The sequence below is a fragment of the Leucopleurus acutus genome (assembly GCF_964270905.1).
Source record: "Leucopleurus acutus genome assembly, chromosome: 1".
Taxonomy (NCBI): Eukaryota; Metazoa; Chordata; class Mammalia; order Artiodactyla; family Delphinidae; genus Leucopleurus; species Leucopleurus acutus.
In genome coordinates, this window is record NC_139142.1 from 184,550,777 (window position 1) to 184,694,955 (window position 144,179).

The window sequence follows — 144,179 nt, forward strand, 5'->3', positions numbered from 1 at the left end:
CCCCTCAAGGAGAAGCTAGCATTCGGGGATTTCCTTCCACAAACCGTACAGTCTGTGCCAGGGCTGGGGTTTATGGCAACAGCATGTCTCAGCCTTTCCTACTCATACATAGGAAAGACGTAGGTGTTTTCTTGGTCCCTCATTGTATAAGAGGTCCTTAGCCAGTTTGAGTTTCTTTCAGAGGGAGTTGCTCTTGTGTAGCTGTTCACTAGGTGTGTCCGTTGGAGGAGGGGGCGTCCAGGAGACTTCTGTGTCACCATCTTTAAACACAGCTTCAATACTTTCTAAACTGTTTTGTTTTTTCCTGGGATGGATAAATCTGAGCATGGCTGGAGGATAAGGGCAGGATTCCCCAACGAAGAAAAGATTTATGATAAAAGAGGGAACATTGGTGGAGCCAGGTTTTGAGAGGAGCGATATGAACTCAGGATAACAGGGCACGGGTTTGACCCTGGATGTGGCCCAGAGGGATGAGCCTTCCTTTGAGTTGGAAGGGAGGAGAGAAGGGGGGCAAACTAGACAGTGTGAGTGACAAGCTAGTATGGATGAAGAATGTCCTCTGCCGTATCAGTAAACAAAGGATGTTGCGGCCATCAAGCTAGCAGCCACTGCAGCGGCGCTGACTGTGCACCCTGAGGGGATTCAGGATGGAGAAAAACAGGACACTGGCCCTAGCTAGTTAAGGTGCATATCAAAGGAATGACTTCAATAAGCCCAGACTCTCGCATCTTCCCATATGTAGAAAATTCGTTAACTTGCGATGTCTTTTTTTTTCTTTAATTGACCGCCATCTTTCAGTGTTTTATCTGGTTGTGTTTTGCTTTGTTTCTGCAAAAGCTCCCGCGTACCCTGGCTCCTCGCTCACCTCTTCAGAGCGACCTGAGAGGCACCTCCCGGGCTGAAGTCCTCAGTATGTCCACCGAGTAAAACGCAATGCTCAACCTTTAGCTTTTTTTTTTTTTTTTTTTTTTTTTGCGGTACGCGGGCCTCTCACTGTTGTCTCTTCCGTCGCGGAGCACAGGCTCTGGACGCGCAGGCTCAGCGGCCATGGCTCACGGGCCCAGCCGCTCAGCGGCATGTGGGATCTTCCCGGACCGGGGCACAAAGCTGTGTCCCCTGCATCGGCAGGCGGAATCTCAACCACTGTGCCACCCGGGAAGCCCTAGGCTGTGCATTTTTTAATTCGACCCTAAGAAGGTGAGCAAACACACTTCTGATGGACTATATTTTCTTGGTAAATTTGCAGGAACAACCCACTACTGAATGTGAAAGAAAAGGAGGTAGTTCAGAAATAAGGAAAATGGAAAGGAGCTGGAGTATTGTATGGCAATTGGACGGGAAAATGACATGGAATCCCACCAGACACTCTTATTTCTGACATGCATTGGGCCTCCTGGTGAGTATTTATCACTATAATATAGATGATGATTGTGAGTAATATTATTGAGTACGTGTGGGGTGTCAGGTATCATGCTAAGCATCTCCTCACAGCCTTTACAGTAGGAGTGATTATCCCCATTCTACAGGTGAGCTCGTGCAAAGAGAAAAGAAGATAGGGTTGGAGGTCTGACTGGCCACCTGTCCTAGTTGTGTACACGGGGCAAGTTAATCTCTTGAAGCCCCAGATTCCTCTTGGAAAATGGTGATCAATTGTTAGGAATTGTTAGGAATATTAAGTGAGATGTGTGTGCGAGAGCCTAAAGCATTCTGTGTACTTAGTTTTGTTCTTTTTTTAACGATCATAGAATGTGGACGTTGCTGAGCCAACAGCTGATCCATAGTCGTTGTGATTGGATTTTGCGTTCTCTCTCCCCAAAGGAAGGTGAGGATCTGCACCACAGAAGCGGGAATCCCTGTTAACTTCTGCTGCCAGGCAGGTACCACAAATGCGTGATGTGTGTTAAAAAAGAAACAAAAAAAACAAAAAAAACCCCAAACGGGGGTGGGTGCGATAGTAGCAGAGACAGCGGCCTGAACCGTAGTCCAGTGAAGGTTGACATTCAAACACAGAAACCTCATCCCCACGTGAGGTGTGGCCCACATGCCACCAGTTTGTAACTCCTGGGGCCCCTGGTTTAAAGATGCTAGATTCTGTCAGCCTCTTGCTTATTATGTGACTTTGGCAAAGTCACTTAGCCTCCTTGAACCGCTGAGTGGAACTGAACCATGGCCCACAGCTCAGAGATAGTGCTACGACAGGTCGGCCAATGTGTGTCAAGTTCTGAGCAATTCTTGGGTTTTTCTTGCATGAACGGCTCCTACTAGTACAACGAGCGGGTGGCGAGGGCTGCTGTAAGATGACGACGTAGCAGATAATGGGGACCTGGGAGTTCCTGTTGGCACAGATCCTAATGTACCTTTGAAGACACTGATGAATGAAGCTGCGTGTCCCTCGTGAGGTGAGGTCAGGATAACACTGCTTGTCTGCAGGTGTGTTGAGAGATGGGAACCCGGGGAGAGACAGGGTTAGCCTCACCCCAACGGGGAAAGCAGAGGCGGCTTCAGCCCAATCTCCTAAATGCCTCAGGTGTGACCCACAGATGCTTCCCCCAGAGGATCTAAATGGCCTTTTCAGGCCAAAGCTGGAAATCCTGCAGGCCCCCTGCTCCCAAAGATACACGCATTGCTTTACTGCTGTGGCTGAACTATTGGCTCACGTTTATTGAAAAGGCAGAACATAATGCATCCGAAGAGATCCAGCTTCCACAGTTCTCCAAACGCTGGCTGTAAATCACCGTTAGGCTTGTCATTCCCTTGGGTGGCAGCAAAACTGCTGTAATGAAACGTCCCTGGGAAGAATAAACCACAAGACGTGCCTTCTATTGTACCAGACCATGAAGATTACAGCTGATAAAGTGCTGGCAGAAGCTTAGCGGTAAAGAGCCCTTGAGCAAAAGTCCCCATGCTGTGCAGTCCAGGGCGTTGGCTTCTCCTCTGAGGCCATCGCCTACCATCAAGACCCAAGTGTCACAAGGCTCGTGCCCCAGGCGCGCTGCCAGAGCAAGAAGGACGTGGTTTTTCTAAAGGCAGGGGATGGAAATCTGACCCTAACTGCCATTTCCAATGGAGAGGACGGCACTGTCGGGCCCTCCTGTATCTGGGGTTGTAAAGGGGCAGCTTCTACCTAAAACAGCGGGGAAGGGACACTGGTTGGTTTGGAGAACCATCATCAGAAGATAACCAAGGGATGGGCACTTCTTAGTCACACAGCTGGGACGCGATCACATGTGGCTAAGTGAAGGGCTCAAGTGTTAGGTATTGTGAATATCTTTTACTTGCAATACTCTCTCTAGAGGTTTCTTCCCAAAGAAGGTGAAGCGATCGTACAGAGGATCTAATGCAGTGAGAAGCGGGCTGATGTGCAAACACTACTCCCAGGGTCTGTCTGGACAGTCCAGGTGGGTGCAAAGCAGTTGCATAAAGAAGCCAAGATCGGAATGCCCTCAACAAGCCCTTTTGGGAGCAGAGCAACGAGGCAAGGTCCCCAGACCCCAGTAGGTAAGGAGGTGTCTTTGCACAACAGAAATTCACAACATAGTGGGTCAGCTCACCTCGAATTCAGAGAAGTTGGAAGTAATCACTGAGCAAACAGTAAGTCAGAATTTAGTAGGGGCTGAGATACTGTTCGAGCTCCTCCAACTCAGAAATGTGCTTTCATGAAACAGGACAGGACCATAAAGGCAATTCCCCTTTAAAGTGGCCCATGGGAAACCTCTGTAACTCTGGATAGCTGAGGTTGGAAATCAGGTATAATTCTTCTTACTTAATTACCTGCCACCTCTAGCTCCACTCCCTGACGTGTGATGAGCTCCGTAAGTCTTAATGACACCAGAAGATTCCACGACCTATCATTCCTTCAAACCAACGGTTGTCCTGCTGCTGAGAGCTGGGACCACACTCCCTTTCTTCGGAAATGGAGGCTGAACCCCTTGAGTTCTGTACCTCTAGAGATTCTAAAATGTTCTTTCCCTAATAAGTGCACTTTTTCCAAGCTGCTCCTGGAAGCCAGGGACAGGCCCCAGGCAAGCATAGGGCACTGCTGGCATCAGAGCACTGGGTCTGGGACAAGGGAAGGGCAGGAGGCCGGCAGCCAAGGAGATAGGAGACTTGCCCTGTAAACCAACTAGACGCTACCAAATGCACAGTAAAAATATCATCATCTACAAGAGTTCTTGAGCTATGTGCACGTCTAAACCCAGTGTCCTTTTCCACTCCCCGTGAGAGGCCTCAGCGGGTACCAGGTGAGGCCAAGGCTCCATCCCTGCTACCCCCGCAGGTAGGCGGCGCCCGCGGGCTCGCGGCCCAGCGCGTTGATGTGCGAGAGCGCGCCTGCCGCGGCCGCCAGCTTCTCGCTCAGCTTCTGGTTCAGCAGCTCCAGGTGGCGGCCATTCTTCCGCGCCTGCCGCAGGGACCTCTTGACCTTCTTCACCCGGTCCCGCAGCTGCTTGTTCCGCTTCTCTAGGGTGGCCACCTTCTGCTGCAGCTTCTTGACGTGGTCCTCCTCCTCAAACAGGGCCTTCTGCACCGAGGAACACATAAGCTGGGGAGGAAACACCAGGACACGCAGGTGAGTTTCAGAAAACCTCCCCAGGTAAGCTTCCTGGTGCTGCCAGCCCGGCAACACAGACCCCGATGTCACCAATGGCCCCAACCCGGGATAAGGACAGTCCTCATGCCCCCTTCTTGTTTTCACCCTGTGGACCCTAAATGCAGAGCCCCCCTCTTTTGCTTTCTGTGTTTGGGTACCCTAGATAATTTTGTTTTCAAAAGATACTCCATGGTTTTGTCTTCTTACGTGCCTACCGATTTGCATCCTGTTGAGTCCCTGTTGGAGCAGGTCACTCTTCACTTTTTGCTCTCATTCAGCAGTTTCGCCTGTTCAATTCTGATCTCACTCTAGAACATTTTACAGTAAAGCCCAAGCTTGAGGATCACCCACTTGGAAGCGAAACTGGATCCACAGAGGGCCTTCAGCGTATTTCCACGAAAGGGCTTTGCCTGTGCTGAGGTGCAAATACCCTCATTCTGGAAACATTTCTAGTCATCGTGGGATGGGCTGGAAGTGAGTGTCTCTTTTGAAAAACTGAGTTTTTGTTTCTTACCTAAGCCCCCTTGGTTTCTTACAGAAAAAAAAGATATTCTAAATATGTCACTCTAGCAAGAAGGACAGAGCTCTGGTGACCCAAGAAGTAAGAGAACAAAACCCGAAACAGAAAGATGCACAGAGAATATGAATAGTCTACAGGAAAGGTAACATACAAGTATCTCTTAATCTCTTATATGAAAAACTTAATAAGATAAATGCAAACTAGGTCCACAATGGATTGCTTTTCTTTTAACAAAATGAAATTTTGATTTTACCCTTTGGTAAAATCAGAGTCAGCATTTGGGGAAATAGGCATTCTCTCGTAGGCATTCTCATATGCTGCGGGTAGAGTGTAAACTTCTATAAAGAACAATCTGTGTCAAAATGAAAACTGCTTCTACCCTTTGATCTAGTCATTCTGATAGAAACACTCCCATATGTGCAAATGTATATTTATATATTATATATAATAATATATTATAATTGTATTTTATTTATACACACACACACACACATATAAAACAACTATAAGAAGGTTGAGGAATGACATTAGCATCATGGCCACATGAGACATCCCTCTTCCCGCCCCCAACAAAAATGGCATCATGAACAAAAGTGACTTTAAGAGAACTGTGGGATCCACCAAGGGACCCAGGAGGAGTCTTGCCCACGCATTGCATCTATGCATGCCTGTCTTTCTGATTGCTTGCCTGTCTCTAGTATTCTATTGTGTCCACAGAACCTGTTTTTCCCTGTATATGCAAATTGTATGTTTATAAGTGAAAATGTTAATACATTAAATGATTGTTCATTTTAAAGCATAAGAAAAAAAGACGCACATCAGTCCTGGCTGTGGACCCTTCAGTGGTCCGCGAGCTTCCTCCAGCCCCTCTCAGGCAAAGAACCTCAACAGATATTTCTCAAAGGAGATATACAAATGGCCAACGAGTGTATGAGAAGGTGCTAGACGTCACCAGTCATCAGGAAAATACAAATCAAGACCACAGTGAGGAGCAGGCAAGCAAAGGAACCTGTTGTTTGTTCTCACTGCCCCCCACCCCTGCTCTGCTGCAGCAGGGGTCCCAATAAAGCCCTGACTGAACTTGGCCTCTGATCAATTTCTATTGATTAAGGAGGCCAAGAACCCTAGTTTGTAACATATTTTGTGGTGCCCAACGTGGGGCTTGTCCCTTCTGCAGGAGAGGATCTGGGCACCTCCGGGACCACCTAACGCAGCTTCCCCGCGGGTGACAAGCGGCCACGTGACCTCTTGTTTCAGCATCACCTCGTCTGGTAGGTCTGCCTTTCTGGCCCCCGAGGGGCCTCAGTACCCTCAGTCAGGCAACGCTTCTCCCCTCCCCTTTGTCCCTCACCATTTTCCCTCTCCTGAAATCTCTCTGCTTCTCTCTCTGTCCTCTCCTCCTTCTGTCCTTCCAAGAGAGTGGACGTCGGGCAAGCTACAGCTCCCTCTGGCCGGCAATGGCTCACCGTGACGGGTGACAAGCAGAGGAGGGAGAGGCTCCCTTCACACCTTGCAGACCTTGGTCCAGCGGGCTCTCCCTGACTGGAGATTTATGAGTGATAGAGGTTCAAACCTCATATCGTGTAGTGGGCTGTAAGTCCGATCATCCCCATATTCTCACCTTTATTTTCCTGCCGCCAAGAGAAGTCCCGTTGGGAACGAGCTGAAGCGGCAGATTTCTATATACTGGTGCATGCGTGGGTGAGAGTCCCACCTGTGGGTCGGGGACCCACAGACGACATACAACTGGCTGGTTTCCGGGCTTGATCACCCCGATGGGCAGTGGACAGGGTGCTCCCTCCTTCACTGGCCCTTTCTGGAAGCATGCAGATTGGTACCTGAATAGACAGCCGCAGGGGGCGGGCTGAAAAGGCAATCTCTCTGTCTCTTTCTCATTTTCAGTCTTCTCTGTCCCTCCTCCCTTTACTTCTCCCTTGGTCCTTACCCCTACCCTCCCATCCCCTTAATCCTGAAAACTTCTTGTTTGTGTCTTTAAGTTTTGCGATTGCTTTCTTTGTGATGTAGTTTTTGTCTGTCCAGCTGTTCCTGGAAGTCCCTGCCGACATTGTGAGCACATACAAACACAGCCCGCATTACCTGAGACTCCAGCCTTGGGTTACTTAGTGGGATTTCAAAGAACAAAAAGAAAAGACAGGGGCTTGCATCTCTCTCCTCTACACCTGCAATGTCACTCTTCTGCCTGAGCTCAGGGGGCTTGCATCTCTCTCCTCTGCCTTTGCAATGTAACTCTTCTGCCTGGGCTCTCAGGAACTACCTGATTCATCTGTAGTCCCCCAGACTGAGGGGGGGAAAAAAAGGCCATTTTAAATTCAAGCAGGAAAACTATGAGATCTCTGCTTCTACAGAAATTAACTTGTCTAGCTTAAGCTATGGGTTTAATTAATACAGACCCATCTTTGGAGTCATCAACATAAAGTACAGTGCTTTCATTGTATCTAGGGTTACTGGAAGTCAATAAGTGCATATTGTTCCTGTTGTAAAAATCTGTCAGCAGGGACAATAACCTGATATGATTAAATTTTTAAGTAAATGTAACTGGGATAAGAACTTTTTGCTAAGCTACATAGGAATAATTATGTTTTGGAAACGTCCATCTAAGAAGCTAAAGTAATTAAGATAGGAATTAATTGTATCTGCAGGCCATTTCAAATAAGATAAACTATTGGAACATTAATTGCTAAACAGGTCTAAATTTACCTACTTTTGTCTTCTTGTGAGAGAGAAATTAAGCTGTTTGGTGCCACCTTGAGATGTTCGCTACCAATTTATGGAATGCTAACGTGAAAGACAGTTCATGGTGGCTTAAGGAAAGGAGGATGCGTTAAGAAAAGAAGGTACGAGGAATGGGAATATATTTTGTTGAAAGGAAAAAGGACGACTTTGTCCTAGAGCTGGCTGTTTCTGAATGGGGAAAGAATAAGGGACAAAGTATGGCTACAGAAAGTTGCAGGTTTGCGGAAGAGGAACATCAGGAACTTTGGTCAGGATTTTCTAAGGTTGGATTAAATTTAATTAGGTAAATGGATTTTATTAAGAGTAGGTTGATGCAAGACTGGGCTTGGTTTCTCTCTCTCTCGTAAAAAAACAAAGTTTTCCCGGGATCAGGTTCAAAGTCAGCCCCCACCTTTCCCCCCCTTCGGGAAGTAGCGATGGCAACAGAGGGATTATTAGAGTGCACAGCCCCTTCTCAATGGGAGACTTAGGAAACCCATAAGGCAGGTTCTCAGAGAACCCTGACAAGTTTAGGGATGAATTTATCAGGCTGGGATTGACATTCTCTCTCACCTGGCAGGACATCATGGATTATTCTGGCCCACTGTTGTACCCCAGATGAAAAGGAGCGCCTACTGAGAAAGCCCAGGGAACATGCAGATGGCCTACTGGCCACCAGTCCACATGGCCAAGTTTATCAGGTAGGTGGGACGCAATCCCAGAACATGACCCATGCTGGACTGTGAGGATTGTGTAGGCCAAGCTAGGATGAGACATTAGATTACTTGTCTGTCAGAAAGAATGAAAAGGTGTATGGTGAAGCCAGTAAATTACGATAAGGTCTGAGAGGTTACACAGGAAAAAGATGAAAGCCCAGCAGGCTTCCTGAGCCGGGTGACAGAGGCATTCAGGAAGGACACCAATACAGACCCTGAGTCCGCAGAAGGGAGGACACTCTGGGCCATGAATTTTATCACCAAGGCTACTCCTGATATCTGGAGACAGTTCCAGAAGCTTGCGGCTGGGCCCCAAGCCCCGCTGTCAACCCTGAGGAGGCCTTCAAGGTCTGTAACAACCGAGACTTAACAGAGGAGGCCAATGAGGATAAGAGGCAAATAAAGAAAACGCAGCCTCTGGCCGCTCTGATCCACCCACCACCTCGAGGGGACCCTGGAGGGCCGAGAAGGCTGGACAGACCACCAAGAAGCCCCTTGGACCCAAACCAGTGTGGCCTTTGTCGGAAAGGGGGCACTGGGAGGCGGAATGTCCTGGGCGCCCTCCTGTGGGACGCCCGAGCGCCTCCCCGGCTCCAGATGCATCCTCGTGACTGCAGCGGAGCCTCGGGTCACGCTCGATGTGGCAGGTAGGAGAACTCTTGTAGACGGTGGAGCCGCCTGCTCTGCTCTGACTTGGCCAGCTGGCCCCCTCTCCAGCCATGACTGTGCTGTGATGGGAGTCGATGGACAGCCAAAGGAAAGGCGATTTACCATCCCCTCTTGCCTGTGGAATCGGGTCCATTATTATTATTCACTCCTTTTTGTACATGACAGAATGCCCTGTCCCTTTCCTCGGGAGAGATTTGCTAAATAAGTTAGGAGCTAGTATATTCTTAGGTCAGGGTGAATCCAAGAAGGTAATCCGCACGGAGAATGCATCTATTAGTCCCAGATGACCCACCTGTTGGGCATCAAAATATGCCCCAAGACATCCCCCAAGAAATTACAGAGCAGGTAGATCCTGCAGTTTGGGATACCTCGGTGCCAGGAAGGGCAAAAACGCGTTCCCCCAATAAAAATAAGGTTAAGGCCTGGGGGAAAATACCCCTGGAAGAGACGAGACAATATCCTTTAAAGCCTAAGGCCCTGAGGGGAATCCAACCGCTGCTCAGCAGATTCCTGAAACACGGACTCATTAGGCCCTGCCAATCCCCTTGCAGCACCCCGAACCTCCCCGTACAGAAGCCTAACGGGGAGTGTTGGTTTGTGCAAGACTTACAAGCATTAATGAGAGCTTTGCAATTAGGGAAGGATAAGAAATTAAATATTTTCACCGACTCTAAATATGGGTCCACACGTGCTACATGCTCATGTTGCCAGATGGAAAGAAAGAGGAATGTTAACCACTAGAAGTTCCCCATAAAACATAAAGATCTGATTCTGGTCTGTTAGAAGCAGTGTAGCTTCCTACCCAGGTAGCAGTAATGCACTGCAGGGACCATCAGAGGGATGGATCTTTTGTGATCTTCTGCGAGCCAAGGGAACAGCAAAGCTGATCAAATTGCAAAACAGGGAGCTCAACTGCAGGAACCTGAACAAGTTAAGGCTCTAGTGATTGGCCTCCCCTGAACTCCTAGCCTTCTCCAGTTCTCCCCCCAGGAATAAGAAAATGCTGAGAAATGGAGCTCTGAGAAGGGAAGCACAGGCTGGCATCAAAAGGAGGATGTTTCTAATCCCTGAAGCCCAACAATGGAGACTCACCAAGAGCTTACATGACGCCACCCACTACGGGAGGGATGCACTATGGGACTTGAGGCAAAAGGCTTTTTCAGGAAAGGGGCTTGAAAGAACAATAAAACAAGGAACGCTTGCCTCGCCTGTAATAACCCGCAGGCCAATTCAACGCCGAGGGACATACCCGGGGGAAGCCTGGCAGTTAGATTTCACCCAAATGCCCCCACGAAATATCTTATGGTGTTTGTTGATACTTTTACAGGATGGGTTAAAGGCTTCCCCACCCGATCTGAGAACGCCCTGCACGTCTGTAAGTCCCTTTTAAAAGAAAGAATTCCTCAGTTTGGACTTCCAAAGTCCCTGCAGAGCGATAACGGGCCCTCTTTTTATAGCCAAAATCACAGAGGGGCTCACAACAGCCCTAGGGCTAGACTACAAGCTACACACCTCTTGGCACCCCCAGTCTTCAGGGAAGGTAGAGAAAATGAACCATCCGTTAAAGAAAACCTTAGCAAAGCTCTGCCCAGAGACTCATGCACCCTGGACCAACCTGCCTCTCATTGCTCTCCTCAGGGTCCGTGTAGCCCCCAGGAGTGGCCTGAAACTTAGTCCCCTTGAAATGACCTACGGGAGGCCTTTTCTTACTACTGACATTCTACTGGATGAGGAAGTGAACCAGACCCTGAGATACATTATTCTAGGACAAGTTCAGAAAGCAATCCAGGACTATGCCTACAAGGCACTGCCAGCTCCCACTAAAAATACAGAGGAAGGAGCAGTTCCTTCGCAAACAAACCCCGGGGACCCAAGTTCTTCTCAACATCTGGAAAGAGAGCTCCCCCAAAGACCAACTATTGCCAACTATTACTGTAAAGTAATTTTAACCACCCCCACTGCTGTCAAACTGCAAGGGGTATCCGTTGGGTTCATCTGTCCAGACTAAAGCTTTTACTTCCAGAAACCCCACGGGTCACAACAGAAGAATAATGCACCCGTGAGCTAGCAGAAGATCTGAGATGCCTATTCCAAAGACAGGTCCCATCAACAGGTAAGTACAATGATGTAGTGGGTTGGCTCCTATCTCAAGCCTTAACGGGACTTGGGACCTCTCGTTTCCTTGGCTCATGTGGTTCTTGACAATCGTCTGGCCCTTGAGTACCTTCTGGCAGAGCAAGGCAGAGTTCGTGCGGTAACTAATACTTCCCGCTGCGCTTGGATCCGTGCAACAGGACAGGTTAATGTTAAGGAAATATAAGCTCAGGCAGAGTGGCTTCATAATTGTGGCAGGGGTGATATCGCCTTCCTTGTCTGGTGGTCAACAGTCAAGGAAGCCCAAAGTTAACCTGGTTCCTTCCCTTTCTAGGCACTTTAATGGCAATGGTTGTTCTTCTCCTTTTTAGCCTTTGTTTTGTTTAACCTTTTGGTTAAGTTTGTGTCTTTTAGGCTCCAACAGTTTGAAGTAAGGCTCATGATGGCTCAAGAAATTCAGCCCATTCCAGCGGAAAGTGGCCCAGGTCCCTACAGGTCCTTGGAACAGTCAGGTCCTTCTCCTCTAGGGGAGGCTAGGGTCTTTCAGAAGAAGAGACCTTCAGCCTCTTACCCCTTAATAAATGTGTAGAGTCTCTCAGGGGGGAATGAGACAGGCTGGACCTGGGACCCTTTGCTGCGGTGCTGCAATGCTTGCACCTCGACACACCTCTCCTCAAGCAACAAATGAAAAGAAACTGTATGGGACTAAAAATTACTGTGTGCATGCTCAGTTGGGGCAAATTCTAGACAAAAGATACAAAGAGACCAAAAAAACCCAACTGCCATTTTGAGGAGCCCGGAGCAAAAGCAGGGCACTGCGCATGCCCCCGGCACACACCACCACCTAAGGGGTGGGCAAAACACCTAAGCCACCCCTTCGGCCCAACCCCTGGACACACCCCTACCCTCACCCCATATAAGGAACACGCTCGCCCCCTCTCAGGGCGTGGGCAAGCAAGGGAACCTGTTGTTTGTTCTCACTCCCCCCTGCCGCAGCAGGGGCCCCAATAAAGCCTTGCCTGAAAAAACAAAACGCACAGTGAGGTGTCACTCACACCTGTCATCAAAAAGACAAGAAATACGGTTCCAGTTCAGGATGGTGACATAAGAGGATTCTGAGCTCACCTCCCACCATGGACACACCGAATCTACAGCTACATACAGAACATCTTCCCCTGAAAGAAACCCCAGAACTACGAGTGACCCCTACCTACCAGGCAACCGAGAAAAAAACGCACATTGAAGCAGGTAGGAGAGGCTGAGACAATCTCATCGTAAACCCGGTGCAGCAAGCTGCAGTCAACAGGGAACTGACAACTGAGCTTATCCCCGAGGAGCAAAGGGGTTGAACCCCACATCTGGCACCCCAACTTTTAAGACCTGCACCTGAGAGACGAGCCCCCGAAACTTCCAGGTTTGAAAGCCACCAGGGCTTGCCTCCCTGAGACCCACAGGCTATAGAGTGAACTGAGAACAGTTCTTAAAGGGCTCACACAGACTCACCTGGCTACCCAGCACCAAGGCCCAGTGCAGAGGCAGCCGACTGAAAAGCACCCGATTCGCTTATCTGAAAGCTTTGGCCTGAGGGGCAGGCTTCTCACTGAACACACAACTAAAGGCCAACTGAAATACTCCACGAAGACTATGGCCTCTTTTTGAATTATGGTTTTCTCAGGGTATATGCCCAGTAGGGGGATTGCTGGAAGTCATGTACCAAAACGTTCATTGCAGCTCTATTTACAATAGTCCAGAGATGGAAACAACCTGAGTGCCCATCATCGGATGAATGGATAAAGATGATGTGGCACATATATACAATGGAATATTACTCAGCCATAAAAAGCAAAACTGAGCTATTTGTAATGAGGTGGATAGACCTAGAGTCTGTCATACAGAGTGAAGTAAGTCAGAAAGAGAAAGACAAATACCCTATGCTAACACATATATATGGAATTTAAGAAAAAAAAAATGTCATGAAGAACCTAGGGGTAAGACAGGAATAAAGACACAGACCTACTAGAGAATGGACTTGAGGATATGGGGAGGGGAAAGGGTGAGCTGTGACAAAGCGAGAGAGAGGCATGCACATATATACACTACCAAACGTAAGGTAGATAGCTAGTGGGAAGCAGCTGCATCGCACAGGGAGATCGGCTCGGTGCTTTGTGACCGCCTGGAGGGGTGGGATAGGGAGGGTGGGAGGGAGGGAGACGCAAGAGGGAAGAGATATGGGAACATATGTGTATGTATAGCTGATTCACTTTCTTATAAAGCAGAAACTAACACACCATTGTAAAGCAATTATACCCCAATAAAGATGTTAAAAAAAGACTCTGGCCTTCGGGAGCCACTGTCATGCTTTCCCTCTGCTCCACCCTAGGCTGTGACGCCTCCAAGAAAGGGGCTTATGTACACGTCTGACGCCCTAGCTTTTGTGTCTGTCACCCAGAGAACACATCCCTTGATACCGTGGCTCTGGTGGCCAGTGGGGCTTGTGTTCATGGGTTCATCAGCACGGTAGCAAACAAAGAAATAGTTCTTAACTGGCTGTTACCACAGGGTTCAAGGCAGAGGGAGCAGACAGAAATGCCCATCTCCCCGTCTTCTCCTAAAAGAGATATTTGCAACCTGTAAAAGCTTCTACATGAGGGCTTGGCTTCCAATCAGCCCGAATCTAGGTGCTGACTGAAATCCTCCCCTGACAGGTCTTGGCCCACCCTCAACTACTGCAAGCCACTAAGAATAAAGGAGGCTTCTTGGACAATCAATCACAAAGGTTTGAGAGATATCCAAGAGCTAGGGCAGAGTTGAACGATAAGGTTCATCTCCTACACAAAGCCACTCCTTCAAGACTGGGAGAGGTAGTTGTTTCATCTAACGCACATAAGCCATAGACTGTCAAGGAAAAAGGAAGAAACAGAGGAATATTTCCAAAGGAAAGAATAAGATCAAACCTCAGAAAAAGACCTTAATGAAATGGAGATGAGTAATTTACCTGATAAAGAGCTCAAAAGAATGGTGATAAAGATGCTCACAGAGCTCAGGAGGAAAATGCATGCATAAAATGAGAATTTCAACAGAGATCAAAAATATAAGAAAGTACCAAACAGAAGTGACAGAGCTGAAGAATAACTGAACTGGAAAATACAGTAGAGGTGTTCAACAGCAGGCCGGATGACACAGAAAAAAAGGATCACTCAACTCAAAGACAGGGCAGTGGAACTCATCCAATCAGAACAGCAAAAAGAAAAGAGAATGAAGAAGAGTGAAGACAGCCTAACGAGACAACATCAAGCAAAAGGGGTCCCTAAAGAGGACGAGAGAAGGGGGCAGAAAACTTAATTGAAGACATAATGGCTGAAAACTTCTCTAACCTAGATCCAGATCCAGGAAACCCAGAGAGTATTAAATAAGATGAACCCAAAGAGACCCACACCAAGATACATTGTAATTCAAGTATCAACAGTTAAGAAGAGAATCTTAAAAGCAACAAGAGAAAAATAACTTATGTACAAGGGGAACCTACAAGACTATCAGCAGGTTTTTCAGCAGAAACTTTGCAGGTCAGAGGGGGTGGCATGATATGCAGATATAAAGAGCTGAAAGAAAAAAAAACTGCCAACTGAGAATACTCTACCCTGGAAAACTGTCCTTCAGAACTGAAGGAGAGAGAAAGAATTTGCTAGACAAGCAAAAGCAAAAGCATTTCATCACCACTAGACCAGCCTTACAAGAAATGTTATAGGGAGTTATTCAAGCTGAATAGAGAAGGTGCTAATTCGTAGCAAGAAAACATTACAAAGTAGGCATCTCACTGGTAAAGGTAAATATATAGTAAAATTCAGAATAATCTAATGTCATAAAGGTTAATCACTTGTAAAGCCAGTATGAAGGTTAAAAGATAAAAGTAGAAAAATAACTGTATAATTTGTTAGTGGATACACAAGATAAAAAGATGTATTTGTGACATCAAAAGCATTGGAAAATAAGTTATTAACTTAAAATGGACTGTTGCAAGTTGTTTTACATAAACCCCATGGTAACTACAAAGCAAAAACCTATAGTAGATAAACAAAATATAAAGAGAAAGGACTCTACCGCTACAGAAAATCATCAAACAACAAAGAGCAAGAGACGAGAAAGGAACAGAGGAACTACATAACAACCAGAAAGAAATTAACAAAATGGTAATAAGTACCTACCTATAAGTAATTACATTAAATGTAAATGGACTATCTCCAATCAAAAGACAGAGTGGCAGGACTTCCCTGGTGGCACAGTGATTAAGAATCTGCCTGCCAATGCAGGGGACACGGGTTCGAGCCCCGGTCCAGGAAGATCCCACATGCCGCAGAGCAACTAAGACCATGGGCCGCAACTACTGAAGCTTGCGTGCCACAACTACTGAAGCCCGCACGCCTAGAGCCCGTGCTCCACAACAAGAGAAGCCACCGCAATGAGAAGCCCATGCACCACAACAAAGAGTAGCCCCCGCTCGCTGCAGCTAGAAAAAGCCCGCGTGCAACAATGAAAACCCAACGCAGCCAAAAATAAATAAGTAAATAAAGACAGAGTGGCTGAATGGATATAAAATATGACCCATCTATACGCTGCCTAAAAGAGACTCACTTCAGCTCTAAGGACACACAGAGACTGAAAGTAAAGGAATGGAAAACGATATTCCATGCAGATGGAAACCAAAAGCAAGCTGGGGTAGCTGTACTTATACTATAAGACAAACTATAATAAGAAACAAAGGTCATTAATATAATGATAAAGGGATCAATTCATCAAGAGGATATAACATTTGTAAATACTTATGCACTCAACACAGGAGCATCTAGATATATAAAGCAAATATTAACAGACCTAAAGGGAGAAATAGACAGCAATACAATAATAGTAGGGGACTTCAGTATCCCCCATCAATAATAAATAGATCATACAGACAGAAAAATAAGGAAACACTGGACTTCAACTACATGTTAGACCAGATAGACTTAACATTTACAGAACATTCAATCTAAAAGCAACAGAACACAGATTCTTCTCATACGCACAGGAAACATTCTCCAGGATAGATAATATGTTCGGTTCCAAAACAAGTCTTAATAAATTAGAATGCTGAGATCTTATCAAGCAGCTTTTCTGACCACAATGGTATAAAAGTAGAAATCAATTATAGAATAAAACTGGAAGATTCAAAAATATGTGGAGATTAAACATGCTTCTGAACAACAAATGGTCAAAAGAGAAAATCAAGAAATAAAACGTACCATAACTTGCGGGATGCAATAACATCACTTGTAAGAGGGAAGTTCATAGTGATAAATGCCTACATGATAAAACAACAAAGATCTCAAATAAACAACCTAACTTTACACCTCAAGGACCCAGAAAAAGAAAAAATAAAGCCCAAATTTAGTAGAAGAACTAAAAGCTGGTTTTCTGAAAAAATAGTAATCTTCAGCTAGATTCAGTGAAGAAAAGAGCCCTAAATAAAATCAGAAATGAAAGGAGGTATTACACCTGTTAGAGCAGATCATACAGCAGATCATAAGAGACTATGAACAATTATACACCACCAAACTGGACAATTTGAAGAAAGGGATAAATTCCTAGAAACATACAACCTACCCACACTAAATCATAAAATAAATAGGAAATCTGAACAGACCAAGTACTAGTAAAGAGATTGAATCAGTAATCAAAAACTTCCCAAGTACTAGTAAAGAGATTGAATCAGTAATCAAAAACTTCCCAAGAAACAGAAGTCCAGGACCATATGGCTTCAGTGGTCTTTCTTTCTTCATTTAAAGAAAAATTAATAGCAATCCTTCTCAAACTCTTCCAAAAAATAGAAGAGAGAACACTTCCAAACTCACTTTACAAGGCCAGTATTACCTTAATACCAAAACCAAACAAGGACACCACAGAAATCAGAAGCCAGTATCCCTGATGAATACAGATGCAAAGATCCTCAACAAAACATTAACCAACTCTTTTCAACAATATATTAATAGAACCATATACCATAATCAAGTCGCATTTATTCCAGGGGTGCAAAGATGGTTCAACATCTGCAAATCCGTTAATGTGCTACACCACATTAATAAAATGAAGGATAAAAATACTATCGATAAATGCAGAAAAAGCATTTGACAAAATTCAACATCCATTTATGATAGAAACTTTGGTGGGGGATTAGGCCTCGAGGGCAGAGCTCTCATGAATGGGATTAACGTCCTTATAAAGGAGGCCTGAGAGCTCCCTTGCCCCCTCTGCCACGCGAAGATACAAGAAGAAGTCTGACCTGCAAGAGGGCCCTCACCTGTCCACGCCGGCTCCCTGACCTTGGACTTCCAGCCTCTAGAACCTTGAGAAAAAAATTTCTGTTGTTTATAAGTCCCCCAGTAGGTGGAATTTTTATGGCAGCCCAAACAGACTAAGACCCCCTGGTACATAGTAAATGTCCACTAAATGTTGGTCATTATTACGGTATAGCGTTCAATCTCTTAAAACCCTTAAGACCTTTGTGACTGGACCCAGCCTGCATCTCCAGTCTTACTTATCATCCTTCTGTTCACACACTTTATGCCCAAAGCAACCTGGCTCTAGTTGTTCCCCAGTATGTCTGTTCTTTCCCATCTCGGCCTCTGCGTGCTCTTCCTTCCTCCGGGAGGGCTGGTCGACCCCAACTCTGTCTGGCAGTCCTAGAACCATTCTGCAGGTCCACCCCCACGACACTTTCCATAGGTGTCTCTCCAATTACACATAACGTTTCCTACTCCCCCATCTCCACAGCACGCAGAGCTATTCATACAGCACACACCAAGCACCACACAGCCCCGGGGGTACGTGCACTACCCTCGTCACATCGCGAACTGCCGGAGGCCTATTTCACCATGGTCTTTGTGGCCTTGTTGCCCTGGCCATTTTAGGCATACACTAAAACATCTGAATCAAGTTATGTGTTCCAAAAATATCTGTCATTTAACAAAGAGCTTTTGCCACTGTTAAGGGGGTTGCGGGGAGGGAACGTGTGCCACACTGCACTCTTCTGGCCAAAATGAGCCACTCGAAGAGAAGGTGCTACAGGAGACTCTAGAGAACTCATTATTTATATAGTATATGACCAGATATCATCTATATAACTTTCTGACAGTTTAATATGGCCACGTACTAGGCTCAGCACTTTATATCCACTCTCACTAAGTCACGATCATCTCTAAGTTATGACAGATCCTTGAACCAAGAGCAAGATAAAAGAATCCAAGCAAAGTCTATTAAAAGAAGAGGACTGGGTTTTGGGGGGGACTGACATGTACACACTGCTGTATTTCAAATGGATAACCGGGGCTTCCCTGGTGGCGCAGTGGTTGAGAGTCCGCCTGCCGATGCAGGGGACACGGGTTTGTGCCCCGGTCCGGGAAGATCCCACATGCCACGGAGTGGCTGGGCCCGTGAGCCATGGCCGCTGAGCCTGCGCATCTGGAGCCTGTGCTCCGCAACGGGAGAGGCCACAACAGTGAGAGGCCCGCGTACCGCAAAAAAAAAAAAAAAAGAAAAAGATAACCAACAAGGTATTGCACAGGGAGCTTTGTTTGATGTTATGTGACAACCTAAATGGGAAAATAATTTGAAAAAGAATAGATACATGTATATGTATAACTGAATCACTTTGCTGTACACCTGAAACTAACCCAACATTGTTCATCAACTATACTCCAATATAAAATGGAAAGTTAAAAAAGAGGACTGGGTTTTAATATGGCTGGCTGTTCATTTTGAAAGGACAGAATCCAATAGTGGGTTGGAACATAACATCAAAGAGAAGGCTGAGTTACATTTTATGACGTTCTTCACACGCTGCATTTTAAAATAATAAATGAGAGCAAACATGGTGGGATGCGACAAGCTCTGTGCTCTTGGTGGAACGTTAGTGCACATCTAAGACATCAACACTCTTCACAGGCATCCCTCAGACCCAGGGCCCAGCTGTTCCCTACTCTAGGGAGCTAGAGCAAGAGGAAGACCACCTTGACAATGGCCTGAAGAAACCAAGATGAAGCAAAGGGACAGCCGGCAAGTGTGTCTGTGGGGGTTGGGGTGGGGGGGGTAGTTATTAAAATGGGATGAATGGGATGACTGGAGTTCCTTGGTGAATATGTCACTCTCAATCCCTTAGCCTCTCTTTGACATGGGTAGGGTTTGAGCTGGAGCAGAAAGACATAGAAGGACTCTTGTCCAATGTCACCAATAGCAAAGCTGTGACCCAGGACCCCTTACCAAGCAGAAGGTCTTTATCTCTGTGGAAAGTGGGCTCTGCCTGCAAATAGGAAGGGCTTCGGCCCTAGGAATAAGAGGCTAACCCCATAAAATGATGAAGCCATTGTCACAAGTGTCTCAAGCAGGCCTCCTGAATCCTGGCCTTCACCTCTTGAGAAGCATGAATTTCTACACAACACCTGTGCTTTCAAATATATGCTTCTTTAAGAAACTATCCTTTCTCTCAAATGCTTTCCAAATGAAATCAATCTCTTTAGAAACTGCTTTTAAAATATACATATAAAAGGTCAACACACTTGCTCATTTAATTTTGTGTGCTTTATAAGAGGCTGAGAAGAGGAGGGGGAAAGGCCAGACCAAGAGGAAACACGTATTGCCACGTGCTCTTTGAAGAAGAACCAAAGAGAAGCAAATGATCATTTGGGGCAACCGCCAAGCAACTGATTGCTAATGGGCAGCCCCATCCTCAGGACCACATCACACCAGCCCTGACTGGCTACAGAGGAGAAAGCCCTTGCCTGTCAGATGTCTAAGCCCCCAGCATCCACCTGTGGCTGAGTCGCTTTTCTCTAGAAAGCTCCAGTGCTTCAGGGTGGATGGGAAGGCTATCATAGGGGAGCCTGCCCTTTTATTCTCAGACAAAAGGTAGGCTGGGATACCCATTCTTTACCTTCTTTTTAAAGTAACGTCTTTTTAAACTATAAAAAGCAACATATTTTATTGTACAAAAACTTTTTCAAATTGAGACCAAAAAAAGATCATCTGTAATTCTGTTGCACTGAGATAGCCACTGCTGACATTTTAATACATCTCTTCCTAGGACTGTTTCTATTGGTATACATAAATATTTAAACGAAGTTGGACTCATGCCATTATTAGACTTTCTGATGTGATTTTTCCCCTTTGCTATTTTATCATGATTATTTTCTGGACACTTGTACACTTCCATGGAGCATTTCAATGGAAGCTGGGGGAGGGGGAGTCAGGTGGTTCTGCCCAGCTGCCGTTGAACTGAAAAACTCATCACTAGTTGTTAATCTTCCTCCATCCTTATAACCACAGGCCAACAGGGAAGGATGCCAAGATGGGCGTTTTTGCATCTGTGGGGCTGAATGATCTTAGGGTGGCCTTTCGGGTGGTCACCAGCCTCCAATGACAGGACAAACCCATGAGAGTTTCTCACCTGTGCTCTACCTAAAACCTTCCCATGTGTTCTCTGCTGTCCCCAGGAATCTCAGGTGCTGTGGGAAAGTTTCGCAATCAAGATCTTGAAGGGTTAAGGAATTGAAGCCATGTTACCATATAGAATCCATATACACTACAGAATCACCTCTAAATGATTAAAGAAATCATTTCTAAATGGTTTCCACCTCCATATGTTCGTTCATTCCAGCAAGAAGCATTTATTATACCATGCCTGGCACTGTACGGTGTAGAAAGTTCTCCCTGAGTTATTCCGCAATATACCACTAAGCTCTGTATCTACTTAACAAAAAGTGCATTAAAAATTACTATTTCATGGCAGCAGACATACCAAAGGCTCCCTGAGAGGATTCTTGCCTTCACAGCTGCTTTCTTTCTTTCTTTCTTTTTTTTTAATTTATTTGTATTTGGCTGTGTTGGGTCTTCATTTCTGTGCGCGGGCTTTCTCTAGTCGTGGCGAGTGGGGGCCACTCCTCATTGCGGTGCGCGGGCCTCTCACTGTCGCGGCCTCTCTTGTTGCGGAGCACAGGCTCCAGATGCGCATGCTCAGTAGTTGTGGCTCACGGGCCTAGCTGCTCTGCGGCATGTGGGATCCTCCCAGACCAGGGCTCGAACCTGTGTCCCCTGCACTGGCAGGCAGATTCTCAACCACTGCACCACCAGGGAAGCCCCACAGCTGCTTTCAATTTAAATAACCCTATACAGACAAAACAAAATGTACTTTCTGAAATGTTAAAAATGAGGCAAGTCCCAAAGTGGTAACACTGACCAACAGCTTGCCTTTTTAACACTTTGCTCCTGTTCTTGAGATTCAAAACAGAGAAAGGAAAAAAAAAAGGAGAGAATTAAAATCTAGAGCAGAGGCCAGCAAACTGTGGCTTGTGGACCCAATCCGGCCCACCACCTGTTTTTGCTAATAAAGTTTTATTGGAACACTGACACGTTCCTTTGTTTACATATGGTTTATGGCTCCTTTCCCACTACAATGGCAGAGTAGTTGCAACATAGACTGTGTGGTCTAAAAAGTCTAAAATGTTTAGTACCTGGCCCCTTGTAGGAGAAAATTCTGGAACCCTCATCTTGAGAGAAGCTCAAGGCAAATGGAGATGCAAAGGCCACAGCTGACAACTGGATGAGTTTGGAGGGAAAACAGCCAATAAAGCATGGAAGAGGGCAAAGGATGAAAAAAGCATCGGGTCCCAGAGTTTGCCAAGACCCTCACTGCCCACCCTTCACCCTTTTCACACCACTTTCGAACACTGATGTGCAATCACTGCTTCGGGCTGCCAGGTCGCAGCTCAAGTTCTCAGTGATTCTTGTCAAGGAGCCTTTGACTCTCAACAGACTGCTGCCAATTTCAAACCTCCAGATGGAAGTTCACAAAAGAGCTCTTTCCAAAATGGTTATCCCACTGTTTCTAAAGTGCTTCCCCAGTGACACTGGAAATATATGCTTTCTGGAACCTACCCATGTGCACTGCCCAGGAGCAGCCACTCTCAGAGTGAGAGGCACTCTGAAGTGGGTCGCTGGTCACACAATTTGTCAGTTCTGAAAGCTTACACTGCATGGTGCCTTCTGACCCAGTCAAGGCCAGAGGCTAAGACTCCTTCATTCTCCGTGTGATGCAGAAACTCCTGGAGGGTTGATGGTGAGCCCAGAGGCCTCAACCCAAGTTCTTGCCAGTTCTCTCTCACCCTGTCTCTTCGTTCCACCATTGTTTTAAACCTCTTAGAGACAGAGGAATGAGGAGGCGAGCAGCAGAGTCAAGTCAAAGCAGAATGGTTTCCTAAATGATTCGACAGCAACAGTTTGGATGACACCCAGCACTACCGAGAAAACTCCCAAGTCACAGAAGTGACAACAGCATGCTGCTTCTGCGGACTCTCTGGAGAAACAACCTGAGGTTCCTATGACTGTATTTGACTTGGCATCTGGTCCTTCCTGTGCTCCACCCAAAGTCAAAAGAGTTGTCTCCCTGTGCCAGGAACCCAGCAGAAGCGAGAGCAGATGCCCCAGACAGGCTGTGGCTGAAGGCGAGGGGTGTGGAGGATGGGCAAGTGGAGGTGGGAGCAGGCAGGCAGGGGGTCAGGGGACAGAGCTGGGGCAGCAGCACCCTTCCCACTGGGCAGTACTGGCTCAAGGGCTCCCCCAACCCTCCCTTCCTGCTCCCTTCCCCCACCTGCATCAATGAAGCTGCCTTAGTTCACTCTCCTTTTTTTTTTTTTTTTTTTTTTTTTTGCGGTACACGGGCCTCTCACTGTTGTGGCCTCTCCCGTTGCGGAGCACAGGCTCCGGACGCGCAGGCTCAGCAGCAATGGCTCACAGGCCCAGCTGCTCCGCGGCACGTGGGATCTTCCCGGACCGGGGCACGAACCCACGTCCCCTGCATCAGCAGGTGGACTCTCAACCACTGCGCCACCAGGGAAGCCCTCACTCTCCTCATTTACACAACGGGGGTAATAATGCCTCCACCATCCACTTGCTTTGAAGATTAAAATCAGATAACAGATGTAAAAGCATCTGGCATAGCGCCTGACATACAGTAAACATACAGTAAATGAATCTTTATGACTGTTCCTCACCTGAACTTGAGCTTTCCTGATTGAACTACTCCTTCATAACCACAGTGGGCTCCCTCAAATATCTATGCCTTTGCATGTGCAGTTCCTTCTGCTTAGAAAATCTCCACCAACTACCCCCCACATCCTTATCCAACTGACAAAATTCTACTTATTCTCCAAGCCTGGGTTCAAGGGTCACCTCCCCTGTGAAGCCTTCCCTGATTCCTGCAGAAAGAGCCATGCAATCTTTCCCCAATTCTATTGTCAAGTTTATCACACTGTGAGTCTGACTCTCTCCTGGACAGTCAAAGCCCCTCAAATACAAGGGTTCCCTCTTTTCATCTTTGTATCCAGTACCTGGCATGGAATAAAGCACTTAATGAAGGAAGGGACGCAGGTTGAAATAAAAACAAGTTCAGCGACTTAAAAATGAGCAACAGGGCTTCCCTGGTGGTGCAGCGGTTGAGAGTCCGCCTGCCGATGCAGGGGACACGGGTTCGTGCCCCGGTCCGGGAGGATCCCACATGCCGCGGAGCGGCTGGGCCCGTGAGCCATGGCCGCTGAGCCTGCGCGTCCGGAGCCTGTGCTCCGCAACGGGAGAGGCCACAGCAGTGAGAGGCCCGCGAACAGCAAAAAAAAAAAAAAAAAAAAAAAAAAGCAACAAACGGAGAAGCAGGAGCCACCTTTGGAAAGTAGGTGCAGGGTTCATTGTGATCCTTGTGAAGTCCTATCCCAAGTCTGTTCCGACTCCCTGTTCTGGTAAGATCAGGAACTGGCTTTAATGATCCCTGAAGTTAATGCATTTTCTTTCCTGATTCTCTCCCAGGCCCCGGTGACTAGGTTATTTTGTGTATCCTACACCAAATCCGTAAGAGCTGCAGGACATAATGGAGGTGAAAAAAGACTGAATTTTCCCGGGGAGATGCTGGGTTACAGGAAGCCCAGGTAAACTCAGGACACAGATCACGTTTCAGAAAGACTCCAGAGATGGCAGAAGAAGAGGACAGGGTCTTCAAAGGCCAGGGCTTAACTCTTGAATCGACCATGATTAAAATCAGGAGAGACTGCGCCGCCATGGGTCCATTCTGCGCCATCACAGAAAGGGAAGTTTACCGATTACGTTCAGTTACAGAGAGATAAAGGTAAATCTTCAGATCAATGCACTAGAAAGCACTGCCAAGGTGAGGTCTACATAATGCTCATCTCATGATGCTCGCATGGGGACAAAAGGGGGTTTTTTGGTCAAAGAAGGTTCAAAAATCCTGCATATTATGTCTCCCTCTTTGATATGATACACATTAACCTATCAACCATACACGTTGGTCCTGCATTAAACCAACCTCCATAAATGTTTTACACCCATTCTCATGTGACTGTGGCAGAGCCCCCCAACAGGCAACAAGAACGGATTTCACGTGTTGGGGGGATGTCCATCTTCTTAGGCCTGGAGGCAGCCAGTCCACTCAGCTATGAGCAGCCTGCTACACGGTCCTCAGGGCTTTTTTTAATCAATGTCCATTACAAAAATCCTTTACTGTTACGGTTGGAAAAGGCATCATGGGTCTAGGAGTTCAGTAACTTTTAAAATAAATTTTGAAGATAATTAATGATATTTTAATTACCACTCATACATAAATGAATAAATGTCCTCATTGCATCCCACTACACACACTCTCTCTCTATATATATATCTATATAGAGACATAGACATATATCTCTATAAAGAAAGAATATTAATCACTCAATTGTATGCACGTGGACCTTGCTGATGGGAACTGAACTTGTTCCATTCTGTGACACTTCGATCTAGGTTCTAAGCGTCTCGCGGGGGAAATCTGTATCTCCCCAGGGAGTTTTGCAAACATCATTTTCCACTGTCCATGATGGGAGGATGACTGGGAAGCACTAGGTCATGGAAGACTGATTCCAACCCCCAAGGCTTTTCTAGACCTACCAAAGGAGGTAAAACTGAAACCACGGATCCTTGCTGCTAGCGGCTCTTATTCAGTTCCAAGCACTTTCCATGGTACAAGGGAGAAAAGACTCCCCGGTAAGGTGGAAAGGAGGGTGTGATTTTTTTAGGTTCCCAGAAATTCATTCCACACAATGGGCATCACAGTAGAAGGATGGGCACCTCCATCTAGTCCCAATCCTGCCACTGATGAGTTGGTGACTTTGGCAAGTCATGGTCCTCCCTGAACCTCAGTTATAGCCTCAAAGACATCTTCCGATGCCTCTGAATGTTTGGTCCAAGCCTCCTTGGGCATTTTAGGCCCTAGTTGTCCAGTTCTGGCCAGGGCTGGGATTCTCCCCCATGAAAACAGTGGGAGGAAAACAGACCCACAGTAGACTTGCCAGTGCAGGAGTTCCCTTGGGAGGCATGGGTGTTATTCATGGTCACTGGGATCTCAGGATTTTATTTAAAGAACTGACCACTGGCCTTCTGATGTGTGTGCTCAGCTTTCATGGCATCTCAGGCTATGGGAGAGGAAGAATGAAAGGGCCTGATGGTGTGGGCACCTCCAAACCCAGCAGTCGACAGATGTGCGACTACTGGCGATGGGGGCCAAGTTCATTCCTGCCCCAGCCATGGGTGTGCAGACCACTGCTGAGTGGTCTGCACAGAGCCACCGACTGGCTCCTTAAGCTCCAGGCCTCGGGTCACTGCTGCTGCCCAAGGGGACAGCAGGCTAAGGTGAAGCTTCTCCCTCGCCCTGTGGACCTCTGAACTCAGTCCAAGGTGACCTAAAGGCAGCTCCTCTGATCTCAAGGCATCCGGGTAAGGCTGCTGAGAGTAGGAAGGCTGAACCATGGATCACGGGGGTCCCACCAGGGAGGGGAAGCCTAGAGCAGAAACTGGCCCAGAGGCAAGCCAGCCTGCTCTGCCCCTGCTCTCTCTCCAAAGGCATCACTGGCCTGACCCATCTGGGTCCGAGGCTCATTTCCCTGGGGCCTTTCACACTCACAGGTTTCAAACATTCCGTATTGTCTCCAGCCCTTCTGAAAAGGGCAGCTAAGGACCAGGCTCTACTTTTCCTCCTGATGTGTGGTGTATTTTCCTGGCATCATCAGTACTGGCTGAAAAACCCAAAGGGTTCCTGCCACCAGCCCAGCCCAACTGGGAAATGCGACAAAGATTTATAAGCTGTGAGCATGCTCCTATTTACTTCCCAGAGACTGATGACTGGTCCACGGCCACATCCAGGGTCTGACTCAGTCCAAAGTCTGTTTGCTTGGGAGAGTTTTTCAAACCCAGATACAGGATTTTCTGCTACTGAATCAAGACAGATAGCCCCGGAGCCACCTCTCCTTAGAGGAGAAAGAGCCGGGGGTGGGATTCAATGAGAGCTAGCTTCAGACTTAGCTCAGGCTACGCAGCTATTTTTTCTTCTTTCAGGAAGTGGAGATACAGATAATGGTGAGACTGTGCATGGCGGTATTTGGGAAGCTGTCCATCCACTAAATGTTGACCATTATAATCACATACAGGCTCGGTCCATAACCTCATGTCCCAGAATCAGTTCTCAGCTAATATTTTAATAGGTAAAAATATTATTGGAAAATCCTTAAACCACAGATGACAAACAGATACTCAAGCACAGTGATGTGTTTCTGCCAACTTTCAAGGGCGTCCTTCCTGCCTTGGTATCTGGCACAAGTCCCTGCAAACTTGAAAGCTTCAATAACATGGTCAGGGCAAATTTTACATGTGAAAGGCATTAGGTTACAGAATCCTACCCACTGCATGGTTATGGCCAGATTCTATGACAAATGAAAAAGGAATATTAGCTCTGAGAAGAAGATTTAAATATGCCTTAATTATTGTCCCATTATACAAACAACCAGTTATTCCTAGCCACCTCTTTAACGATTTGCTGTTCCACCTTCCTGAAATGCTGTTCCATGACTCTGCACATCAGGCTCATTGTCGTCCTTCTGGTTCCTGTGTCACCACCTCAGATGTCTTTCCTTACCACCTTGTAAGTAGCCTCCCCTAATGACTACCTCAGCAACCTGCTCGTGCCCCTAATAGCATGATCAGTTGACTAAATAATGATTAATTATCTCTTTCTTCCATTACACTATAAAACAGGGACTCTGTCTCTCATTTTTACTGCTATTACCCTAGTGCAGTTATTACCCTAATACAGTGCCCGGCATACAGTAAGTGCTCAAAAGAGTTTTGACTGAAATAACGAATTATAAAGCTATAACATGCTAATTATTTTAGAAATTGGAAACTACTTCAAAACAGAAAAAACAAAGTCACCACTCAAAAATGACTTCTTTTACTGGCATCATTTTTTTTTAACCTAGTTATAAACTACACTGTATTTTCAATTTTGAATTTGGCTTTCTCAAGCTTTCATTTCACAAAAACCTTACAATCTGAGAGTTTCACTATTCTGATGGCTGAATCTATTTCATTATAAGATTACTCTTTAATTTATTTAGATATATTCCTTTGGTTGGGCACACAGCCTGTTTCTAAACATTGTACTATTTTAAATATTATTCAAGACAATAACACACCACATTTTTCTTTATCAGGATCATTTTTCTTTATCAGGATCATTTTTCTTTATCAGGATGTCTTTAGGGCTGACACTTGAACGTGAAATTCTTAGGTTATTAGACTGGAAGTAATGAACATTTCTAAGAATTTTGCTCTATGTTGCCAAATTGTTTTCTAAGAGTATTATACTGATTTAAGGTTTAATTTTTCATATTTCTTTCTCTGATTTACCTAGAATCTATTTGGGTATATGGTATGATGTGAGTACATAAATACATTTTTTTCCAAAAAGCAAATCAATTATTCTCCCACATTTTATTAAATACTCCTCCCTTAAGCTGGGGGGGTGGGGGGTGTGTGATGAACTGGGAGACTGGGATTGACATATATACACTAATATGTATAAAATAGATAACTAATAAGAACCTGCTGTATAAAAAATAAAATAAAATCCAAAATAAATAAATAAATACTCCTCCCTTTGCACAGATTATATTACCTCCTTCCTCAGGATTCTAACTTATACTAAAGTCTGATTGGACCTACTTCAACCTGTTTAGCTGTGGGTTAGTACAGCAGTGTCATGGGGCTTTTATGGTATATCATGTGATAGGATATTCCTCTTCTTTTTCAAAAAGTCCTTGGCCAAACTTTTAAAATCCAGATGGATTCTATAAGGATCTTAAAACACGGTATGAACCCATAGAGCTCTATACATATTTTGAGTGTGTCAGAAACTACAGACTAATATTTATTACCTAACTTTAAAAACTGCTTCAAAGTATATGCTTTTCTGATCTGTCTCCCTGCCCATTATTTTTTCTTAAATACACCCTTGATTCATCTGTCTTATTCCTACTCAGGGAATAAAGCCATGAAAGTTTTATGTTTTGTTCTGGATTTAACCTATAAAAGTTATATGTTCCCCTCTTCTCATTACCCATCTAGAAAAATACGCACAGATGTTCCTAATGGGAATAAAGAAGGACGGTCACAGCAGAATTATTAACAAGATTGAAAAAGTAGCAACAACTTTCATGCCCGTCAGTAAGGGAAGGGCTAAATAAACTACAGCCTGTCCACCCAATGAAATACTATGCGAAATTAAAGGGATGAAAACGGAAAAAATCTCCGACATGTATTATCAAGCGGTAACCTTCCCCCAGTTGTAGACCCATTCATACAGTATTATACCACTTATGAAACAAAAAAAAAGCCCACCAAACTATATTTTAGGGTCCACATGTATGCATGTAAAACCCTGGTCTGAGGTCTGGAAGGATCTTGACTGTTAACAAGGTTGCCTCCGGGGAGGGGCCTGGGACTCAGAGTTGTAAAGGAAGCTGTGCTTTTATCTGTAGCGCATACATTTTTATACAAATACATTTTTATACAAATACCATATGCATGCGTGTTTCACTTGCGCAATTGGAAATGAGTACGTGTGTTTCAAGTCATACTCTTGGAAGGGATGATCAGCTCTTAGGTGCATTTCTCTTGCACATGCCTTGGTGCCAAGAGGTTCCTTCCGTAGGTGCTCAGCACGACTTAGCCCCAGGGAGCACCCAGGGCTCCTCACCCAGCAGGAATCACAAAAGACTCTGCAGTTGCCATTTTAGGTAAAAAAAAAAGCCACTCTCGGGCAAGGGTGGGGGGAGCTTGATGAGGATTAGACTAGCAGCCAGTCACGGGTGACACTCCCCAACCACAGTCATAAAGGAGCAGGTGCTAAGCAGGTAACCGGCTGGGGACATCACACACGACCCATCGGATCCGGTTCCCGGCTGTGGAAGGGGGCTGTTATTTACTTGATGCACCAAGACCCCCACACTTGGGACTTTATCACCCCTAGATTCTGGCGTTGGAGAAAGAATAATAACTACCATTTATCAAGGCATCCACGTGCCAGGCACCGTACTACCCGTTTTGGACACATTCTCGTATTAAATTCTGACATTTGACCCACAAGGTAGGTTGAACTATTTGTCCCATTTTAGAGATTAGAAACACGAAGCTCAGACAGCGGAAGCAACTTGCCTAAAGCCCCATGGTACGTGATAGAACTTGAACTTGGAATCAGACCATCTCTCTTCAAAGGCTGTGTGCCCTTTGCTCTTAAGCTCTGTGACAGAGGTCTTCAAATAAGGAGATTTCATCTGCAAACCAATAGCTCAAGTGGAGGTTTCTAGGGGCCTGGCTCTCCTCCCTGGCCCTTGGCAGTGCACACAAGGCCATTCCCCTCCCACCACCTTCCACCTACTCCCCACTCCTCCACCCACGCCCCCCCCCGCCCCCCAAAAAACCAGGCGCAAACTAAACATGACAATATTTGCCTGTGACACAGTGGTTTCAGTTACCAAAAGAGAAAACTGGGAACAAGCGTTCCAGCCGCCCGCCTCCTCACCTGCGTCCGTAACCCCACTTGCGAGCAGTCTGGATACTCAATCTAAAATGAATTAAGGAGGCAACTTTAGTGAAGAAGGACATGAGCTCAGCTTTTATTTATTTATTTGGCTGTGTTGGGTCTTCATTTCTGCGCGACAGCTTTCTCTAGTTGCAGCGAGCGGGGGCCATTCTTCATCGCGGTGCACGGGCCTCTCACTGTCGCGGCCTCTCTTGTTGTGGAGCACAGGCTCCAGACGCACAGGCTCAGTAGTTGTGGCTCACGGGCCTAGTTGCTCTGCGGCATGTGGGATCCTCCCAGACCAGGGCTCGAACCCGTGTCCCCTGCATTGGCAGGTGGATTCTCAACCACTGTCCACCAGGGAAGACCCAAGCTCAGCTTTTAAAAACTCACAGTTAATGAACATCAAATTCCACTCTAGTCCCTGAGAAGGTGACCTTTTGACTCATAAACTTTGTACATCCTGTGGCCAGAGCTGGAATCCTGTCCCAAAGGCTGGGCGTGTGCATCTGCTGTGAGGTCTGCCCAGAGGCCCAGGGTGGGCAGCCAGCTCCCCACTCACCCCCTCCCTGAGCTGGAAGCCAGGAAGCCCCGCCCACTGATAGACTTGACTGACCGGGGAAAAGCCAGGCCTTATGCTTTTTTCTCTTTTTATCTATCTATCTATCTATCTATCTATCTATTTTATTTTTGGCTGCGTTGGGTCTTCGTTGCTGCGCGCAGGCTTTCCCTAGTTGCAGCGAGCTGGGGCTACTCTTCGTTGCGGTGCGCGGGCTTCTCACTGCGGTGGCTTCTCTTGTTGCAGAGCATGGGCTCCAGGCACGCGGGCTTCAACAGTTGTGGCACGCGGGCTCAGTAGTTGTGGTGTGCTGGCTTAGTTGCTCCGTGGCGTGTGGGATCTTCCCGAACCAGGGCTCGACCCCGTGTCTCCTGCATTGGCAGGCGGATTCTTAACCACTGCGCCACCAGGGAAGTCCCTCTTTTTTTCAAATCATTTTTTTTTATTGTGGTAACATACACAGAACACCATTAATGCACCATTAATGCGTCCACGTTTACATGCACGGTTCCATGGCGTCAAGTGCATTCCCACGGCTGTGCAGTCCCCCCTGCCATCCGTCTCCAGGCCTCACCTCTGGGCTCCCTAAGCGTTTCCACCCCACCCTACCTCCCCCTGTCATCTGCTCCGCTTCGGCCCTTACACACTGTCCTCCACTTCTCCAGATGGTCCTTTGCTTTCTGCAGCAGTGCCATTCTGGGGAATGAAGCCCGCACCGCAAGCAGCCCACACGGCACAGGCTCCCGAGCGGCCCCGCTCTGACGGCCTGCGGGGCCTCCTTCCAGACCCGGGCTGGACCTCACTGCCCAGAAGGCTCAGGATCTGCCCCCTGAGCGGACCCCCCTTGGACAGCCCTGCATCCACCCACTCCTCCCTCCAGGCTTCTCCGTGTCAGGAGATGCTTTGGAACCCGGGTTACAACCTGGCACCTCCTTGGGCAGCTAGGTGACCCTGGGCAGGTGGCCGAACCTCAAGGAGACAGAACACCCCTCTACAAAATGGAGCCCCTGTATCTAACCGCTACAATGGATGTGAGGACTAAAAGAGAGTCTTGTCAAGGGCCCAGGATGTGGAAAGCTCTGTTAGATGCTGACAGGCTCCTTCTATAAGATGATACTGACTCCTACTGATTCCTGCTTCAGCACCCTCTGTCTCTGCATCACTCTCCTCCTCAGTTCTCACTTCCCTCTTCCCACAACACCCCTGTCCGCCCACTCCTCACTCTCTGCCTTTGGTGGGAACCCAGAAGGTTGCTGTTATCCCAGCATGTGGTAGGCTCCCTGCTGTCTGAATCTCAAGGAGCTTCTGTTTCTAACCTCTTCCCTTGGCTGAGTCTGACAGAAAAAATGCCCACTTAGATGTCGCATCTCATAGGAGGGAATGTACAGAAAGAGACAATTCCCCAAATGCCAATTTACAGCCTGGAAAGGGAGCCCAGAGCCTTCTGGGCTCGGAAAACATACCCTTGCTCTGACGCTTGCCAAATGTTCGATATACAAACATAGGACATCCTTTCCTTCCCTTCCCCCTCTGTGAGCGAGATAAAGACAATCCCTTGATAGATTTGAAGAATAAATTACTTATTTCTAAAAGTCACTGGGGGGAAGGAGACCATCTGGATGCTCTGAAAGCCTTAAACACAGGAAAGAAACCAAGTAGACAAAACCAGATTGGAATGGGCTTCTACAGACATCCCCTGGGCCTGTCTGTAACTTTAATCTCCTAGAAGAGAAAGTAATATGATTGTTCCCCTGCAACCCCCTGCTTGGGAAATACATGCCAGGGCACTTGTATTACATCACTTCTCTGCTCAGAAACCTTCAAAGGCAACCAGAGCCCATCAGGAGGTGGTCCTCACTTGGCTTCCCTATTTGACGTCATTACTCTTTTCACAAGCACTAAATTACAAGCACCCTGAACTAGTCTTGCTGTTTCCCAAACATACCCCAACCATCACTTGTAGAGTCTTTATTACCGATGCGTTCTCCACCTGGCATGTCTCCCCACCCCCACCCACTTAAAAGGCACCCTCTCCAAGGCCAGCCTCTGATGCCACCTTCACAAAGCCTTTCCTGGGTCCCTCGACTGCATGTAATCCACCCCCTTTGGCCTCCCATGGTGCCTGGAACCCCCCTTTTTGCATTTATCTTGCAGAGGCAAGAATTAAAACCCATTATGTGATATCTTATCATAAGGTACATAGATAGGTTCACCCCAGGGATACATCACGGTCATGTACACACTTGTCTTCACCTCTGCACTTGATGATGAATCTTTGGAGGCAACACCTGTGTCTGCCTCCTGGTCTCCATCACTCAGCACCCCTGCTCCACGCCTGGAACTTTCCGGGTACTCAGTAAACATTAGTCTATTAAGCTTTATAAGTTGATAACACTTCTCTAAGCATACAGCCTGTGGACACAACCTCCGCTGCCATGTGGACCTTTGCAAATGTTTATAGGGAGCCTGAACTCAGCAGTGCACATATCCCCATGGAACAGCGGTACTTTGCAGTGAAACCAAGGGAAAGTGGAATTCCCTCCCTTTGATAGATTGATGACACACTAGGTCTGGTCTGAGATTCATCTATGAGCTCAGTTCTGTACCTTGAAGGAGACTGGTTTCAGATGCTACAGAATGATCATCCCCTCAATTTCCAGACCAGCATCTGGTACGATGAGCTTAGGCTATGCAAATTTCCAGGTGAAGCTCTGAGTTTTTAGAGCCCTTCCCAATCTCCCGGAAAGCTGTGAAGCAAAGAGCTTAACATTCCCTATTTCCCTATTCTTGAAACCACCTTCCCACACAGTGTGGCTTAAGACACAAAAATCATTGCATTAGGCTGCAGACTTGCGAGCACAAACGAGCTCGTTAGGTTCTCCTGACCTGTTTCAGGAAATCCTACGCTTGTGGGTTGAAGTAGAAATCCTAGAATGCCTTCTGAACTGAAAATTCATTGCCAAAAGGGAACTTATAACTGTGTTGCCATGGCAGCCAACCTGTCACATTTCACTCAGCCTAAGAATATCTAAACCCTGATGGTTCTGAGAACAGGCTAAGTGGAACGGCCAGGGGCGATCTCCACAGGGACCTGGGTTAAGAGCCATTTTCCTGGTCTTAACCCACTGTGCCTCTCTGTGGATCTCTAAATGCCCCGACTTCCTCTGAGTGTCACTGTGGGGATCCAGGCTATAGCTCCTGCTTCTCCATCACGTTCTGTATGTACACATGTGTGAATGTGAGACTCCCCAGAAAACACGGTCAATGTGGGTCTCCGGAGTGTGAGGCACCATGGAGAACAGTGCGAGAGAACAGACAAAGAGAAGCTAGAGATTTTCAAGGGAGACTGGCAGTTCCCCAAGGTGGGAACCGGATGTGATGTGGCGAGCAGCCCCCGGGGATCACTGAGCCCAGGTGGAGGGGATGCAGTAAGCCTGAAGTTCTAGAAGCTTCTGTGTGCTGAAGGAGAGGGCACCACCCATAACTGTTCGGGGGGAAGGCAGATTTGGGAGGCAGAGATGGTCCGAATGAAACACAGGGTCCCAGGAGAGCCCAACTGGGGAGCAACAGACCTCGGTCAGACCAGTGGGTCTCCATCAGGAAGCAGGTAGGTGGGAAGGGGATTCCAGAGAGGGGGATAGGCAGCAAGACCTGAAGGGATGCCTCGAGGTGCTGAGAAATCCCACCAGTGGGAGTGCTGTTGAGGTCACCAAACTAGGGTGTCCTCTTTGCCTCACTGGCTCACATTCAATAGGTTACTACTGATCCTAGTCAAAAAGTCATCCAGATCACCTTTCCCCTCCTTAAAATCCCTGGTGGCCCACTATTAATCAAGAATAATTTCAAAGTTCAGAGCCGCTGAATCACGTTTCGAGGTCCTGCAGGCAACCTCTCACCCAGTGAAGGCAAACACTTCTGACAAGTGGCCACTGGGGAAAGACACTCTGACCACACCTGGCATCCAGCTCACTTTTTTTTTTTTCTAGCACAACTACCTATCCCAAAGGTAAACACACTTACATACCTTATAGCAAAATATAACATAAATGGTTTCAATTCTTGCTCTGGAGTCACGCAGAATAAAACCATTTCCTCTTCTCCAAGGTAGCATGCCAAAGGTTTGTACTATACAGAATCACGCCTTCTTTAAGTCCTCTCCATCCCAGGGTAAATATCGCCAGCTCCCTGGACCATTTCTCACATTCCATTTTTCAAGACTCCCTCATGGTCTAAACTCTACATCTCAAGAAACCCTCCAATCGATCCATCCATCCACCCATCCATCCATTCTACCTAATGTGGTATCCAGAGCTGAGCACTGTGCTTAAGGGATGGTCTGATCAGGGCTGTTAAAGCCCAAACCTTATGTATGAGGCAAGAAGGAGCAGGGAGGGGTAGAGTTGGAACTCCCATACAGCCAGCTCACTAAGGTGGGATAGGCCTGCGGAGGCCTTACCGGGCTGTAGAGGGAGAAGCTGCAGATGCAGTGGGGTATTTGAGGTGCTGTGCCCAAGACAGAGGTTGGGCAGGAGTAGAGAAGGACAGCTGGTCACCCAGTGATACATCTGGAGTGCTGGACAGTGTTCCAGTCCTGGGTGGGGTCTATGACACTGGGTAGGGTGGAAACGGGTGGACAGGCAGGAGTAGAAGCCGAAACATCAATACCCATCCTTGCTATGGACTGGGGAACACAGGTGGAGTGTGAAGACAGCTGTAAATTAGTGATAAGAGGCTGGTCTCTGCTCCATACACCGGGCTGTGTGCAACAGGTAGTGATCATCAAATTCTGAGCCTAAGAAACGGACATAACCCTAAGATCCACTGGATGGGGTACCAAAGCCATGTACTTAAAGCCATTAATGTATTTCTCATATATGCCAAGAACTGTGGCTAAATGGAAAAGGATGGCGGGCAACAGTAGCCTTAGCTATGAGGTCCAATGAAAGGATGGCAGGACAGACATGCTGCCCTGGCTCCAGGATGCCTCATTCATGATGTATTGGAATTGCGATCCAGCAGCACTCTTTTCAAGACTGTGATGTGAATGATCACACAGAGAGGGCCTACCTTCTTTGCTCTGCATTCTGTTTTTCTATAAAGGTGGAAACAAAGATCGAATAACAGGTAAGACACAGAAAATGATAAATAGCAAGATGGTACACTTAAACTCAACCATTAAATATGGTTGGACTAAACACTAATTAAAAGGACAGAGATGATCTAACTGGATAGAAAAGCAAGACCCACTACATGCTATTTATAAGAAATGGACTTTAAATACACAGACACAGATATGTCATGGAAACATGAAGCACAAGAAAGCTGGTGTGGCTACACTGATATCAGGCGAAGGAGACTTCAGCACATGGAGTCTATTACTCGAGATAACAGAGGACACTTCATCAAGGGTCAACTCATCATGAAAACATTATGATTATATATATATTTACCCCTAAGAACAAAAAATGTAGGAAGTAAACTCAGGGAATATTTCTTTAATGCTGTGAGCATTAAAAAGATAAATAAGATATAGCCACTGCCCCCAAATAACTTCCATCTTGTAAATAAACAAGTATTTAAAGATTTTCAGAGCACAGCAGGAATTCTGTCCTCTGACCACCATTCCATCCCTGGAGCAGCAACTGGGAAGTCAGTCCCTTTTGTGTAGCAAGTTCTGATGTGGCAAAAGGCTCTTGTTCCACTGAAGACATGTCTAGTCCCCCAACATCCAAAGTGAGGGGACAGAAAGGTCTCTATCACAGGACTGTTGGCAAGACCCGCTTTGCAGACACCTGGCTGACCTCAAGTGGAGATGAATGTGATGATTAATTTTATGTGTCAACTTGACCAGGCTAAGGGATGCCCAGAGAGCTGGTAAAACATTTCTGGGTGTGACTTTGCGGGTGTTTCTGGAAGAGATTAGCATTTAGTTCGTAGACTGAGTAAAGACGATTCCCTCCCCAATGTGGGTGGGCATCATCCAATCCCTTGAGGGCCTGGATAGAACAGTAAGGTGGAGGAAGGGTGAATTCTCACTCTGCTTGAGCTGGAATATCTGTCTTCTCCTGCCCCCAGATATCAGCACTCCTGATTCTTAGGCCTTCAGACTCAGGGCAAGACTTACACCATTGGACCCCTGGTTCTCTGGCCTTTGGGTTGGGACTGGAACCATACCACTGTCTTTCCTGGACCTCCAGCTTGCAGATGGCAGATGGTATGAGCCAATCCCTCATAAGAAGTCTTTCTGTTTTCCTACATTTATCCTCTTGGTTCTGTTTCTCTGACTGATACAGTGAAGATCCAGGTCATCTGGGGCCATCAGACTAAAAGATGACATCTATTGGAGTATAATTGGCTTACAATTGGTGTGTTAAGTTTCTGCTTTATAACAAAGTGAATCAGCTCTACGTATACATATATCCCCATATCTTCTCCCTCTTGTGTCTCCCTCCCACCCTCCCTGTCCCACCCCTGTAGGTGATCACAAAGCACTGAGCTGATCTCCCTGTGCTATGTTTCATTATGTTTAAAATGAAAGTCCTGATGCCAGTCTGATAGAATTAGGGATTACATCATGCATGAAGACGTATACGGAAGGTCTTTGTAAACTATAAAATGCTATACAAAAGCAAGCTAAGAAGTCAAAGTGGGAGGGGGTACAGTCCTATCCTGCAGGGCACAATAACAGAAATCCTAGAATGAGAAAGAATTTTCTAGGCTTGCTTTAGCCACTGAAATTTCTTTTTGTAGTAAGTAGATGAAAGGTGAAGGGTATTATAAGGTAGTCCGCAAACATAAAATGGGAAAGACGTGACAATTAACAGCTATGTACTGTTTTAAAGTACAAGTACTGTTTACGCATCTATATGTTATAATGGGAGATGCTAACTTGGGAGCAAGTTATGATGATGGTTTTTAAAAAATTAACGTATTTATTTTTGGCTGCGTTGGGTCTTCGTTGCTGCCCATGGGCTTGCTCTAGCTGCGGTGAGCGGGGGCTACTCCTCGTTGCGGTGCACAGGCTTCTCATTGAGGTGGCTTCTCTTGTTGCGGAGCACGGGCTCTAGGCGTGGAGGCTTCAGTAGTTGCAGCACGCGGGCTCAGTAGTTGTGGCATGTGGGCCCTAGAGCACATGGGCTTCAGTAGTTGCGTCACGCGGGCCCTAGGGCGCAGGCTCAGGAGTTGTGGCGCACGGGCTTGTTTGCTCCACGGGATATGGGATCTTCCCAGACCAGGGCTCAAACCCGTATCCTCTGCATTGGCAGGCGGATTCTTAACCACTGCGCCCCCAGGGAAGCTCCAGTGATGATTTTTTTCGTTCATTTTTTTCCTTTCATAATTGCACAGTTGGAACAGAATTCCACATGTCATCAAGCTCATGCCCCGGGCAGAACCTCAGTCAAATCACTTTCATCAAATAGGTCTCTAATCCTTTTGAACAAGCTTCCCAGGAGAAGAAACTGTGAAGTTTCTCTGTGAATGGTTTAACGTTTTTCACTTTCTTTTCTAATCAGTGATAATGGGTCACCGATTTGCAATGTGCCCTCAGAAAGCATATGTGTCACAAAAGCAATCTGCAGACATTTAGCAGAGTATTTATCTAATACTTAGATATTATTTTGAGGGCAAGTATTACCCAGTTTCTAGTGGCAAATATTGTGAGCAATGGAAAATGTTCTCTTCCCATGACTGGGATGAGAGTTCCCTTCAGTGTGTGAATGTTTCTCTGTTTTATTGGTAAGAGGTCAATCTGACACTGAGGGGACGGGATGCCGTTTTGATATGTGAGGTAGGGTTGCCCTCCTGTGCAACGGACAACGGCCGCAGCAGACAGCGGCTGCTACTATTGGGTTAACAGCTGAGACCACATTCTAGAGCAATTGTTCTCAAATGGGGTTGGGGGCATTTTACCTCCCAGGGGACATTTGACAGTGTTTGTAGACATTTTGCTTGTCGTGACTTAGGAGATAATACTACTGCCATCAGTGGACAGAGGGGGCGGGGATGCTGCCAAACATCTCACAACGCCCAGGACAGGCCCCCTCAACAGAGAAGTATCCATCCCGAAATGTCAACAGTGCTATGGTTGAGAAAGCCCGTTCTAGAAGGAGACCTGGAGCACAGAGCAAAGGAGGGGCTTGTAAGGATGGGGCTTCAGTGGGAACTCCAATGACATGTGTCTGTCCCAGGCTCTGGTCCAGACCTGACTCTACACAGTGAGGGGCACAAATCCATTTAAAGCTCTGACAAGTGTACTGTGTTCACAAACCTTTATGAATGAGATCCACGCATGAGTACAACAATTATCAACTTTTTTAGGCAGACATGGTGGAATGGGAAAAGCCAGAAGTCCTAAACTGTCTGCATTTCCAGAATTGGGTCTTATGTGTATGTTTCTTCTATGGGGGTTCTTACTCAGGGGTTCCCACCCGCCAAAGGTCTGTGAGTAGAATTCAGAGGCTCTGTGGATTTGGGTGGGAAAATATTACATGTTTATTTTCACTAATTTCTAACTGAAACAGCATTTTGCTCTATTCTGAATTCAGTCAACAAGCCACAGCAGTATTAGCAACACCTGACGTTCTGTCACTGGTAGAAATCAGATACCTTCATCTCACCTTATATCTCAATAAATTACTGATGCTCATCATTACTTTGAAATTATAAATGTTATGAGACTTGCAGCTAGTTCTTATTCTATAATGTGTCAACAATAGAGCATGTGTATTTCAATATCACAAATTTTTTTTTTATATTCTGATAACTTATGTACATAAAACTGGCTGCCTTTGTAACCCTGGGCATCTTATTTTCTGCCTTTAAAAATATTACTCTGAAAAGGGGTCCATAAGCTTCACCAGACTGTCTGTCATAGAGCTCTACGGCACAGAAGAAGTTTAAGAATCCCTCTTGGTGATATAGTGAACAGACTTGTGGTTGCCAAGTGAGAGGAGGGGTAGGGAGGAAAGGAATGGGAGTTTGGGATTAGCAGAGGCAAACTACTGTATATAGGATGGATAAACAATAAGGTCCTACTGTATAGCAGAGGGAACTATATTCAATATCCTGCGACAAACCATAATGGAAAAGAATATGAAAAAGAATATCTATCTATATAAGAATATCTATCTATATAACTGAGTCACTATATAACTATATCTATCTATATAACTGAGTCACTTTGCTGTATGGAAGAATTAATACAACATTGTAAATCAACTATACTTCAATGAAATTAAAAAAATAGAAGACGCCCCCTTGGATAGGGACAGACTATGACTCAGAATAAGCCCATTCACAAATTGTTGCCACGGCTAAAGGAAAGCTGATGGTCTGTGGAAAGCATGTTCATTGGCCTGGCTCTGATGGAAGGCCAACCTGGGCCCTCTGGACAGTGGTCACAACCTGGGGCCTTGGCCGGCTGGAGGTCCATGCAACTCCACACCAGGGCTCCACTTGGACCCCTGAAGGCAAACAGTCCGCCCAGGTCTGTCATCACCCAAAATGTTGGCCCCTTCCATCTCCCATCGGCCCTGCTCTCACTCCAACTTTCTCTGTGTTGTTATGCTTTGATCCAGGCTGCCCACACCCTCCTCCCTCCCAAGTCGCTGGAACTCTGCAGTATAGAAAATAAATCCTCAAACATCTTCATCTCGCGGGGAGAATCCTCCTTCCATCTGCCTGCCTGGTTGAAGCCTCGTTCTTCCCCAAGAACACAGTTTCCCAGTCCCTCAGGCTGCAGGGTTGGGAGGAGGGATTCGCTTTTTCCTCCAACAATGGCATTTCCAAACTGTTCCTCCTCCACTCACATATAATAACCCTGGAGCTTTCGGACTCAGGCCATCCGATTGTATCACAATCTCCACCTCTTCATTTGTCATCCACTGGTCTTCTAATCACCAGCCTACACTCATGAATGCTTTTAGCCCAGACTTCTCTCCCACCAGGAATCACATGGATAATGTACCCTTGAGCTTGCCTCCAGTGACCTTCATCCACACCAGGCTTTAGCCACTTTCTCCTACGGATGTCTCCAGTAGTGAGTCATCACCTGGAACCACCCCACCCTTAACATTCTGCACCCATTATGCACCACAACTTCCTAGAGGCAGTGTAAGTACAATGTGGAAAGCTTAGGCTTTGATGCTAGACCATCTGGGTTCAAATTCCAGTTCTGTACTAGTGGGGAGACTTTGGACAAGTTACTTAATCTCTCCATGCTTGTAAAATGTGAAAAATAATAGTCCTTTCTCATACGGTTGCTGTGAGAGTTAAATGAGTTAATTTGCACCAAGAATCTAGAATGATGCCTGGCACACACACAGAGCTATTTATACACCGGCTTCCACTCTCATCCTTCCAGATTGCTCATGCCATCGCTTCCTTTGTTGGCCCTTGACTTCCTGAGGTTTCTCATCTCCTGACCTCTCCATTTTCTCCAAAAGTATCCATTTACTCTTGTCTTCACCTCCTTCCCTATCCAGCCACCCTCTCTCATGGTTGCTTCATAAATATTTGCTTAATGGAAGAATTAATCAATGATCCATAACTTCAACTATGTTCTCGTCCATACCCTCAGCCCCGCTGCCTTCTTGTCCTTTTAATAAACACCCCAACAATATACCAGCCCCAGATCTAACCAAAGATCTAACTTCTCCCCTCCTACCCCCAAGATGTTGACTGCTTCCACTACAAATTTAGCATCTCCAGCTTCAACTCTGCCCAGTTCTTCCTTTATGTGTCTCAAGTCAACTCTCTTTGCTATCGCTCACAACAGTGATGCCAGCCTTCAGTGCTCCCTCAAAGCCCTCTTCTCCTACCACCTCTTTCTTCACTCCTGGCAGAATGACTGCTTCCTGCTTTATAGAGAAATAAAGACTTCTGTGCGTGCGTGTGTGTGTGCGCACACGCTCACGTGTGTATGAGAGAGAAAGGAAGAAATGAAGTGGGGCAGAAGAAAGGTTCCTCAACTTTCTTCCCCATTCCTTAAACATATCTGCATCTTCTAATCTGCCATTCCAGGAGAAAAGCTGCCCTTCTTTGGAGTCAAAGCTAAATTCCTACTCCAGTGCTCAACTTCCATCCAACCCATCCAACTGTAGCTTTTAAGCTGCCTGAGAAGGAAGCTTTATATTTTATAATGAAGATCACTACTAGGTAATAAATGGTAGAAATGGATCAATCCTGTCCAGATATCAGCTGGCCTCTAAGAATAAATTAGACACTCTGGGAAGGTCAGCTTTCTCACACGGGGCCATACAGAGACGTACTGGAGATACCAACCAAATCATGAGAATTACCTAAAAGAACTATGAAATCAAAGCCTGAGCAATCCCATTAAGAGTGACCCAAATCAGTAACTTTTTACAGCCAATGACTTAATACAGATCTTAACTAATTGGTAAACCCAAAGAACTTCCTGAAAACAAAGACTGTTAGGTACCAGCAGAGTTCGGCAAAGTGAGATTGCAGGCCTTTAAAGACGGGATAGACCTGGCTCAGATGGATCAAATGCCCATTCAGGGCCTTCTCCGTCTCCAAGTTTACTTCTGTGTTAACATTATCAGACCTAAATATCTGAAAACAGGCTGTTTTTTTCCGACAAAGCAGAGAACCCTGCTGGCAGCTGTTTTACAGAGAAAAGAAAATAGCTTAAAATACATCAGACTATTTCAGTTAAAGAAGCAATGACACAAAAAGAAAAAATAAGGCATCTGGAAAAAGAGTAATTGAAAGAATTTTTTCCCCTTAAGCCAAGCCCCAGTACTGTTTCTCCTGGGAATGAAATTTTACAGTTGGGAAACATGATGTGCGGATAACTGCTACATTTCAAATATATTACTGGTGCACAGAAGGCTGCAATGAAATGGTCAGCAAGGATTTCAAAATTGTGTAACCCTTTGAGAGTTATGCTAATAAGATCCATGTTAGGAACGAGCTAGATGTCTACAGAAGTCACCTTTGGGTCTCATCCCTATTCAAAGGGATGAGAATCAGATGTGGCTTAAGGAAGGAAGGTAATATACATACATGATGGAGGAAAGGGCCACCTTCAGCCCACATCCCTTCCTTCTCTCTCTCTCTACTTGCAGGACTTTTCCTAGAATAGCAGGTCTCTCTCTTCAACCCTAATTTGAAGATCATTGTTGGACAGGATTTGCCCTTCTTAGATCCTAGGTCCAATGCCTTAAATCACTGGGAGCACTAAATAAATATCTGGTGACCAACTGAAGACCAACAGGTCTGGTCAGAACTCAAGTCCTTGTCCTTAGGCCCGTTCACATATATCTTGTGACATTATGAGAATACCTGGGAAGCTGTGGGGCTGTGAGCAGACTGCGACATCACATTTGATTTTTAGGGCCCCTGGAAGACTCTTTTGGTTATTTAAATAGCAGAAGAGCCAAACACCACTGCCAACGGCCCCTCGATATGGGTTCTCTCTTTTCCTCAGTAACAGAATCCTACGAGAACTGTGTAACCGGGCACTGGGTTGCCCAGGTGAGAACCCAAGTTTCCCAGCCTGCCTTGAGCCAACTGCAGCCATGTGAACAAGTTCTGACCATGGAATATGAGTAGAAGTGGTAGTAGTATAATGTACAACTTCTAGGAAGTGCTTCATAAAGGTAAAAGCATGTCCTTCTCTTACCCTTTTTTCCTTCCTGCTGGCTGGACTGCAGATGTGATGGCTGGAGCTGGAATGGACATTTTGGGCCATGAGTTGAAGTTAGTCACAGAGGCCATGCACAGGGGAGTAACCAGATGGAAGAACCAGACCCCAGGGCACTCCATTCCAGTCTGGCCTGCCTACGTGACTTTCACATGAGTGAGAAACAAACCTCTACCTAAGCCTCTTGGGTTTTCTGATCCTTGACCTGAAACTAACCCTAGGAATACATACTGATTTATATAACACGGCAGGACTGGGCTAGTTGCCATGCTCACTGGGAAAGAAGGTATAAAACAGACTCGTGCTTCTAACTCCATGGAAGTAATAACCTGGCAGGACTCTTTGAGGAGGTCACATCAGATTCTTGGACAAAGACTCTTCCTTTAATATCAATATATCTGGGTTTTCTGACCAGGGGAACCATGGACTTCCCTGGCTGTATATCACTATGAGTGCAGCCTGTCAAGCATCAGGTGCTGACGTTAGGCTGAGGTTGTATACACGTGGTGACTGTGCAGGCCCATCGGAATGGCGGGACATCCAATGGAACGGACATCCATTGGAATGGCTGGGCATCGCACTGTACCTTTTTCTGAGCATGCTTTAGGGGCACACACCTGTGCTCTCTCCTGGCTACTGCTACCCCTCACCCCTCATGCACCATCACGTCCTGCGCTCCCCTGGCTGTCTCCTCTCCAGGGCAGCCCCCTTCCCACATCCACCATTCTCCTTACGACACAGATCCAGCCCCACCCCCTCCTGGAAGCTGGTCCTTTCTTCCTCCAGCTCTTACCTGCACACTGACTAACCCAAGGACTCCCCCTGACAGGTCAGGGCTCAAAAGGTACGTATTGAATGAATAAATAAACTAAATATGTTCCATAAGGCCTCAGGCCTGAGAGTTCAAGCTAACAGGAAACTCTCTCCAAAGCACTCCCCAGAAGCCAGAAAGCAGTGCATATTTAAAAGAAAGAGAATCAGCCTGAGTCACCACTAGGCTGCTCTGTCCACAGGATTGTTTCACTTGAAAAAAAGAGGGGACACTGCCTGCTGGAATGCTAAGCAAGACTCTATGGTGCCCGAGATCAGCTTCAGAGCAAACAGAATGAGGTGAATTGTTCTCTATTAAAATAAACAACATGGGGGGCTGCCCTGGTGGCACAGTGGATAAGAATCTGCCTGCCAATGCAGGAGACACAGGTTCGAGCCCTGGTCCAGGAAGATCCCACACGCCGCAGAGCAACTAAGCCCGTGCGCCACAACTACTGAGCCTGTGCTCTAGAGCCGGCGAGCCACAACTACTGAATCCCACGCACCTAGAGCCCGTGCTCTGCAACAAGAGAAGCCACCGCAATGAGAAGCCCGCATGCCGCAACGAAGAGTAGCCCCCGCTCGCTGCAACTAGAGAAAGCCCGAGCGCAGGAATGAAGACCCAACGCAGCCAAAAATAAATAAATAATTTAAAAATAATAGTAAAATAAAATAAACAACATGAAATGCTTTAACACGCTGGGGTTGGTGAACCTCAGAGAAACATGCCATTTGATTGTCATTTTCTCCCCTTATCCTGGATTTTCTGGCTAAATCTCCTGTACGCCATTAGAAAAGAGAAGATAAACATTTCTCAACTTCCCACCTCATCGCCCACATCTGAAACCTTTAGAAGAAACCACAGACCCCAAGCAGAGCCAACTGCACAAGTTCAGACCCGCAGTCCTGCCCAGGGAAGATGTCGGCCATGATCGTTTTTTCACAGCTGACAGCGAGATCCTCTATAAGGAAGGGTCTGACTCCATTTAATGCCCAACTGGAGTAATTAGGACCAGGCAGCCTGGGTCACCTCAGGAGGGGCAAGACGTGCAGGGGGCACGTATGGCTGGGCTGCCTCGGTAACACAAAGACTGAGTGATCTACGGCTCAGTTTGTGCGCAGTTGCTTGGATACCAAAGGCCAAGGAGGAGCTGAAACAATCCATCAACAAGTACTTAGTGAGAATTGGGAGAAATAAAGACAGTTGAAAACCCTGCATCAGCCAGCAAGGAATGTTCACCTTGACACACTGATTCTTAGCCTGGAGGCCATGACCCAGTCACGGTGGGTTGTGAAATCAATTTAGCGGGTCTCTACCTACATTTGTAAATAAATCAGGACAGAATAGAAAGTATCAGGGCAACACTTTCATAACTTTGCGAAACTTCTGTTTTGGTTCTAAAATGTTCTTCTTTGTGGGAGCTCCAGCCAAAAATGTGTGGGAGCCACTGCCTGAATAAACGATGAATGGTTCACGTTCTTGTGGGAACTCCTCTTTTATGTCTCGTGCACTCGCCTTCCGTGGAATTCGACCCCATCTGCACAACCCCCAATATCGTTCTTCCAGTGTGTTCGAAGATGGCCACAATTATACCCTTTAATCAGATAATGGATGCAGGTGCAAAATAGAAAATGACTTCCAGTGGCCACTCAGAGGACACGGCCACAATGGCTGTGGCCAAGTCACGTAAGACCAAAAGGCAGGCTTGTGTGGTCCTCCCCAAACCTCCTAAGTAGCCAGCCAAACAATGAACGGCTGCAAGTAGCTAGTGGGCGCCAGCTAGAGCAATTCGCTGCTCCGTCCTCAGTCCCGGAAACAGTCCCTGGCACAAAGCTGGCCCTCAATAAATATTAGCTGAATGAATAACTCAATGAAGGAATGAATTAGGACAATCCACAAAGCTCAAAAATCATGATGCAGTGACATGGACATTTACCTAACCCTGCAAAGAAATCGTGTTTCACTGAGGTGCAATAAAGATACTCAGCTAGACTTAGAGAACTGAGTTAGAACCAAGATTATTTAACTCCAGCTTGAAATGCTCTGATGGCATCATTTGGACTGAACACTAACCTGGCCTGGGGCATCACTTCATACCCGAGCTCCCTCCTAGCTTTCTAGCTACAGATTCTTCTTCGCTCTCAGCCCATCTTGAAACTTCTTCTTTAGCAATAATGAACTAATTGAAATTCTCTGTCTCATGGGACTGTTTTATGATTTGGTGACATTGCATGTTCAGTGACCTTTGCCTGAAATGCTAGTCGTCTTTGAGACCCAGCCAAATCGTCCCATCCTCCTTTAAGTCCCAGGTCAGGTATGATCTCCTCAAAGCCTGCCCTGATCACGTGCCCTTAACCCCAGCCTCTGCAGAGTAAACCAAGCTCTCATCCACGCTACCTCTGTACTGCAGACAAATCCCGTACAATCGTTGTTTGGCTAATATCCTGTTGCAATTTACCTGGTTAGGTGTTTTACTCCCGGACTGGATTTTGAGCTCCCTGAGGTCTACAGCGGCTCTTATTCAGTAAGTGTTTAATGGAGGTATAAATGAATACATGAATGAATGAGTAAATGAAGTCCAGTCAGTCCTCCTGGACCCCTCCTGCCCACCTTCAGCCCATCTCATCCTATCCTCATAAATTACGAGAAAATTAAAAAGATGAAAATATGTACATGCAAATAAAATACTGCTATGGCCCGAAGCAAAAGAAAAATAGGACGTCAACAGCTAATAGTGTTTTCACAGGTAGACCACGGAGAAGTCACTGGTCTGTGACTCTCGCACCACCTGCTTGAACGTGGGCAGGGAACATTCTCTCCCGAGCCCCGCTGCTCACTCGCTGAGGGACAAGCTGAGAGGGCGGCTCGCTCAGGTTTAACCCTGTGGAACTGTGACTTAGGAAGAGCCTGGGGGGCTCGTGGGCACTCAGCCCAGGGAACGCGGACCCCGAGAGAAAGGACCTCTCACGTGGGAAGAAGAAAACAAGGGAAGTCATGAAAGGGTCCAGGGCAGGGGACGACAATCATTTTTGATAAAAGGCCAGTGAATAGGTATTTGGGCTTTGTGAGCCACACGGCCTGGGACAACACTCATCCAGGCCATTGTAGCCCAGAAGCAACCACACACAATCCCTAACACCGACCAAGGCTGTGAGCCACTAAAACTTTATTTATACACACTGAAATGAGGATTTCGTACAATTCTCATGTCGCAAAACATATATATATATATTTTTTTTTCTTTTTATATTTAAAAATGTGAAAACCATACTTAGCTCAGGAGCCATACAAAAACAGGCAGTGGGCCGGAGGTGACCAGCTAACCAGATGTGGCCTGAGGGCCGAAGTTTGCCGAGCTCTGGCCTAGTGTGGAGAAATCATGCTAGGTAATAACGTCTGAAAATCTTCACTCAGAAAACAAACACTGCTGTGTATATGTATAACTGAATCACTTTGCTGTACACCTGAAACTAACACAATATTGTAAATCAACTATATTCTAATATAAAATAAAAATTAAATTAAAAAAAGAAAAAGAAAACAAATACTGTTGTAGTTTAACCCAGAATGCCCATGATCTGACCTATGCCAAATTATCAGTATTTCCAGAATTTCTATAGTTTAAGTCCAAACAAACATGATGCTCATAAGAGGCTTCATCCATCTCAGATGTTTTTGATTTTGAATGAGCTTATGCTTCATGACACAGATTATTGAATGGGGTACTTAATATATATTTGCCCCATTAGAATCCGACACTCCAAAAAATGAATATAATCCACGAAAGCAAATAAGGGACCCAGACAATCACAACGCATGCGTCACCTGGGAGACTCCCAGGAGAGCCCTGCAGACGTCCATCGCCTTCTGCCTTCCCGTCTTTAGCGCGTGGACCAGCCCACCTAGACATCACCAGCTGTCACTCACAGCCCAGCACTTCACGCAGTCACCACACACTGCCCACAGCAGCAACCTGTGCTTCAATTGTTTTCGATGACTCATCATCTATTTTTTAAACGTTTAGAATAAGTGTATTTTTGTTCAGACACATCTGATACTGAGACTCCTCAGTTGGTATACCAAAGGGAGTTACATGTTCCCAAAATTGTGTACTTTCACTTCCCTAAAGAGTCACTGTAAGATTTCGTTAAATACTAAGCTCTCCTAATTCAAATAAAATATAACTTTTCAAGGACACCTCTGTTAGGCAACCTGTAGAATTTCACTTCAGAAAATCTTACTACCCGCCCTCTGATTGGGATTCCACACTCCCCGCCCCCAACCCTACTCCATCCACCACTTCATTCCTGTCTGAAAACACCACCTTTCTGAGGCAAAGCCCAGTTATTTCTAAGCCTGTCCACGGTTGTTACAGGGCAGGACGTTGGGAGTGAAGAGGGAGAAAAGTTTCAAGGAAGACCCTGTGGATCACCTGGTTTGTAACGAAGATGCAGATTCAGTAACTTCATCCTTGTTTCTGTGACTTGTGACCACTACATGCTGCTGTTCTGCCAGACCACCACAATCAGAGAGAAAACGTCCTCATCCATCATTCTATGCCTCTCAAGATATCCGGAGCTATTCGTAAAACTCAGTATTATACTCTTCAGGCCAAGTTTCCTCCATCAAGCCTGCCTATGGAGCAGGAATATGGTTAAGATGGACATTAACGGGCCCTCCACCCAGCACAGCTGGGGAGTCAGCACCCAGACCCAGCGGCAGACCCGAAAGCCGCTCCTCACCCCCTTTTTCCTGCCCATGTAACCCTGATTTTATTCACCTTCCTCCTGGTTCCAGGCTCAGAGAAAAGGGCTTTCCCGCCTCCAGGAGATGTACCTTGATGAGTCTAAGGTTAGACTCTCCACTAACAGGGGAAATCACACTTCTTTTGCCACAATATAAGCCTGGAGCTTCCGGTGGATTGATTATCACGCGCCAAGAACACAGTTCTGGCCAAGGAAATGACAAAGACCTCTTCTTGACGAAGCTTTAGTCAAGTTCCTCAGAGTCTTCTTCTCCACCAGGCCTCAACCTTGTGCTGAAAGGACTATGACCCTCGGCACAAACGATCTTACCCACTGCACCCCACTAAGGGGCTCAAACAAACTCACAGGGCTTCGAGCAGCCTGTGGTCATGTCCCTGGGTTGAACCAGTGCCCTGTGAGTTCCCACCAGAAAAAACCTCAAAGCTGCCAAATCAATTTACCGTTTGTTCCAGCCAACAGCCTGATGGGCCCCTGAATCCCTTTTCGTAAAGCATTTATTTAAAAAACAAAACAAAAAACCTTACAATTGTAAATCCTTCTTCTGTCCCTTTGAGATGTACATGTGTCTTTCTCAAGGACCTGAGAGCCATTCCTTTCAAATGTAATCATCAGGAAAGATAGCACCCCCCCCCCCCAACACACACACACCGTCCCAGGTCTTCCGGGCTCTAGGGGAGGCAGGAGCCTAACTTCTAGTAGCACCAGTCAGTAAACCCACGGGGCCTCATCACCCTGACTAACCAGCTGCTTTTTGTGATTTTCCTACCTCTCTGTCTGTGCTTGAGCCTCTGCTCATTCTCCTCTTAAAACTCACAGCCACCTCTACCCGGATCAGAGTTCAGCCCAGCTCTCCACATCCTCAAGTCTCTTTCTCCTACTGCCACAGTACTGCGTGAAATCTGTCTTTACCGCCTTTACCTAGTGTCAGGCTCTGTCTTCCTTTACCAGAAGCATAAGGAAAGCCTGCTAAAGGGCTGCTACAACTCCTTCTTTCTGATCAAAAACAAAATGAAACCAAACCAAATGAAACAAAAACAAAAAACCCCCAACCATCCGAGACTCTGAAGGAATTTGGAGAAAAATTTCCATTTGGGATAAAGCAGCTGTGTGAGGAGGTGATTCCTAAGGCTACAACCTTGCACCACAAGGGGACAAATTCAAAGGCCAGGCTGAGAGCCACAGGTGCCAAGACCCTGACAGCCTGAGCCTCCGATGACACTAGATACCAACCCTGGACCTGCACGGCCCTGGGCTTCTTGTTATAGGAGATTGATAAACACCCTAGCATTTAGACTGCTTTGGGGACAACCCTGAAGTCAAACACATCCTAACTGATTCAATCCACAGGGTGAAGAGCTGCCCGGAGGGTGCGGCAGAAACACAGCAGTGCCCAAAGAGCAATGGTGATCGTGACAATTACAGGTAACACGAATGCAACCCAAAGCTCCAGTAGGGAAAAAGGAGTCTTTGGTCTATGAAACTGACAAGTCCAAGTCTCACTCTAGGTCCTGGCAGAGCTGGACTCAGGTATGCTGACGATGCCATCGGGAGGCTTTCCTGTCTCCTCTGCTCTGCTCTCCCCGGCATCAACCTCATCCTCAGGAGCTTCACCCCATGTCGTGGGGAAGATGCCAACAGCATCAGGTGTACGTTCTTCCTATCGGTAACCCCAAAGGGAACGGGGAGCCTTTGTCCTTACAGTTCCCGCAAAAGTCTCATTAGCCTGGCTTAGGTGTCTGCCCATTTCTTAAACACGGACCATGGCCAGGGGAGATGAAATCTACTGGACCAGGCCTAGATCACAGGGATGCAATCAGTTCAATGAGAAAGGGTGGCCACAGGAAAGTCAGGACGCCACTGCCAAAGGCGAGAGTCAGGCCGAAGCAGCAGGTAGCCAAAGATGACAGGATTGAAAGTTAAACCTTAGGCTCTGACCTGCCCGGCTAGCTTAGTCTCTTAAATCTTAGACTCTGATAACTACCCTACAACTGCCCTAATTCGCTGTAACCTGGGAAGGGCTACCACTGCCATCTCACCCACATTAGTAGTAGTAGTATACAAGCTACAAAGAGTAGGACCATGCCTTATTATTCCCTAGCACAGTGCCTGGCTTGTAACAGACACTCAGATACTAGTTACCCAAGTGTTCTATCATTTGCATATACAGGGGTCAGGGTGAGCCCAGGGCCAGCCCATAGGAAACCATCTTTATGGACTTAGTATCTCCTCCACTCAAAAAATAGGATGTCGGGGCTTCCCTGGTGGCGCAGTGGTTGAGAGTCCGCCTGCCGATGCAGGGGCCGCGGAGCGGCTGGGCCCGTGAGCCATGGCCGCTGAGCCTGTGCGTCCGGAGCCTGTGCTCCGCAACAGGAGAGGCCACAACAGTGAGAGGCCCGCGTACCGCAAAAAACAAAAAAAACAAAAAAAAGCCCCACAAAAAAAAGGATGTCAGAGCTGAAAGACACCTTCTAAATCATCTAGTCCAAACCCCTAGGATTACAGTCAAAACACCTGAGCCTCAGACAGGGTTAGTGGTGTGGCCTAGATCTCAAGGCTGGTCAGGGTCAAGGTCAGGGCTAGGGCCTCTTGCCAGCCTGGTGTTTACCACTGCACCACAGAGTACCCAAAACACTTACAGGTGAGTCTTCAGGAAAATTAAAATGTTCCCTCCTTTCTTAAGGGTTTTCTCAGCATAACGGTACTGTCCTTGAGCGGGCAAAGCAGTGAAAATAACAGACATAAGACTTCTGAATATCTGTTGTGTTTTTATCCTCCAGTTCCACAGACCTTTGGGATTACTGTATTGTTTTTTAGTGTTTCATTTGCGTGTGTGTGGAAAGAGCGGGGTGGGGGGCGGGGGGGGGGAAGAGCCAGGATAAAGAAAGATCACTGGGAGCGAGAAAGATGTGTCTGGGTCCTGGTGCAGCAGAGGATGGAAATTCCCTAAACTTAGGTTCAAGACTTGTCTGCTTATTGGCCCGGAGAAGGCAGCTGCCAGGCGCGGGAGATTTATGTGACATTCCAGCCCTGATCTCTGTGGAAGAAACAGGCCAAAGCCCACAATACTCAGCGTACGTCTGGTGCTTTTGTACTGAGCTCAACGTCTTTTCCCCCACAATGGCAAACTATGCGGAGTGGAAACACAGGGTGGGCGGGGGGAGCTGCGCAGCGGGGAGAGGCCCCTGAAGGGGGCAAGGCTGCACGACCCTCCCTACACCCAAGGGCGTGGAGAAGGCCACACCTTTCCAGAGTAACTGTGCTGCCGAACTCCGCCCGCCACATCCCAAGCTTGGGATTTCTGCCCTGGCGCCCAGAAGCAGCCCTGCTGACCAGACCAATCAGGATGGAAAATGGAAAGTTTTCTATGGGGTAAAAAGCTCTGTGCAGAAACGCAGGAGAGATCTTAGTGGTCTTCAGGCTTGGTCTGCTTAGAATGTGACATCTCAGTGGAAGAAAAGTAGGCAGGAGGGGGAACAGAAGTGCCTAACAGCAGGGAGGAGCCCACAAATACCACCACCACACCCTCGGCAATATGGACGCCCCCTAAGGTGCTGGCAGAGAGCGTCACCATCCTGAAACAGCTCTGCGGTAAGCACGGGCTTGGGATCCCCTACACCCAGGCCCTGGCCCAGACTCTGCCCTCACCAGCTCGGTGGTTTCAACAAGTGGCTTCAGCCCACCCTGACTCAGTGTCCACGTCTGTGACAGGAGAGTCCTAAGAGTACACACGTCACAGGGCTGTTGTGAAAACCTAGTGTCGCCAGAGCCTGCCGAGTGACTGTCACCCACTTTATCTACTGTTCCCAAAAATGAGTTAGGAAAGGAAACGGCAGGTGGATCGACTCCTTGCTGAAGACCAGTATTTCCTTCAAAGCAAAGAAGAACCATAAGGCCAAAGAGCATGAAACGTGCAGAGAGGGAAGACGCTTCCATCAGTCTTAAATTATCCGAGCTACAGTCTATGTAGCAAATCTATTCATAGAAATGGTCCTTGTGAATGTCGGGAAAGGTGTTGGCATACATAATTGGGGTGTTTTTTCTGTTGCTTCTTCCTCAAGGCTCTGGGACTACCGTACACCTGTAGCCTAGCTCCCCGCTCCGTGTCTGCTCTAAAGCCTGGAGCAACTCAGGACAAAGGAGGGCTTTGCATTAGGAAGTTAATGGAAGCACCTAGGCTCAGAGTGTTGGGGACGCACAAAGGATCTGCCACTCCCAAGAAATCAGCTGAAATCAGTACAGTTTCCATCTCAACGTTGGTGATCCAGGTTTGCACTAAAGACCTCCTTAGGAGGCTTCCAAATAGTTACTTGCGGTCTCAACTTCAAAGAAAACACTCCCGCCATGTAGAGGAAGACCCTCTGACCCCTCTTTGAGGGCATGAGCGTAAGGAAACAGCTTCTGAGAAAGAAATGACTATTTGGATTTGTGGATGCTAAGTGTCAGACCAGATAGATTGACAAACATCAGACTTCAGGAGGCTGATGATAAATAATGGAACGTAGCTTTCTGAGATTCAAAGTCAAATTTGATAAAAGGCCAAGAAGAAAGAAAACAGAAACTGCTGTTTTCACACCAGAGTAAGAGCTCCAAAATTTCTCCCTGCCTTCTTTGGCTTCCCTGAAGTGGAAGGATTTGATATGACAGGTTCTCCTGTCCGATGGACACCTACCCTTGAAAGAGATTTGCTTTGGATCTAAGAAAAATACCGAACCATCAGCAAACGCCCCCAATCTCTTCCAGCTGTAAGAATGAAATGATGCATTAACGTGAGTGAGCTTTCCCATTTAGAACTGGTTCTTCCTTTCTTCTTCTAAAGACCTGTAGCTTTGCAGTTGTCACCTGTTACATCTAAAATGCCGTATCAAGTGGCCAGCACAAAAGCCTCGGTCCCAAATGACATAAAACATCATCAGATACAACAGGGAGTTTCTTAAGTCACATAGTGTGAAAATGAACTCCAGAATCATTTGGGATACACAGAATAAATTTTTTCTTGAGTAATGTATCAAACATGGACTAGGAAGAATATTTTTAGTTCTAGTTAAAAGCTTCAAGAAGCCAAGATTTTTCTTTTCCTTTTTCTTGGCTAGAATTGCCATAGCTTTTATATGTTTCTTACAAGTGTATGTGTATGCTTTTCATAAATTTACACACAGATACAAACACACTATTTTCCAACTCCATTCTCCCATCAAGAGTAATGGAATCTAAGCTTTTTATTTGGTTAAGAGACCTCCAGCTATGTTAAGAATACTTCTGCAGTTAAATACCACTTTCAACTAGTGAAAGAAAATAGCTGTGGGAAAGAGGAGACTTCTGAGACTGGAATTCATTAACACATTGGACAATGGTATTTTTCCTTTATTTAGAAAGCTGCTCTAACTCCTCCCACGATAAAGACGATGACCAAATATAGGCCAAGGGCTCACTCTCTCTCCTCTTTGGCTCTGAGCACCAACTAGATTTCCTTTCTTGTTTACCTTCGGCTCTCTCTCTTCATTTACCTCTAACAAATCAATACCATTCATGATGCTACTTTTTACTGGTATGGCACTCAGACTCATCACATTCATACATTCAGCACAATAAGCAAACACACACATAGTGGTGCCCACGTCCTAAGCACTGTTCGAAGAGTTTTGTATGTGCTTCACTCATTAAACCACGTTACGTCAACATTCCTCACGATAATCTTACAGGCTTCATGGTGATGGCTACCCCAATCCTTCCTCCCTTCCCGTTAAATCCCAACTTTGTTAAAGTTCCACCCTTTTTCACGTGGCCATTACTTCAGCAGGGTGTCCTAGGGGGTGGGTCCTTACTGGTCTAAGTTAAGTGGCCCACTGGGTACAGGTCTGTGACACACTTCTGGCCAAAGACACACGAGAGAAAGTCTGCCGGGTTGTGGGGAGGGGGAAGTTCATGAGGATAATTTTTTTGTTCTTAATAAAAGCTACACAGGAAGAGAGAATGCCTCCCTCTTTTGGATCTTGCTGGGCCTGGAGTTGATGCCTTGAACTGCTGCAGCCTTCTTGCAACTGTGAGGAAAGCTAGCCTGAGGACAAAGGCACCACAGAGAGAATGCCAAGTCAAGAGAGTCACCCAGAGGGGTCCGAGAGCCCCGACCGTACTGTTTCTGCAGCTGCCATAGCTTTTGATTTCTTGCCTCATGTGATGAGACATTTCCTCATTGTTTTATTCTTCTATAAAGTATTTAATCTAGTATTAATTTTTTATTATTATTTTAACATTTATTTATTTTTGGCTGCGTTGGGTCTCCATTGCTGCACGCAGGCTTTCTCTAGGGCTACTCTTCGTTGCGGTATGTGGGCTTCTCATTGCAGTGGCTTCTCTTGTCGTAGAGCACAGGCTCTAGGCACGTGGGCTTCAGTAGTTGTGGCACGCGGGCTCAGTAGTTGTGGCTCGTGGGCTCTAGAGCGCAGGCTCAGTAGTTGTGGCACACGGGCTTAGTTGTTCCGCGGCATGTGGGATCTTCCCGGACCAGGGATTGAACCCGTGTCCCCTGCATTGGCAGGCGGATTCTTAAGCACTGTGCCACCAGGGAAGTCCCTTCCTCATTGTTTTAAATTAGCTGAGTCCAGAGTTCTCTCTTACTTGTAGCCAAAGGCATCCTTAATTGTAAATTAAGAGATGAAGAAAGAAATAAAGAGTAAGAGGGCAAGTGACTTACCTAAAATCACACTGCTAGTAAATGTCCTGAGAACATGCAGGCACTAAGGGACTACGGTTTATACACAAAACCTAAGAAAAAGGGCTAAGAGAAAGACTTCCAAATACCAATGTTTTATAAATTATATGTACATATACTTTCATAATCACACACACACACACAGTCTCTCTCCCACACACAAGCACATCACAACTAATCTTCAAATTATGGTCAGCAAGTTCATTAACTAGAGCTCAATATGTATCTCTGACTCCTATCCCCAAAGATTATTAGATTTTGATGTTGTGTGAGAAAGAGATTACAGGTGTAAGTCACTGAAAGTGTCACAGGCACACAAGAAGGCAAATATATTCTCTTTTTATTAAACTCCAATGGTTTTGACTCTTAACAGTTTATCTTAGTAAAATCAAGGGATGGGCCACCATAGTCTAAGAATATAAACCAGGCAGTGATCTGTTGCTCAGTTAATGCTTCTTTTCTCCCGTGATCCTGAGTCGCTGACTCCTGGATGCTAGCTGTGTGGGGATTTCGGCTAGAAGGAGGCATCATGCAAAAGACAGCCCAACGCTGGCTCTCCCCAGGGAGAAAGCTTCATTACTACAGATGCCATAGAATGACACATGGAAAAGGCAGACTCCACACAAGCGGGACTCGGCATAGAATTCACTCTGGATGATAAACCACTGAATTCTATGAAGCAAATTAAGAGTTCATTCTTGGGCTTCCCTGGTGGCGCAGTGGTTGGGAGTCCGCCTGCCGATGCGGGGGACGCGGGTTCGTGCCCCGGCCCGGGAGGATCCCACATGCCGCGGAACGGCTGGGCCCGTGGGCCGTGGCCGCTGGGCCTGCGCGTCCGGAGCCTGTGCTCCGCAACGGGAGAGGCCACAGCGGTGAGAGGCCCGCGTACCGCAAAAAAAAAAAAAAGAGTTCATTCTTAGTGACTGCCCATCAATAAGAGTCCCCAGCACAGAAAGCGAACCCTCCACCCAGGCATCAGACTTCCAGGTCCTTTGTAAGCCTTTCTCCAGAGGCTCCTAAGGCGATGTCTCAATAAATCTGTCATGGTCTGTGAACAAGAAGCCTCTGGGAGTGAGGTAAAAAAGCGCTAATGAATTCAAAGCCCACAGCATTAGTTCTGGGCCGAGTTACTTCTAAATGCTAATATCTGTTGGGAGGAGTCTCCTTCCCTGCTGTCTAGTTTCTGTGTAGAGGGTCCTTCAGTGGAGGTACGTTCCTGGTCTATCCAGGGCTCCTCACTCACGCCCCCCCAGGGGCGGGGAGTGAATTCTGATTGGTTTATTTGAGAACGGAAACTGCGCCTGCCTCTCTTGGTCCCACCCTCTCCCCTTACCTTTCGGGAACTAGTTGACCCCAGGGGACTCCCTGTCCAGTCTTCTTATCAAAGTTGAAAACGGTAGGGCACCACAGCCCACAGACACAGGCTGTGGTTTTCCAGAGCCATCTGTGCCTGACTGGGTGGGCAAGTCCATCGAATCCTAAACTGGGGAGACAGCCCTCTCACCTGCGGGTAGGATCACATCTTCCTACACCATCTTGATCCGTTAAAGAAAAAGCAATCTTCAACTCAATCTAGAACATGGGTGACGAAGCTGGCGGCTCTTCATGGAGCACACTCCGACCCCAACATTTTCCAAAAGGCTTCACCACCCTTGACTGTGTGTGTATAGTGCCTCATGGCATTAGAAGCACTCTCCCATATCCTCTCTCTTTGGGCCTTTTCAACAAACCGGGGAGGAAGACAGCGTTTATCATCTCAAGTGGGCTCCAGTGTGGAAACTGGGACTCGCAAATTTTAAGTGATCTGTCCAGAGTCCACAGCTCTGCACAACGTCCCAGATCGCTAGCTCCAGGCTTCTGTGCTTTGCGGAATACCTTTCCCTGCCAGCTTCCTGCAAGGCTCTAAGAACCATGAGCTGCAGCATGGGGCAGCAGCAGACGGGGCAGGATGTAGACCAGGCCTCTCTCCACCTCCCCCGACGTGGCAGTCCTGCCTTTTAAAGGCTGCTTCAGTACAACACCATTTATTGATTTGGGTTCTGTTTAATAGGGAGCTTAATTTACAGGAAGCCCCAGCTTTAAATTTTTCCTCGCTTCAGAGGCTTCGACCGGGCACAGAAGATAATTAGATGAATTCTTCTGTTATTTCAGGGACCTATTTTTCATTCTGACAAAGAGCGTGTCTCTCCCCAGATCAGAGGCTCTTAAAAAGTCCTTTAAAAGCCACTCCATAATAAACTAAGCAACTAGAAAGCACTTTGCAAAGGCAGGCGTGTCATCAAACTGTCTACGTCTCAGGGTCTACACCCTAGAGCGGGAGCCTGTCTACTTACAGGTGCAGTGTCAAGGCAGGTAATCACTCTAACACATACATCTGCAGAGTTGTAGTATTCTGAAGGGAAGAAAAGTCCTTGACTGTCATGATGTGGAGTCAGATCCCGAGCCCGTCAACTGCCCTCAGAAGCCTCCCTCCCTCCCTCTCTGTCCCGGGGGACTCACAGACTACATTTACACGGTGCAGCAAAACTCTGCCTCACGGAAGCTGGCAGGAGAGGGGCCTTGGTGGTCAGCCGAACCAAGGCCCGAGCGGAAAACACCGTGGCTGTTACCCTTCCTCCCATGACCAAGGACGTTTTCTTGCCTTAACTGGTCCTGCACAGTGAACACAAGTGACTCTCTGAAGACCTCAGGTCTCCCACTCAGAGCACAGCTTCCCAACGTCGACCATGGTAGGCGGCAACGTGGATGAGCAGGAATGTACACGCTGCAGTCCTAAAGGAACCTCTTTCTTGCCAAATCCAGCATCTTTCCGCCCCTTGAACTTCAGCCCTTGGCACCGCTGCCCTCCTGGCTGTCTCTGCGAGAGGGTCCCGCCACACTGCAGTCTCCTGCTCTCCCACCCACATTCCTCATGGCTGGTTGTCTGTCCGCCGGGCTGAGTCTTGTCCCTCTGTCCTCCCTCAACTGCAGCCAAGCCCCAAGGCGTGGTTCTCAACCTCAGTTCTCTCCTGTCTCCTCCGAGGTGGCCTCATTCTGCCTTGTGGCTGCAACCATCACCTCCCAGGCCAGGCACATCAACTTCTCTCTGCCTCTCATCCCACTGCCTACAGGATACTAACCCTCACTGTCAAACCATGACCTCGCGCCATCCACAACCCAGACCACCCCCTACCCAAGCAAGGCCTCCAGTGCAACCTCTCTCCCCAACTCTGCTTGTGTTGTTCTATTTTTGTCATGATACTCGCAGTCAAGCAGGCTTCCCCTCCAAGAATGCACAGCATCCTTGGACCTCACTGGCACCTCACCCCCAATTTCTAAAGCCGGCCAGAGGCAAGCATCCCCTTACCTCAGCCACAGGTCCAGGCCATACAGTTAGTTGGTTTCTGCCATGTTTCCAGTCTGGCATCCGGGGTTTCCTGCTGGACCAGACCTCCTACCCTAAGCCACATCCCATTCTAAGCTGGAGTCCTGATACGTTCCTAGTTCCTGCCAAGTCGCCATCCACCAGGGCTGGGGCACAAGCATGCTCTCTAGATCACATTCCAGATGCCTCTAAAAATGAGGAATTCCAGTAGGGAGGTTCCTTAAAAAACTAAAAATAGAACTACCATCTGATCCAGCAATCCCACTCCTGGGCATATATCTGGAAAAAACCATAATCCGAAAGGATACATGCACCCCAAAGTTCACTGCAGCACTATTCACAATACCCAAGACACGGAAGCAACCTAAGGGTCCATCGATGGAGGAATGGATAAAGAAGATGTGGTACATATATACAATGGAATATTACTCGGTCATTAAAAAGAATGAAATAATGCCACTTGCAGCAACATGGATGGACCTAGAGATTATCATACTAAGTGAAGTAAGGTCAGACAGAGAAAGACAAATATCATATGATATCACTCTTATGTGGAATCTAATTTTTTAAAAAATTAAACAAATGAACTTATTTACAAAAGAGAAACAGATTTACAGATATCGAAAACAAACTTATGGTTACCAAAGGGGAAACGTGGAAGGAAGAGATAAATCAGGAGCTTGGGATGAACAAACACACACTATTATATATAAGACAGGTAACCAACAAGGACCTACTATACAGCACAGGCAACTCTACTCAATATTCTGTAATAACCTATATGGGAAAAGAATCTAAAAATGAATGAATATATGTATAACTGAATCACTTTGCTCTACACCTGAAACTAACACAACATCATAAATTAACTATACTGCAATAAAATTAAAATTTTTTACAAAATAAAAATGAGGAATTCCAGAAGACAGCTTGGTTTGGGGTAAACAGCACAGCAGAGGGAAGTAGGGTGGTATAGTAGAAAGAATCCCAACTATGGGTGCGGGCAGGCCTGGGATTGAATCCCACCAACTCACCAACTGTGACTAGGCAGCCTTCTCCTCTAAGCCTGGTCCCTTCACTGTGAGGTGGGGACACCACCACCTGGTTTTTGGAATTGTCATGAGGAATAAAGAAGTTCAGAAGAACAATGACAGGAGCTACCATTTATGGAGTCTTCAGGGGAAGGAGACCAGACGAGACCAGCCCTTAGGGCTGCAAGAAACAGAACATTCACACTCCATCTTGCGAGAGCACCAGAATCACAACTAACTGCTAAACAGTCATGACAGGAAGACACTGGATCTCACCAAAAAAGATACCCCACGTCCAAAGACAAAGGAGAAGCCACAATGAGACAGCAGGAGGGGCACAATCACAATAAAATCAAACCCCATAACTGCTGGGTGGGTGACTCACAAACTGGAGAACACTTATACCACAGAAGTCCACCCACTGGAGTGAAGGTTCTGAGCCCCACGTCAGGCTTCCCAACCTGGGGGTCCAGCAACTGGAAGAGGAATTCCTAGAGAATCAGACTTTGAAGGCTAGAGGGATTTGATTGCAGGACTTCGACAGGACTGGGGGAAACAGACTCCACTCTTGGCGGGCACACACAAGGTAGTGTGCACATCAGGACCCAGGGGAAGGAGCAGTGACCCCATAGGAGACTGAACCAGACCTACCTGCTAGTGTTAGAGGGTCTCCTGCAGAAGTGGGGGGTGGCTGTGGCTCACCATAGGGACAAGGACACTGGCAGCAGAAGTTTGGGAAGTACTCCTTGGCGTGAGCCCTCCCAGAATCTGCTATTAGCCCCACCAAAGAGCCCAGGTAGGCTCCAGTGTTGGGTCGCCTCAGGCCAAACAAGCAACAGGGAGGGAACCCAGCCCCACCCATCAACAGTCAAGCGGATTAAAGTTTTACTGAGCTCTGCCCACCAGAGCAACAGCCAGCTCTACCCACCACCAGTCCCTCCCATGAGGAAACCTGCACAAGCCTCTCAGATAGCCTCATCCACCAGAGGGCAGACAGCAGAAGCAAGAAGAACTACAATCCTGCAGCCTGTGGAACAAAAAAGACACAGGCTCACTGAATGGAATCGAAAACAAGACCCATATATATGCTGTCTACAAGAGTCCCACTTCAGACCCAGGGACACATACAGACTGAAAGTGAGGGGATGGAAAAAGAGACTCCATGCAAATGGAAATCAAAAGAAAGCTGGAGTAGCAATACTCATATCAGATAAAATAGACTTTAAAATAAAGAATGTTACAAGAGACAAGAAAGGACACTACATAATGATCAAGGGATCAATCCAAGAAGAAGATATAACAATTATAAATATATATATACCCAACATAGGAACACCTCAATACATAAGGCAACTGCTAACAGCTATAAAAGAGGAAATCAACAGTAACACAATAAGAGTAGGGGACTTTAACACCTCACTTACACCAATGAACAGATCATCCAGGCAGAAAATTAATGAGGAAACACAAGAGACCAGATAGATTTAATTGATATTTATAGGACATTCCATCCAAAACCAGCAGATTACACTTTCTTCTCAAGTGCACATGGAACATTCTCCAGGATAGATCACATCTTGGATCACAAATCAAGCCTCAGTAAATTTAAGAAAACTGAAATCATATCAAGCATCTCTTCTGACCACAATGCTATGAGATTAGAAATCAATTACAGGGAAAAAAACATTAAAAAAACACACACATGGAGGCTAAACAATACATTACTAAGTAACCAAGAGATCACTGAAGAAATCAAAGAGAAAATCAAAAAATACCTAGACACAGATTACAATGAAAACACAACGATCCAAAACCTATGGGATGCAGCAAAAGCAGTTCTAAGAGAGAAGTTTATAGCAATACAAGCCTACCTCAAGAAACAAGAAAAATCTCAAATAAACAATCTAACCTTACACCTAAAGGAACTAGAGAAAGAAGAACAAACAAAACCCAAAGTTAGCAGAAGGAAAGAAATCATAAAGATCAGAGCAGAAATAAATGAAACAGAAACAAAGAAAATAGCAAAGATCAATAAAACTAAAAGCTGGTTCTTTGAGAAGATAAAGAAAATTGACAAACCATTAGCCAGACTCATCAAAAAAAAGGAGAGGACTCAAGTCAATAAAATTAGAAATGAAAAAGAAGTTACAACAGACACCACAGAAATACAAACCATCCTAAGAGACTACTACCTGCAACTCTATGCCAATAAAATGGACAAACTGGAAGAAATGGACAAATTCTTAGAAAGGTATAACCTTCCAAAACTGAACCAGGAAGAAATAGAAAATATCAACAGACCAATCACAAGTAATTAAATTGAAACTGTGATTAAAAATCTTCCAACAAACAAAAGTCTAGGACCAGATGGCTTCACAGGTGAATTCTAACAAACATTTAGAGAAGAGCTAACACCCATCCTTCTCAAACTCTTCCAAAAAATTGCAGAGGAAGGAACACTCCCAAACTCATTCTATGAGGCCACCATCACCCTGATACCAAAACCAGACAAAGATACTACAAAAAAAGAAAATTACAGACCAATATCACTGATGAATATAGATGCAAAAGTCGTCAACAAAATACTAGCAAACAGAATCCAACAACGCATTAAAAGGATCATACACCACAATCAAGTGGGATTTATCCCAGGGATGCAAGGATTCTTCAATATACACAAGTCAATGTGCTATACTATATTAACAAATTGAAGAATAAAAAGCATATGATCATCTCAATAGATGCAGAAAAAGCTTTTGACAAAATTCAACACCCATTTATGATAAAAACTCTCCAGAAAGTGGGCACAGAGGGAACCTACCACAACATAATAAAGGCCATATATGACAAACCCACAGCAAACATCATTCTCAATGGTGAAAAACTGAAAGCATTTCCTCTAAGATCAGGAACAAGACAAGAATGTCCACTCTCACCATTATTCATCATAGTTTTGCAAGTCCTAGCTACGGCAATCAGAGAAGAAAAAGAAATAAAAGGAATACAAAATGGAAAAGAAGAAGTAAAACTGTCACTGTTTGCAGATGACATGATACTATACATAGAGAATCCTAAAGATGCCACCAGCAAACTACTAGAGCTAATCAATGAATTGGGTAAAGTTGCAGGATACAAAATTAATGCACAGAAATCTCTTGCATTCCTATACACTAATGATCAAAAATCTGAAAGAGAAATTAAGGAAACACTCCCATTTACCACTGCAACAAAAAGAATAAAATACCTAGGAATAAACCTACCTAGGGAGACAAAAGATCTATATGCAGAAAACTATAAGACACTGATGAAAGAAATTAAGGATGATACAAACAGATGGAGAGAGATACCATGTTCTTGTATTGGAAGAATCAATATTGTGAAAATGACTATACTACCCAAAGCAATCTACAGATTCAATGCAATCCCTATCAAATTACCAATGGCATTTTTTACAGAACTAGAACAAAAAATCTTAAAATTTGTATGGAGACACAAAAGACCCCATATAGCCAAAGCAGTCTTGAGGGAAAAAAACGGAGCTGGAGGAATCAGACTCCCTGACTTCAGGCTATACTACAAAGCTACAGTAATCAAGAGAATATGGTACTGGCACAAAAACAGAAATATAGATCAATGGAACAGGATAGAAAGCCCAGAGATAAACCCACGCACCTATGATCAACTAATCTATGACAAAGGAGGCAAGGATATACAATGGAGAAAAGACAGTCTCTTCAATAAGTGGTGCTGGGAAAACTGGACAGTTACATGTAAAAGAATGAAATTAGAACACTCCCTAACACCATACACAAAAATAAACTCAAAATGGATTAGAGACCTAAATGTAAGACCGGACACTATAAATCTCTTAGAGGAAAACGTAGGAAGAACACTCTTTGACATAAATCACAGAAAGATCTTTTTTGATCCACCTCCTAGAGTAATGGAAATAAAAACAAAAATAAGCAAATGGGACCTAATGAAACTTAAAAGCTTTTGCAAAGCAAAGGAAACTACAAACAAAATGAAAAGACAACCCTCAGAATGGGAGAAAATATTTTCAAACAAATCAGTGGACAAAGGATTAATCTCCAAAATATGTAAACAGCTCATGCAGCTCAATATTAAAAAAACAAGCAACCCAATCCAAAACCGGGCAGAAGACCTAAACAGACATTTCTCCAAAGAAGACATACAGATGGCCAAGAAGCACATGAAAAGCTTTTCAACATCACTAATTATTAGAGAAATGCAAATCAAATCTACAATGAGGTATCACCTCACACCAGTTAGAATGGGCATCATCAGAAAATCTACAAACAAATGCTGGAGAGGGTGTGGGGAAAAGGGAACCCTCTTGCACTGTTGGTGGGAATGTAAATTGATACAGCCACTATGGAGAACAGGATGGAGGTTCCTTAAAAAACTAAAAATAGAATTACCATATGACCCAGCAATCCCACTACTGGGCATATACCCAGAGAAAACCACAATTCAAAAAGACACATGCACCCCAATATTCTTGCAGCACTATTTACAATAGCCAGGTCATGGAAGCAACCTAAATGCCCATCGACAGATGAATGGATAAAGAAGATATGGTACATATATACAATGGAATATTACTCAGCCATATTAAGGAATGAAATTTGGTCATTTATAGAGACATGGATGCATCTAGCGACTGTATACAGAGTGAAGGAAGTCAGAAAGCGAAAGACAAATATCTCATATTAATGCATATATGTGGAACCTAGAAAAATGGTACAGATTAACCCATTTGCAGGGCAGAAATTGAGACACAGATGTAGAGAACAAACGTATGGACACCAAGGGGGATAGCGGCAGGGGAGGGGGAGTGGTGGTGGTGTGATGAATTGGGAGATTGGGATTGACATATATATACTAATATTTATAAAATGGATAACTAATAAGAACCTGCTGTATAAAAAATAAAATAAAATAAAAAAGAAACAGAACATCCTAGCACAGTGCAAGTCCCTCTGCCAGCTATGAGTCCTGATACAGGGCCACGACAGCTGCCTACCCTACGGGGTAAGTCTCCAGGATAAAGGGAAGAAGGAGGAGGCCCTGGAGAGAGTCCAACCAAGGCGGGAGGCCTGAGCCATGGAAGAAGGCAGGGAGGCAACCTGGCCTCACGCCTGAGTCCTTGGGGGATGCCGCCGGCTCTCACCTGTGTAGACCAGCACTGTCCACCTCTGGGAAGGGTTGGGGGAGACAACCATGCTCTTCCAATGTGACCTCCAAGAGGTCAGAGGCCGAGATTATTTGCTGGGTTCCCAGCGTCACCAGAGGCCATTGCTGCCTCCGAGTCGGTGAGGAGGGGTACGTTTCCCTCTCGCTCGTGCACGTTGCCCAATTTCCACTGCACTTAGGGCTTCCAGGTAAACCCAACCCCAGTCCCACACCCCCAAGGCCTCTTGCATATAACCCCAGCTTTTCTCCCGGGAGCACGATGTAGTTTTAAACAAAAGTCACTACACCAGACATTTGGGGACCTGAATTATTTTCCTACCTGCTAACAACCTCTGTGACTTTGCGTTGGTCACTTACCCACCCCCCGCCACGTTCCCATCTGTAATGACATCTGTGGTTGTGAAAATGACATGAGAAATAAAAGCATCCCCAAACTAGGCAGCACTAGAGAAAGGTCCAAGATGATCTTTGGAAAGGTCAAAGACATAGACAGTAGCCCCTTTAATGGTAGGAGATTTAAGGGGCAATGGACAGCGTCCCAAATCTGAGATACCTAGGCCTCCATAATGAAACACATTGGATAGGAAATACCTGCTGGGTACAGTGAGAAAAGCCTCATCCCATGCAGAAACCATGGCCAGGTTTTCAAACTTCCTGTCTGGACTTTCCATTTATGAGACAGGCTGCTTTCAGAACCTGGCCAAGCCAGCGTGTTCCATACGTCATCAACAGACCACAGGAACAGGGCAGTTCGGTGCAGGCCAGAGGTCTCCACTGCCACCAAAATGATGATCCTGCTGGCAGGGACTGGCCACATGCCTCTCCTCCTGTTTTCCTCTCAAAGTGTGTTTTTATAGCTGTTATCTTTATCAGCAGAGGGGACGGAACTGCCTGATGGTAGATTGATATATTGAAGTGATAGCAATTATATAGAATTTGGAAATCATGCATGTGGCTCTTTTATCCACCTCAACTCGGCCTCAGAATACCCTGCAGAAGGGAAGGGAGGGGTGGGATGGAAAGGGAATTACGGCCCAGCCAGAACACGAGGTACTGGGAAGCAGAGGGCATGGGGCTGAAGGCTGAGTGAGCTCTGACTATGAGTCACAGTGGAGCTGGGAGCCGAGCTCAGTCAGGAGACCCAAGGTGCGCTGGACCCCCAGGCCAACAGGACACCCCCGTCTTTCTAGGAGAAAGGAGAGGTGGGTGAGTGGATCAAGAAGAGACCCGGTGTTTCCCAGTGACGTCATCTGCATCCTTAATCCCAGAAAAGGAATCAGGAGGGTGTTTTACGAGAGTCCTCCGTGCAGCCCAGAGAAGCCCCACGGTCTGCTCACTTCCTCTCTGTCCGGAGGCCCATCCTTCAAGGTCGGATGAGGACACTCTCTCGCCAGCTCCTGCAATGGTAGGAACCAACCTTACTCAGAGCAAGACCTGATTTCTGCCAGGCGCAAGGGAAGAAAACAGGGCTGACTCAACCCATCCGAATGGAAGTGGGTGGGAGGAGGCGGGTAGGATGAACCCAGCTTCTCAAGACAGTCCCGACAATCCCCTGCCCTTCCTGGAAACTTCTTGGAACCCAAATCAAAGGCAGGAGACGGAAAGAGAGGCTGGAGGTGTAGGAGGAGAAGATGGAATACAGAATAATCACAGTAAGAACGACAGAACCAATATTTATCGGGGCTTTACTCTAAGCGTATTAAGTATATTAACATGAGTTAATACATTTAACTCCTAACAACCCTATGAAGTCAAGTCTATTATTGTCCTATTTTTTTTCATGAGGAAACTGATCCCACAGCTGATACTGTTCACTTTCATGCCAGGTGTTTGAAAAATGTCCCCAAGGCCTTTAAGACACGAGTTAACCGTCACTCCGAGTACCCAAGCAGAAAAGGGCAGCATGGCTGGGAAACGCCGTTCCACGTGGCGAAACAGGAGTGTGGCGTCCTGTTGTCGAGAGCTTTTGTGAGAGTGTAGGGAAGAGAAACAGACGCAGCTCTCGGAGCCCTGGACGCTGACCCACCGGCAGAGGCACCCGCCTTTCTGAGCAGCTGGGTCCTTGCTGCCGGCTCCACGGGGGGCTTCCATCCCCCCCCCACCCCAGGTCACTGCCTAACTGTGGGGGGGGGGGCAGGGCTCTGTCAAGCTTCGTCCTTTCAACATCTCGAATTCTTCAATGGGTCTTATTTGAATCGCATCCAGGGATGAAGGTGGATGGCCAGATCTGGATCTCCTCAGGAGAGCTCTAATAATGTGTTCTCCCAGTTTAACAGTTACCATTTTTTGAACACCTACTGTGTGTCAGAGACGTGTAGTAGCTAGGGTTTTATATACATTATCTCCTGAAATCTTAACCTCTTCAAGGTAAGTAATGCCTACCCTGTACATTGTGCCATGACAAATGAAGAATCTGAGACCACCCTCCTGCCACCACCTCCACGATAAAGGGATTCCCAAAGGTCAAATGTCCGGTGAGGCCAGGAGTCAAGTCCATGCCTGACCGACTGAGCTCATGTCATCATGTGGGCTTCTCTGGCCTTCATTATTAGGTTTAAATTGTTTTAACACCATGGACTTCGACCCTGCCATCTACACCCTCTTTCCAAGCCCCTGACCCAGCAGGGAGCAGAGGCATCTCTCCCTCGTAAATGTCCTCCACCACACACACACACACACACACACACACGCACGCACGCACACACTCACTCACTCTCTCTCTCTCTGTCTCTGTCTCTGTCTCTCTCTCTCTCTGTCTCTCTCTCTGTCTCTCCCTCACCCTCTCTCTCTCTCTCCTGGCCTCCCACGCCTTCCTTTTGGGCCTAGCCCCCAGCCCAAGTTCTCAACAGACAGGAACCTTCCCATGTTGTACTCAATTCCAACCCCACCTACTGCACACAGGTCAGCCTTGTAAGAGAAGAACTTGAGTTTCAGCAGCCTTTCACGAGAAAGGCTACAAGTAAAAAAATCCACGGAGCCAATTCACCCCTAGTTGTTTTTCCAACTAGAAGAGAGATGGGCAAATCAATACTCGACAACCCCTCCCACGGTCTACAGCACTCAAGTCTCTCTTTGTGCACAAGGCCAGGCCTGCAGCCAAGGGCTCTCTACAAGCAGCTGCCCACCTGCTGAGCATTGGGGGACAAGTCCTGCTAACAGTCCTTCTGTTGCCAGCGCCCTCAGTCACACAAGGGATGCCCCTGGCAAGTGACAAGAAATGGACACACTATGCATGTAACCAGCAACTCTTACAGACAGCCTCGAAGCATTTCACTCTTATCAACCTTTAACCTTGTTGCCAAGGGTGGTAGAGTTATCCCAACGCCAGTTTGCAGGTGCTAACCTTCATTTCCCCAGGTTTCAATGAATTGAGTCACGCTAGAAATTCAGGACACAGCACAGTCATGGGACCCTGCGCCCCAAGATGCACCCTTCCACATTGCATCCTGCTGACTTAAAGACAGGAGGTGAGAATCCCTGCAGGGGTAAGATGGCTGTTATTCACATCTCAGCCTCCAGGTCTCCCCAGATGGGGTCCAGACAGTGGAGCAAGGCCACCTCAACCAGCCACAAGCCCGGGCTTGGTGAGAAGCATGTCTCTGGAGACCAAGGTCTCTGCCCCATTTCCCTCAGATGGATGAGTAGAAAGATGAGCAGTAGCAGCAGTGTAAGTGAGGGACGGGTGGTCAGCAGAAGCTCCTGGACCAGCATAAATGAAAGGAAGTGGTGTTTCTGGAGCTGGTACTTGAGCATTCATTCTCCCATTCGCTGAGCAATTTCTGTGTGTTAAGCTACAAGGATGATGAAGACATGGTCCCTACCCTCAGAGTAGCGGGTATAATGGAGAAGCATAGGGATGGGGAACAGGGGTAGCCAAGAATTCTAAGTGAATTCCACCACATAAGACTGAATTGTCAGGACACGAATCCACAACCACAAAGAAATGTATGTTATAGAATTTATTTTTCTACATCTGATCCTAACCTGCTTCTAACTTACGGTCTTATGATGTAAGTAGATAAAAACAGACGCGTGCACCTCTACACATGCCCTGTCCCATATGCAAAATAATGTAATTCTCACTGAAAATCCAGTAAGACTAGCGGGGAGGGAGGGATGAATTGGCAGAGCACGAGGGAATCTCAGGGCGGCGAGACTACCCTATATGACACTCTAATGGTGCACACATGTCATTATGCATCTGTACAAACACACAGTATGTACAACACCAAGAGTGAACCCGAAAGTAAACCGTGGACTCTGGGCGATTATGATGTATCAACGTAGGTTCGTCAATTGCAACAAATGTACCATCTGGAGAAGGATGTTGATAGTGGGGAAGGCCATGCATGTGTTGAGGCAGCGGGTGTATGGGAAATCTTTCTATCTTCCCCTCAATTTTGCTGTGAACCTGAGACTACTCTAAAAAATAAAGTATTTAAAGAAAAGTTCGATAAGACCACCACCAGATCATAATATAGACGGGTATTTAGTCCAGTCTGGCTGCTAAAACAAAGTACTATAGACTGGGTGACTTGCACGTAACAGAAATTTACTTCTCACAGTTCTAGAGGCTAAGAAGCCCATCAAGACATTGGCAGATTCGGTGGCAGGTGAGTGCAGCTTCCTGGTCCATAAGCAGCCATCTTCTTCGCTATGCCCTCACGTGGAGGGACAGGGAGCTCACTGAGGTCTCTTCTATAAGGGCACTAATCCCATCCATAAGGCTCCACCCTCATGACCTAATCACCTCCCAATCCCATCGCACTGGGGGTTAAGGTTTCAAGATATGAATGGGGGAAGGGCACATAAACATCCAGTCTGTGGCAACAAGAGCCCTGGGCAGCCAGCCAGCCTACCCACCCTGAGCCCTCTCTCTGCTCACAGCCTTCTCCATGGCAGCAACCAAAATGAGACATTATGCAGTATGCCAGGCATTTTGAGCCTCCATGGCCACCCTTTAGGGTCCAAGATTTAAAGAGACGTCCATTTGGAAGCCCAGATTTCTCAGTCTGCAAGCTCTGCCGTCACACACCATCCTGAGATAGAAGTTCAGTGGCCAAAATGCAACCATTTGGGGATTTGCCAAATTACAGAGCTCCATTCAGCGGCGAGCCACTTCTTAATCTGTGCCAGAGTCTCTGCATACATAGCCATTTAAATCTTACAATAGCCCTGTGCAAAGAGATCATTATCCCAGTTTTACAGATAAGGCAGCAGAGACTCAGAGAGGTTGAACGTCTTACCCACAGTCACAGAATGAGTTTGGAGCTGTACCAGGATTCAGCCCCCAGGTCTCCCCAGGCCAACACTCAAAATGGTATCCACCACTTTTTAGTGTCCAGAGGAGAGTAAGCAGTGCCTTTGACATACTTCCTTGGTGTCCCTAAATGCCTGTAGATACCAGCGTTGATGAAGCCTTTCAAGGGAAAAGAGCAAACCTGCCACCCCTGCAGAGTTAGTAAGCTGATTGCAATGCTGACAATGACAGCATCTCAAGCTAATTTCCTTGGATAGGTCTCTCCAGAAAGCATTCAATTCCAGCCATGAGAGCAACATGTTTGCAACATGAATTGACTAAAGGGAGAAGAAATGCCCTTCACTTAAGGGTTTCAATTAATTAGTGTTTCTCATAACAAAATCCAAGCCCTCAAAGGGACTTTACAATAAGGCCTTGTAAATGGTTTTCTAACCCTAGGAAAGACTTACTGCTGACTCCTTCAGGCTTATTAATATTTCATCATTAACAGATACATATTAAGTTCCTATTGTTCATGAAAAGAATTGGATTTAAAAGAGAGGATTCCTTCTCATTAGTAGCTTATGACCTTATTACAGACAGATAAAAACTTACAAAAGACACATCAGGGGACTTCCCTGGTGGCGCAGTGGTTAAGAATCTGCCTGCCAATGCAGGGGACATGGGTTTGAGCCCTGGTCTGGGAAGATCCCACATGCCGCTGAGCAACTAAGCCCGTGCGCCACAACTACTGAGCTTGCGCTCTAGAGCCCACAAGCCACAAATACTGGGCCCTCGTGCCACAACAACTGAAGCCCGCATGCCTAGAGCCCGTGCTCCGCAACAAGAGAAGCCACCGCAATGAGAAGCCTGCGCACCGCAAGGAAGAGTAGCCCCTGCTCGCCGCAATTAGAGAAAGCTTGTGAGCAGCAACGAAGACCCAATGCAGCCAAAAAATAAATTAAATAAATTAATAATAATAATAAAAAAGACACGTCTGGAATAAAGCAGGTTTAATCTTCCTTAGGAACAACTGGACAGAGGAACGAACTCAGGCCCGGGCTTGTTCATGGTTGGTGTCTGGATGGTATCAACTGTGTGGTTTGAGTGACCCAATGTATCGTCTAGAAAAGAAAAGCTATTTTCCCACTCTTGCTTGAGTGCCCTGTTCCACTCATTTTTTTTTTCAACTGAAGTATAGTTGATTTATAACATTATATTAGTTGCAGGTTTACAACATAGTGATTTAATATTTTTATACAGTATACTCCATTTAAAGTTATTATAAAATATTGGCTATATTCCTGTGCTGAACATTACATCCTTGTATCTTTTTATTTTATACATCTCTATTGGAGTATAATTGCTTCACAATACTCTATTAGTTTCTGTTGTCCAACGAAGTGAATCAGCAATATGCACACATTTATCCCCATTTCCCCTCCTTCTTGTGTCTCCCTTCCACCCTCCCTATCCCACCCCTCTAGGTCTCCGCAAAGCACCGATCTGATCTCCCTGTGCTATGCTGCCGCTTCCCACTAGCTATGTATTTTACATTTGGTAGTGTATATATGTCAATGCTACTCTCACTTTGTCCCAGCTTCCCCTTTCCCCCCACCCCATGTCCTCAGTTTCATTCTCTATATCTGTGTCCTTATCCTGTCCTGCCACTAGGTTCATCAGTACCATTTTTTTTAGATTCCATATATATGCATTAGCCTACAGTATTTGTTTTTCCCTTTCTGACTTACTTCACTCTGTATGACAGACTCTAGGTCCATCCACCTCACCACAAATAACTCAATTTCATTTCTTTTTATGGCTGAGTAATATTCCATTGTATATATGTACCACATCTTCTTTATTCATTCGTCTGTCGATGGACATTTAGGTTGATTCCATGTCCTAGCTATTGTAAATAGAGCTGCAGTGAACATTGTGGTACATGTCTCTTTTTGAATTATGGTTTTCTCAGGGTATATGCCCAGTAGTGGGATTGCTGGGTCATATGGTAGTTCTGTTTTTAGTTTTTTAAATATCCTTGTATCTTATTTTATACCTAGTAGTTAATACCTCTTAATCCCCTTCCACTATCATGTCCCTCCCCACTCCCCTTGACTCATTTTTGTTTTTAAGAATTAAAGGATCTAAAGCTTTAAAATGTAAATGTTTACGGAAGCCAATAAATAATGCCACTAATCTCTCTTACCACTTTACCCTGAATTAGTCTATGAGATCAGCTTCAACTGTCTAGCAGAGCCTTGGGGTTACACAACACAGGCAGGCAAAGGACAGGTTGGGCAGAAGAAATCTCTGGGGTCTGGAGAATGGGACTCTAAGAAAGAGATAAGGTGGGAGCCATGGGCACCAGGCAGGTGGCCAACAGGGGTCTGCAGGGAGAACCCAGAGATGAAAACAAAAAGACAAACAGCACATAGAGGCTAACCCTGGTCTCCAGACGCAACTACGACCATTTCCCAGAAAACTGCGAAACCAACCCTTCTGTCTGGCCACAGAATAAGGAAATGAAAAAAAGGGCCCTGTTCTCAAAGCAAACAAATAGAAATGATTTAGAAAGCACCTGACACTGTGCAAAAAAGCTTGCCACCTGACACTGTGCAAAAATGTCCTTCCTTTACTTTTTATGTATGTATGTATGTATTTATGCACACAGGCATTGGTTTATTATATTCCTTTGACCTGTACTTATGACCATTTTGCTTTACTACAAAGCTACGACAGAGGCTACACACTTTTGGAACCCTACGCTAGCTTCTACTAATATTTTAATAGTTTTAGGGTTGAAATTACAGTTACCGTATCTAAAATCAAAACAGCATCACTCGGCCACATGATAAGGGTTGTAGCTGTGGGGTGGGTCTTGGTTTTCCTATAAAATTCTTCCGCGATGTTGCATTAAGGGGTTGACTAGATGACTCTTCAGCTCCCTTCTAGCACTGACATTCTTCTCCTTGTGTCTGTGCAGAGTAAATGGACTGGCCTTGAGTGCACCCCGGGGACAGAGCAGGCTGGCAGCATCTGGGTTTGCCTAGGCCCCCAGGGGAAGCATGGCTCTGCCAGGTGTCACAGCTGATTTAACTAAAAGAAAGATAAAAACCAGCCATGGGAACTGAAGCTTGACAGCATTCCCTGAGGGTCTGGTGAGTGAGAACCAGAGAAGTATGGAGGAGACTAGAGGAATCTCCTCTGGCCCAAGACTCCCAGGCAATGTTTGCTCTAACCACTGAGATCCATTCCCAGAAATGTCCCCAGCTGTGTGCAAAACCACAGTGCCTGCTGAGGAAGGTGAGAGCTGAAGCTGCTAGTCAACTCCTGGGATAGGATGATGCAGAAGCAAAGGGCCTACCGGGAGAAGGGGGTGTGGGGAAGAAAAAAGGATAAAGGCAAAGATACGTTTTCCGGTCTGCATGAGCTAATATCTCCACAGGGAGAGCTCAGATGGTGGCAGATTTTTTGTTTCCAAGACAAGAAGGGGATAAATGATCATCCTGTCTTATTTAAGACCACAGCTTGATGGCCAGAGATCTCTCTTCCAAATTTCTCATGCTGCTTTGTAAAGGACAAGGACAGTCAACACATTCAGCCTCCGTGTCCACATGGGAACAATGAAACACCGAGAAAGAATTTAATGAAGAAAGCAACTGCAGTAGACTTTGGGAACAGACGTCAGAACGTCCATTTCCTAGCCTGCAAGACTCTCAGAATGCTTTATTTCCTTTCCTCCTAGTACCAGAGCACATTTCTATAGCAACTCCCAGAGAACTGGGTGCCTCATGGGGCCAGGTGGAGGTTGGCTTAAAGATCCTCTTCTTCGGGGCACAGAAGACCCTTAACAAGAGCTAGATCCCTTGTTGGATCCTCCCCTTTCAATTTCAGGATATATGTGCTGAGGTACTCTGGAATGATTTGGGGATTAAAGGGTGAACATTATGCAAGAAAAGAAATTAAAAATTAATGAAGAAATGAGGTCACTCAGTGAAGCCTCTTCAACAAACCAGGATGAGAACCTTCTCCTGCTCACTTCTGACTTTTTGGCGAAGACGCGTAACTGCCATCTGTGAGGCGGTCCACAGGATGAGAGTATGGATTATTCACAAAGCTCTGAGTTTAGTTACCAAGTTCTATACCACTATGACCTACTGTTATCCCTTTTGCAGATGGAGAAACTGAGTCATGGTGAGATCACATGGTTATTAATGAGATAAAAATGAGCACTGGCCTCGCATGGATCCAAATCTACAGCTTGGCAGCTCTATTCACAACAGTCAAGACGTGGAAACAACCTAAATATCCATCAACAGATGAATGGATGAAGAAGATGTGGTGTATATATACAACGGAATATTACTCAGCCATAAAAAAGAATGAAGTAATGCCATATACCACAACATGGATGGACCAAGAGATTATCATACTAAGTGAAGTAAGTCAGAAAGAGAAAGACAAATACCATATGATATCATTTATATGTGGAATCTAAAACAGACACAAATGGGGGATTCTCTGGCAATCCAGTGGTTAGGACTCTGCACGCTCACTGCTGAGGGCCCAGGTTCAAACCCTGGCCGGGGAACTAAGGTCCCACGGGCCACGCAGCATGGCCAAAAAATAATAATAATTAAAAAAATGACACAAATGAACTTATCTATGAAACAGAAACAGACTCACAGACATAGAGAACAGACTTGTGGTTGCCAAGGGGTGGGGTGGAGAGATGGATTGGGAGTTTGGGGTTAGCACATGCCAACTATTATGCATAGAATGGATAAACAACAAGGTCCTACTGTACAGCACAGGGAATTATATTCAATATCCTGGGATCAACCATAATAGAAAAGAATAAGAAAAAGAATGTATATATATGCATAACTGAATCACTTTACTGTACAGGAGAAATTAACACAACACTGTAAATCAGCTATATTTCAATAAATTTTTTTAAAAATCTACAGCTATGGTCACATACTACAACATGGATGAACCTTGAGGACACTATGCTAAGTGAAACAAGGCAGTCACAGAATGACAAATAATGCATGATTCCACTCATTTAAGGTATCTAAAGCAGTCAATCTCACAGAAGCAAAAAGCATAACGGTAGTTGCCAGTGGCAGGGATATGTGGGGAATGGGGAGTTACTATTCAATGGGTCTAGAGTTTCAGTTTGTGCAAAATGACAAAGTCTTAGAAATCTGCTTACAACATGTGTATAGTTAATATTTGCACTATACACCTAATGGTTGAGGGTAAATTCCATGTTGTGTTTTTTAATCACAATTTAAAAGATCTACAGCTATGACCAGCTTAACAGCTGCGTCTCATGCATCTTAGTGCTGCTGCAAAGAAGAGTTTGAAGACATATATACTATAAAGGAAAATGTCTACAGCCATAGCTCTAGTAAGAGGAATGACAAACACGGGCAAAAGATATGAATAGGCATTTCACCAAAGAGGCCATACAGATGGTAAACCTGCAGATGAAAAGATGACCAACACTGGCAGTCATTAGGGAAATAGAAATTTAAACTACAGTGACAAGACAGACCACAGAATGGGAGAAAATATTTGCAAATCATATACCTAATAAGGGCCTAGTATCTAAAATATGTAAGGAACTGTTACAACTCAACAATAAAAAGACAACCCAATTGAAAACTGGGCAAAAGCTTGAATAGACATTTCTCCAAAGAAGCTACGCAAATGGCCAATAAACACATGAGAAGGTGCTCAAATCATAACTCGTCAGGGAAATGAAAAATCAAAACCACAATGAAAGACCACTTCACTTCCAGCAGGATGGCTAGAATCAACAAGACAGATAATAACAAGTGTTGACAAAGATGTAGGGAAACTGGAACCCTCATACACTGCTGGTGAGAAGGTAAAATGGCGCAGCTGCTTTGGAAATCAGTTTGGCAGTTCCTCAAAAGGCTAAACATAGAATTACCATATGACCCAGCAATTCAACTCTCAGGAAAATACCCAAAAGAAAACACACATACATACATACAAAAACTTGTACAAAAACGTTGTTAGAAATATTATTCATAACAGGCAAAAGTGGAAACAACCCAAATGTCCATCAACTGATGGATAAACAAAATGTGGCAATCATACGATAGAATATTATTCAGCCATACAAAGGAATGAAGTGCTGACTCATATTACAACATGGATGAACCCGCGAAACATTATGCTTAGTGAAAGAAGCCAGTCACAAAGGGCCATATATTATAAGATTTCATTTCTATGGGCAAATCCATAGAGACAGAGGATAGTAGTTGCCGGGGGCTGGGAAGAAGGCTGAATTGGGAGTGACTGGTAATGGGTACCTGTCACTCTTTTGGGAGGGATGAAAATGCTTTGGAAATACAGATAATGATGATAGTTGCACCTACATGAGAATATACTAAAAACCATTGAATTATATACTTTAAAAGGGTGAGTTTTATGGTGTGTGAATTACATCTAAAAAAAAATTTGAACACAATGAGAACACACCTATCAGAATGGATAAAATTAAAAATAGTGATAATAGCAAACAGTAATGATGCAAAAACCTGGATCACTCATACATTGTTGGTGGGAATGTAAATGATTCAGCCACTTCGGAAAACAGTTTGCAAGTTTCCTTTAAAATGACAAATGAACTCATCAGATGACCCGGCATATGACACTCTTGGCCATTTACTGTAGAGAAATGAAAACTTTTTTTTTTTTTTAAGTGGCATACCCCTTTTTTTTTTAATTTATTTTTTATTTTTGGCTGCACTGGGTCTTCGTTGCTGCACACAGGCTTTCTCTAGTTGAGGCAAGCAGGGGTTACTCTTCCTTGCGGTGCTCGGGCTTCTCATTGCGGTGGCTTCCTTTGTTGCGGAGCACGGGCTCTAGGCGCACGGGCTTCAGTAGTTGTGGCATGCGGGCTCAGTAGTTGTAGCTCGCGGGCTCTAGAGCACAAACTCAGTAGTTGTGGGGCATGGGCCTAGTGGCTCCGTGGCATGTGGGATCTTCCTGGACCAGGGCTCAAACCCGTGTCCCCTGAATTGGCAGGCGGATTCTTAACCACTGTGTCACCAGGGAAGTCACCTTTTTTTTTTTTTTAATTTATTTTTGGCTGCACTGAGTCTTCGTTGCTGCGCGCGGGCTTTTCACTGCGGTGGCTTCTCTTGTTGTGGAGCATGGGCTCTAGGCGTGCAGGCTTCAGTAGTTGTGGCGCACGGGCTTAGTTGCTCTGTGGCATGTGGGATCTGCCCGGACCGGGGCTCGAACACATGCCCCCTGCACTGGCAGGCAGATTCTTAACTACTGCGCCACCAGGGAAGTCCAAGAAATGACAACTTCTGTCCACTCAAAAACCTATGCATGAATGTTCAGAGCAGTTTTCATTACAGCTGATAACTCAAAACCAACCAATGTCCTTCAGTGAGTGAATAGTTAACCAAATGATGGTCCACCATACCATGGAGTATTACTCAGCAATAAAAAGAAAAACAACTTTGGATGAACCTCAGGGAAGTTATGCTGAGAGAAAGAATATAATCTCAGCAAGTTCCTTAAACTGTATGGTTCTACTGATATAACACTTGAAATAACAAAATTCTGGAGATAGAGAACAGATGAGTGGCCACCAGGGTTTGGGAATGGACAATGGAGAAGTTGTAGCTATAAGGAGTACCACGAGGGAGCCCGAGGTGATGGGATGGTTCTGTATCTTGAGTGTGCTGATAGCAACAGGAAGCTACACACACACAAACAAGTGCATTATGTATAACTGGTGACTCAGCTCTGTGCATTTTACCAGTGTCATTACCCAGTTTTGCTATTGCACTAGTTATACAACATGTTCAACTGGGAAGAATGGGTGAGGGGTACCAAAGACTTCTCTTCATTTCTTTGCAACAGCCAGTGAATCTATATTTATTCCAAAATAAGAAGTGTGTGGGGTTTTTAAAGTAACTACATGGGGTATTAGTCAATGCTTAAAAGTAATGACTGTGTTTCAATAAAGGTCAGAATTGAAGGCAGGAGTCAAGAAGAAATGACAGCCTGCACAGTACAGCCACAAACCATCACCTCTACAACATGTCAGAGGAATCCTCCTTTTAGTGTGAACTGCATACACCTGATAACAAGTCAGGAACTTCCGGTGCAGACCCACTAACTTGTGTGTCCTCACTTGTCCTCTAATCCCCCGTGTGCAGCTCTGCTATCCTAACCTACCCTCATCCTCATCTCCGGGCTTCCATTCATGCTCTTTCCTGTCTGAATTCATCTTCTCTCCACTTATCCAAATCCTTCCCACTGGGTCATAAGGCCCTGCAGCAGTATCCATCTTTCCACATGGGTTAATTGTATCTCTCTAACTAGATGCTTGAGTTCAGACACCAGGTCATCTTCCTCTACCTTATCCTCCATAATACACCATACAATGCTGAGAACGTAAGGGGTATCAAAGATCTCTGTTGATGGAATAAAGGCCTGCCTGCCTCAAGATCTTTTATTATCACTCTTGCAAGCTAGGTGATGGAGAACGGGTACACACAGGGGCATGAAAGCCAAGACAACGTTTCACACATAATTGCAACTGTGTACTTTTAAAATCATCATCTCAGTTGCTTTTTTTTTTTTTTTTTTTTTTTGCGGTACGCGGGCCTCTCACTGTTGTGGCCTCTCCTGTTGCAGAGCACAGGCTCCGGGATGCACGGGCTCAGCGGCCATGGCTCACGGACCCAGCCGGTCTGCGGCATGTGCGATCTTCCCAGACCAGGGCACGAACCCGCGTCCCCTGCATCGGCAGGCGGACTCTCAACCACTGCGCCACCAGGGGAGCCCCTCAGTTGCTTTTTATTACAGGGCTATGAATGATGCATAGGAGGTATAATCTGATCCATTTTCCGGATAAGGAAACTTAGTTCAGAGTGGCTAAGTGATATACAAAATCACAATTGGAACCGAGTCAGAGTCAGAAACCAAGACTCATCCTAAAACCTTAGCGAGACGCAAACTGCCACTTTAAACTTTGTTTTTAAAAATTACTGCTCTCTTCCCTTTTGCGGCCATTGCTGAAGCACCAGCGGCCAAAATGAAGTGCAATCCCTTTGTGACTCTGACCCAAGCGAGAACAGGAAAAGGCATTTCAATGCGCCTTCCCACATTCGCAGGAAGATTATGTCTTCCCGTTTCTAAAGAGCTGAGACAGAGGTACAATGTCCGATCCATGCCCATCCGAAAGGATGATGAATTTCATGTTGTACAAGGGCACTACAGAGGGCAGCAAATTGGCAAAGCAGTCCAGGTTTACAGGAAGAAATATGTCATCTACGTTGAACGAGTGCAGTGGGAGAACGCTAACAGCACGACTGCGCATGTGGGCATTCACTCCAGCCAGGTGGTTATCACCAGACTAAAACTGGAGGAAGACCGCAAAAAGATCCTCGAACGTAAAGCCAAATCTCACCCAGTAGGAAAGGAAAAGGGCAAATATAAGGAAGAAACAATGGAGAAGATAAAGGAATAAAGTAATCTTGAATACAACTTTCATTAAAAACTGTTAAAAATGAAAAATGAAAAAAGGGCAAATTATTAGTAAATTAAGATGCAAATATTCCCAAAATGAAGTGTAACTTTTGCAACCCAAAATACGGTACTTAGCCAACACCTTGGGGTGGCTGAGGCCTATATGAAGAGGAAAAAGGAAAAGCCTTAAAAAGTGGGGATAGAAGAGCAGACTGTGATCAGGGAACAATTGGAGGAACACAGGAAAAGCCCCACTTCCAAACATATCCTGAATCCAGCCATACCTCTCCAGCACCACCGCTGTCCCCTATACCCTGCCTCCATCACTCAGAGCACATCACTCCACTCAACAGCTCCCCGAAGCATAAAGATCTAAACTTGACCTTGCTTAGAAAGCTCTAAATGGTCCGGGTCCTGCTCACCTCTCTAAACTCATCTCATTCCATGCGTCCCCACCAACAATGCTCCCTTCACACCTTTCCATCCCTCAAGCATGCCCAGCAGGGTCTTGCACAGCGGCACTGGCTTCTTCCCCTGCCTGGAATGCTTTGCCACCTGACCTTTGTACAGCTTGCCCTGTCATTCAGACTTCAGTGTAGGTGTCACCCCCTCAGCCTAAAGTAGTTGCTAATTCCTCTTTGTCACTTACCACCCTCTTTTAATTCTTTGCCAAACATCATTAACTGACATGTTTCTTATTGACTGATGTATTGATTGTCTCTCCCTCATCCCACTACAGTGTAAGCTCTAGGAGGGCAGGGAACTCTTTTCTCTTTTTTTCTTTTGTATTCCCAGTGCCTGACATATAGCAGGTATTCAATAAATATGTGTACAGTGAAGGTCTGAATGAATGAATGAATGAAAAAGACCACCACCCTACCTCCTTCACAGTTCTTGTTCTACCTGGCCAATGAATGACCTATTAATGACAATCTAAAAGTTACTAACATTCAACTAGAGGATAGGTAAATAGCATGACCCTTGATATCACAAAAAGTACTTTGAAAACAGTAAACCGCTGACCCTTGAACAACACGGGGGTTAATCCACGTATAACATAGTTGGCCCTGTGCATCCTCAGACTCAACTAACCATGGACCGTGTAGTACTCTATTTACTACTGAAGAATATCTGCATATAAGTGGACCCGTGCAGTTCAAACCTGTGTCATTCAAGGGTCAACTGTATTACAGATCATCTTACAAGGTCCAGATCAAGCCCCCTCTCTTCTCTGAAATCTTCCTGGGATACTCAAGCCCCATTGATCTCCCCTTTCTCTGACTTCCTAAAGTTTTTACTGCCTACACCACTCATGTGATACTTTACAACCCTCTTCTTCTTTTTTTTTTTTTTTTTTTTTTGCAGTACGTGGGCCTCTCATTGCTGTGGCCTCACCCATTGCGGAGCACAGGCTCCGGACGTGCAGGCTCAGCGGCCATGGCTCACGGGGCCCAGCCACTCCGCGGCATGTGGGATCTTCCCGGACCGGGGCACGAACCCGTGTCCCCTGCATCGGCAGGCGGACTCTCAACCACTGCGCCACCAGGGAAGCCCTACAACCCTCTTCTGTATTTTGGTACCCATGCCTACCATGTGAGGGAACCATGCTAGGTCCTGGGAATACAACAACCAGTAAAAAGGAGTTTATATCCCGGTTGGGGGACATGAATAGTGAACCAGTATTTTCATAAACCATTGTATTTGTGATAAGTGTCACACACACACACAAAAAAGTGTGCACTAACGGCATAATCAAAGGACAAAACCAGACCAGCTGCATAAAGGAAGGATAGCAAGTAGGAAGTGCGTCAGGGAAGTAACAGTCTATGAGAAGAAAATCTCTCAGCTTTGGGAGGCAGGAGACCAGGGAGCAGGCAGGATGGAGAACATAAATAGCGTGAACTTGAAGCCGGGAGACCCTGATCCCACTTCCGGCTCCATCACTGTCCACCCACATTCCTCAGTTTGTCTGAGTTTCAATTGACTCCACTGTGATAAGAACAGAATCACATTCAGTGTTTACAGAACCCTCAGAGAAATAAAATATAACCCCTTCGTTTTCCAGAGATGAAATTATTTAATTTCAATGAACAAGATACCTATTGAGCATATATTAATTACGTGTTAAGCATAAACATCCATCAAAGTAAATGGATCTGCCCAAGATTAACATTAGTCAGTGGGCACAGACCATATTAGAATCCACATCTGCTGAATCCCAGGCCCTGAATTCTTCTCATAGGTATCCATCACCCTCCACAATCTGGTCTATGCAACTCCCACTACTCTCACTGCCAGAAGCCCATTCCAAGCTGAAATGCTGAAACCATTCCAAGCTCCATGTTGACTCCAGGCCTTCTGAAATTCTGGGCCCCTTTGCGAGGTCACACATCCCCCTTTCCCAGCTCAGAATGTGAAGTGTCCCCCATCCACACTCAGCTCAGGTAACACCTCCTAGTTTGCCATTCACCTAGCTGGTCTAGAGCAGTGGTTCTCCAAGTCTGCAGATTCCTGGGGGATCCAGAGATCCTTTCAGGGGAGCCCATGAAATCAAAACTATTTTCAGAACAATACTAAGATGTCTTGTTCACTGTGCTGACATTTGCACTGTTGGTGCAAAAGCAAAGGTGAGTAAAACTGCTGGCACCTAGTGCAAATCAAGGCAGCAGACCAAATGACACTAAGAGGCATTATATTTTTCAGTGCCTTGTGTGGGCAGAAAAGAAAAAGGCAGTTTAAGAATGTCCTTGATGATGGGACTTCTCTGGCGGTCCAGTGGTTAAGACTTCGCCTTTCAATGCAGGGGAAGATTTGATCCCTGGTCGCAGAGCCAAGATCCCACATGCCTCAGGGCCAAAAAACCAAAACATAAAACAGGGCTTCCCTCGTGGCGCGGTGGTTGAGAGTCCGCCTGCCGATGCAGGGGACGTGGGTTCATGCCCCCGTCTGGGAGGATCCCACATGCCGCGGAGCGGCTGGGCCTGTGAGCCGTGGCTGCTGGGCCTGTGTGTCCGGAGCCTGTGCTCCGCAGTGGGAGAGGCCACGGCAATGAGAAGCCCGCGTACCACAAAAAAAAAAAAAAAAAAAAAAAAACCCATAAAACAGAAGCAATATTGTAACAAATTCAATAAAGACTTTAAAAATGGTCCACATCAGAAAGTCTTAAAAAAAAAAAAAGAACGTCCTTGATGAAGCAGTAAAAACCATTAATTAAATCCTGGCCCTTGAGTACACACGTTTTTAATATTCTGAAGAAATTCAGAAGCACAGAAAGCACTTCTGCTGCTTATCAAAGAACAGTGGTTGTCTCAAGGAAGAGTACTTAGGTGACTGAGTTCTGAGTTGAACTAGTGGCTTTCTTTGTGAAAGACTATTTTTACTTGAAAGGATGAATGACAGAAAAACTATGGATTTGAGTATTTGATAGACATTTTCTTGAAAATGAATAAATAAGCCTCTTACTTCAAGGAAAACTAGCAGTATTTGCTGCCACTGATAAAATTTGAGCTTTCAAGCAAAAATTAGAATTTCAGAAAACTTGCCACTGCATGCTTGACATTTTTCCATTGCTTCAAGACTTTCCTGATGAGATCAATGGTGATACTGATGAAAAGGGTTTTTTAATATTGTATAATTAAAAGTCTCAATGTTTTCAACATCTGTATAACTCTGAACGAGTATTTTTCACATGGTCAATTCATCATGTTACAAAAATCATGCATGGATTAAAAAAATCCATTCAAAGCGCAAGAAAGACTATTGGATTTTCATGTAGGAATACAAAAAGTTCATTGATAAGGTTTCTGATTCTGCACTGTAACTAACTTTTAAGAAACTATCACTTTTTGAGTTTTGATGAGGTATCAAAGAAGACTAAATACAGAAAAAGTACTTAACTTACACTTAACAAGTCACAAATACTTGTTAAACTGACGTTATACTCCTCCATCCCTAAGGGATATCTTTGTTCTTGAACAAATAGTGTGGTAAACTAGACTGCCTAAGCAAAGTTCCAGGGACATTTTAAATCAAATACTTCTAGGGCTTTATGGAAGATATGGATGAACTGAATTACGATTTTCTTGACCCATTTGGGCTCGAATTTCACTTTAAAAACTACAGATCCAGAGAGTGGCATGGACATATATACACTACCAAACGTAAAATAGATAGCTAGTGGGAAGCAGCCGCATAGCACAGGGAGTTCAGCTCGGTGCTTTGTGACCACCTAGAGGGGTGGGATAGGGAGGGTGGGAGGGAGGGAGATGCAAGAGGGAAGAGATATGGGAACATATGTATATGTATAACTGATTCACTTTGTTATAAAGCAGAAACTAATACACCATTGTAAAGCAATTATACTCCAATAAAGATGTTTTAAAAAAAAAAACGACAGATCCTCTTTCCCATTCCTATTTGCTTTTGATCATCAAGAAATAAATACTGTTCTTTCCCCCCCTGCAGTATGTCCTATGCAAGATTGACCAGATGTTCTTGATGGGCCCAAATAGGAACATCAGCTTCCAGTAGCAGTCAAGATGAAGGAAACTGCATGTAGCCTATGAGTCCTACTGATGTCAAAATCTCTGCACATAATACACAAAGCAAGTACCTGAAGACTCTGAAAACTAAACAACTAGAGGCTATGGGACCTGAATCAAAGGGGGCAGAATCATTGAACTATGCAGCAAAAACTCTAGGAGAAATCTCCTATTTCTATCTAGAACATCAAGTAAAGGAACCCCAGTGTACTACACAGTAAGGGGCAAGTCCCTGGTTTTCTTCTCTTTTTCTTGTCTTTCCTCACCCGGCCTTGCACTACACCAACCCCAGTCTCAGATCTGCATTGCCGCGGTGGCACAAGAAAAACAGACACCCTAAAGAGTCCTATCTATTAAAGAAATTGAATGAGTAGTTTAAAACCCTCCAACAAAAGAAGACTCCAGGCACAGATTATTTACTGATAAACTTTACGAAATTGTTATGGACTGAATTGTGTCCCTCCAAAATTCATATGTTGAAGCCCTAACCCCAGTACCTCAGAATGTGACTGTATTTGGAGACAGGGCCTTTAAAGCAGTCATTAAGTTAAAATGAGCCTGTTAGGGTGGGCCCTAATCCAACCTGACTGGTGTCCTTATAAGAAGGGGAGATTAGGACAAATGGAGAGCCACTAAGGATGCTGACACACAGAGCGGGGACCCTGTGAATAGGCAGCAAGAGGGAGGCCATGTGCAAGCCACAGACACCTCAGAGGAACCCAACCCTGCCAGCACACGGATCTTGGAATGCTGGTCTCCAGAACAGAGAGAGAATAAATTTCCGTTGTTTAAGCCACCCATTATGTGGTATATTGTTTTCCATAGAAAGCCAATATACAAACATTTAATGGAAAAAAATACCAATTCTACACAATCTCATCCAAAAAACAGAAGAGGAAAGAATACTTCCCAACTCATTTTGTGAGGCCAATATTATCCTGATGCTCCCTTTTTTATTATAAGAAAACTACAGGCCAATATTCCTCATGAACATACATGTATAAAATCCTCAACAAAATATTAGCAGATTAAATCCATCAATATATAAAAAATGGGATTTATCATGAGAATATAAGGGTGGCTCAAAAGTTAAAGACAAAGAGAGTTTTGAAAGCAGCAAGAGAAAAGCAACTGGTTACACAGAAGGGAACCCCATACCCACTCCAATGAGACTATCAGAGGATTTTTCATCATAAATCTTGCCAGGCAAAAGGAGTAGAATGATATATATATTTAAAATATTGAAAGAAAAAGAATTGCCAACCAAGAACTCTATTCTGTCAAAATTGTCCTTCAAAAACAAAGGGGAAAAAAAGGGGCAGGGGGGAAACAAAGGGAATGTAATTGATATAGCCACTGTGGAGAACAGTATGGAGGTTCCCTAAAAAAAGAACTACCATACGACCCAGCAATCCCACTATTGGGCATATATCCTGAGAAAACCATAATTCAAAAGGTCACATGTACCCCAATGTTCACTGCAGCACTATTTACAATAGCCAGGACATAGAAACAACCTAAATATCCAACGACAGATGAATGGATAAAGAAGATGTGGTACATATATACAATGGAATACTACTCAGCCATAAAAAGGAATGAAATTGGGTCATTTGTAGAGATGTGGATGGACTTAGAGACTGTCATACAGAGTGAAGTAAGCCAGAAAGAGAAAAACAAATATCGTACATTCACACATATATGTGGAATCTAGAAAAGTGGTAGAGATGAACCTATTTGCAGGGCAAGAAGAGAGACACAGACGTACAGAACGGACATGTGGACACGGTGGGAGAAGGGGAGGGAGAGACGAACTGAAAGATTAGGATTGACATATATACACTGTCATGCATAAAACAGATAGCTAGTGGGAACAAGCTATAAAGCACAGGAAGCTCAGCTCAGCACTCTATGACAAGCTAACTGGGTGGGATGGGGGGAGTGGGAGGGAGGTCCAAGAGGGAGGGGATATAGGTATACTTATAGCTGATTCACTTCCTTGTACAGCAGAAACTAACACAACATTATAAAGCAATTATACTCCAATTAAAACACGAAGGAGAGAGAAAGACTTCCTCAGACAAAGGCTAAGAAACTTTACCACCTGCTTTATAAGACATGCTAAAGGTAGTTCAAGTTGAAATGAAAGACACTAATTAGAAATATGAGAGCATAAGAAAGTGTGAAACTAGTTGATAAAGGTAAATATAGAGACAAAAACAATATTATATTACTATATACTATAAAAGACAAAAGTATTAGAATCAACTAAAACTGAATGTTAACAAATATATAAAGGTCAAAGTAAACTGTGACATCAAGAATATATAATGTGGTGGGGAGGAGAGGGAAAAGACAAGATTTCTTGTATGCAAGTGAAGTAAAGTAGTTGTCAGCTTAAAACAGAATGTCATAACTATTCAATACATGATATATTACTTAAGCCCTTAGTAAGCACAAAGAAAATATGTATAGAAGTTATACAAAAGAAAAAAGAAAGACATTTCCACTAAGATCAGGAACAAGACAAGGTTGCCCACTCTCACCACTATTATTCAACGTAGTTTTGGACGTTTTAGCCACAGCAATCAGAGAAGAAAAAGAAATAAAAGGAATCCAAATCAGAAAAGAAGAAGTAAAACTGTCACTGTTTGCAGATGACATGATACTATGCACAGAGAATCCTAAAGATGCTACCAGAAAACTACTGAAGCTAATCAATGAATCTGGTAAAGTAGCAGGATACAAACTTAATGCACAGAAATCCTTTGCATTCCTATACACTAATAATGAAAGATCTGAAAGAAAAATTAAGGAAAGACTCCCACTTATCACTGCAACAAAAGGAATAAAATACCCAGGAATAAACCTACCTAAGGAGACAAAAGACCTGTATGCAGAAAACTATAAGACACTGATGAAAGAAATTAAAGATGATACAAACAGATGGAGAGATATACCATGTTCTTGAACTGGAAGAATCAACAGTATGAAAATGACTATACTACCAAAAGCAATCTACAGATGCAATGCAATCTCTATCAAACTACCAATGGCATTTTTCACAGAACTAGAACAAAAAGACTGCACAATGTGTATGGAAACACAAAAGACCCCGAATAGCCAAAGCAATCTTCAGAAAGAAAAACAGAGCTGGAGGAATCAGGCTCCCTGACTTCAGACTAGACTACAAAGCTACAGTAATCAAGACGGTATGGTACTGGCACAAAAACAGAAATATAGATCAATGGAACAGGATAGAAAGCTCAGAGATAAACCCACACACATATAGTCACCTTATCTTTGATAAAAGAGGCAAGAATATAATGGAGAAAAGACAGCCTCTTCAATAAGTGGTGCTGGGAAAACTGGACAGTTACATGTAAAAGAATGAAATTAGAACACTCCCTAACACCATACACAAAAGTAAACTCAAAATGGATTAAAGACCTAAATGTAAGGCCAGACACTCTAAAACTCTTAGAGGAAAACATGGGCAGAACACTCTATGACATAAATCACAGGAAGACCCTTTTTTTTTTTTTTTTTGCATTACACGGGCCTCTCACTATTGTGGCCTCTCCCGTTGCGGAGCACAGGCTCCAGAGGCGCAGGCTCAGCGGCCATGGCTCATGGGCCCAGCCGCTCCACAGCATGTGGGATGTTCCCGGACTGGGGCACGAACCCATGTCCCCTGCAACGGCAGGCGGACTCTCAACCACTGCGCCACCAGGGAAGCCCGCAAGACCCTTTTTGACTCACCTCTTAGAGAAATGGAAATAAAAAGAAAACTAAACAAATGGGACCTAATGAAACTTAAAAGCTTTTGCACAGCAAAGTAAACCCTAAGTAAGACCAAAAGACAACCCTCAGAATGGGAGAAAATATTTGGAAATGAAGCAACTGACAAAGGATTAATCTCCAAAATGTACAAGCAGCTCATGCAGCTCAATATCAAAAAAACAAACAAACAACCCCAAAATGGACAGAAGGCCTAAACAGACATTTCTCCAAAGAAGATATACAGATTGCCAACAAACACATGAAAGGATGCTCAACATCACTAATCATTAGAGAAATGCAAACCAAAACTACAATGAGGTATCACCTCACACCGGTCAGAATGGCCATCATCAAAAAATCTACAAACAATAAATGCTGGAGAGAGTGTGGAGAGAAGGGAACCTTCTTGCACGTTGGTGGGAATGTAGACTGATACAGCCACTATGGAGAACAGTATGGAGGTTCCTCAAAAAACTAAAAATGGAACTACCATACAACCCAGCAATCCCACTACTGGGCATATACCCTGAGAAAACCGTAATTCAAAAAGAGTCATGTACTACAATGTTCACTGCAGCCCTATTTACAATAGCCAAGACATGGAAGCAACCTAAGTGTCCATCAACAGATGAATGGATAAAGAAGATGTGGCACATATATACAATGGAGTATTACTCAGCCATGAAAGGAAATGAAATTGAGTTATTTGTAGTGAGGTGGATGGACCTAGAGACTGTCATACAGAGTGAAGCAAGTCAGAAAGAGAAAAACAAATAACCTATGCTAACACATATATATGGAATCTAAAAAAAAAAAAGGTTCTGAAGAACCTAGGGGCAGGACGGGAATAAAGATGCAGACATAGAGAATGGACCTGAGGATACAGGGTGAGGAAGGGTAAACTGGGATTCAGTGAGAGAGTGGTATTCACATATATACACTACCAAATGTAAAACAGATAGCTAGTGGGAAGCAGCCGCATAGCACCAGGAGATCAGCTCGGTGCTTTGTGTCCACCTAGAGGGGTGGGATAGGGAGGGTAGGAGGGAGACACAAGAGGGAGGAGATATGGGGATGTATGTATATGTGTAGCTGATTCACTTTGTTATACAGCAGAAACTAACACACCACTGTAAAGCAATTATACTCCAACAAAGATGTTTAAAAAAAGACAAAGGAGGGCTTCCCTGGTGGCGCAGTGGTTGAGAGTCCGCCTGCTGATGCAGGGGACATGGGTTCGTGCCCCAGTCCGGGAAGATCCCACATGCCGTAGAGCGGCTGGGCCCGTGAGCCATGGCCACTGAGCCTGGGCGTCCAGAGCCTGTGCTCCGCAACAGGAGAGGCCACAGCGGTGAGAGGCCCACGTACCGCAAAAAAAAAAAAAAAAAAAAAAAAGACAAAGGAATCAAAACCTATCCATACAAAATAAAACACAGCACAAAACATTGAAGATAGCAAGAGAGAAAAAGATGGGAAAAGGATCTATAAGATAAACAAAAAAACAGTTAACAAAATGCCAATAGTAAATCCTTATCAATAATCACTTTAAATGTAAATGTACTAAACTCCCCAATAAGAAGATATGGGATAGCCGAATACATACAAAAATTAAGATATAATTGTACTGGGACTTCCCTAGTGGCGCAGTGGTTGAGAATCCGCCTGCCAATGCAGGAGATACGGGTTCAAGCCCTGTTCCAGGAAGATCCCAACGCTTCAGACAACTAAGCCCGTGTGCCACATCTACTGAGCCTGCGCTCTAGCTCTCACAAGCCACAACTACAGAGCCCTCACACCACAACTACTGAAGCCCGTGCACCTAGATCCCATGCTCCGCAACAAGAGAAGCCATCGCAATGAGAAGCCCACGCACCTCAACGAAGAGTAACCCCCACTCGCTGCAACGAGAGAAAGCCTGCGCACAGCAATGAAGACCCAACACAGCCAAAAATAAATTAAAAAAATAAAGTTATTTTTAAAAAAAGAAACAATTGTATTGTATCTAGAAGAAACTCACTTTAGATTCAAAGGCACATTGACTGAAGGTGAAGGAATGGAAAAGGATATTCCATGTGAAAGATAACCAAAAGAAAGTAGGAGTGACTATCCTAATATCAGACAAAGTAGGTTTTAAAAACTGTCTCTAGAGATAAAGGTCAGTACATAATCATAAAGTGGTCAGTTCAATAGGAAGATATAATAATTGTAAATATATATGCACTCAATGTGAGAACACCTAAGTATATAAAATATTGACAAATCCAAAGGAGAAAGTGATAGAATACAATAATAGTAGGAGACTTCAGTATCCCACTTTCATAATGGAGGTAACATTTAGATGCAGAATCAATTAAGAGTGGACTTGAACAACAGTATAGACCAAAAGGACCTAACAGACATATAGAAAACTTTTCACCCACCAGCAGGAGAGTACACATTCTTTTCAAGCGCACACAGATATGCTCCAGGATATATCACATGTTATACCACATGTTAAGTAACAAACAAGTCTTAACAAATTTAAAAAGATTAAAAGTATACCAAGAATCTTTTCTGAACACAATGGAATAATCAATAATAGAAGGAAAAGAGGGAAATTCACAAATACACCAAAATTAAACAACACACACTTGAATAACCAATGGATCAAAAGGGAATTTTTTTAAATCTTGAAACAAATGAAAATGAAAACACAACATACCAAAACTTATGGGATGCAGTAAAAGCAGTACTAAGAGAAAAGTTTATAGTGATAAATGCCTATATTATAAAAGAAGATCTCTAATAAAGAACCTAAATTTACACCTCAAGGAACTACAGAAGAACTAAACCCAAAGTTATCAGAGGAAAAAAATAATAAAGAACAGAGAAGAAATAAATCAAATAGAGACTAGAAAATAACAGAAAAGAACTAAAAGTTGATTTTTTGAAAGAAATAAATAAAATCAATAAACCCTTACCTAAACTAAGAAGGAAAGAGAGGAGACTGAAATAAATACAGAAATGAAAGCAACATTACAGTAGATACCTCAGAAGTAAGAATGATCATTAGGGACTATTTATGAACAATTATGTGAACAAATTGGAAAACCTAAAAGAAATAGATAAATTCTGAGAAACATACAACCTGTCAATACTGAAACAAGAAGAAACAGAAAAATTAAACACACCAGTAACAAATAAGGAGATTCAAACAGTAATAAAAAGACTCCCAAAAGCAAAGAGCCTAGGACCAACTGGATTCAAAGCTGAATTCTACCAACATTCAAAGAAGAATTAACACCAATCCTTCTTAAACTCGTCCAAAAAATAGGAGAGGGAATACTTCCAAACTCATTTTATGACAGCAGCCTCACCTTATATCATAGCTAGACAAAGACACTGCAAGAATAGAAAACTACTGACCAATATCTCTGATGCATGTAGATGCAAAAATCTTCAATAAAATACTAGCACACTGAAATCAACAATGTATCAAAAAGTTTATACACCACAACCAAATGATATTTATCCCTGGGATGGAAGGTTGGTTTAACATATGCAAATCAAGGTAATACAGCACATTAACAAAATGAACAATTTGAAACACATGATCATCTCAGTAAGCAGAAAAAGCACTTGACAAAGTTCAACACCCATTCATGACAAAAACTCTCAATAAAATAAGTATAAAAGAAATTTATGCAATGCAATAAAGGCCATTTATGAAAAGCCCACGGCTAACATCATAATCAATGGGGAAAATGGAAAGCTTTGCCTACTCTTGCCAATTCTATTAAACATAATGCTGGAAGTACTAGCAAGAAAAGACATAAAAGGCATCTAAATTGAAACAAAGGAAGTAAAATTATCTCTGTTTGCAGATGTCATGATTCTATATGTAGAAAACCCTGAAGACTCCACACACACAAGAATTAGAATATATGAATCCAGTAAAGTTGCAGGATACAAAATCAACATATGCCAAAAAAAGCAGTTGTATTTCTTTACACCAACAACAATCTATCTGAAAAGGAAATGAGGAAAACAATCCTATATATGATAGCACCAAAAAGAACAAAATACCTAGGAATAAATTTAACCAAGGAAGTGAAAGATCTATGCACTGAAAACTTTATAAGATTGATGAGAGAAAGACAAAAAATCAATAGAGAGGTATCCCATATTCATGGATTGGAAGAATTAATATTGCTAAAATGCCCATATTACCCAAAGTGATGTAGAGATTCAAAGCCATCATTATCAAAATTTCAATGGCATTTTTCACAGAAATGGAAAAAACAATTCTAAAATTTGTGTAGAACTACAAAAAAATCTTGAATAGTCAAAGCCATCTTGAAAAAAGAACAAGCTGGAGGCATCATGGTTGCTGATTTCAAATCATATTACAAAGCTACAGTAATTAAAACAGTATGATACAGGCATAAAAACAGACCAGTGGAATAGAATTGAGAGCCCAGAAAGAAATCCACACATGTACAGTCAACTAGTCTTCAGGAAAGATGCCAAGGACACACAAGGGGGAAGAATAGTTTCTTTAATACATTGTGGGGCTTCCCTGGTGGCGCAGTGGTTAAGAATCTGCCTGCCAATGCAGGAGACATGGGTTCAAGCCCTGGTTCAGGAAGATTGCATGTGCTGCGGAGCAACTAAGCCCGTGCACCATAACTACTGAGCCTGCGCTCTAGAGCCTGCAAACCACAACTACTGAGCCCATGCACCACAACTACTAAAGCCCACATGCCTAGAGCCTGTGCTCTGCAACAAGAGAAGCCACCGTAATGAAAAGCCCGCGCACCACAACGAAGAGTAGCCCCCGCTCGCCTCAACTAGAGAGGGCCCGCGTGCCACAACGAAGACCCAGTGTAGCCAAAAATAAACAAATAAGTTTATTTAAAAAAGATACATTGTGTTGGGAAAACTGGATTCACATGCAGATGAATGAAACTGGACCCTTATCTCACACCATATACAAAAATTAACTCAAAATAAAGACTTAAAGGTAAGACCTGAAACTAGAAAAAAAATCTTCTTGACATTGGTGTGGTCCATAATTTTCTAGATAGGACCCCAAAAGCACAGGCAACAAAAGCAAAAATTGATAAATTGGATTGTATCAAAATAAAAAGCTTCTGTACAACAAAGGAATCAATAAAATGAAAGGGCAACATATGGATTGGGAGAAAATAATTTGCAAACCATCTATCTGGTGCAAAATATACAAGGAACTCATACAAGTAAATAGCAAACAACCTGATTTAAAAATGGATGAAGGAATTGAACAGACATACAAATGGCCAACTAATCATCAGGGAAATGCAAACCAAAGCCATAACGGGATATCACCTCATGCCTGTCACGATGGCTAGTGTCCAAAAAATGAAAGATAACATGTGTGAGCAAGGATATGGAGAAGAGGGAACACTGGTACACTGTTGGTGGGAAGGTAAATTGATGCAGTCATTATGGGCAACAGTCCAAATGGAGGGTCCTCAAAAAATGAAAAACAGAACTACCATCCAGCAAACTCTCTTCTGAGTATATACACAAAGAAAATGAAATCAGTACCTTTAAGAAATCAGTACCATGTTCATTGAATCGTTAATCACAATAGCCAAGACATGGAAACAACCTGTGTCCATCAGCAAGGGCATGAAGATAAATGTGGTATATACACATAAAATGGAATATTATTCAGCCATGAGAAAGAAGGAAATCCTGCCACTTGTGACAATACAGATGGACCTTGAGAGCATCATGTTTAGTGAGATAAGTCAGAAAAAGACAAATACTGTTTGGTCTCACTTATACGTAGAATTTTTTTTAAACCCACAATGAGATAGCACCACACACCTATTAGAATATCCTTTTTTTTTTTTTTAACTGACAATACCTAGTACTGATGAGAATGCAGAACAACTGGAAATCTCATACAGGGCTAATGCAAATGCAAAATGGTACACTCACCCCGGAAAACAGTTTCACATTTTCTGATAAATTTAAACATACACTTACCTTATGGTCCAGCAAACCCATCCAAGGTATTTATCCAAGAGAAACAAAAATTTATTTTCACACAGAAACCATACACCTCTATTTAGAACAGCTCCAGTAGCCTAAAACTGGAAACAACCTAAGTATCTCTAACTGCTGAATGGATAAATAAAACTGTGGTACAGCCCTATAGCAGAATATTCCTAAGCAATAAAAAAGGAGTGAACTACAGATACATAAAACATAGACAAATCTCAAGTGCTAAATAAAAGAAGCCAAGCTAAAAAAAAAAAAAAAGCAACATACATGATTCTATTCACATGACTTTCTGGAAAATGCAAAACTAGTTGGAGAAGCAACCAGAGGTTCCCAGGAGTTGAGGTCGGGGAAGGGTCTGACTATATGGCAGCAGCTCAGGGGAGGGTTTTGGCAATGATGGAACTTTTCTATATTGTGGTTGTAGTTGTGATTATACAACCATGTGTATCTGTCAAAACATAACGGTACATGAAAAAGAGTAACTTCTGCTACATGTGGATTTTAAATATTAATTTAGAAAATAGAAACAGAGAGGGAGAAAGAGGAGGCCTCTGCTTACTAAGGCCTCAGAGCTCCCTGAATGAGAGATAATATTCAACAAATGTGTAAGACACCATAAAAACATACCAAATATACAATAGTGAATAAAACAGATATCCCTGCCCTCGAGTAGTTTAGTCTACTTGGGAAGACAGCATCTAATGACTAGGCAAACAGGGACCAAGAGGCTTTGAACAGGATGGCTGCCATCTTTATTTATTTATTTTGGATGGCTGCCATCCTTAAATACAATGGCCGCCCCCCAACCCCACCCAGCTGTTCTGCCGCCTTCGCCTGCAGCCCCATCTGTATTCAACCCTCCACAGCCAAACGTCCTGAAGGCGTTGCCCACTCCCACTATCTCCATATCCTCTTGTCCCACTCTCTCCTCACACCCCACAACCTAGATTCTCCTCCCTCACTCTATGGAACTGTCCTCATCTCTGCCACCAAAGTCGAGTGGTTATTTGACTTCATCTTACTTGACTTCTCAACAGCTTTTGGTTCTGTCTATCACTTATCCTTCCGGAGACATTCTGTGCCGTTGACTCTCCTAGTTTTCCTCATACCGGTCTGACCGCTCCTTCTCCACCAGTGTTAACATTCTACACCACTCAGTCCTGCCCTAGGGCTTCTGCTCTTACTCTAAGCCCTCTCCCATGGAAGTCTCATCCGTGTCCAGTTTCAGCTGACACCTAGTTATCGATCAGACACAAAGGTATATCTTCTACTCAGAGCTCTTCTCAAAGCTCCAAAGTTACAGACACAACCACCCATTCAAGATCTCACATGGATGGCTCAAGGGCACCTCAACTCAACATGTCCAACCCTAGACTCATGAATTCCCTACCACACTTGTCCTATCCCCATTTATCAGTGTTAGTCCTGGCATGCAGGCAGCCAGGAACACAGGAGTTATCTTTGACCCTCCCACCTCTTGTACCACCCAAATCCAAACCGTCATGAACATCTACTGATTTTATTTCCTAAATCTCTCTCAAGTTTGCCTACATCGCTCCACCCCCATTGCCTCCACCCTGGTCCAATACCTTTCTGGTAGCTTTCTAACAACCACTACCTGTTCTTACTATATCACCTGGATCCCCTCCAATCCAGTTCCCTACTCCTGCCACTTTGGGTGGTTTTTTTTGGTGTGTGTGTGTGTGTGTGTGTGTGTGTGTGTGTGTGAGAATTTGTTCCCATCACCCCTTGCTTTCAAAACATCAAGGGTTTCCCATTACTGTAGAACAAAGCCCAATCCTCACCAGGATCTATCAATCCCTGCATGGTCTGACCCCACCTACTGCTCTGGCCTCATTCTTCTCACTCACTCCCTTTCCTCCAGCCACAGGAGCTTTCTTTGGTTTCCTCAAAGGCACCATGGACCCTGTTACCACAGAGCCTTTGCACAGATTCTTCTCCCTCTCTGGATTGCTCTCATTTCCCAGTTACCCCAACATTAACTAAGATACCTCCTCATCCATCAGATTTTAGTCTCATTATCAATTCAGCGGAAAAGGTTTTCTTTACCCCTAAGTCTAGATCAGACACCCTGATAATTTCCTTACTTTTCCTTGGAGCATTGATTTCCGTTTTAAATTATAAAGTCATTAATGTGGTCTTTTGATTGTGTCCACCATCAACACTAAGACTATAAACTTCATGAGATCAGGAACTTTCTATTTTGCTCAATACTGAAACTCTAGTATTTAACACAGCAGCTGCCTCACGGTAGGCACTCAATAAATATTTGCTAAAGTTTGGACTTGGGACTTCCCTGGTGGTGCAATGGTAAAGAATCTGCCTTACAATGGAGGGGATGCAGGTTCAATCCCTGGTCAGGGAACTAAGATCCCACATGCCACGGAGCAACTAAGCCCGAATGCCATAACTACTGAGCTCGTGCGCCTCAACTAGAGCCCACGTGCTGCAAACTAGAGAGCCCACGCACTCTGGAACCTTTGCGCCACAACTACAGAGCCCACACGCCCTGGAGCCTGCACACCACAATGAAGAGCCCGCGCGCGCCACAACAAAAGATTCCGCATGCCTCAACGAAGATCCCACATGCCGCAACTAAGACCTGATGCAGCCAAAAATATATAAAATAAAATAAGTAAATAATAGATCTTAAAAAAAAAGATTGGACTCAACAGTCCCACAAAATGAGGTATGTATAATGTTACACATGTCCGCGCTCTATGTAATATCAATGAAATGGAAACAGCGTAACTACCTATCGACAGGGGACTTGATTAAATATATACAGTGAGGCATTCATACAATGGAATACTATGCCGCAATTTAAAGCAACTTACATGCATTGATATGGAAAGATTTTACAGATCTACTTATGAATAAAGCAGGGCACAGCAAAGTGTGCACAGTGCAGTGCCACTGGTGTCAAAGACAACAATGAATCATGTTTGAATTGTTTGTTGGATGAGAATACTCATCGAACGTTTACAAGAAACTGTTAACAGTGGTTACTTGTTTGGAGGGTAGGGGGGAACTGGGTGGATGGGTGTCGGGGGTGGTAGAAAAAACTCTACTGACTACCATTTTGTACTTTTAGATTTGGGAATCCACATGAACATGGATTATAATTCAGTAAACGATTTTTTTTAAGTGCTCCCTGGCTGGAACCCAATAAGTTCTATTGAATGAATTACAGCACACATGACAGCTTCCCCATCACTGTTCCCATCTCCAACACATATCCCTGTCACCACTGCTGCCACCACTCTGCCACTGCCCTGGGAAGAAGCAGGAAGCTTTTTTAAAGCTACATATCCTTTAAATTTTAAAGCCCTACTTTCGAATTACCAATTTAGTCATCACTCTTTATACTTGACAAAGTGCTTTCAAACATGTGCTCTAATGAGGTCCTTATAACAACCTGAGACAGTGTATATGTTTTTAGCCCCATTTTATAGATGAGAAAACTGAGGTTGTGAGAAATTAAGGGTCCTGCCTAAGGTCACGCCTCTGGAAATGGCTGAGCCAACCTCAATCTCCTGATGAAAAGTCGACGTTCCTTCTGATGCAGCTTGGAGGATGACAACTCCCCCACCATCCTTCCTGACTCCAAAATGGGAAAAAAGAAAGATGGCAGCAGGTCTTTCACAGATTTTACTTCATTCCCATGACATTCTAGAACAGTGTGGAGCCGTCTGGGTGTTGGTCCTAGGGGACAGGACTTGCTGAGAGGGGAAAACAGACAACTTCTGTTTTGATTGTTACACTCACCCAGCAGGGAAGAAAAGAAGGAAAATCTTCTTGGCTGGTGCGGAGAGAACCCTGCCAGAAAAATGGGATGGATGCTCTCACTTGCCAAAGACATCCCCCGCGGTCCCATTAACACCACGATACTGCACCAGAGAGACACTAAACAGGAGCAAGATTGTGTTTCTACCGTCTGAGGCATGGGTGGAACGTTTGAGGACGGAACTAGAGAATGGGAGGACTTGGCTGCTGAGGATGAGTTGCGGGTCACCCTGGGTGCGCATCACAAAAAGTTTCCCTACATAAGATTTTCCTCTGGTTCCATTTCTTAACCTCTAGATGGACCCTAGAGTCCCAGATTCATGTGAAGTTCCGAGTGAGTGAGAACTAGGAGAGAAAAGAATGAGATGTGCCCTTCACAACGAGAGCCTAGATCCACCGTTCAAGCTGACTGGGGGAGTAGAGAAGAGCGGCAGCAACAGTGGAAAGGACAAGAACTCCGTGTTCCTCCGGGATTTATCATCGTCTAAGATACAGCACGTAATTCAAGAAAGCCACGTTAACGTGTGACATCCAAGACCATTCATAAAGGTCTCAGAACAAATGAAGGATTCATGTGTTCCGATTAGCAAGAGTCTAACTGGAGTAAAAAGGTGACCTGCACAGCTCCTCTGATCCCTCCTAAGACCGAGAACCCACCACCTTAGGAAAAACATAGCTTCTGATGTAATAGGATGTGTTTATCCTGCATAGGAGAGAAAATAGCATGCTCACCTTCAGACAGAAAAGGCAGAGAATTGTTAGCCTTTTTTGGAAGAAAGGAGCAAGTAATTGTCAATAACTCGTCATCTAACTCTCAGATCTTCAATTCACAGCTACTTTAGTCACTCCAGAGGCCATAAAAATTTCTCAAGGAGTGTCGTAAAATGTAAATGCTAACAACATTTACCAGAAAGCCAACTTAGTTTTAGTTTAAACCTAAATTCTCAAATGAACTAGCTAATTTAATTTAGCTCTAATGTGGTACATTTCAAAATGGACCACGGATAAAAATGGAGAGAGCCAAGGTGTTGCAAAGTACAAGGTCCATAAACGCCTTCAGCTACACAGCAGCTCAGCAATCTGGAACAATTAATTTTCCTCCCCAGAAGCTTCTGACTCTTAGAGCAAATGCACACGCCCACCCTTTGTTGTCTAAGAAAGGAGGGTGATGAAAGGGAAAAGGAATTCTCCCCAAGATCAACATCTGACCACCAGAAATAGGACTGCCTTCACACTGAAACAATTCTCCGTGGTCCTATTGTTCTACTTTTTTCTAATGATGGAAAAATCTAATTCCAGGGAAATGCTAATAGCTTCATTATGTGACCACAGAGCTAATCAGTTATATAGCTAAAGAGTTTGGGGGCTAAGCTATAAGGTATTTTTGGAACAACATCTGATCTCTTGAAATAAATCTATTGTTACCAAGGATTTAGTAGTTTAAGCAAAACTCTCACAGGATGGAGACCCAAAGGACCAAGACTAAAAGGATTTCATTCGGAACATGCTAAGGACTGACCCAGGCTGGGGATTCTCAGGCTGATACTTGGTAGGTCCAGTTCAATGCAGGGTGGGTGCCGGCACGGATGAAGAGCAGAAAAACAAACTAACAAACAGGTGCTTGGAACCATGCTGGGAGCAAAATATAAGACAAGCACTCAGAAAATTCTGGCAAACCATGGAGGAAGGGTCAGAGGAGTCTAGATCTCTGTCAGTAGAGTAGGCCTAAGGAAGGAACCCTTGGTCATGTTAAGGAAGTAAGAATCAACATTTTTCCTTAGTTGGATGCACCTGCCCTTCATGAGAACAGTTTCTGGGCAAAGAACATGAAGAAAGCCTCCAGGTGCCAGGGAGCCCTGGGCAGAAGGTAAGGAGGTTTGGGCAAACAAGGCCGCTCCCCTGGGCCAATCCACCAGACAAGAGAAAGCCACATCCCCCAAGGCCACCCCAGATAGGACAAAAGAAGGAAGCCACCTAACATGTGCAAATTTACCCATGAAAAAAGTCCTTGTTTCAGGGGACACCCACATCCCCACATCAGAACTCTCTCCAGTGGTCTGTCACATGGTCCTAAAAACATCTCAGATGGGAGACTGGGAGCCATGGGCCACCACCTCCCCTGACCTGGTCCCACAATCACCACAGGTCTATTGTGGCAATGCCACTGCTCTGGGAAAGTGACAATCCTCAAAATGTCCCCACAACTCTGGCAACTGCCTCATATTGAAAGATCCCTTTTATACTTTCATGCCCAAAACTACCCGACCCTTACACTCCACAATTACCTTGGTCACACTGTACCTCTACGTCTTAGCAACTATAGATAAGAATCATAGAAGTGTTAGCTATGATAATTATTTAATTCCATTTCCTTAAGGGCTTTTTCTTTCCTCTTAGAAAATTCCTTAGAGCCCTATGCTATCAATAATAATGATAATAATAGCGGTAGCAGTCATAATAGCTCGCATGTATTGAGCACTTACTGTGCTAAGTACTGTGCTAAGGGCTTTACACATTTCCATTTCCTGCCTAGTTAAATCATGTCCCATCAGCCCTACGGGGTAGCTGCTACTATTGTTTCCATTTTACAGAAGCGGAAACTGAGGCACAGTGTGCCAACCTTCATCCCATCTTGTTCCCTCACTTTGTGAGGAACCCCACGCCAAACAGTAAAGCCTCAGAAATCCAAAGTTTATAAGCAGTGTTTGTTAACTGCTGGCAGGGAAGGGAGGAAAATACTCTTTGGTTTGGGTTTTTGGAAGAGGACTCTTGACTCCCTTGGTCACAAAATGCACACAAGATGTAGCTCTTCTATTATTTTGCTGTAGCTCAGGGTACAGCCAATTCTTACCCTAGTGTCTTCTTGGACCTCCCAGTCACTGGAGAAAGTTGCCAGTTGCTGCCCTTGGGAACAGTTTGAAAACTGGAAAAGGCTGGAAAACATCCTTCTGTTCTCTTGAGTATCTGGAAAGATGGCATCTTGGAAATTGACTCCATGAGGCAAGAGATTATAATTTTCATCCATCCTAATGGAAAAAAGGAAAAAGGCAGAGCTGTAGACTGGATCCATATGGGGTGTACCATCCTGAATCAAGAGTCAACAGAAGACTGTGACAGTGTTGCCAATTTTATGACAATGTCTTTTTCTTAATTAAAGTATTGTTGATTTACAATGTTGTGCTAATTTCTGCTGTATAGCAAAGTGACTCAGTTATACACGTATATGTACTTTTAAAAATATTCTTTTCCATTATGGTTTATCCCAGGAGACTGGATATAGTTCCCTGTGCTATACAGTAGGACCATGTTGTTTATCCGTTCTAAGTGTAATAGTTTGCATCTACTAACCCCAAACACTCAGTCCATCCCTCTCCCTTCCCCCCGTCCTCCTGGGCAACAAGAAGTCTATTCTCTTTATCTGTGACTCTGTTTCTGGTTTGTGGACAGATTCACTTGTCCCATATTTTAGATTCCACATGTAAGTGATATCATATGGTATTTGTCTTTCTCTTTCTGACTTACTTCAATTAGTATGATAATCTCTAGTTACACTCATGTTGCTGCAAATAGCATTATTTCGTTCTTTTTTATGGCTGAGTAGTATTCCATTGTATATACACCACATCTTCTTTACTCATTCATCTGTCAATGGACATTTAGGTTGTTTCTACATCTTGGCTATTGTGAATAGCACTGCTATGAACATAGGGGTGCATGTATCTTTTTGAATTATAGTCTTGTCCATGTATATGCCCAGGAGTGGGATTGCTGGATCATACAGTAGTTCTAATTTTAGGTTTCTGAGGAACCTTCATACTGTTTTTCATAGTGGCTGTACCAACTTACATTCCCACCAACAGTGTAGGAGGGTCCCCTTCTCTCCATACATTCTCCAGCATTTGTTATTTGTAGACATTTTAATGATGGCCATTCTGACTGGCATGAGGTGGTACCTCGTTGTAGTTTTGATTTGCTTTTCTCTAATAATTAGTGACGCTCAGCATCTTTTCATGTGCCTACTGGCCATCTGCATGTCTTCTTTGGAGAAGTGTCTGTTAAGGTCTTCTGCCCATTTTTTTGATTGGGTTGGTTTTTGTTGAGTCGTATGAGCTGTTTTTAGATTTTGGAGATTAAGCCCTTGTCTGTCACATCATTTACAAATATTTTTTCCCATTCCATAGGTTGTCTTTTCTTTTTTTTTTTTTTAATGGTTTCTTTTGCTGTGCAAAAGCTTGATTTTGATTAGGTCCCGTTTGTTTATATTTGTTTTTATTTCTATTGCCTTGGGAAACTGACCTAAGAAAACATTGGCACAGTTTATGTCAGAGAATGTTTTGCCTATGCTCTCTTCTCATATTATGGTGTCATGTCTTATGTTTATGAGAGAAAGTCTCATAAAGGCACAAAGTCTCTAAGCCATTTTGAGCTTATTTTTGTGCATGGTGTGAGTGTGCATTCTAACTTCACTGATTTAGCTACAGCTGCCAATTATACGACAATGTCTTACATGGCTCTCATTAGAGAAGTGACTTTGTTTCTCTGCCTCACATCACACGAGTCTATTCTTAAGGTTTTCAAAAAACGTAAGTTGGGGAGTGGGGGAGTGTGCGCGTGTGTCTGTCTGTCTATTTGTGTCTCCCCAGTGGCCTTCCTTCTCAGAGTGTTTCTTGGTTAAAGGAAAGCCAGTTGTAATGAGCCGGGATTCAAGTCCTACCATTGCTACTTATCTCCTGTCTGACACAAAGTGAATTTCTTAAATTCTCTAAGCTTCAATTTACAATCTGTAAAAAGAGGGTGACAACAGCGCCTTATTATTTAATGGTGGTGTAAGGATTGCATTTTAAAAAGTAAGTAAAGCATCTGGCACAGAGTGAGGACGGTATGAAAGTTAACGTTTTTACAGAGCCTCACGTAAAGTACCTGTTGGCAAGATAAAGTCAAGAAAAGGAAAAGGAGAGATGGGAGTTACCCTCCAGCCCAAAGGGGCATTTAGAGGTCACCAGGGAGTCTCCACTGCCACTTTCTCCTGTGACACTGACCAGAATCTGTTCTCTTCTCAGTGGGTCCCAGAATAACAGAAGAGGAATGATTTGTATGCGGTTGTTAACACACATCAGGGCAACACAGCCCTGAGAAATAGAAATCTGTCAGACTACCATTTGACTCTGTATTTCTACCCTAACGTTTTATAAACATGTCAGAGCAAAAGATGAAAGAGTTGGCTGACCACCGCAGAGCCAGCAGACAAAACCGTATTTCATTATAAAATCGGAAAAGAAAATAATGTCTTCTCAAGTACTCCAGCTCTTTTTGCTTTCTTTTTTTTTTTTTTTTTTTTTTTTTGCGGTACACGGGCCTCTCACTGTTGTGGCCTCTCCCGTTGCGGAGCACAGGCTCCGGACGCGCAGGCTCAGCGGCCATGGCTCACGGGCCCAGCCGCTCTGCGGCATGTGGGATCTTCCCGGACGGAGGCACGAACCCATGTCCCCTGCATCGGCAGGCGGACTCTCAACCACTGTGCCACCAGGGAAGCCCCAGCTCTTTTTTCTTGGGAAAATAAAGTTTTATTGTTGAATAGTTTTATAGCTGGGTTCCCAGTGTTTTCCCTAAATAAAGGCATGAAAAAATCTATGTGAAGTTTCTCTGTATCAAGAAGATACTGTCTCACTCCTTGCTGACTTCATTTAGAAACTGTACTTCTCAAGCAATTAAAAAAAAAAACTCAGCTTAATCTAGCTAAACCACTCAAGCCAACACAAAGCACGCCATGTATTCTAAACTTAGCTATTCTGGCTTCAATATGGAAAACATGTGTTGACATGAGCTTACTGACGGCCCTCTGTGGAACTTACTGTTTTCTTTCTCAGTGACATGAAATCTCGAGAGCTAAAAGTGAGTCTGCCGGCCAAGGTCATGGTCATTCCATATATCCTTACTGCTACTCCAGGGGCTGGGAAGACTGGATCTTCTGGATCCCCTGAAGATCAAGATAGCGAGTGAATCCACGGCCCATCACAGCCGTGGATTCACTCGCCATCTTGATAGATACAGAACCTCAAAATGGAATCTAACGTATCAGTCTTCTCCTTCAACTGGAGAAAACCAATGCATTTAGGGTTCCACCTGCTGTTTATTTCAAACTTCAGTTGAACCCATCGTCTGAATTCTTATCCACACGCATTTCATCGTGACCACAAGACCAACTTTCATGGAACTGCACGAGGTTCCAGGAATCTCCTATCAGACAGGGCGTCCTACCTAATTCACATCTGTAACTTCAAAGCCCTGTGACACCCCGCCCCGAGCCCTTACCGCCCCTCAAGTCCCTCCTCCATAAACCTTTGCTATTTCGAAGAGCCTGGCATTGAGGTCTGCTGGCAGCTGATACGAGCTAACACGAGTGAAACAAGAGGACAACAGCTGGGTTGCATTCCACGCCATTCCCATCTTGGCATTTAAGCAGGTGCGCAGAGTAACTATTCGTTCCCCATCTAACCTGAACCAGGTGTTTTGCATGAGTTACTGTGTTTTAGTCTCAACCAGCCTTGTTTCTCACATTATGAAGGTGAGGCTATTGAGGTTCTGGACAAGGTCAGTAACTTGCTCAAAATCATAGGGAGAGCAGAGCCAGAATTCCAGCAACAGTCTGATTTAAAGGGGTTTTGTTTTGACCACCGCCCAGCCCAAACTACTCCCACCGAATCCAGTTTAAAATATAGGGTCTCACCTATATTAGAGTTCCACCTAAATTAGGGTTCCACCTGTTCTTTATTTCAAACTTGAGTCGAAGCCATCACCTGAATTCTTATCCACAAGCATTTCATCTGGACCACAAACCAACTTTCATGGAACTCAATCAGAGAGGGCTCCTGCCTGATTTACCTTTATATCCTCAAAGCACTGTGACCAGGGTCTCCCCGCCCACACCCCGGAGCCCCCCCGCCGCATAAACCTTTGCTCCTGGAATAGGCTGACTACTTGTTGCTGGAAACCACTTAGAGCTTTTGCCTGAAACACTCTTCTGTCCTTTAAGCGGAGGAATCATCCCTCTTTTGCCAAGTCTTAGCCAGAGGTACCCAGGATGTTATAGACACGGCGGGAGGAGCAGGAAAGAGTCGAGTACGGGAAGGAGCCCAAGGCATCATCTAACATCGCACGCACGGCCAGGATCCCGTGGGAGGTACTGATCCGGCTCCGAATAAAGGTGACCTCGGTTGGTCACACGCAAATGGACGAGGGGGTGGTGTGGGCGGGAGGTGGCGGGCTCACCTGAGGAAGAAGAAATAGGAGTAATCCTGGACCACGGTGTGGGAGTGACAGGAGAAGTAGCCCAGGCCGGTGAGGTTGAGCCTGGAGCCCGCGGGCACCTCGAGCATGCTGCCCCACGCCTGGTCGCACAGCATCTCGATCTCGGCCGAGTAGAAGAGCCCCGCCTCGCCGGCCTCGTACTGCCAGGGCAGGTAGTTGTACAGGCCGTGCACCTCTTGGTGCAGCGCCAGCACCTTGGCATACACGATGATCTCGGCCAGCTCGGCGCGGCAGCCCTCACTCAGGGGTCTCCACTCCGAGGGCAGCTGGCAGCTGTAGGAGGTTCCCAGCCGGCCGGCCAGGCAGAGCGCGGCGAGCAGCAGCGGGCGCAGCATGCCGGCAGCGGGGCGAGCGGCGGGACCGGCCTGGTGGGCGCTGCGCCCGAGGCGCACTAGCCGGTGCGCATGGCGGGGAGGCCCGGGGCGGGGCTGGGGCGCCGGTGGCGTCGGGGAGCCCGGAGCGGCCGGCCCACGGCGCCGCCCCGCCGGCCGGGAAGCGCAGCCCTGGGCGCTCGGCGCACCGCTCCCTCCGCCGCCAGAATCAGCCGGCTGGCCCTAGCCCGTGACGCTTTAAAAAGGGCGCGGGGAGGGCCGACCGCCGCCTCCTCCTGCCCCCAGCGGCTGGGGCGTGGACGGCAGTGGGAGGGGCGGAGGCGGGACGCGGGCCAAGGGCGCGCGAAGCTCGGGAGACGCGGGGCGCTGGACCCGTAGCCCCGGGCCAGACGCGGTGTTTGGGGAGCGCCGGGCTCCGCGGAAAAGCCAGTGCTGGGAGCGGCGGCCCAGCCCTCTTGCAGCGCCCCGCGGACCGACTGGTCGAAGCTTTCCAGGCGCAAAGCCTGTACCAGACGTGGCGTCCTTAGAATGATCGCTGTCAATTGCCATGATTAGGCTGTATACGTTTTTGCACTTTCTGTCGTTCATTTAGAGTCAAATACACAGAAATCTAACTTTACCATCGCAGAGGTCAACTAGGAAATTCAATGTGATATAACAAACTTTTCTGGATTCATTCGTTCTCTCTCTCCCCACCCCCCCTTATTATTTTATTATTATTATTATTATTTTTTTGCGGTACGCGGGCCTCTCACTGTTGTGGCCTCTCCCGTTGCGGAGCACAGGCTCCGGACGCGCAGGCTCAGCGGCCATGGCTCACGGGCCCAGCCGCTCTGCAGCATGTGGGATCTTCCCGGACGGGGGCACGAACCCACGTCCCCTGCATCGGCAGGCGGACTCTCAACCACTGCGCCACCAGGGAAGCCCCCCCTTATTTTTTTAATAATGCTCTTAGGAAAGCCTTAAAGATTTGAAAAGCCAAAGCCAGACTGCTCTGATTTTCCTACAGTTACATGATTTCATGTTTTACATAATTCCTACATTCAGATTCTGAATACCCTTCACCTGAGAAATAAATTCAGCAGTAAACTGCAAACAGCTTTTCACAAGTCAATGAGTGGCTGTGAGGAGACCCAAACTCCACAGTTAAATCTTTATTCCTAAACTCAGCAGTTCCTTTTATCTCCAAATTGCCTTAATTGTTCCTAATGTAGTAAGAAGAAAAAAGAGGATATTATTTATAAATATGTAATATTTTATATAGGCAATACGTAATGTCATGCATATAATTTACATATATGCATATGTCATACATATTATATAATATATATTTATAATAAATTTATAAGCAAAACTGCCTTAAAATGGAAGGCTCTTTGTTCTGCGAGCATATTAACCAGGGTATCTGCACGTGTAAGTCTTAGAATCCAGCTGAATTCTTCTCTGTACTGAAGGGAAGAGTTCTTAGGAAATTCTGGAAGGAAAGGTAAAGAGAAAAGAGTGTGGAGAAGCAGGAGAGAAAATTCCAAGGCTGGGCCTCACCTCCCATGATCCCCAAATCTTCTTACTGTGATCCCTGAATCTTCGGTTAAGACAACTAAATTCGTCAGTGCTTCTTGTGACGGAAGTTTTTGAATGGCCACTCTGGGGCATAGATCCAGCCAGCGTGGGACAAGGAAAGGGGAGGAAGAGTGTGTGAAAAGGGCAGCCTCAGGGAACCAGAAGTCATCTTCGGGAGGGCTTTGGCATCCCAAGAAGTGGAATGACCAGGACTCCAGCCAGCGCTGCCCAGCTCCTGAGAGAATGGAAGTCTCCAGCCAACACTGGGTCACACTAATCCAGAATCTGATCAGTGACTCAATGGACCAAATTCTTATTCCTACAAAATCATCTGTGATGGGCCTAAAAGAAGAAAGAAATCAGAGTAAGAGCTCCTCACAGATAATAACTAACCCCTGCATAGCTAGTAGTCAGCCTGAGGTCTCAATTAATTTTGTAGAAAAAGTAGTTATACTGAGGGAAGCAAGTGGACAGTAGTCCCGATGGTATATGACTCCTCACTGCGACCCCACCCACCCAGACTTTTCCAATGGTATGGAGGTACCAGACTTTCCCAATGGTATGGAGGATGGCATCACATGTTGTACTTCAGGACTGCTCATTTGTCTCTCACTGAAAATGTGAGTTAAAACATTTCATAGTCACTGTCTTAGTCTGATCAGGCTGCCATAGCAAAATACCATAGCCTGAGAGGCTTAAACGACAGACATTTATTTCTCACAGTTCTGGAGGCTGGAAGTCTAAGATCAAGGTGTCAGCAGGATTAGTTTCTGGTGTGGTTGCTCTTCCAGGCTAGTATACGGCCGCCTCCCCTCTGCGTCCTCACACGGCCTTCCTTCTGTGTACCTGCAGAGGGAGAGAGATCTCTGGTGCCTAGTCCGTCCTCCTCTTGTAAGGACACCAGTCCTATCAGATTAGATCACCACCCTTGTGAACTCATTTAACCTTAATTACTTCCCTAAAGGTCCTATCTCCAAATACAGTCTCATTGGTGGTTAAGGCTTTAAGCTATGAATATAGGGCAGGGAGGAGGGGGCAGGAACAGGGGACACAATTCAATCCATAAGTTATTTAGCAGGTGTTCTGCAGGTTTGCTAGAGAAAAAGAGAGAGAGGATATAAAAGGGTTTATATTCCTGGCAAGCCGACCTAGAGCAAGCATTGCCAAATCATAATATGAACAACTGCTAACATTTATTCATCGCTTACTATGGGCCAAGCACCATTGTAAGGACTTTGCATATTGTAATGCTCCAGACAACACTTTGAAGTAGGTACTGCTTATATAGAATAGATAACTAATAAGAACCTACTGAATAGCACAGGGAACTCTATTCACTACTCTGTAATGACCTATATGGGAACAGAATCTAAAAAAGAGTGGATATATGTGTACGTATAACTGACTCACTTTGCTGTACAGCAGAAACAAACACAACATTGTAAGTCGACTATGCTCCAATTTTAAAAAGTTAATTTAAGAAAAAGCAGGTACTGCTATCATCCTCATTTTAGAGATAAGGGACTTAAGAACAGAGAGGTTAATTGACTTACTAAGATCACAGAGCTAGAAAGTGACTGAGCCAGGATTCAAACCCCAGCATCAAATTCCAGAGTCCATGCACTTAACTACAGCATTAAAATATGGACAAAACAAGCAATGTTTTAAAGGCATGAGTGGGCCCTTTATCAAGAAGTAAGTAGAGTATATGAACAATAATAACCTTCAAAGAATCACCAGTGATGGTTAAATGAGGGTGTAACTGGACTAACGTTAATTTTGTTTTAACCAGCAGCTCTGCTCTATAAGTTATTAAGTTTATTTTAAGTTAGTGCTATAACTTATGCAGACAAGACAATAAGGAAATTTTTCTTTTTAATTGTATCTTCAAGTGCTTCAGAGGCCTGGAAAACATTTGTCCATTTCTACAGACCTTAAAACCCTGACTTTTCTTTCCATTCAGATGAACAAATAAATAAAAATCAGTATGCACGGCTGATGTCTCTCTTGTTGTATAAACTTGACAGAATCAAAACTCTTCCAATACTGCCCAGAATGTATTTTCCAGACACGAGGGCCTTTGAGAGGTTGTCCTTCTCCTGGATTCTTCACAGACACATCAGTCACGCTTTTCTTCTCTGTGAAGTCTGGCAGAGGGCCTCGCTGCTTGGGGTTCTTCACCTGGAGCCCTGGGTGTGAGCGTCCCCTGGTGAGCAGCTCCTCTTTGGGGACTAAGAACTCCAGACAAGCAGAGCTCAAGGTAGTTGGGATGGGAGGCACAAACTCTATGACTGAATCTATGGGTTCAGTGGCAAACAAGCCACTTCCACCCCTGGATTCCAAGACCCGTATATTCTGGCTACGGGGGAGATAGCACCATATATGTTTGTTTCAAACGTGTACAATATCCTTCACAGCATTTACAATATCCTTTAAGATAGCATCCCATCCTTTCAGGATGTTGACTCCCATCTGACACAGGAACTGAGTCTTCATAAGCCATTACCTTGTACCAGTAAGCTTTCAAAATTTGCTCAGTTGCTTCTAGGTGATGTAGTACATGGTTAGACCAGTTAATTCCATGGCCAAGAGCCCATTGCTGCATTCGCTTTGCTGTGAGAGAAGAGATGCTATGGAAGTCATTGATCAGAAGCAATGCTACGGAAAGTACCATGACGGTGAATAAGGTGTTCTTTGGTCCATAGATAGTGCTCCCGGCAGAAGCATCGTGGGGCAGGGAAGGCGCATCCACACCTAGAATGTATCTACTCCAGTGAGGACAAGTCTCTGCTCCCTCCAAGATGGAAGAGGTCCAGTGTAGTCAACCTGCCACCAGGGCATCAGTATTGATCTCTTGTGCTGACATAGTAAGCCCTCAGCATTGGTGTTAGCAGGGTCAGCCTTAGTAAGGTAAGTTCAGAAACACGAAGTGAGCAAATACTGTTGGAAAACTCGCACAGATAGACTTGCTCAACACAGGGTTGCCACAAACCTTCAATTTGCAAAAAGACATAATATCTGTAAAGCACAGTAAAGTGAAGCATAATGAAACGATATATGCCTGTATCCTAAATATATATAAATGTAGATATATCCTAACATATATATTATATATTCTAATATATATATACATATATCTTGCATTGGTGATACATATAATATATATATTCATCTGTTTTTCTGGTGATGCCTAACATGTATCCAATCAAACCACTATCAACTGCCCAAGAGTTGGTATCCATCTGTACTGCTGGCCATCTCTCAGTCTGGACATTCTGCACAACTAAGTATGTTGCTCAGAGTTCTACCCATGGGAATGTTTTCCCTCACCCACGTCCTTCAGCATCAAACCTGAGTGGCAGGCACTGAGTGATACCAGCATACAAGACAGAACAATCTGTAAACCAGGCTTATAGTTGATTCTATAGGTGGGTCCAAGTAGCACACTCAAATGTGATATATACAGTTGACTCCTGAACAACAGGGGTTTGAACTACATTGAGCTTGAGTTTGAGTCCTCTTATAAGGGGATTTTTTTCAATGAATATGTATTATGTTTTGTGGGACCTATCTCCCACCTTCTAATTTACAGACACATTACTAAGGCCTCTGAAGTATCTGCTACTTTATGAACATCAAATCTAATCATCAAGATGTCATCAGTGAGCTTGGAGTATGATGTTTTGTGGAATGTCAAGATAATCAAGATCTGTCCAGAATAATATGACAGAAAGTAGAATTGGTATAGCCCGGAGGCAAGACTGTGAAAGTGCACTGTTAGCCCTGACGAGTAAAAGCAAACTGTTTCTGGTGGCCTTTACAACTTGGTATAGAGAAAAGGGCATACACCAGGTCAGTAGCTGCAAAGCAAGTGCTCAAGAACATGTCAATTTGCTCCTGGAAAGATACTACATCTGGGGCAGCAGGTGGAGTTTTAGTCACCACTTCATTAAGTTTATAGTAGGCATCACTCATTCTTCAAGATCAGTGTGACTTTTGCACAGGTCAAACTGGTGAGTTCAATGGAGATGTGATAAGTGTCATGTTTTGTGCAGCTTTCAGCCTATAGATAACTAATATTGTGGCTGGACCGGCCCTTGTGGTTCTTATTATAATTGTAAGATACCCTCAGCAATAACTAATAGGAAACTTTGAAAAAAAAAGAAAATTTTATTACTTTCAAGTCCTAGAAATTACATGGTACACATAGGGTCCTACAGCAAAGTCACAGGTAGAGAGAGAGAGAGCACAGGCCTGATGTTCTGTTATCTAACTATCTATCTATTTATGTTTATCTATTTATTTAGCTAGCTGCGCCAGGTCTTGGTTGTGGCACACGGGGTCTTCGCTGCGGCATGCGGGATTTTTTTTTTTTTTTAGTTTTGGCATGTGAATCTTTAGTTGCAGCATGTACGATCTAGTTCCCTGACCAGGGATGGAACCTGGGCCCCCTGCCTTGGGAGCGTGGAGTCTTACCCACTGGACCACCAGGAAGTCCCTGGAGTTCTGCTTTTATTGGGGTGAGGGTGGGCTGCCTAGGATTTCGCAGGATCACTATTTATTGGTGAGTTTAAAATGTAAGAGCAGGACTAATAAGAACCTGCTGTATAAAAAAATAAGTAAAATAAAATTCAAAAATTCAAAATAAATAAATAAAATGTAGGAGCAGGAACCTAAAGCACAAGAAGAGGAAAACCAGGAGCCTAGATGGTCCGTTATCGAAATCAACCAAGATCTCTAACAAAGGAGCTGCTGGGTTGGAGTAGGGACAGCCTAGCTTTTTATCTAGTCTTGCGGCTGGCACTGTGTTTATTCAAGATAGCTGACTTTGAAGAGGATGCCTTGGCAATCAAAGCTTAAATCAGGCACTTGCACTACGAAAACTAAACAAACAAACAAACAAAAAACTGTCAGGGCCTACACTACATATCACCACCCAGATTTCTTTCAAGTCTTTGATGGTAACATTAATTTTTGCACTCCTCCCAGGGAGGCAGTACTGTTTCTGATTTACTCTCTTGATATGAATGGAAACCCTAGGGGCGTCGACTTAGCCCTTCCTACCATAGTTGCCATCACCCATGGGTCAGAGACCAAATGTGGGGATTCTGCCCCTTGTCAACTATGTCTATTCCAATGACACCTTCAGCAACTGGGGAAATAACCACTAGCTGAGTCCCTGGACTCCCTAAAGTTAACAAATGAACAAAGACTCCAGCAGCTACAATTCAGAGCCATCCTACCTGAATTAGGTTCAGAACGTTCTTTCACTTTTGCCTGTTATTTTAATATTGTCCATATGGAACAGGCCCAGAAAGGCTGACCAGAGACCAACAAGTTAAAAATAAAGGACGTTCTTCCCATTATATCATATTTCCCAGTTGTACGGTGTCTTTCTTGGAGGCTGTCAATGTGCTATGTAAATATTAACTCATTCTTCCTTCTGGTTCCCTTGGAAGGCAGGAAGCCAATGTTATTTCATAGATAAAGAAGCTGGAGTCCCAAGGGGTTAAAAGCCTTGCCTGGGATCACATAACTACAGGAGCTGGGGGTGCTGGGAATGGGGCTTGGGGTCAGGAATCCCTGCCGGGTGTCCCCTGACTCCCAAATAGGGCCTTCTTCTTAAGAGACAACTTTGTGTGTTAAAACTCTGTGGGAATCTTGTTCTATAAAAGGAATGTTATGGGATGCTGAGATGCGACATACATTATTCTTCCCCACATTCATGCAGAGTACATTTTCAGGAGGCAGGTTTAGGACATGTAAGTATTGTCATAATATTGATAGTTCCAATTCATCCAATTTGGGGACTAATATTTAGCCTAAAAGACCCTTTCAGTGCTGAATCCATGACAATTCTATCAAGAGAAGATAAAAATAAGGAGGCTTAACTCTTGACAGACATCTTAATCTATGCCATTTTATGCGTCTGCATTCAGAAAGAGAATGAGCTAAGTTTGGGGTTGACAGGCACCCCGTAGGAATGCATGGCTCTGTTAGGTTTTAAGAACCATGCTTACTTCCTCACTCCACTGTCACAATGAAGACTTGGCCAGACCCCTTTTCACAGTTGGCAAAACAGAAACAGAGAGACTAGCTGATTTTTCAAGTAATTGAGCTGAGGCTGTAAGAATTCCTGTTGTAATTTTAAGTACATCAAACCAAATTCCCAACATCCTTTTGTGTAAGTTTTTAGATGCTAAACGGAAATACGAGGCATGGATTGAGCATCTTGACGCTCTAATATCATCAATCGACACGTACGTTTCAACAAATAACTTTCAACATTTACGTTTCAACTACCATGTGTCAGGCACTACTCTAGGCCCTGGGGATACAGCAGTGAATAAAACAGAGACCCCGTCCCTCTTGGGGGGTACATCCACCAAAAGTCAAGTTGGTGCCATTGATAAGCTGGGGAGAGTAAGGCTTGCCTTTGAAGACATAGCCTTTACCTGGGAAAGAATGGCTTGAAAACCTCGTTCAACATCCTCTGAAACAACTTCATTTAAATGTCCAAGTAACTGACCAGGTTAAAATTCAGCACTCTGGGTCTCAGATAAGCCTCTGAGAAGCCAAGTTCCCCTTTCTATTTCAGAGTGTAACCAACCCTCAGACTGAGAGCAAGGTGGGTTTCATTGACATTAGTGTCACATCATTTCCTTCACACCATTTCCTTTCACATCAGTGTCCTTGGAAGGAAATGAAGACAATAAGCCACAGTTGAGGAAGAGGAGTGGAGAGAGGGTATCTGTGTGATTATCCTAAAGCCGCTCTGACTTTCCCTGAGATGTGGTTCTTTCCCATAGGAAGTGAAGTCTCGTGGGGAGGTGGTAGAAACCATGGTGCGTGGAGTGGAACAAAGTTCTTAAAAGGGAAGAGCCCTCCTGCTGCAGAGAAGACACACAGCTGGGCCCACTCACCAGACTGTAAATTCACAAACTGTGCATCCTGGACCAGTTTTCACCTCTCGGCACTTGCCTGTTAGCTCAGCTTATCAGTTCCTGCTCCAGGAATGTATAAAACTGATAGAATAGCATGCGTGGGAAATTTTATTTAGACTCAAACATATAAACCACTGGGTGTTTTCAATTTGCTGGTTCTATGTTTTTGCCAGCTGCATAGAAGAGTTCAAATCCTGTTGAAAAGCTTGCTGGAGAAACAGGCTTTTATTCCAGAGGAAGGATCTCATAGGATTTTGGCTTGGTGGGACATTGTGATGACCACTGAGAAATGAATAGAAAGTTTGGATTTCAGGTATTCTTATGTTTACTGTGAAAGCACTGCATTAAAAGGGTGAATACATATGGCTCTGAAACATACATAAAACTAGATTGCAGCCCTTTTTTTGGCATCAGGAAGAAGTCCAACGGATTCATTTATAGCAAAACCCCAAAGGCATCACAATTAGAGTCTTTTTTTTCCCTAAGTGATTTTTTTCACTTGCATTCTGCATTTATTAACCTTTCTATCTGTGCTCTCATTGCAAAGGCATAATGTGATCAGTATTTCAGCAACTTCTACCCCTAAGGTAAAGTACTTTGCAGAAGAATATCTGCTTTTTCCAAATTTTCCATTACTGATTTTGTTCCATTTAAAAATATTAGGACTTACTGCCAGTAACCCCACTTTATACGTTATAGCCTTTAAAAATAAGTTTTCCAAACCTGTATTAATAATGTGAGCACTACATGTAGTGACTAGCACTGAGCCGGCACTACTGAGTTACATGAATGAATGAGTATGTACGTTCTGTATCTATAAATGTACAACTTCAGCTGAAAGATAACCCAACACTAAAACTATTTATTCAATTTAAATGTTCCCTTATCGTGTATTTAATTTTTGTGTTCGAACTAAAAACTGTGGGCTTTGGGGGTGGATTATAGCTATAATATAATATGGCTATAAATGTTCTACTCATTATTTACAAAAATGAGTTCTTTGTGGGAATAGCTAAGCTTAACACTTAGCAACAGAAGCAGATAACTCTTCTGAAATAGTTTTTTTAAAGAAACCAATTCCAAGTACAATAGGTTCCCTTCTATCTTTCTCTTCTTCTCAATCTCAGCTTAATCTTGCACGAATCTCCAGATCTTCGCTCAAGAGCTTCTCCCTCCACTTCAATCCTTCCTTGGAGTCAACTCCCTTCTACTTCTAGTAACACACTTTGGGGGAAATTGGCTTTAAAAAAATCTTACAGCTTTTTTCAGCAATAAGTTCTGAACTTCAACTTGCATGAGAGCTCATTCCTATGACCAGCTTCTATCAGTCTGTGGCTAAAGCAATTCTGCCCAGAAGTGTGGCTTCCTTTACTCAGCTCTCTTATCTCCTTTCCACGGGGGAAAATTAAGAAAGAAATAGAGAGTGATCTGCTCTCAGAGTATAACACCTACCTCCCTTCTCTGCTTTGTGACTTTCCAACCTCCCATCACCTAATGGGTAGATTCTCTCCAGTAAGATGGACACTGTAGAGGGATGGGAATCTCTGGGCCTCTTTTCCTGCTTTTCTATTTCCCTACCCCCTCCTCCCTCCAACCTCTCACAAGAGATGAGGATTTACTAACTTTATTGGTGAGAGCCCAGGACATTCATCAGGTCACATCTGCCAGTGAGCAGGTTCATGGTGCCTTTAAGGACAACACAGGTGGGCAGACCTCTCTCATCAGCCTCCTCCTGTAGACTATGCAGAAGCTGTCTTCTCAGAGCATTCATTTCTTTTCTCCACCTCTTCCACCTCTAATGGCAGCTAAAATGGGCCAGGGGATCCAGACTTCTTTCTAGTTTTCTCCCTCCCGGAAGTTATATCTGAGTGGCCTGTCCCAAGATTTAGATTCAGGATAAAACGCAGACGATCCTCTTAGACTGTGAGCCGAAATCACATGCTTCAACTCAGTTTTACCAGAGAGTCAAGCACTGTCTGGTACTAGGGCCTATTCAGCTATAAATAGAGTGGTACAGGGGGCCTCTCATTATATGAGAATCCATTGTCTGGGTTATTTAAGAGAAGCAAAGTCTTCTTAAAGCAAACCTATTCATTAATAAACTGACAACTTATAAAATTAATGTCCAACCAAAGACCCCTTCTTTCAAGACATTAGTATCCATCCTACCAGCATTATAGCAGATAATAAATTCAAATATAGAAGAAGTGAAAAGAACTTGTAAATATTACAAAAGATGCAGGATTAAAAAAAAAAAAAAGATGCAGGATTTCATGAAGTTGATGAAAGCAATATTGCAAAACTGCTTGAAATATATGTCAAGCCAATAATAAACGGGGAGGCTTCCCTGGTGGCACAGTGGTTGAGAATCCGCCTGCCAATGCAGGGGACACGGGTTCAATCCCTGGTCCGGGAAGGTCCCACATGCTGCAGAGCAACTAAGCCTGTGCGCCACAACTACTGAGCCTGCGCTCTAGAGCCCGTGAGCCACAACTACTGAAGCCTGCACGCCTAGAGCCCGTGCTCCGCAACAAGAGAAGCCCCACAATGAGAAGCCCGTGCACCACAACGAAGAGTAGCCCCCGCTCACCACAACCAGAGAAAGCCAGTGCCCAGCAATGAAGACCCACCTCAGCCAAAACCAAAAATAAATAAAATAAATAAATTTATTTTTAAAAATAATAATAATAAATGGGGATAATTTGACCAGTTAACAATTGAAGAAGAGAAAATAAACAAAGATGATGACATAAAAGATACAAAGCACGTGGAAAAATTAAATAAAATTTTTGAATATTTTTGCAAAAATAGCCCTTTTTCTGATTACATCAAAAGTCAGATGTGAAGTCAAAGATATTTTATCCTACCATTATACAAGTGCCTCTAAAAATCATTAGCTCCCTGTTTGGCTTATCTATTGTTGCCTAACAAACCACCCATACATTTAAAGATTTAAAACAATAACAATGTAACATTTCTCACAGTGCTATTGGATGATCTGGTAGCTCTTCTGCTTCACATGGTACTTTTAAGATTCTTAGAAGTCTTCTTGTCTAGCTGAGAGGATCACTGAGGTAGTCCTTAAATCTTTCTGACGCCTTAACAGAGACATTGACCCGGAGGTCATATTTTACTAATAGTACCCTGTATTTCATCCTCAAACCAAGGCCATTTTTTACTTGGAGAGACTAAGGATGGAAGCAATTTTATTATCAAACCCACAAGTTCTAGTGCCTTTTTAGTTCTTCTAAATTCTGCTTGAAATCTAAACAGTTCCTTCTTTGCTTCAACTGGCTCTTCCTGGACTTTACCATAGGCATCTAAAAAGAGCCAGATTTCACTTTCAACATACTGTCCAGAACTCCCCTTAGCCAGATCCCAAGTTCATAAGCTACCCTTTCTATTTATTTCACATATTTCCACAGGCAAATAGTTTTGCTAATTGTTCTACCAATACATAACTCGGGTTCTCTTTCCTTCAGCTTCTAGTAGGGTGTTCCTCACTTCCCTTCAGTCTCCACTAACAGTCTCTTCGTCATTTCTGCAAATTTCTTCATTCTTCCACCAGACTCAAAATCAACGCCACATGTGGTGGCAGGACCCCACTTTGAGGTAATAGTTTCTGTTTTAGCTATCTATTGCTACATAACACACCACCCCAAATTTAATGGCTTCTCACAATTTATTATGACTTCTTACAACTCTGTGGGTTGACCAGGAGGTTATTAGGCTTCACATGTTGTAGGCTTGGAGTTAGATGCCTGTAAGATCTAAAATGGACTCACATACATGGCTGGAAATTGGTACTTGCTACAGGCTGGGAGCCCAGTTGGACTTGGCTAGAGGCCTTGATTCTCCTCCAGGGAGGCTTCTCTACATGGTTGCTTATGCTTTCTCACAGCATGGTGGAAGGTTTACAAAATGAAGCATTCTAAGAAGACAAGGTCCACTGTGCAAGGACTAACCAGTCTTTCACTTGCATCACTTTTGCTAATGTTCTATTGGTCAAAGTTAGTCACACGGCCAAGCCCAGAATCAATGTGTGAGGGGACTCACAGGGATACAAATAAAAAGAAGCTTGGCTCATTGAGGGCCACTAAAGTCACAGTCTATCCATCCTTCAACACTCCATTTATTTTTGGTTGAGCAAATGATTTAGTGCACAATTGTCATTTTAAGATCATTTTGTTGATCATGAAACAAAATTAACTAATTTTTCTAAATTTGCCTTTTATTTATCAAAAATCATACCTGTCAAACCTGTTTTACATTGTCTACTATGAAATTTTGGTCCTCACTTTAAGTGAATTCCGTTTGAGTGGCCTTTTCCTAGTATTAGTTATCTTCGGATATAAAGAGTCCTGTATTTTGTTTCGCATTTAGTTTTTGTGCCTTGAGTCTCACTCTCAGGTCAAGAACCCTTTGCAGAAAAGGAGTGAGTCACAAAACAGAATTTGGGCCATCACTAGTCCCTGGAAATATCATAATAGCACCAAAACATCACCCCTCATCCTGACATATCTTTTTTTCCTTTACTCATAAAGAAGAATTAAATGGTCACTTTCCCACCAGTTTTCTAACTAGGCACTGATAACTAGGTGTGGCTTGAAATTATTTACAATAGTACTTTCCTTGTCAAGCCTTAAAAACCTACAGCTCTTACAAACTGATTCAGTAGGAGAATTCTACAGATATTCGTTCTAAAAGGCCGAGAGTCTTTATAAGGAACATTTTGAACAAAGGTATACTTTTTAAACAGAGGTTTAATTTTGTTCTCTGATACATGTTTAAGCTTTGAAGGAGACTTTAACGAATCAGAGTACTTTATGTTTCATAACGCCATGGAGTCTACACTTAGCATTGAATACCTGGGATATGTCTTCTTTATATAGAGACAGAAAAAAATCTAAATGTTTGAATTCACTGAAACTTAGGAAACACTCTACCTTCTTATTTAATCCTTGAGGAAACGACAGGTAATTTTTTTTAAGGGATTTAAAATCTAGCCAGGAAGCATGTATGCTGACCATTTTGATTTCCTCCCCAGAGATTCTCAGTTTAATCATATAGTAGTCAATGTAGCACAAGATTTTTTTTTACCCCAGCATGAATCTGAGAGGTAATGTAACTGAAACTCTCTAATCAAATGCTTCCACAGAGCCAACGATTTCAACAGTGCTGTGTGGGGCCTCCCCAAGAGTGTTGTTCCCTATTCTTTCATCTCCTCCTCTTAGATAGATCCGTCATTTTTCCAGGCCTGAACTTTCTGTTCCTTTCACATACCTTCATAAGCACTTAACAAAGGATACCCCCCAACCTTGGAGTTTTGTCATTTTGCCTTCAGTTTCCATGACAATCTGGGTTGTTTTTAAAGGAACTATAATTGCTGCTTCAGTACTAGCTCTGTTTCCATCGAACTTGAAAACAAAACTGCCAAAGGCCAGTGAGCTGGTCTATCACCAACCTGGAAGGTAGGGCCATTATTAGGGATGAGCTTATGAGAAAGGGTCAGGGTCTGGGTCCATGGGTGAATTTCAATAGCAATTCCCCTGCTAACAGACATTTCCCAGAACCCAAAGTGCACCTCAGGAAGTAATCCACCCTATAGTGAACTCTTTCAAGAGATGGATAGTGTCCTATTTTAAAGAGTCTAGTGAGAAAGAGATTCAATGGCTTCCTTCAGAAATGTGTCCCATTCATCATGCCTAATCAGGAATTCCTTCACATCCCATAATAATATGAAGTCTCCCCTTTGTCCCCTTTCTCTGACTCCTCACTGCGCTAAAACACTAACCGTTAAGTCATTCACAGCTACCATTCGTGGGGCAGCCACCACCTGCCCACAGTACATGTCGACACTCTACCAGGGACTTTATCATTTAACCACTACAACACTACAAGGTAAATATTATTAGCCCCATTTTACTGATAATGAACTAAAGCAATAGTTCAGAGAGGTTATATTAACTTGCCCAAGTTCTCATGGTCATACAGCTAGTAAATGCTAGAGCCAGCATTTAAACCTCATATTCTTTTTTCTCAGTTCGTGATGGAAACTAAGGAGATATCATGATTCCTCTTAGGGAGTTATCATGATTCTGCTGTAGAATGTTTACCGCATGTTTGACAAGGACCCTTGGTTTACAATGGCCAGGTTGACATAAGACACAGTGTCTCAATGTCGATAAGTCGGTGAAATAGCTCAGAACAGAATTTGGAACACATGTAACCCAGACCACCCAGACACCTGAACAACCTCATTGGGATTTTAATTTTTTTTCCTACTTTTTTCTAATTTGCGGTTCATAGAGCACTCACAGATGCCAGAGCAGAATCAAAACTCTAGGGATTGAGTGGATTATACTACTTCACCCACCAAAAAAATGGGTATTGGAGTCAATTTGTAGACTACTGCTGGATTCTTGGCCCCATGCACTAAATAACTGGTCTAAGTTGGAGTCCTAGGAGGACAAATTGATGCAAAACCACAGATACAGAAAATAGAAGGGCAGTAAAATCCAAAGGGCGCTGTCTCCCTTTCTGATAGTCAAATTCACCAAAACCAAGTTTCTGCCTCTTTACAAATGAGGTATTTCTCCAGACACTGCTGGACCATAAATGACATGAGGATAGGAAACCTGGTGTCTCAGTCCCTACCATATCACTGCACTCTGCAAAGTGGTGGCCATATTGTCAGCTCTCAACAGATACTGAATGAATCACTGCATAATCTAATAGTGTGTGGAATTTCCCTCCGATTTAGAGTCACTTGTTCTACAACTAAACAAGTGTGGTATGTGATCAAGGATGAAAGTGGAGGCTGATGGGATGCCAGCCTCTCCCCTGTACTCCTGCGGTGGGCTGTGATACCACTGCCCCCACTGCGGATTCCAATTCTAAGTCTCAAACTTCTGGAAGTTTCTGTGACATGAAGAAAGCTGTTTTGATACTGCCTCAGGAAACAGTTTCATCTTGTCCATTTGAGTTAAAAACAGAAGAGATGGAAGGAAATCACTATAACACCCAGTTCTGGGATTATTTCAGGATGCCCAAGTAGAGAACACCACTGCTCTATCTCTGGGTTGCAATCTTACATATGGGGCCTTTACTAAGTGGAAGCGGCCTCTGCAAGCGTCAGTGCTTTTTGCTCCTGTTTTCCTCCAGCGTGTCTTACCTTACTTTTCTGCTAACTTCCTGAAAGCCAGGCAAAAGAAACTCATCTTTTGGCATGACTGCTATGATGGGTTTTGTAGCTCAGCAGCTAAACAATAGGTATTAGCAACCAAAAACAAAAGGAATGAACACCACCTAGTAAAGAAGGCCAGAGAAGACAAGTCTCAACTTGGTTCTGGAATGAATGGCAATATCCTTCAAAAACACTTTGCCAAAACAGATATCCTACCCTACGTGAGCCTTTCAAAAATTTCAATTTTCCTGTGGTTCCACATTGTCTTTTTGGTTAGACCTGTGATATTGTTAAGGGCAGGAAACATATCATGTTTACATACATTCCAGTGAACCAAGTATATTCTGATTGTTTGACTCATGTTAAGGAATCCAAAGGCATTTTAAAAAAATATCAAGGAGCTCTTAAGTTTATAAAACAAATATTAACAGACCTAAAGGGAGAAATAGACAGCAATACAATAATAGTAGAGGACTTCAATACCCCATTCTCATCAATGGATACATCACCCAGACAGAAAATCTATAAGGAAACATTGGACTTAAATGACACCCTAGACCAGATAGACTTAAGAGACATTTACAGAACATTCCATCAAACAGCATCAGAATACACATTCTTCTCAACTGCTCATAGAACATTCTCCAGGATAGAGCACATGTCAAGCCATGAGAAAGTCTTAATAAACTTTGAAATCATATCAAGCATCTTTTCTGACCACTGTGGTGTGAAACTACAAGTCAATTACAAGAAGAAAACTGGAAAACTCACAAATATGTGGAGATTAAACAACATGCAAATGAACAACCAATGGGTCAAATAAGAAATCCAAAGAGAAATCAGAAACATCTTGAGACAAATAAAAATGGAAACACAACATACCAAAACTTATGGGATGCAGCAAAAGAAGTTCTCAGAGGGAAGTTTATAACTATAAATGCATCAAGAAAAAAGAATGATATCAAATAAACAACCTAATAAGGAACTAGAAAAATAAGAACATACCAAGCCCAAAGTTATTATAAGGTAGGCAATAAAGATCAGAATGGAAACAAATGAAATAGAAACTAAAAATAAGTAAATAAATAAAGTAAAAAGCTGTTTTTTGTAAATGTAAGCAAAATAAACAAATCTTTAGCTAGACTAATCAAGAAAAAGAGAGGAGTGAAATAAAATTATAAAGGAAGGAGGGACGTTACAAGGATGAGATACAAAAACAAAGGAGCATGAGAGACCACTATGAACAATGACATGCCAAAAAATCTGATAACCTAGCAGATATGGACAAATTCCTATAAACATACAACCTAACAAGAATGAATCTTAAAGAAATAGAAAATCTGAACAGATCAATTCCTAGTTAAGAGATTGATTGGTCATGAAAAATCTCCAACAAGGAAAAGTCCAGGACCACTTGGCTTCATGAGTGAATTCTACCAAATATTTAAAGAAGAATTAATACCAGCCCTTCTCAAACTCTTCCGAAAAACAGAAGATAAGGGAATTCTTCCAAACTCATTTCATGAGACCATAATTACGTTGATACCAGAACCAGACAAGAACACTACAAGAAAAGAAAATTATAAGCCAATATTCCTGATAAACATAGATGCAAAATTCTTCAACAAAACATTAGCAAACTGAATTCAACAATACATTAAGAGGGTCATATGCCATGATAAAGTGGCATTTATTCCAGGAATGCAAGGATGGTTCAACTTCTAAAAATCAATAAATATAATAAACCACATTAACAAAATGAAGGATAAAAATCATATGAACATCTCAATAGATGCAGAAAATGCATTTGACAAAATTTAAGGTTCATTCATGATTAAAAACTCTCAACAAAGTGAGTATAGAGGGAATGTACCTCAACATAATAAAGGCCATATATGACAAGCCCACAACTAACATCATACTCAATGGTCAAAAACAGAAAGCTCTTCCTGTAACATCAGGAAAAAGACAAGGATGCCCATTATCACCATTTTTATTCAACATAGTACTGGAATTCCTAGCCAGATATATTAGGCAAGAAAAAATAAATAAAACTTATACAGATTAGAAAGGAAGAAGTAGAACTGTCTTTATTTACAGATGACATGATATTGTATATAGGAAACACTAAAAATCCCTCAAGAAAACTGTTAGAACTAATTAAAAAAATCAGTACAGTTGCAGGATACAAAATCAATATACAACAATCCCTTGAATTACTTGAGAAATTAAGAAAATAATTCCATTTATAATTGCATCAAAAAGAATTAAATACCTAGGAATAAATTTAGCCAAGGAGGTGAAAGACCTGTATGCTGAAAACTATAAAACATTGATGAAAGACACTAAAGGAGACACAAACAAATAGCTATTCTGTGCTCTTGGATTAGAAGAATTAATATTACTGCAATGTCCAACTACCCAAAGCAATCTATAGACTCAATGTGATTCCTACAACATATAAATAATTCATAAAACTCAACAGAAAGAAAAACAATCCTATTAAAAATGGGCAGAGGATCAGAATAGACATTTTTCCAAAAAAGACATACAAATGGCCAAAAGGTACATGGAAAGGTGCTCAACATCACTAATTATCAGGGAAATGCAACTCAAAAGCACAATGAAGTATCACCTCATAACTGTTAAAATGGCTATTAACAAAAAGACAAGATATAACAAGTATCCATGAGGATGCAGAGAAAAGTGAACACTTGTACATTGTTGGCAGGAATATAAATTGGTGCAGCCACTATGGAATACAGCATGAAGGGTCCTTAAAAAATTAAAAATAGAACTACCATATGATCCAGCAATCCCCTTCTGGGTATTTATTCAAAAGAAACAAAATCACTATCTGTAAAACACATCTTCACCCTCACGTTCATTGTAGCATTACTGACAATAGCAAAAACATAAAAACAACCTGAGGGTCCACTGATGGATGAATGGACAAAGAAAAATATGATAAATATAAAATGGAATATTATACGGCCATAAAAAAGGCCTGCCATTGGGACAACACGGATGGACCTTGAGGCCATTATGCTAAGTGAAATAAGTCTGTGAAAACTGATAAACAGAAACCTCATTTAAAATGGGGTTTCTGTGAAAACTGATAAACAGAAACCTCATTTAAAATGGGGTCAGGGCGGCTTCCCTGGTGGCGCAGTGGTTGAGAGTCCATCTGCCAATGCAGGGGACGCGGGTTCATGCCCTGGTCTGGGAAGATCCCACATGCCGCGGAGCGGCTGGGCCCGTGAGCCATGGCCGCTGAGCCTGCGCGTCCGGAGCCTGTGCTCCGCAACGGGAGAGGCCACAACAGTGAGAGGCCTGTGTACCGCAAAAAAAAAAAAAAAAAAAAAAATGTTGTCGGGGGGGGGGACTTCCCTGGTGGTGCAGTGGTTAAAAATCCGCCTGCCAATGCAGGGGATACGGGTTTGATCCCTGGTCCAGGAGGATCCCATATGCCGCCGAGGAACTAAGTCGTGCGCCACAACTACTGAGCCAGCGCTCTAGGGCCCACAGGCCGCAAGTACCGAGCTTGCGCACCAGAGCTACTGAAGCCCACGCGCCTAGGGCCCGTGCTCCGCAACAAGAAAAGCCACTGCAATGAGAAGCCCACACCACAATGAAGAGTAACCCCCGCTCACTGCAACTAGAGAAAGCCGGCATGCAGCAACGAAGACCCAAGGCAGCCGAAAAAATAAAAAGTAAAATAAAATAAAATAGAGCTGAGGGCCAGAAGGGGGAGCTCTCACACTCTACCAATGTCAATTGCAGATCCAACAGGAAGAGAGGTACATTTTCATCTCCCACAGGAGGAAGGTTACTACTTTACTACACAGCAGAAGGGAGGAAGAATTTCTCCTTGCCTGATAGCAGGCCAGCCAATAATAGACTGTCACAATTCAGCCAGTAAAAAGCCACTACACTTAAAACTTTCAGTTTCCTCCAATGGACTCCTTGTTTATACCAGCCCCTTCCAACTCCCCCTTCTCCTCTATAAAAGAAGGTTCCTCTCCTTTGTTCTCTGAACTTGCCTGTGGTTCACTATAGATTGCATGTCCCGAATTGCAATTGTTTGCTCTTCCTGAGTAAACCATTTTGCTAGTAAAATAACTGGCTGTTTTACTGTTTTATTGTTTCTCAACAAGTCACAGAAAGACAAATGCTGTATGATCTCACTTGTATCTGGAATCTAAAAATCAAAAACTGAACTCACAGATACAGAAATAGTTTGGTGGTTGGTTGCCAATGGCCATAGGTAGAGGAGTGGGCAAAATGGGTGAAGGTGGTCAAAAGGTATAATCTTCAGTTATAAATAAATAAGTCCTGGGGATGTAATGTACAGCATGGTGACTGTAGTTAACAATACTGTTTTGTACATTTGACAGTTATTGAGAGAGTAAATCTTAAAAGTTTTCATCCCAAGAAAAAAATATTTGTAACTATGTGTAGTGTTAGGGGTTAACTAAACTTACTGTGGTGATCATTTTGCAATTAATACATGTATCAAAGAATTATGCTGTATACCTAAAACTAACACAATGTTATATGTCAATTATATCAATAAAATGTATATTATTTAAAAAAGAAAAAATATCAAAGTCTTGTGGTAACCATTCACACATAATTTATGGTTCCATGACTTAAGGAGCCCTGGAATTGGAACCACTTGGGAAGACCCTTCAGAAAATGAACTTGAATAGAAACACACCACCAAACAAAATTTTCCCCTAGGAAGGAAAGCAAAAAGGGTCTTAAGTGTCTAATACCACTAGGAAGTAGGCGTCCACCAGTATGTAGTAATAAAAAAAAGTACTACCATATGACCCAGCAATTCCTACTCCTGGGTATATATCCAAAAACACAAAACTACTAATTTGAAAAGATACGGGCACCCCAACGTCCACAGCAGCATTATTTACAACTGCCAAGATACGGAAGCAACCTAAGTGTCCATAAACAGATGAATGGATAAACAAGATGTGGTATACATACACACACACACACACACACACACACACACACACAATGGAATACTACTCAGCCATTAAAAAGAATGAAAATTTGCCATTTGCAACAACATGGATGGCCTTGAAGGGAATTTTGCTAAGTGAAATAAGTCAGACAGAGAAAGACAAATAGTGTATGATATCACTTACATATGGAATCTAAAAAATGAAAGAAACTAGTAAATACAACAAAAAAGAAACAGACTCACAAATATAGAGAACTAGTGGTTACCAGTGGGGAGAGGGCAGGAGTGAGGGGCAAGATAAGGGTAAGGGATTAAGAGGTACAAACTACTATATATAGAATAAATAAACTACAAGGATATATTGTACAACACAGGGACTATAGCCAATATTTTAACATGGAGTATAACCTTTAAAGGTTGTGAATCACTATGTTGTAGACTTGAAACTTATATAATGTTGTATATCAACTATATCAATTTAAAATTAATTGAAAAATAAAATAATTATTTTAAAAACTGAAAAAAAAGAGGTGGAAAATATTGAATCCTGTTTGATCTCTTTTAAATTCAGTTGACATCACTGAATTTAGCAGTATTTCCAAAATGTAGAACAATCCATAAACTCCAGGTAAACCATATGCAACTTGCAAATAGAAACGTCTTCTTCAAAGAGCTTAAGTAAGAGAAGTTCTAGAAAACCAGGCTCTCTCTAAACTAGACAAAAAGTAAAAGCAGCCTTAAATATGTTAAGTAACTTTATCCCATAACTAATTCTCATATTTGTATATAAACCATTTAATTTTTCCCTGTTAAATTGTTTTGATAAAAAATTCCAAATATACCCCAAAATAGAGTATAACAAATACCCAGGTACCGGTTATCCAGCTTCAATACCCATCAACATTTTGTCATGCTTGTTTCATGAATAGTCGTTTTTCCTTAGGCTAGGGTTTATTAAAGCAAATCCAAGTTTTCGAGTCATTTTGCCACTGAATACTTCATTAGACATCTAAAAGGAAGAAAATATTCTATCACATAACTATAATGCCATTAACACACCCAACAAAATTATGATACCGAACTTCGTAAAAGTTCCTCAAATACCTAGAACAATCTTTTTTTACCATAGGTTTATTTGAAACACTGTATAAGGTTATTATGTGACTTAGGTCTCTTTTAAGTTTCTTTCACACTAGAGCATTCCTCTCTCTCTTCCCTTTTTTCTTCCCATGCTATTGGGTAGTTGAAAAAAACTGGGTCCAGAGTCCTGAAGAACTTGCCACACCCTAAACTTGGTTGCAAAGCCATTTCTTAAGCTGTAAACTCCCTGGCTAGCTATGATTTCCAGAGGAGCATCTTTTGATATTGTGGACACTCTGTATTGCCTCATTTGGTGAAACTGGTGGGCGTATAACCTGTGTCCACGCTACCCTACTCTTCCCCTGGATCCAGGTGGAGGAATGTAACTAACCACTTGGAACCCCAAGAAACAGCTTTTCTCCAGTGGAGATCCCTAATGGGTTTCCTAGGAGAGCTGGAAAGGAGAGAGGTGTTCCCACAATCCAGTTAAAGAAAGAGTAGCCCAGGGCTGTGTAGGCGCTCTGCCAGGAAAGAACAAAAGTTGATCGTTAAGGAAAAAAAACAACCAACAGTGTTTGTGTTCCAGAAGAGGAAGCTCCTATCACAGACAAAGTTGTAGGACTTGCTGAGGTTCAGCAGTAGAGGCTCCACGTCTGTTGTTGGAAGGCAAGTAGCAAGAAGTAGCCGGCGGTGCTCGCATGTATTTGCTTGTCTACCCAGCCCTGCTCCTTTCTTTGTATTTACAGACACGGAGCCTGGATCTGCAGATTAGAAACAAGAATACAGATGAAGTTCCCGGCAGCTCAGAGCACTTGGCAGCCAGCACCTTGCTCAGGATGCTGGAGCTCCTGGGAGCGAGGGATTTATGGGCTGGCCAGGGGGCCTCTTCTATACACCTGCCCAGCAGCACTGGTGGCTCATTTTGACCACATCTTGCATACCTGCTTCAAGGTGATTCCTTCTGAGTTCCCGCTCCATCTGGGTTGCTTTGAGGGTCCGGTTTCGTCACCATAATCCAGAGGAGCCTGGTCAGGAAGCCCTGGAGTAATTAGAAATGAAACTCCAAGGTACACCTTTTGACTAACTATCTAAGAGAGCAGCTCAAATGCAAACATGCATGTGCTTTAGCTTGAATGAACACATGATGGCTGACTGTCAGCTCAGTGCCAGGCTTGGTGCTCAGGACTGGGACATATAGAGAATATTCCAGACTATTCCAGACCTGCCCTCCCAGAGCTGTCACTCTGGACACAGTTGTGCTCTATCCATCCCTGATCTGTCTCTCTTTTTTAAGTACTTCCAGAATGGATTCCAATATAAATTTTTATTCTGTAATTTATACTCCTGTTGCTACTGCCCTATATTATAAATAGATAATAAATCATCTGGGGCAGTTATGTAGTATCTTTTGCACAGGACTTTAAAGCACTTCACAAACACTGACCATGAAGAGTAAATTAATCTGTAAATGAATTCCTACTTTACAGATGGATAGTAGCACGAGGATGTTTAAAGTCAAGAGATATCAGAGGAAACTTTTGACTTCACTGTAATTTGCATTATGGTCCTCCTCCCTGGAGCCCTGTGTCCTCCCTGTACGCAGCATTGGCAGCTGAAAATAATATGACCCTCTCCTCCTCTCCCCACCTCCCCCGTATTTGAAAATCTGGAAGAGGTGATTTTTAGTTGTCATAATAATGGTGGCAGATGCATTAGTGATACGTAAATGCCAGAAGCCTGGATGTTGTTTCTCCTGCACAGCAAAGTTTTCACAGAAAGAGATTTTCCTGCCCCAAATGCCAGTAGCCCTCTGGGTGGTCATTCACCCTGGTAAAGTGATCTCTTACACCCTTCCCAGTTGACAGTCTATGCATATTGGTCACTGACAGTCCAGTCACAGACAGATGAAGTTCTACACTCAGCTGGTCCAGCCCAGGCTTGATGAGAGGAACCGGAAGGTGGCAGACAACTGGCATCAGGGGCTCTCATTTGCAAGTTTTTCAGGTTACTCAGCTTCCGCTTGGGAAGGGCCCCAATGTTTCACCCAGATTTGCTCCTAAATTCCACACAAGAATCTAATGTTGGCACCCTGTCAACTTGTGTTAAGAGTATCATCAGCCCAAGGTCAACTCTTTTAGAAGCCAGTGGGTCCCAGCTGCCAGTGGAGCCTGACTAACCAGCAAGTTGCGCTGTCCTCAGAAGTAAACAGCTGGAGCCAAGCAACAAGGACAAGCAGAATAAGTTCCAGGTTTCTAAACTCCTGGCCATCTGTACACCTGAACTTCCAGGTGGTCTTGGAGGGTGACCTTGTGCTGTTTATGATGCTGCAGTCCTTTAGTAAATTATGTCCTGCATGCGCTAAGTGGACTAAAATGATTTACTGTGTATCTTACCTACAGACTGGCTCCTTTAAGTCCTAGGGAATCAATCACTCTTAGAGATCCCAGTTAACTTTATCATGTTCTCAAGAGCTCAGCCTCAAATGAAATACCTCACACTGAAGGATAAAAAAATCAAGCTCCAAAGACGGAGTAATTATTTTTCCAAACTGTATGTCTGAATGCACACACACAAAAAAGATATCCTCAAAAGTTTTCCAAAAAATAACATAAAAGTATAGGTAGAGTCAACTTAACCAGAAATAACTATTAATTTGGGTGCTTTGAGGTAAGGTGAAACAGATTTAGTATTTCTCTTGGTTTCTAAAAGTTGGTGTCTTTAATTAAAAATAAAACCTAGGGACTTCCCTGGTGGCACAGTGGTTAAGAATCCTTCTGCCAATGCAGGGGACACAGGTTTGATCCCTGGTCTGGGAAGATCCCACATGCCGCGGAGCCACTAAACCTGTGCACCACAACTACTGAGCCTGCGCTCTAGAGCCCACGAGCCACAACTACGGAGCCCACATGCTGCAACCACTGAAGCCTGCGTGTGCCTAGAGCCCATGCCCCGCAACAAGAGAAGCTACTACAATGAGAAGCCCACACACCGCAACAAAGAGTAACCCCTGCTTGCCGCAACTAGAGAAAGCCCGTGCCCGGCAGCAAAGACCCAATGCAGCCAAAAATAAATAAATAAATATAAATTTAAAAAACAAAACTAAACTAAAGCTAGATAATTGGTATTTTACTAATCAAGTCTTATTTCTGGTACAGCTATACAAACTAAAACACCACTCACGGCAAATCTTGCACATTTTTATGTGAATGTTTGTTTATACTCAGCTAGTCTGGGCTCCACACCATAATATCCTGTTCCGAGTTAAGTAATCTTGTTCCGCAATAAGTACGCATATGTGTTGATTTCCCCTCGCAGTAAGTCCTTTCCAAATGTCTGGCAGAGAATCTTGATGAAGTGGGATGGCCCCAGACAGTGGCCATCAGACCAGGACCACATGCTAACACCTACCACCATCTCCGGAGGTGTGATCATTAAGGGTGCTAAGTGGGCCACCCCAGACTCAAAAGATTCCAATTGGTTTTCTTTGACCTTGGACTTGGAGCAGTTAGATGTTGTGCATAAGGCAAAGAATCTGAAGACAGGTGACCTGGATCCAAATATCAACTCCACCATTTCTTGCTGTGTCATCACAGGAGAATCACTTAAATCCTCTGAGCCCCAGTTTCTCCTATCTATCTATCTACCTATCTATCTATCTATACATCCATCTTCTTTCTATCTTCATCTATCACAGCAGGTTGTGGTAAAGGGTAAAAGAAGATAAAGAGGGAGGCACTTTGAAAACTGCAAACCTACAAATTAATGCTAGTTGTTGAGATGGTGATGCATGGACTAGGGCTTGGGGACCAGGACCAACCCTGGGCTTTCTACCTTCTGAAGGTTTCTGGGATTTGGAGTAAGAACAAGGCAAGGAGCGTGGGGCAGGGGACCATGAATCCCAGGATGGTTCCATGAGGTGGTCCCAGGGCCAGGTCAACGTGGTTGGTTATTTAGTATGAAACAAATGAGTGCAACCTCTGGGAGGAGGAGATTAGTGGTAACGTGGGACATTAAGTTGGGACTTGAGGGCACCAAGAGCTGGATAGACCTGGACGCTACACTAGAGGGACGGCAGAGGGAGGGAGTGTGAAGTGAGCCTGATTCAGACCTAATGTGGCCATTTCTGGACCCCTATTTTTTCATTCTCCTTATGTGCTGTTGGATGCAGAGACCTTCAACTTCCTGCTTGTTTACCCCTTAAAATAATTTTTTTAACTACACGTCTTCTCAAATTATTCACTTGTGCGTATTTCAAAATGCATATTAATACTGTCATTTTACTAAAAAAAACTATATGTCTTTTCACACCTATTTAAGTTAACGTCTAAAACATTTCTTCATCAGTTTAAAGAGCTACAAAGGATATAATTTCTGGTGAAGTGGAAATACTAAACATTTAAAAATAAAATCCTAATATGACTTTTTTCAATGTTTCCAGTACAACCTAATATCACAGCCATGTGATATCCACCATAATTCATTTTAATATACACCAGCAAGCTCGTCTTTAATAGGCAAACATTACTTCCTTTACTCCTTAAAGTTGTATTTCCACTCCACTTTCTTCACATAATTTTATGTTAATGTGATCTATTTTATGCCTAAAATTCTTTTATTGATCACCCATAATAATTATCTGCAGCAAAAATATGTATATAACTTGAAATTGATCTTGCACATTTTAATTAATTTGAAATTAATTTTTAAACCCTGTAGCCAAATAGCTCTGGGTATCAAAGAAATAATTCTGGACTGAATTAATAGTAATTCAGTCCAGAATTATTTATATGTGATTTATCAAATTAATGTGATTTATAGATCCTATTAATATGTGATTTATCAAAATAGAATTCTTATAAATAATTATTAAACATAAAAAGTACAATTTTATTGGAAAAACGACTTTTCATCACTTCTTATTAAATTAGAAGGGGTTCCTCATCAACATTATTCCCATTTTACAATTATTGTTGTTACAGTTATTGTAAGCACTGTGAAAACTTTTTCATGAAAATAAATATATGAGAATGAAAGGAATTTTATCATAGAAATGTCAATTACTGAGCTCCTTCTGATAGGGTAATCTATCATCAAAATTATTTTTAATCTAATCTCTGACAGCTCAATTAGGTCTTCCCTCAATTTTCATGAAAGCAAAGAATTAAAAATCATCTGAGTTGCAAAAAAGTCAATACTCATTCGCTTTCTCAAAAAACAGCATTTTGTCTGGCACCCCAGAGATTTGTGGGCCCTGGGGCATGCGTGATAGTAAGAAGAGGAGGAGAGAGAAGCATGTCTCACCTTTATGAAGTGGCCTTTGTAGGAGGGGAGACCCTCCACCCCACTGGAATGGCTTATTGCCATTCAGCTCTCGGCAGAGTGATTTTAGGAAAGCGTGCACATGCAGGTTGTGGATCTAGAAATTTTTTTTTAATCCATGTACCCTTAGCAAGCCTTCACACACCCCTATGGATGTGGGTGCCCAAATGTGAAGGCCACCCCCCTTGGAGTGACCCCACTGACCTGGGAGCTGAGTCTCAGTGGAGCTGGCGACCCTGGACAGCTGGAGCTTCCCTGACTTCTCCAAATAGCCTTCTCCAAACTGGGTTTGGTGGGACATTAGTGGCCTTTGAAATGTTAGGGATTCCCAGTGAAGAGACTTGTTTTTGACCTGTTTTTCCCAGGTCAAAAACATTTGGGAAAAGCTCCCTCTCATTTCCCCCTCTTAGAGATTTGAGATAAAACCTGAATATTAAAGGCTAAAGAAGGCTGTTTAACTTTGTTTAGTGCAGAATTTCCCAAACCAACCTTGATCCCCCGCCTCAATCTTTTCCCCCAAAGAACACATAGTTATATAGAGAGAGACTTGAAGTCATCTGCTCTGGTCCACAGAGCTCCAAGCGGAGTCTCCTGTGTGTTGCCTATGTGGCCTGACCTGTTCAGGACAAATACTCTTTAAACTCTCCAGGGGGACCTGAGATCAGTTTGTTTTCATGGACTGTTACCTGCTACCTGCTACGGAAGTGTTACCTTCTGCCCCAGCTTTCCTACTGATGTTATCCATTTTTAGATGGAGGTTCTGGTACAACAGGAAGCCTTCTGTGCTCTTGATGCTGGGCAGCCCCCACTGCAGCCATGAACTTGAAGTATTATGATCAACTCTCAAATAACCACCAGTGGACGGTCAGCTTCGTGCTTCCTCAGCTGTCCTTCTGGGCTCCACAGTCATTGACAGCGTGGGCCAAGCCAAGAGAGGGTTATAATTAGATGTAGAGTAAAATTAAAATCCAAACATATATGAGTGGTGTGTATGTATGAGACAGAGATTGTGCCCCATTATATGACTGTTTCTCATTACTTCCAGAGCCACGTGGATTTTAATCAGCTGGTTTGAATTGTCCATCTTCTCATTGCAAAACACAAAGTGTAGGCTATACTATCATGATGAGGTTGAGAATACACAGTTCAAGTATCACCGTTGGGGAGAGAAGCCCCTGAAGTTGTTTACTGCGTGGGAAAGAGGGTTGGGTTACCTGACTTGGGTCACATTCTGGGACATCTTAGGCATTTGATCTAAGACACCACCACTGAAGATACACAAGAACAAGCCCCCGCTACCCTTTCCCTTTATTCACCAGGAAGACTACAGGACTTCAAGTTAGAAATGAGTCAATATTCTATGCACAAGTCCTGAACATTTTGGTTAGCACTGAGATCCTAATTAGACTCTCCACTCTTGACTGCAGCTCAAAATTCAAACAAATCAGTCATACCTGCTGGAAAAGAAGGTTGGAGAGCGAGCCTGTGCATTACCTCTGTTCTTGGAACACAGGAACCATGAAGCCCGTCTGCCTGTACCTTCACTCTGCGCACCTAATCAGAACGAGAGAGCTGGTTAGAACCAAAGACCAACCATATGGATTACTGGTTCAGCCTCAGCGCAGATTGGCTTTGCTCTTTGGAAACCTCTGCTCTCACCTGTGAATCTGTAAAACAACGAATGCAGTTTTATAAGCCTCTGGAAATCAAGGAGAACAGAACTCAGAATAGCTGGAAGAAACGAGATAAGGAATCAAAACTACCTTTTTTTTTTTTTTTTTTTTTGTGGTACGCAGGCCTCTCACTGTTGTGGCCTCTCCCGTTGCAGAGCACAGGCTCTGGACGCGCAGGCTCAGCGGCCATGGCTCACGGGCCCAGCCGCTCCGCGGCATGTGGGATCTTCCCGGACGGGGCACGAACTCGCGTCCCCTGCATCGGCAGGCGGACTCTCAACCACTGCGCCACCAGGGAAGCCCAAAACTACCTTTTGATCTTAAAACCACTTGAGATTTCTTGGAAAATTATCCCCCCAAAACTCCCTTTTACAGGAAGACAAAGGGAGCAGAAATTAAATGGTTTGCCTACAGTTGAAGGGAGAGGGCACAGCTGAAACATGATGGAAATAAGAGCTCTCAGCACGTCAGGTCACAGGTTCTAGGGGTTAAAGTTCAGAGAAAACTGCCCATGAAGTACCGGGGAATAAACAACACGCAGCGAGGCCATCAGCTGGATGCTCATTGGAGGGAAAAAAAGAGTTCGAAACCCTCAATCACCAACCCGTCCCCACGAACTGGGGTGGGACAGTGTGGGGGAGTTAACGTGCATGCAGTCGGGGGCTGTTATCACTGCCTCGGCACGGAAGGGACTCTCACCCTGTTTTTGAGGGGCTGACGCATTGTCTTCTGATTCAATGTCTCCCTGGTGTGGAGAACAGCTGTAGCGGATGTCCAACATCCCTCTCCCCAGCTCCCAAGAACAAGAAACGAGCTTTTGTTTTGTTTTCTCTCTCCATTGGCTCTTCCAGGTAGTAGTTAAGGCTGGGAAGAAGCAGAGAATAAACGTCTGCTCAAGGGCACTTTCTCATCCAAACCCACAGCGTGGCGTAAATCTGTCATTTTGGGTTCCGCAGGACAGGCAATGGCCAACCCGAAAGGCGGTGAAATTGGCCAGCGCGCAGAAGTGAAGAGAGACGTTTCTTTATCACGGCCACAGATGCGCCTGTGGTGGGGGTGAGGGTCTGTTTTCAGCCTGTGAAGGAGGCTGAGCGACAGGATAATTATTTCTCCACGACAAAGGGAAGTGCAGCCTGCAGGTCTGTGCAGCCCCTGGGCTGCTGCATCCACCTCATCTCCCTGGTTAGTTTCTGAAGCTGTCAGAATGTGAGAAATCTGACTGCCAGGAGGTGGGATGTTGGCGTTTAAATGCTTAAATAAACCACATCTGTAGGAGGGCAGAACCCATGGGTCGTTTCTGGGCCCTGGGCTTTGAGAAAAGTGGTAACAGTGATATGTGAATAAGACAAAGCTCTAGACACTGGAATTCCTTTGAATTATTATTCTAACTCTGTCCCCAAATGAATCTCAAGTATTTCCAATGAATTTATCTTCTCTATCTTTCTATCCATTCATTTATCTATCTGTCTACTTTGATCACAGCCTGCATATTAGATTGTTTGCCTGGGGATGAAGAGGGATACTTCTCACCCGGCAAGGCCATGCCAGCACTGATTCGGCATTAATATAAACTAATCCCCACAGTGATAAAGAAAAACCATGGGGTGCGACAGAAAGATGCAGGCTTTGGTGACAGGCGGGCCATTTGTGTGCAAATTCCAGCTCAAATATTTAAGTTTAAACCCTCAGCCTCAACTGTCTCATCCCTAAGTGGGAATAATAGCATCGCCTTGGGCACTGTAGGTTATCCTGCAAAGTATAAAGCTCAGGGCACCTCGTAAGCATACACGTGGCTGCTGTCACTACTGTTATTATTGTATTGATATTATTACTGTTTCTGCAAAATCAGGGAAGCGCTGTCACTAGCTGGAACACTAGTCTACTAAGGACGGACTTCAGATATTATCAAGGCAAGTCTGGGGAGAAAAGAGGAGTCCAGCTGCTACGGAGAGCGGGCAGGAGGGTAGGAGGTAGCAGGCTTGGGACAGGTGGGTATCAGGCCCCAGACCCAAGGGGTGGTGAGGAGAGAGGAAGGGTAATGATGAAAGTTCTCGACTGGGGAGCAGCAGACTTCAGGCCTAAACAGTTCTGCCTGGACAAGACAAAGCAGAAATGGACCAGAGCCAAGGAATGTGCTGCCAGGGAGGGGACAGGAGGGAGCCCATTTCCTGGGTTCCTCTTGCAGAAGGTGTGCAGCTGTTCCCCTCAGGGGATGGATGGGAGGGTCCCTCTTAGGGGCTTCAGGAGGAGGCTGGAAGGCACAGACGACAAGGGAAGTATATTCTCCAAACCTTGTTGACTGCTTACCTGACTTGTTCTGGTAACTTCCATATACATATTTGTATGGATACGTTATTCATCTGTATTGATGATGTATTTGTATGGCTTAGGTTAAATTTCTTAAAAACACAAAGATCTGCCGTAAAACATTGTGCCTGTAGTTAACAATACTGTGTTATGCACTTAAAAAATTTGTCAAGGGCTTCCCTGGTGGCGCAGTGGTTGAGAGTCCGCCTGCCGATGCAGGGGACACAGGTTCGTGCCCCGGTCCAGGAAGATCCCACATGCCGCGGAGCGGCTGGGCCCGTGGGCCATGGCCGCTGAGCCTGCGCGTCCGGAGCCTGTGCTCCGCAACAGGAGAGGCCACAACAGTGAGAGGCCCGCGTACCGCCAAAAAAAAAAAAAAAAAAAATTTGTCAAGAGGGTAGATCTCATGTTAAGTGTTCTGACCATAATTTTTTGTTTAAATTCAATGTTTTTTTTAAATAAGAAGATCCAGTGGATCTTCTTTCACATCTAATTTCAGATACTCCTGGCCCCCAAAACAGGTGGTAGGGCCAGGGGTAAAGCCTTTCCCCTCCACCCTTAGAAAGAGAACTCATTTCTCATTTCTAATACCACAGGTCTGAAAGTAGTGTTACGTACTTATTTTTGTAGGTAGGAGGGTTACAATTAGTGAGATAAAAACATTTGGCGACTACTGGTTTATGTAATAAAAGCAGAGAGAGGCCAAACTGATGCTCTTTGTGAAAAACCATAGGTGAACAGAAGGGTTGCCACTTGCACAAGTGAGGGATGTTGAGTTTTTATTCTCTTGTCACTTACAAACCTGAACCTGATACTTCATTCGGACACTGCTCAGACCAAAATAAGAGCTCCTCTTTCGGCCCTGGTGAGCTGCGTGGGCAGGCATGGCGGTGACACAACTCCCGGTGTCTCCCGGCAGAGGGCGGCACCGAGCCCAGCCAGGCAGCTGTGCTAAGAACAAGGGCCCTCTGCAAGGGTGGGCCTCACCTGGCTTGCCTGCTCTCAGCCCGGCTTCTGCAGGCTGCCTGTGCTCCCTCTTTTCACCATCACGATCCACCCCTTCCTGACTCTGTGTGTGATCTCCCCATGCCTGGAATGCTTCTTCTCCTCCACTGCAATCCCTTTCAGCTACTCATCAAGCCCTATTCATCTTATAAACTCAACTTAAGCTCTTAAAAATGGACTGCTCCCATTTTTTTGTCCCCCACTCAAAAGCCATTCCAGTAACTAGCTGTTTGTTTGCATTTCTGTCATTCTGCTTTGCCATGAGCTCCATGAGGGCAAGGATTGCATCTCAATGCTCTTTGGGTCCTCCTGGCCCAGCAGACTCAATCATAGGGGATTTAGTAATTTATCACTGAAGGACTTTCTTCTCTGCCTCAGCGTGTCTTGTCCTCTGCCGTGTCCTGAAGCATCTGCTCAGGAGCTTTTATGACTTTTCCTGCACTTCGGTTATCTATTGCCACAGGACAAACCACCCCGAAATGTAATGACTAAGAGCGCGATGTATTAATTCTTACGATTCTGTGGGTCGCTTGACCTTACATCAACAATTCTTCTGCCCCACGCGGTGTAGACTGTGGTCACTTATGAGGCTGCTTTCAGCTGGGAGCTCAGTTGGGCCAGGACAGCCAAGAAGACTTCACTCAGATGGCAGGTGGTTGGTCCTGGCCATTGGCTGGAGCCTCTGAGTTCTCCCCACCTGGGCTTCTCTTCATCTCACAGTCTAGTTGGGCTTCCTCACACTGGCAGCTGGGTTCCAAGAGAGTGGAAGCTGCCTGTGCCCAGAACTTTCACTGCATTTGGTTGGCCAAAGCAAGTCACAAGGCCAGCCCAGATTCAAGGGAGAAGAGAGAGAACACCGCTCTTGATGTAGGAGAAACTTATGTATACAGGGAGGGGAGAAATTGTTTGTGGCCAGCTTTAAGGACAATCTCCCCACCATAGACAGTCCTTATTACAGTACCTTTATTCCTACTGAAGGATTCACTTCACTCCAATACGCTCGGCAACTTGCTGGCTATCTGCTTTGCTCATAAATAAACTTGACCACGTACCATCTTCTCTGTCTTTATCCTGAGTTCGTTTGCATTCTCCCTGCTATCTGCCTGCCTTCCAGGCTGCAGATGAAGTCCTTTGTTTGCTGAAACAATTGGGGTGAGGAAGCCTTTGAAACCTCCTTTGACAGGGAACAGTCACTTCCTGTTTGATGTCTGATGTGGGAAAATGACATGAAATTGTGCAGAAATTTGGATACTTCTTTAAACATCTTCCCCAGGAACATCACATGGAACAGTAGGTTTCACCAACTAATTTTGTTCAGTGAGGGTAGACTAACCACTGCAGCAATAAACTCCACAATCTCAGAGGCTTAACACGTGAGACTTTAATTCTTACTCATGTAACAGCCCAACGTGGGCCCAAGTCAGTGGGGTACCTGGCTCCATGCAGTCATTCAGGGACCCGGGATGGAGGCAACTCTGCCACCTTCAACCCATGATTTCCAAGGTCATCCTGGGCATACATCCAGCAAGTGGAGGGGAAAAAGCACAGGAGATTTTTATAGGCGAGCCCTAGAAATGGCACAGATCACTTCCTCTCTCTTTCCGTTGGCTACATTTCAGTCACATGGCCAAAGTGAACTATGATGGAAACCAGGACATGTGGTCCTGCTGAGTAACCAGGAAGAAGAGGAAGCCAGTTCAATGATGAACCAGCAGTCCCTGCCACAATGTCCTGGACCATACAAATTACACACAGAGTATCACTCGTGCCTATTAGTTCACAGCTCACACTCATTGTGAGCACGCAAACCTGGGAAGAGGAGGGTAAGCATGCCTATAAAACTAAGGAGTGTTTAGCAAGAAACGAGCACATCTTCCCTCAACTTTCCCTGTGTATGGAAAAAAACGTTTCTAGGCTTGTGCACAGCGCCACCTGCTGCTCAGAAGAAAAAGCAGGAAGGGATCCCAGTAACCAGGCAGAAGCATCAGAAATTAGTACACACTCTGGATTCGTAATTGGTTTGGTAACATAGGAGATTAGAGAAAATTCGTGCAGCAGTCATTTTCGTTTAATAGGCACCAACTAAAAATTGTGAGGACGAATGTTTGGTTTTTCGGCTTAGTTTATTTTTCTGTGAAATTAAACTAGGAGGTCAACACAGGAATGAGAATCAAGAGGAGTATGTGAACGTGCTCGTGTAGGAAGGGAGCTGAGTCCAGTGAAGTGCCTGATGGGAGTTCAGAGACCTAGCTTTGAGTGCCAGCTTTGCCATTACCCGGGCTGTAGTTTCCTCAGTTTTAAAATGAGGAAATAAGATTTTTGTAGCTCTCTTCCAGCGGGGAGTTCTAATCCAGTCATAGAGGTCGTATATATTAAAGATGGCGGTTGAAGCCATATGAATACATTGGATCCCCCAAGGAGAGTGGCTTTGTTTTTTAATCCAAATCCATACGTTTGTTTTCTGTTGTTGTTTTTTTTTTCTTGGCCACGTCTCATGGCTTGTGGGATCTTAGTTCCCCGACCAGGGATTGAACCCACACCCTCAGCAGTGAAAGCACCGAATCTTAACCACTGGACTGCCAGGGAAGTCCCCAAATCCATATGTTTTAATTTCCATGTAAGAAGCATTATTCCTTGCATTTAAGGAAACATAAATATGCATGTATTTCTTAAGTAACTAAGTAGGACTCGCTGACTTGGAGAAGTTGGTTATGGGGAAGAGCGTTTGTAGCCTGGTGCAACCGGGTGGCTGATGAATTCCTGCAACTGACTAATAACAATAGTAATTAACCGACTTTGGAGCATCAACTATGAGTCAGGCACATTCTAATTGTCTTACATAGATTATCTCACTTATTACAACAACCCCTGTGAGGAGTACAACTGTTGGCCCATTTTACAGAAGAGGAAACTGAGACACAGCAAATACTGGTGGAAGAAAAAGTTAGAAATGGAGAGGAAGGGACAGTGTGACAGACTCTCCACCAAAGTTGGGTGCTATGCTCCCCTCCCACGCATGCAGGTGGCCCAATGGAGTGGGACAGCAGTAATGTGACACTAAGACTCAGATGGGCCTTTGCCATCCTCTTTTCTGCTCCCTGCTTCTCACACCAAGGCAACCTTGGAAGCCACATATTGAAGGTGGCTGCAACTCCTTGAGTCTGGATTCCTGAATGACCTTGTGGAGTGGATCTCCTGTGCCCATTTCACCCTCCGTCTCCTGACCTGGAACTTTTGCCTTGGACTGTTACACAGAAGAGAAATGCATTTTTACTGGTTAAGCTACTAAGAATTGGGAGTATCTTTGTCACAGCAATAATATAGAGTGCACATCTTGCTATAACTAATTAAAACTGAGTGGGAAGTGAAGACAATAGGTTAAATATTGGGCAAGTTGAGATTGAAATCTTGTGGGACAACCGAATGAAAATGTCTAATAGGCAAGCAGTGCGAGTTTGTAGAGACACAGGGAGTCATTTTTACACATGCAAATTCACCTGTGCGGGAGAGTGGGGAAGAATTATTTAAATTGTTTTCTTTATGCAATTTTACCCTATGGCTCCAGGCTCTGAACTGATGGAGAAATGGGAGGTGTGAATCTGCTCTTCCTCCAAATGGGTTCATTTCGCTTGTAGGTCTTCACAATATGAAAATCTCACCATTTTGAGTATAATTCCAGTCTTTAAAGAAACATTTTCCTGCATAATAGCTCCAAATTTGAGCCAGCTGTTTCATCTCTACTTCAACTGAGGAAACAATGAACAAGTCTCACGTTGACAAATGCTATTCTCACCTCTGACCCTGATCTTAGAACTCAACCACCTACAGGACGCAACTACCGTGTAAGTCTGGGCATTCGTGTTTTCAAGATGGCAGCTGAATTCATGGGAGAGGATTGGCTTTCTTGGGGGAAATGCATAGAGTAAAATGAGGAGAGGACAAAAGATGGAACCATGGGGAACTCCAACCTATAGGAGGTGGGTGGAGAGGAGCAGGTCCTAAAGGCTAATGACAGAAGGAACAGGGGAGGGGGAGGGGGACCAGGAGTATTTAGTGCCCCCAAAGCCAAAGGAGAACAGAATGCCAAAGAGTGAATAATCAATTATTTCAAAACTAAAAAATAAATAAATAAATAAAAAAGCTGAGAAAAGGGTAAATGGATTTGACAATGAAAATATCATTCGCAACTTTTGCCAGAGCAATTTAAATGGAGTTGCAGACATAAAAATCAGATGTTAATGGATTAAAAAAATAAATGAGAGGTGAGGAAGAGGGAGCAGGGTGCTGAGCAGTCTGGCGATTGAAGGCACAGCCAGAGACTGGGGAGGGCTTGGGAGTCAGCAGGTCAAATCCTCCCCCATAGTTTTCTAGCTGTCCAACTACCCTCAGATTCAGTCTCTTATCTGTGAAATGGGCTTAATAATGCCTGTCTCAGAGAGGTTTCTGAGGATGAAATGAGAGGACAGGTACAATTGTGCTTTAAGAAGCCAAACAACTCGGAATGGGTGTAAGTCATGGGTGTTCCAGATGTTCTAAAATCTTCCTCTCCACAGAGCAGAATCAACACAGAGCTGAGCACTGCACACAAATGTCATCTCCTCATAGAACTTCTACTGACATGTGCTTGGAGGGGGTGGTGATTTCAGGAATGTCACGGGAGTACCCTGTGAAACTCTGGTTCATTTGATGAAAAGACGTTAAAGATGCTTTTTGTTAGATTACACAGCTTCATCCTAAAGACGACTTCTGGGAGTGTCCTCTCTGGTCCTAACTGCATAATTAATTCTGTAAGTAAATGTGTTTCTCCTGAACAACTGGCCTGTTTTTATCTTGTGAGTGACCGATCAGGTTTCCCTTTTTGCAATGGTTACTAGAAAGCTCAGAGACAAAGGCCATGAATGCATTTTGTACTAGTTCTTTTCCAGTTCTCTTTTATGTCCCTACCCTTGTTCTTCTCATATTTAAGACCTGTGTCATATGGCTTTTTAGTGTGCATTCTTATAAATAGACTTAAATGTTTCCTCTTACAAGGAAGAATATAAATAATGTATCAGGGCAGATAAAAAGAAACAAAATTGAGTTATTTGTAGTGACGTGGATGGACATAGAGACTGTCATACAGAGTGAAGTAAGTCAGAAAGAGAAAAACAAATACCGTATGCTAACACATGTATATGGAATCTAATTTTAAAAAATGGTTCTGATGAACCTAGGGGAAGGACAGGAATAAAGACACAGACGTAGAGAATGGACTTGAGGACACGGGGAGGGGGAAGGGTAAGCTGGGACAAAGTGAGAGAGTGGCATGGACATATATACACTACCAAATGTAAAATAGCTGGTGGGAAGCAGCCACACAGCACAGGGAGATCAGCTTGGTGCTTTGTGACCACCTAGAGGGGTGGGATAGGGAGGGTGGGAGGGAGACGCAAGAGGGAAGAAAAATGGGGACATATGTATATGTATAGCTGATTCACTTTGTTATAAAGCAGAAACTAACACCCCATTGTAAAGCAATTATACGCCAATAAAATGCTAAAAAAAAAGTTTCAGGGCGGTGTTGAATAATTTTTACCCCATAGTAGAGTTGATTTTCAAGTACATATTAGCATCTCTCCAATCTATCTACATATTCCAAGAAACTTGCTCCTGTGTACCTTCCTCAACACCAGAGCTCATGACAATAGCTAACACTGACTGAGCTTTTACTATGTGGGCTGTTCTAAGCGCTGTGTATGTATGGATTCATTTAACCATCACAAGACCCTATTTGTGTCTACTTTACAGATTAGGAAACTGAGGCACAGCAAAGCCACACAGAGAGTAAGTGACAGATCTAAGATTAAAAACCCAACTGTCTGGCTCCAGAGTCCGTCCCCTTTCCCACCAAGTGTGGTGGTGGTGGTAATATAGTAATACCCCTTCTCTACATGGTCAGTGAAAACTCCTGGACAAAATTGGCTTAAATATTTTGTTTTTGATGCTTTGTGGTTGTTGGGAAGAAGAGCTGGAGAAGAAAAACAAAGTAGCTAGATTAAAATGTCTTTCATGTAATGAGATAGGCAAAATATAGCTAAATATAATCATATGTCTAAGCATAAATCTTCAGGAATACAGCTCT

At 44.2% G+C, this 144,179-nt stretch overlaps 1 protein-coding gene and 1 pseudogene across 2 annotated transcripts; one reads left to right on the forward strand and one right to left on the reverse strand.

Moving 5' to 3' along the window:
* Window positions 1-4,264: 4,264 nt before the first annotated feature.
* Window positions 4,265-106,009, reverse strand: LOC309964705 (coiled-coil domain-containing protein 3; the record flags this gene model as incomplete). Its single annotated transcript, XM_082843834.1, has 3 exons — window positions 105,630-106,009; window positions 101,212-101,386; window positions 4,265-4,540 (listed from the first exon to the last, which is right to left on the reverse strand). Exons 1-3 carry the CDS (start codon window positions 106,001-106,003, stop codon window positions 4,265-4,267), a joined length of 825 nt encoding a protein of 274 aa, XP_082699960.1. The 5' UTR covers window positions 106,004-106,009.
* On the forward strand, window positions 79,727-80,197 carry LOC309959928 (large ribosomal subunit protein uL24-like; annotated as a pseudogene). The gene has a single exon. The product of its transcript is annotated as a large ribosomal subunit protein uL24-like (transcript).
* Window positions 106,010-144,179: the final 38,170 nt, after the last annotated feature.